This window comes from Mesocricetus auratus, unplaced genomic scaffold, assembly GCF_017639785.1.
Source record: "Mesocricetus auratus isolate SY011 unplaced genomic scaffold, BCM_Maur_2.0 Super-Scaffold_100031, whole genome shotgun sequence".
Lineage (NCBI taxonomy): Eukaryota > Metazoa > Chordata > Mammalia > Rodentia > Cricetidae > Mesocricetus > Mesocricetus auratus.
In genome coordinates, this window is record NW_024429212.1 from 15,051,236 (window position 1) to 15,195,414 (window position 144,179).

General features: G+C 45.2%; 1 protein-coding gene and 2 long non-coding RNA genes across 4 annotated transcripts; 1 reads left to right on the plus strand and 2 right to left on the minus strand.

Moving 5' to 3' along the window:
- Positions 1-7,705: 7,705 nt before the first annotated feature.
- On the minus strand, positions 7,706-10,270 carry LOC121135157. Its single transcript, XR_005872359.1, has 2 exons — positions 9,999-10,270; positions 7,706-9,116 (listed from the first exon to the last, which is right to left on the minus strand). It is a non-coding gene; the product is annotated as an uncharacterized LOC121135157 (long non-coding RNA).
- Positions 10,271-13,773: 3,503 nt separating this feature from the next.
- On the minus strand, positions 13,774-16,949 carry LOC121135120. 2 transcript variants are annotated; one of them, XR_005872299.1, is made up of 2 exons: positions 16,857-16,949; positions 13,774-14,129 (listed from the first exon to the last, which is right to left on the minus strand). It is a non-coding gene; the product is annotated as an uncharacterized LOC121135120 (long non-coding RNA). The 2 variants fall into 2 exon arrangements; XR_005872300.1 differs by having other exon boundaries at positions 16,823-16,880.
- On the plus strand, positions 16,474-56,015 carry Znf326 (zinc finger protein 326). The gene is made up of 12 exons (XM_021231393.2): positions 16,474-17,191; positions 19,375-19,419; positions 28,306-28,341; positions 28,437-28,548; positions 30,379-30,784; positions 33,046-33,244; positions 43,321-43,432; positions 48,575-48,722; positions 49,689-49,788; positions 51,727-51,857; positions 53,028-53,123; positions 54,841-56,015. The coding sequence occupies exons 1-12, from the start codon at positions 16,489-16,491 to the stop codon at positions 55,195-55,197; spliced, it is 2,445 nt and encodes an 814-aa protein (XP_021087052.2). The 5' UTR covers positions 16,474-16,488; the 3' UTR covers positions 55,198-56,015.
- Positions 56,016-144,179: the final 88,164 nt, after the last annotated feature.

Sequence of the window (144,179 nt, forward strand, 5' to 3'; positions counted from 1 at the left end):
AAAAAGATCTGACTCAGGGAATGGTTCCGAAGAGACCTGTTTCCACAGGCTTTCTCCCCTCCGTTTAACCCGCCCAGGTCTTGGCACTTGGGTGTGGCAGCCCTGGGAGTCTCATCACCTTACTCTTGTCTTGGATTTTGTTTTAAACTAAAGCCCCTGGTACTAAATCCCAGCTAAGTTTCTCTAATTCCCTGTTTTAGAAAAGCCCCAAGGCTTGATCTTCAGGATCACAACGAGGAGGGAAAAGATCGAGCATCTATTGAGACACCGCACACGAACACTGGCTTTTCTTTTCTTTTTTTTTTTTTTTCCTTTGGTTTTTGAGACAGGGTTTCTCTGTATTGTTTTGGAGACTGTCCCGGAACTCGCTCTGTAGACCAGGCTGGCCTCGAACTCACAGGGATCCGCCTGCCTCTGCCTCCCGAGTGCTGGGATTAAAGGTGAGCGCCACCACTGCCCAGCCAAACAGTGACTTTTGAGTGGCTATTGTCACAGTGAGTTATTCGTGATTTTCTTCGCAGATTAGGAAACTAAAGGCCAGGGGTTACACATTAACTAGAGTAATCAGGCATTCGACAAGTGCTTATTAAGCATCTACTGAGCTCACCGAGCCTGGTGGCACACGTTGTAATTCCAGTTCTCCGGAGGCAGACAGCAGGAGTATCACAAGTTTGAGGCGGACCTGGTCTACACAGCAAGTTCTAGGCCAGCCAGAGATACGTAGTGAGATCCTGTCTTAAGACGAACAAAAACAAATACCTTCCCACATCTAATAGGAAAAGACATCAAACAGGTCTACATAGGAGAGAGGTTAGGAGAGGGCTACCTTCAGGGGTTTTGTGGGAGCTGAGTACAGGCTCATGTGTCTCAAGTCAAAGTAGGGCATGGGAAGCCTTGCACATGTGTGAGCTAGGCCCCATGAGTCAGACAGCAGTGAGCCAGGCAGAGGTGTGTGTGTGGGGCTTCCTCCAGGCAGAAACAGGATGCCACACCCCCCTTTATTTTTCTTTAGAGAATTAGCCTAGAAATCTCCCTTCTCAGTGGGAGACTTCGGTGTGCTTTTTGCCTACTGTCCATCTGTGGTACACACTGGGTTTAGCTTATCAAAGCCCCCTTTCCTTGTCTTTTTATGCATTTTTTATCTTTATGTGTGCCTCATTTTAATGCAAACATAGGTTGTACATCAAAGTCTTTATTCTTATGGCCTTTCTTTTGCTGCAGAAGCCAGGATGTCAAAATAGCTGTTCCCACTCAAGTGTCATGGGAGGGCACCGAACCTCTCACCCTCGGGTCTGCCAGACCCTTGTTTATTTGTAGGCGAGCACATTCCTCACTGGTTCCTTCATTGCTCTCCCTTCCTGGTGACAAACAGAAACAAAAAACCAGGGGCTCGAACCATTACACTGTAACTTTGGAGGGGAAGCATTACACTGTAACTTTGGAGGGGAAGCATTACACTGTAACTTTGGAGGGGAAGCATTACACTGTAACTTTGGAGGGGAAGCATTACACTGTAACTTTGGAGGGGAAGCATTACACTGTAACTTTGGAGGGGAAGCATTACACTGTAACTTTGGAGGGGAAGCATTACACTGTAACTTTGGAGGGAAGCATTACACTGTAACTTTGGAGGGGAAGCATTACACTGTAACTTTGGAGGGGAAGCATTACACTGTAACTTTGGAGGGGAAGCATTACACTGTAACTTTGGAGCGGAAGCATTGCACTGTAACTTTGGAGGACTGATGTCTATATTGTATCCTCTTCTCTCATCTTTGTGTTTTACGGGTGGGTCCTGCTCATGTTGGTCTAGAGCTGACTACATAGCCCAGGTGGGACTGGAACTTGTGTCCCTGTGCCCCAGTCTCCCCAGTGTTGGCTGGACTCACAGGTCTGCATCGCCACACCGTTTTCCATTGTTTCATGCCAGCCTGGGTTGGAAGCCTCCAGGCTGTACCACAAGATCAGGCTGAATCATATTTGCAGACACTATATATGACTTAGATCACAGAGCCAGCGGCCTTTTGAAGAGCCCTCGTTTAAACACCTGGGGCCCGTCCCGGTGATGCTTCTTGTTAAAACAGGTTAAAGGTATTCAAGATGACTCTTCCCCAAGTCAGTAAAAGTGACACATACAAACTTAAAAGGCTATGGCTGAAGGGGAGATGGAAAGAGACGGGAGCCAAGCTGGGGAGCTGAGAGCCTTTCTTTCTGTCAGGTCCAGGAGAGCGGAAGGAACGGCCTCCTGAAGATCCCTCCTCCCCAGAAAGCTTGAGTCCCACGGAGGTGTTTATGAGACAGATTTGCTCGCAGTGTCATGTCTGTGTTCCCTATCGAGAGAGCCACCCTGTCATTTGCAGGAGGCTTTGTCCTTGGAGCATGCTCTGGGTCTTTTTAAACCAAACCGCATGTCTGCCTGATTGTGGAAAATGTTCGAGTCGCACATTCTGATCTTTGGAGCTGAGCCTCTAAGGGACAGATACGCCGCCCCAGGGTTCCGTAGCCTGCCCTGTGTTACTTACCTGACCAGTCCAACTGCAAAGACCTCGGGAAGCTGTCCTGGTTGGCTTGGCCAGAGCCTCTCTGGCAGACTCACTCCAGGTGGAGTGTGGCAAGCCTGTTTGGATTTGGGAAGCAGAGGTCTCTGGGTGAGAGAGCTTCATTTAGCTGTACGGTTGGGCTGGGATCTTTCGGGGCTGAGGCGGTTGTGAGGAAGGCGTTGTCTCTCTCGTGGTTAGCATTATGCCCCTCTTGCCATCTCTCTGCCCTTTTCCTGTGGCGTGCCTGCCCTTCTATCCTCCTTTTATCGGCAGATCAATGAATTCCTTGGTCTGCATCCAGAGAGAGCTAGTGTAGGTGGCCTTGCCCTTTGAGTAGAGCCCTCCGCATAAGGCGCCTTTACAAGCCATGAGCAGGCCTGCCTCAGACCAGGTGGCCATCTCTGGTCCAGTCCTTAGTCACTGTTAGTCACTTGTGCAGGCAGGCATCAGCCCGTTGGGACTCCTCTGACCCTGGGGGCTGTGGATTTGGCTCTCCCTATTAGAAGCTGCTGTTGAGTGACATCCTCCCTGGGACTTGGATTCAGGCCACCCAGTACCTGATTCGCCCAGATCTCCTTATCTGTAGTAAAGGACCCACAGCGTTAATCCATCTCATGGGCAGCAGCGGAGGGTTCCGAAGACACAGGCAGAGGTGCTTTGTACCCTGTTAAATACTAGGCTGACGGTTTGTTAATCTAAAGGGGTAACCCCTGCAGTCATTTTTATCTATTTGGTTTTGTATAGAAAGCTTGTCTGGTCATCACAGAAAGGGAACAATGACAGGGAGCAATGGCGAGGAGGTTGGGTGGGGGTGGGTGGGGTATGGGACTCTCCTGGTTTCTAATTGAGGGATGTTCACAGTGCCTGTCAGGAGCTCTGTCCTCAGGTCCCTACAATGCTCAGAGTACTTGGGGTAGACTGTGTGTGTGTGTGTGTGTGTGGTGTGAGTGTGTGAGTGTGAGTGTGTGAGTGTGTGTGTGTGTGTGTGTGTGTGTGTGTGTGTGATGTTAGGGACCCAGAACGAAGAGCCCATTTCCATGCAATCTCTCCCTTCCCTACTCATGCCCCCGCTTCACTAGCGACCACTCAGAAAGGTTTTGAAGGACAGACAGAAGGGGCGCTTCTGGGCAAGTAAGATGAGCTCAAACGGAGCCGAAGAGGGGACTGGGTGTGAGCTCCCGGAAGGGCTGGGCTGTTTGGCCCACACCAGTGAACTGCTCCGGAATTTTGGCTTGAGACTTAACATCCCGTGGCTGCCAGGAAAGGTCAGGCCCTTTGTGTGGAGAGCGGTTCTGACCTTGGGCGAAGCTGCACTTGGGCACACCTGAGCCCCCAGACTGCGTGAGGGAGCCAGTGAGGTCAGAGCCTTGATCCAAGGACAGTGTCTTTGTTATTAATTTTTACCAGGTCCCTCCACACCAAGAGGGGAAAGGCCATGGTGTGGGTGGTGCTGTTTTAACGATCCCTCACCCCAAATCCAGAGTCCATCACTTGGGAGGCAGAAGCAGGAGTACTAAGCATTCAAGGCTAGCCTCTGCTACACAGTTGAGCCTGGGCTCCACGGAAGCCCGTCTCTGAAAACCCCAACAGACAGACAAAGCAGCAAACTGGGGTCCTATTTGAACAGGCTCAAGGTGCTTATATTCAGGTTGAACTGGGACCATCCTGAATTCATTCATGAAAGCGAACGTTCAGAAATGCGCTGAAAGCTGCTTGTCTTGGTCCAGCGCAAACTGCCTTCTCAGTCCTGGTGGCTGAGATGGGCCAGTGCGGTGCCGGGCGGGATAGGGAGATTAAATAAGGGACAGGACAAGTGGAAGCAAACTTTTGACATCTTCCTTCAGGAAGGAGACAGGAAGGCCAAGGGAGAGGGAACAGAAGAAGGGGAGGAGCCCCCCTCCCTGTACTAGGGTAATTTCCTCATTGGCTTTGGCAGATACGGTTGCTGGGGGTCCCGGCTTTCTTCTCCAAGGGTTTTTTTAGTTCTCTGCTAATTAGGGCATTGGAGAAACTGCTATGGTAATTATAGTGTCTAGACTTGGGAGCTACAGAAGGCAGCAAGAGAATATTTAATTGCAGAGCTAAGTAGGCATGAGAAGACGACAAGGTTTTGAGTCTTCCTTGAGAACAATGCTATGTGAATTGTGTGCTTCTCTGAATTGCCCTGACACTGTCTGTTATGCAAAGGGGGAGGCAGTCTGAGGTGTTTTGTCTGAGCATACAGGATTGTCAAAATTCCGATTTCTGCCGGAAGAGTGTGACTCCGGGAGGGAACCGATGGTGACTTAGTGACGGAAAGTATGCAAAGGGCCCCAGATCCAAGCCTTAGCAATAGAAAGCAGAACAAGAGCTGGGAATGGAGCTCAGCTGCCAGGGTGCTTGCACAGCTGTGCGGGGAACTCTGCGTAGGATCCCCAGCACTTATAGAAAGGCGATGCCCTCCTGTAACCCAAGTACTCGGGAGGCAGGAGGAGGGTCAGAAACTCAAGTCATCCTCAGCTGGGTAGCAAATTCAAGGCCCAGGATACATAATCTTCAAAACAAACAGGCAACAAAAAAAAAAGCCAAGCTTCATTTCTTCTGTGGGTTTGCAAGGGTCTGCACGTCACAGAGAGAGCTGTATAGTGCTGCTGTGGTCTTGACCAGCTCGCCTTTGAAGTTGTCATTATAAAGACGGTAGGTGCAGATGCTCTGGGCCTTTTTTTTTTTTTCCCCTTTTGAGACAGGGTCTCATATAGACCAGGTGACATCAGACCCCCTGTGGAGCTGAGGGTGGCCTTGAACTTCTGACCCTTGTGTCCACCTGCTGAGATTACAGGCTACCAATCCCAGTGTTCGGCCTCTCTGCTGGCTGAGCCACACACCCAGCTAAAATGCTCTGTAGCTTGTCGAGGTTAAAAAGATGCCAGCTCAGCCTTTCGGGGAGGAAAGCGAATAGTCCAGGAAAGTTCCCGACTTGCCAGACTTGGTCACCATATTTCTTCTTCCTCAGTTAAATCATGTCCTTTTTAAAAAGCAGCTTAGGGAGCTGGAGAGATGGCTCAGCGGTTAAGAGCTCTTCCAGAGGTTCTGAGTTCAATTCCCAGCACCCACATGGTGGCTCACAACCACCTTGAATGAGATCTGGTGCCCTCTGCTGGCATGCAGGCAGAAAGCTGTATACACAATAAATAAAATATTTTTTTAAAAAAAGCAGTTTAGTGGGAGAACCAGACAGAGTGACTTTCGATCCAATGTACCAGGCCTCCAGGCATCCAGTGGAGTAGGGATCCCACCCAGCAGTCTGGGAGAGGACAAAAACGATGATAAAGGATGTTCTTGATGCTGACTGGTATGTGTCAGGCCACGCCCTTCCTGTTCCTTCCGCTTTTTCCAATGTAAGTACCACGGATGTGTTGGGGAAGTCTTATGTCAATAAAGCACTGTTGAGCCAATAGGAATCTAGATATGTGGGACTAGGAGTCCAGGAGGACTCTGGGAAGGAGAAACACAAGAGAGTTTGAGATGTAACGCCATGGGGTAGGAGGCCCGGAAATTTCTCCGGTAAGAGACATACTTAGATTAACAATTATGGGGTAATTACTTAAGTCAGAGCTAGCCAGTAAGAAACAAGCAAGGCCAACAGCTTCATAATTAATATAGCCTCCTGTGTGTTTATTGGGACTGATGCGGCTCTAGAACCAGGCTGGTGGGAAGGCTTCTCTCAAGGAAAAAGCTTCTCATTACACGGATGTTTCTACTGCTTATGAGTGCGAATCTCCTTGTGGTAAAGATGCTGGAGAATGGGTGTGTGAAAAAAATCCTTACCTGGTAGTTAACCTCTCAATTAAGCACTCTATAGGTGAGTATAGAGGATCCCTTGTGAAATTTAATGTGTATAATACGTATGTTATATATTTGTTTATATAATATGTGGTCATGAAAATAGATGTTATACATACTGTTCAATGACTGCCTTGCTAATTAAAATGTAGTAAATATGGAACTACCTCAACCTCTTTGAATGTAATGCCCATATCTAAATATACTTCAAATATAGTGTGAATTCCTCATCACTGATTCTGCTAGACATTCGTCACCCCCAACTCTTTGTTATTATACTCATTTCCCCATCTTACCACTTCTATGATTTTACTTTTTAAATGATAAATTATTTTTTAAAATCAGCATTATTGGGAACATATTCTATATACAGCAAGCTAAATCCATGAGTTACAGGCAGCATGACTTTTGGTAAGTGCATCCATCCGCATACAACTACAATCCAGCTACGAGAAGTTTCTATCACCACAGCAAGTCTCCAAATGGCACCGTAACCCTGGCACTCAGGAGGCAGAGGCAGGATCGGGAGCTGAGGTTAGCTTGGGTCATGTAGTGAGTCTGAGCCTGCTCAGCCGTATAGCTCCTCTTTGCCACCGCAAGGCTGTCTTATGTTCCTTTGCAGCTAATATCCGGGCCTGTCTCTGCCCCAGACAGCTGGTGCTCTGTGTCTGTTTCTATAGGCTGTTGTATACTAGAATTTCAGATATGAGGAATTATATAATAGTATAGAATTTTCAATGTCTTGCTGTATTTATATGATCTATTTTAAAAATCCATCTATGCAGATGCCTTTATAGTTAGTCAATTTCTTCTTATTGCTTATTGGCATTTCATTGTATAGATGTGTCATTCATTCATTTGAGACGCATATAGATTATTTCTAATTTGCTACTACAAATGTTAATATTATCAATTAAGTTAAATATTATATCAAATTATTGTATTATTAAACTATATATTAAGTTATTACATTAAGTAGAACAGATATTGTTAGTACTAAATTAATATAGGTATTAATACAGATACTAACATTACTAAGAATATTTGGAGAGACATGTTTTCATGTCCCTCGCTTAAGAATTTCATAAATGTCTTGGGTTTCTAGTGCTGTAATAAATACCATGATTAAAGATAACATGGGGGCGCTGGAGAGATGGCTCAGAGGTTAAGAGCACTGGCTGCTCTTCCAGAGGTCCTGAGTTCAATTCCCAGCAACCACATGGTGGCTCACAACCATCTGTGATGAGATCTGGAGCCCCCTTCTGGCCCGCAGGGATCCATCACTGAATACATAATAAATCTTTTAAAAAAAAAAAAAGAAAAGAAAAGAAAAAGAAAAAGGATAACATGGGAAGGACAGGGTTTATTTCAGCTTACAACGCCCAGGTCACAGTCATCACTGAGGGAAGTCAGGTCAGGAAGTCAGGGCAGGAACTGGAGCAGAGGTCACGGAGCAACACTGACTGCTGGCTTGTGTCTGCTTTCTTGCTCACCTTTCTTTCTTTCTTTTTTTTTTTTTAAAGATTTATTTATTTATTACATATACAGTGTTCTGCCTACATGTGAACCGCTCAGACTGCATCCAGACAGCCCACATTAAAACTGGTATTTTGTCGAAGCAGGATCTCCACTTCTGAAATCACAAAAGAGGTAATCTTCTTAGGACTTTGATTTGTAGGAGAGTCATTAAAGGTAACTCCTTTTGTCTTTCTCAGATTAGAGGTTAGAGAGGTTCCCGTTGCAGAAGAGACACTGGTTAAAGGATGCATAAGGTTGTCCTTGGTTGAGAAATATTCTCAGGAAACGCAAGTCCTTTGTGTGTTTCCTGGGCTTAGCATTTACACAATGTTTTCCAAGTATAAAAGCTATTTACTGTCATTACTAATTGCCTCCCAAGGGCTTAGGGGCAGCTGAAGGATGGAGCCAGTGTTCAGAGCTGTTAGAGGCACACATGTCCGTGCCAGCCTTGGCTCCCAGGCATCTCAAGAGTTTCCCAACACTAACCCACTGGGTTTGGTCTTGCGTGCTTATCAGTCTCTGTAAGGTTTTCTCAATTACAAGTTACCGAATCACAGGACAGCATTTCTGTCGACTGCCTTGCAAACAACTAAATACTGGTGACAGTTTTAGGTTTATCATCAAGTCAGAATCCTTGGGGAACCAGTGAGTATGGACACTTCTGAAAATGCCCTGGAGGGATCCGGAGTAGCACCTGGAGTCAGCAGAGCAGATTTAAATAGCCAAGAGACCCCTTCCGTTATATTCTCAGAATCAGAGTATTGGATTGAATAAAACTTTTTCTAAATACAGCTATAAGTAAGCATTGCGTCTTCTGTCAAATACATGTCTATTCTGTCTTAGAGAATGTACGGTAAGGGTGTACACGCATATGGAAGTCAGTGCAAGAGCGACCATTTCCCATGTCTTAGTCTATGTTTTAGGCTTTCAAGTATTTTGTTAACAATGTAATTGTCAAATTCCAAGTGTAGTTTCGGATCTTGAACTTCAAATTTGTCTCTTCAGAACAGTTTGCATTGTTGCATTTTAAAAAACATAAGATCCAAAAAAAGAGGCAAATAGGAACATTTATGTTATGTCTATGATTACACTCAAAGAGGAAGGCCTGTGGGTTCGTTTTACTTCCCTCTGATTTGGAGGAACTGACCCTGGCCCTCCAAGCACGACTCATACCATCATACAGTTGGTGTCTGGTGCCCTCTGCTGGCTCTTCTGGGATGGTGCCCTTTTCTGTTCCTTGTAGGAAAAATGTTTTTACATTTAGGTGTTGTTTTGTATGTGTCTGTTTTTCTTTCTTTCTTTCCTTTTTTCTTTCTTCTTTCTCTCTCTCTCTCTCTCTCCTTCCTTCCTTCCTTCCTTCTTTTCTTTTAGGCTTATTTACTTATTATGTATGCAATATTCTGCCTCCATGTATGACTGTGAGCCACCATGTGGTTGCTGGGAATTGAACTCAGGACCTCTGGAAGAGCAGTCAGTGCTCTCAACCTTTGAGGCATCTCTCCAGCCCATCTCATTTTAAAGGTTTATTTATTTTAGAAAATATTCCTAAGTGTGGCTTAATGTGTAATGAGGGACATATGGATACAGGAACTGGTCCTGGGTCCTTTTTTATTTATTCAACAAACATATTAAGCAATGTTTCAGGGTGTCAGATATGCTGCTGTGGAGCTGGAGACAGCAAGCAGCAACCTTCACTCTCAAGGGTCTCAGTAGCAGAGCCACAGCGAGGGGGTAACCCCCTCGACTAGACGTAGATGTTACAGCAAACAAACCGGCTCATTGGAGAGCCTCATCTGCTATTCCTAATGTTTAAGATGTGTGTGTGTGTGTGTGTGTGTGTGTGTGTGCGCGTGCACGTGTGTGTGTCTGGTGCATGTGCCCTTGTGTGTACAGACCTATGTATGTGTACACGCCTGAAGAGGACATTCAGGTCCCTCAGAGCAGGAGTTACTGGCGTTTGTGGTTTCCTTTGGTTTTGGCGCTGCTGCTGGTAGCTGAGCTCTGCTCCTCAAGATTGGACGGTGAGTGCTGACAACGGCAGAACTGTGTCTCCAGCCTTGTCTCTTCTTACAGTCCCTGGAGTTGACAGACATCACAGCCCATTTGCTCCCACTTTACCTGGTAAAAGCTACGATGGACATATTCTGAAGACAAAGGGTAGTCTCAAACAAGAGGGCACCGTGGGAACCTCTCCCATGGTGGTGGTCTGGAAGAAAACGGCCCCCAGAAAGAGTGGTAGTTTCAGGAGAGGTGGCCTTGCTGGAGCAGGTGTCGTCTTGTTGGAGGAAGTGCGTCACTGTGGGGGCGGGCTTTGGGGGCCTCATGCATGCTCAAGATTCTGCCCAGTGTCTCAGTTCACTTCCTGTTGCCTGCAAGACATAGGACTCGCGGGGCGGTGGTGGTGCACGCCTTTAATCCCAGCACTCAGGAGGCAGAGGCAGGCGGATCTCTGTGAGTTCAAGGCCAGGCTGGACCAACAGCCTCCAAAACAATACAGAGACAGAGAAACCCTGTCTCAAAAAACAAAACAAAACAAAACAAAAACAAAAACGTAGGACTCTCAGCTAATTCTCTAGCGCCATGTCTGCCTGTACACTGCCATGCTCCACTTTGATGAAAATGGAGTGAATCTCTGAACTGTAAGCTGCCGCCTCAATGAAATGTTTTTCTTTATAAGAGTTGCCAGGGTCGGGCTGGAGAGATGGCTCAGCGGTTAAGAGCACTGACTGTTCTTCCAGAGGTCCTGAGTTCAATTCCCAGAGACCACATGGTGGCTCACAACCACCTTGAATGAGACCTGGTGCCCTCTGCTGGCATGCAGGCAGAAGAATGTGTACACAATACATAAATAAATAAAATATTTTAAAAATATCAGGCTTTAAAAAACAAAAAGAGTTGCCAGGGTCCAGGGTCAAGCCAGCCTGGTGACACATGTCTTTTTTGTTTGTTTGTTTTTTTGTTTTTGTTTTTCGAGACAGGGTTTTTCTGTATTGTCTTGGAGCCTGCCCTGGAACTCCCTTGGTAGATCAGGCTGGCCTTGAACTCACAGAGATCCGCTGCCTCTGCCTCCCAAGTGCTGGGATTAAAGGCGTGCGCCACCAACGCCCAGCTGTGACACATGTCTTTAATCCCAATACTCAGAAGACAGAGGCAGGACGATCTCTGTGAGTTCAAGGCCAACCTGGTCTACAAAGTGAGTTTCAAGACATCCAGAGCTGTTACACAGAGAAACCCTGTCTTGAACCCCCCCCAAAAAATAGTTGCTGTATTTATGGCATCTCTACACAGCAATAGAAATCCTAACTAAGACACTCCCTCTCTGGGATTTTTCTTACTTAACCTTAATAAATCTATGTTTACTAAAATAAAAAAGAGACAAAAATGGATAATACGGTTTTAGCTGATACCCTAGGAAAAGTTTAAGATATGTAATATGTGTCCAGTGAAGGGATCTTAACTTAAAGCCATGTTTCCAAGGGAGCCAGGCAACAAGTACTACTACCCAGCTGCATGACTATGAACCACACCGATGGCGTGGTAGCCCTAAAGATGCAATAGCGGTACTCATATCTTGGCAGCAGCTAATGTCTGTCTCCTTGGAGTCTTTAGACCAATTGGTCCATTCACCAGGAGGGGAATCATGGCTGGCATGGGAAACCTAGCCAAGCACCTGAGGTAATGGGTCTTAGAGAACGTATCACCACCACCACTTCACTACTCTAAACTGGCCCAATTCCTAACTGCCTTCTACTGTCTCTCCTTACCATCGCAGACAGCTGTAGCCCCCACCCTGTGTCAAGGATACTTATCTTTGCAGCTGGAGACCATTTCAGAAAAGCACAACGGGTCAAATGCAGAGAACAGGTGATCGTGGAGTGTCTGGTCTGACTTCACTGATGCATCTGTACCATAGCTCCTGTACCCAAATAAGGCTCAGGGGTTCATTTTGGAAGGTGAGGGGCTGGAAAGATTGTAAGGGGCAGAGGACAAGGAAAGCTGCTGTGGGATTGTGTCTCCTAGGAATAACGGGAAAGTGTCACCCATGATACCGCAGCAAGATGGCTGTCTAAGCAAGACCTGAAGAAGCAGACTGCCAACAGACATGTAAACCTGGAAGGAGGAAATCTCACAGACGAGGAACTACAGGCAACTGAGGAATGCTGGGAGAGAGAGAAATAGTCTTCCGCAGGGGAAGAGGCCGTGATTTTGGGAGGGAGCCAGGAGGAGTCAATGGGAGTGGTTGGAAAGAGAAAGGAAATGGGAAAATCACACACACATACACACACTTAACACATACACACACACACTCACATACACACACTTAACACATACACACACACTCACCACAATACACACACTCACACACATACACACCACCCACAACACACACACACACACACACACACACACACGGATTTATTTTATTTCATGTATATGAGTGCTCTATGTACAAGTACAACTTTATGCCAGGATAGGGTATCAGATCCCACTATAGATGGTTGTGAGCCACCATGTGGTTGCTGGGAATTGAACTCACGACCTCTGGAAGAATAGTCAGTGTTCTTAACCTCTGAACCATCTCTCTAGGTGCCAATGTAATTATATTTTAATTAAGGAAGTTTATTTAAAAGTTCCTGACACGTAACAGCTACTCAGTAGAATACAGCAGACACTACACGATGATAAACATGAGCTTGGGCTCTAGGCCCAGGCTGGCTGAGTTTGGCTCTGTATGTTTTGTTAGCTGGGCATCTTGTGCAAGCAAGGTTACCTCACTGGTAAACTGGGGGTGGTAGAAGTAGACACATCATAGTTAATACACACAAAGTACTTTGAATACCTGTTACTATTTAGGGTGTAACAAAGATTGATTATTTTGTTATTATTCCTTTCAACTTTTGGAAACTCCTGCATCCTTTTAAAGTCCTGTATTAAAATTGGGGAGAAACTTCAAGTGAGTCTTAGGTATAAAACGCACTTCGGTCAGGCTGGAGAGATGGGTCAGCAGGGTCAGAGTGCTGACTGCTCTCCCAAAGGACTCAGGTTTCATTGCTAATGCCAACATCAGGTGGCTCACAATCATGCTTATCTCTAGTTTTGGGGATTCAGTGTCCTCTGGTCTTCATAGGCAGATTTGGTAAGTGCTCCTCCCCCTCTCAGCATTCATGGTGACAACTAGGCTATCCAAGGGGGAGGGGACCAAAATTATGAACAAGGTGCCAGGCAAGGCTGTGACAAACTCGTAGGTGGTAACAAGAATCCTACCGTGGTGGAACTGTGAATGTGTGACTCTGTGTGTTACATGGACGGGGATTCTGACGGAGACCTTAGGGAGATGTTCGGAACGAGGTGATCTCTACAGTGAACGTGCAGGACAGAGAAGGAAGAGAGGGACGCAGATGGGCATGTGAGAGCCTGCTGTGTTCACAGGAGTGACAGCGGCTGTCCCGGGATGCTGGGGCGGAGACAGAGGGTCAGGAGTGGAGGACAAAGGAGTCTGGGTAACTAGGGGGCTCGGACACCCAGCTCTTCTCGGGTTCAGGGCCGTAGCTTCTCTGATGCTACTCCCCATCAGAACAGGTCCTAGGTGCGATCTCTCATTTCCTCCTGGCCCCTGCTGCCTCCACCTAATTCAGTGCCCGCATCCTTCATACCCTGCGTGTAAAAAGTGCAGCTCCCATAGCTTCCTCAACTTCTAATAGATTTGCCGCCCCCGCAACCCATTAACCCATTATCTGCTGTAAGATATACAGAAGACCAAGTGGCGCATGGCTGTGTACAAAGAAAGGATTGGGCCCTTGGAGTACCAAGCTGAGCCTGACAAAGAGGCAGTCTAGCTGGACTTTGGGAGGCAAGTAACGTAAGCAAAGACGTAAGAAAAATGATGCATGCATGCAGTTGGTGCTTAGAATTTGTTGAATAAATAATGATAAATAATGATGTAGGAATGGCTGATGACTTCTCGTGCAGTGCAGTGTGGTGGATTGAGCCGGAACGGCCTCCATAGGCTCTTATGTTTGAATGTTTGGTCCCCAGTTGGACTGTTTAGGAAGGATAAGGGGTGTGGTCTTGTTGGGGGAGGTGTGACACTCGGGGTGGGCTTTGAGGTTTCAAAAACTCAGGACAGGGCCCAGTGTCTCTGCCTCCTGCTTGTGGATCAAATTTAAGTTTTCAGCGTCTGCTCCAGCAACATGTCTCCCTGCCGCGCTGCTGCGATGCTCCCCACCGCGATGGCCATGGACCCACATCCTGAAATGGGAAGCGAGTCCTCAATTAAATACTTTATAAGTCGTCATGGTCATGCTGTCTCTTCACGGTAACGGAAATGTAACTGAGACGCCAGGTGTGACTCTGAATGGCCAGCTACCCAAGTAAGAAGACTTCCTAGTTGTCAAAGAGGAAGGGGAGGGAGAACAGGTATGTGTATGCTGGCTGTCAGTACAAGTTTCAGACTGGATTTCTTCTTGAGTTAGTAGCTCCTTGCATGACCATTTTCTCTTCCAGTGGATGGGAAGAGAAGGTGAGAAGGGGGTGATGTGTACACACACACACACACACACACACACACACACGGTGGGGGAGGGAGAGAGGGAGGAAGAGAGAGAGAGAGAGAGAGAGAGAGAGAGAGAGAGAGAGAGAGAGAGAATATATAGTGACCTAATGTTTATTCCTTTCCAGCCATGCTAAGGTCTTAGGACCTCAGGTTACAGAATCATTCCTCCTGCAGAAGGTAAGTTGGGAGAAAGATGATGACAAGCATTAGAAACTGAGGGAGGGTTGAGTTCACTTAGGAAACACATGTTCTTGACACCAAAGGTACAAAGAAGACCTTGTAATTGCAAAGAGCTTTGAATGAAGAGAGCGTAAAGCTAAATTAGTCAGTGCAGGGAGACGGTGCGATAAGGCCTTGCTCCTTAGGTGTGGGTTTCTAGCAGCTTCTGCTTCTGGAAGTTTGTTAGAATGGACATTCCTGATTGGCTGTGAACCTGTTTTAGTAAGTTTGAATGGTGTTCAAAGGTATACTTGAGGAGTCCAAGTCCAGCCCATGGGAATGAGACCTGGGATGTATTCTATGGAAGTCAGTTCTGAGTTGTGTTTTGAGGGTGCATCAGGTTTCAGATGGTTTCCAGCTGAGGGACTAATACTAAGTCAGGAACCGTGAAAAAGCACAGGCATGTTTGGGGAAGTGGAGTCAGGAAGCAGATAACCAAGATGGGGAGAGTGGGCTGGAGAGATGGCTCTGGAGTGAAGAGCGCTTGTTACTCTCCTGGGAGTTCAGTTGCTAGTACCCGTGTCCTGCAGCTCACAGCCACCTGTAATGGGATATGGTGCCCTCTTCTGGCCTCCAAGGGCACCTGCACTCATGTGCGCATACCTACAGACATTGCAGATTCATAATTTAAAAAGTCTTTATAAAGGAGAGAGGGAGGACAGGGAGATGGGGGAGGGAGGCAAGGGAAATTAGAGGGAGAGGACAGCAGTTGGTGCTCCATGTTAGGCAGCTTGGACAAGATCTACTCCAAGCCTTCGTGGTGGGAAGGACGCGTTGGGAAGGACGCGTTCAGATCACTCAGCCGGAGGAGGCTGAGAATGGGTGAGGCTGTAGGGCAGAGAAGTTAATTAGGAAGCAAAGGAAAGATTTTTTTATTTAATTTTATTTTATTCTTTTGCAGAGGGGTATTGCGTGCCTTAACTCGGGCAGTGTGGCAGTGGGGGGTGGGAAGGGTGGGACAGAGGAGACATTTTAGGTGGTGATTAGGAGGATTGGAAGTGGGAGGCTGGAGGAGCAGTGGGAACTTTTCTGACTGGGATTAGTGGGTGGCGGCTTACGGTGCCTGCAATGGATGAAAGAATTACAGGAGGATAAACAGGTTTGAGAAGGGAAATTGTGGGTTCAGTTTTCAACATGCTTAACCCAGGTGAACAGAAAACATGTGTAGGAGGAAAAAAGGGGGATCAGGAAAAGGGTGGAGAAGAGGGTGAGTCAATGCGGGTGGAGAAGGAAACGAGGAGGAGGCAATGCCCTGTCCAGACTTGGGGCTACCGTAAAGCTCCCTGTCGCCCTTCATTTCCTGCTTCCGCAGAGCTTGGTTGAGCAAGGGAATAGAACCCTGAGAAAGCAAATATTTTGATTTCCGGCTTCCTAGCTGGTAACCAATTCGTTGTTCCTACTGTTTGCTCTGTGAAAAAGAAATTAATTTGTGTGTGTGTGGTGTCTGTGTTGTATGTGTATATGTGTGTGTCTGCGTGTGTGTTTGTGTGTGGTGTGTGTGTTTATGTGTGTATGTGTGTGTGTCTGTGTGTGCGTGTCTGTGTGTGTGTGGTGTGTGTGTATATGTGTGTCTGCGTGTGTGTTTGTGTGTGCGTGTGATGTGTGTATGTGTCTGTGTAGTGTGTGTATGCGTGTGTGGTGTGTTTATGTGTGGTGTGTGTGTCTGTGTCTGTGTTTGTGTGTTTATGTGTGGTTTGTGTGTGGTGTGTGTGTATTTATGTGTGGTGTGTGTGTATGTGTATGCGTTGTGTGTATGTGTGTGCGTGTGTGTTGTGTGTGTGTACGTGTGATGTATGTGTGTGTGTCTGTGTTGTGTGGGTATGTGTGTGTGTGTTTATGTGTGGTGTCTGTGTATGTGTGTCTGTTTATGTGTGTGGACTACTTTCTCCCTGCCGAATCGAATCTTTCCCATCTGTGAGTTTCCTCAGTTGTCTCACTCACACCCTGTCTCGGGATGGTCTCCTATTTAGCAGCCTGTGCTGCTCCGCCCGCTCCCAGGAAGGAAACTCCCCAAGTCCTTCCACCGTCTCCTTCCTCCCGGGCCGAGCGTCCGAGCAGCCAAAGGTCGCCGGGATTTGCTCAGACCGAGCCGGAGGGAGGCAGCCCCTGCGGGGCCCCGTCGCTCTTGCCGGGCTCACACCCGGCCGGCCCCCCGGATCCCTGAGCTCACCCACGGCCGCCCGTCCTCCGCGGTCCCTTCTCACCCTCCGTCCGCCGGGATCCCCGGGGTCAGCGCCGGGGAGGCCCGACCTCCGACTCGCGTCCCGCCCCCCGCGCCTGGCCCGCTCCCCGGCCCGCGCCGGCCAATCGGAGGCCGGGCTGCGGCGACTGGCAGCGCCCGCCGGCCCGCCCCCAGCCTCGCTGTGGCCTGCGGCTTCCCGGCCGGTAGCGCCGCTCTCGTTCGCTCGCTCGCGCGGGCCGCTCGCCTGGAGTCGTCGGGTCTGGTCGGGTCGCGGGCGCCTGCGGCGGGCCCCACAGCTCCGCGCCGAGCCGAGCCACACCGTCCGCCCCGCGGCGGCCACCATGGACTTCGAGGACGGTGAGCGGGGCGCGTGGGCCGGGCGAGCCGGGCCGGGCGAGCGGGCGAGCGGGCGGCCTGCTTGCCGGGGGTCTGTCTCCCGCCTCAAGATGGCCGTGTGGCTTTGTTCTGCGGGCCGCGCGGCGATGGCGGGGACCGGGCCGGAGCGCTCGCCTCCGGGAGCCACACACGGGGGGAGGGGATCTGGCTGGCCGGCCCGAGTCTCCCCCCACCTCGCTGCCCGCTGTCCCCGGGATGGGCCTCGGGGCGAACCCCGCGGCCTCCGGGATCCGTCCTCGGGCTCGCCCGGGGCCGCCGGCAACTTCCCGGCCTTGCGGCGAGGGGCGGCCGGGCCCCACGGGGCAGCGTGCGAGCGTGCGAGCGGTGCTTGTGGAAAGCGAGCCATGGGGTGGGCTCGAGCCTCCTCCGGAGCCGGAATCTGCAAGTTCTTCTTTGCACGCAGCAGACGGGGCTGTGTAGTAACTCACCCCAGTTTACCTGCTTGGAAACCCCTCGTCTGGGCAGTGCTGTGCACCAGTGCACTTTTTTGGAGGGGGCGGGGAGGCGGGGTGGGGCTGGTGGACGAAGGCTCCCTAAGTTAGGATTCTGACACCGCGAGCCCCGATGCCCTTCGCGTTCAGGTCGATCTTACTGGATAGATGAACGGATTCCCAGGGGTGCTTTCCAGGCCTCCCCTGAACCAATAATTCCTTGAGCCGTTGTGTCCAGGGTCACCAAGCACAGCTATAGTGAGGCTTCTTCAAATCTTCCTCAACTTACATAGGGATTAGTGAGGAGATAAAGGGATACATTGTGACAGTGTTAGCGGGAGACGGGGCGGGGGGGTCGTTTGGAGGATCAAACTGAGTGTGTAGTCTCGAAACTAAGTATCTAGGTATCTAGGAACTAAGTATCACTAAATAAAACCGGTTGGAGCCGAGCGTTGGTGGCGCAGGCGGCTTTTAACCCCAGCACTCGGGAGGCAGAGGCAGGCGGATCTCTGTGAATGTGAGGCCAGCCTGGTCTACAGAGAGAGTTCCAGGACAGGCTCCAAAACAATACAGGTAAACCCTGTCTTGAAAAAAACCACCACCACCACCACCACCACCACCAAAAACTGGTTCCTTTCTTGTAAGGAAAGCCTCTGCCTCGGCCGGAAATGGTCTTTTAACAGTGACTAAAGATGTGATCTTAGCTTATGTTGTATTGAGGGAGCTTTTGATTTTTGATTTGCTACAAGAAGTTAAAGGAGACACAGTCACCCCCCTCCCTTTTTTTTGGTGTGCTTTTCGGTTGCACTGAAATAGTTCAGGTCTTCAGAATAGTGCACACTGCCCTGCCGGTGTTTCAGTGTTGGGCTGGGACTCATTCTGATATAGGTGACTCTAAATGACAACTATTTGTAGTTAGCTAGAGTTGACATTGGAAAGAGGAAATGCATTATGTTTTCATACCGAAGTTTGACAACACTGCCGACATACATGGTGTGTCAGAAGTTCACCTTGTGGTATGTGTGGGCCGAGTGGGAGTCAGTAAGGAAATTAATTTTCAGCAGAGAACTGAAAAGTAATGGTATATTTGCTGTGGTTGCCTTTCCTTCTGATTATAATAAAATAATAAACAGTGCCAGTCCTCAGCAGCCGCCACGGCTGCAAACTGGGCCTTAGAACCCCTCCTGCGTCACATGCCGGGGCTCTGCTGTATCCAGAGGCTCTGTATTAAACTCTGTTCTTCCAGTCTTTATTTATAGAGTTAAATAAAGGCTGTAACATCATGCCTGGGTGGATACAACCCACACACTCATACATATATGCATGTGTGTTTTTTAGACAAGCTCCTGAAGTATTTAGAGAACAGATTAAGTGGTGAAACAAACGCTGACCTTGAAACATTTGTATTCCATATGATCAGTTCTCAAATGTATCCTCGGCTTGTATCATTTGATACATAATCTGCTTTCCCTGTTTTTTGTGTAAATTAGTACTGGGTCTCTCTCCTCTTTTGGCAGTTACGTATATGGAGTATACACTAGTTTTTACATTGCCATTAGGCTGTGAAGGGGTGATGTGTTTTCCTAAATGGATATTTGTACCCCAGTTTTTTTGGTAATTGAGTTAAAGACATTTGAAAATTGTGAGTAGATGAGTATGATTTTGGGTTTTGCTAACATTGCACTAATTCCTTTCTATGGAATGTCTTTGTAGATTACATACACTCTGCTTCCAGGAATAGTTACCAGGGCTTTAATGGTAAGTATCCTTTTTAATTTCCTTTTAATTTTGTCGAGGGGATGTATTTTACCTTTTTTCATATCCATAAAAGCACAACTATGAATGCAAAAAGTCAACCTACTTTGTTTCAGACTCTTTGTTTTGACTCTTGGTTCATAGATCTCAGTGTTAGTGTCATACTGTATTATATAGTGTTTGTTTTTCTGGAGTGTGTGTGTGTGTGTGTGAATTCTTATGTGCACACTTGCTGGGGATCTCATGAGTGCTATGCAAGCACTCTGCCACCGAGTGATATCTCCAGTTCTGTGTATAGCATTCGAACTTGGGATCTGAAAAAGATGTTAGGTTACTTTGACTTTATTTATTTATTTATTTATTTATTATTATTATTTTTTTTGGTTTTTCGAGACAGGGTTTCTCTGTATTGTTTTGGAGGCTGTCGGTCCAGCCTGGCCTCGAACTCATAGAGATCCACCTGCCTCTGCCTCCCGAGTGCTGGGATTAAAGGCGTGCGCCACCACCGCCCGGCTACTTTGACTTTATATTTGTTTTATTTTACTTAGGTTCTTTTATTTAATTTCTGGATACATTCTGAATGACCAGTGGCAGGACACAGAGAAAGTAGATTTTGTCTTGATTCTATGCTGCTCTGTTGGAATGCATGTTGGCTTTGCTCTTGAGGTCATTTTCCCTGACCAAATGAGTGATATAGAGCTGCCCAAAACAGCACATGAAGAGCCCGACTGCTTGTTAACAAAACCCGGTGCTGGCTGTGATTCGCTGTAATCATAAGAGACAGGAGGAATATCATACATATTGTGTTGGTACCTGTTAGAGTTAAGGCCCTGCCATACAGGTTGATAACGGAAAAAAAAGAACAGAATTTGGAGGCTAAAACAAAACAAAACCATTATGTGAAACACATGAGGGAGTAGTGGTAAATATCTTTGACTACAAGAGAAACACAAAATATAGCTATTTTACCAGATATATAGTCACGAAACCAAAGTAAATATACTACTGAAGACGGCCATTAAAAATACTACTTATAAGCTCGGCATTGGTGTGCACGCCTTTAATCCTAGAACTCGGGAGGCAGAGGCAGGCGGATCTTTAATCCTAGAACTCGGGAGGCAGAGTTACAGGCCAGCCTGGTCTACAGAACAAGTTCCAGGACAGCCTCTAGAACAATACAGAGAAACCCCGCCTCGAAAAACCAAACCAAACCAAACCAAACCAAAAAAAGTGCCTGCTTTTCTATGTGTACCTTGTATGTGCAGTGCTATTGGATTCTAGAGGAAGGCATGGGTCCCCTGGAACTTGAGTTACAGATGTTTGGTGTGCTGGGAACCACACCGGGCCCTCTGCAAACACAGCAGATGCTCTCGCTTTTACTGCTGAGCGAGCTCTCCAAACCCAATTTATGCATATAGTTAAATTTATCATCTCTGAAGATTAAGAGATACTTCAGATTCTACTTTGAGAAAAGCTACTGTCATATAGAAAGTAGTAGGTATCTAGTGAATGCTGAAGAATATGTTTTTGAGGACAGTGACAGTGAAATTAACAAAGGATGCTTGATTTTGTGTCAACATTAGGCTAGATTGGAGACTAGAAAATTGGCTCAAGGAAACTTTAATGCATTTGAATGCAAGGGAATGATAATGCTCATTTTAAAAATGTTAAGATGTTTCTGAATATAGGTAATTGACAAAATATGGAAGCTATTAATAATGGGTAGAAAACAGAGTTAAAAATGAATCTAATATTTTAAACTGAAGGAAGTAAGGCTAGTGGGTTTTGGAATGATAGAAGGCTTTACTGGAGAATTAAATAATTGATTTCTAAATGTACGTCAAATTTATTTCATTATTAGTGTAGTACAAAAATCCCTAATATTACAACTCTTATATTCTTTCTAATATAACTCCAGTGGTGATTCTCATTTGAAGATACTGTCATAATTCCCTAGAAATATTTTCTATGTGAATATTGTACAGGCAGTAGCCTAGACCTTTCGGTGCTTAATTTTAGGCAAGGGGTCCTGACAGTGTGGACAGAGTACTTTGAAGAAAAGATTTTGGCTTTTACCCTGACGAATGTCCACTACTTGAAAATACTTTGAGGTCTTAGTTGTCTACATTTTGTAAATGAGGAACTTAATTTCAGGGGTTTTGACTTCATTTAGCAATGCCTTTTTAGTTCTTGCCTTGTATCCAGATGATGTCCTGAGAGCTAGGAGCAGAGAACCTGAGAACAGAATGGACAAATAATCTTGTCTTTGTGGAACTAATTTCCAGTTTAAAGGGATGAAACATGCAGAAAATAGTTTTAAAAATAATATATTCTGTGTTGGAAGATAAAACTTATTGGGGAGAGAAGAGAATGCAGGGAGGAGAAAGATGTGTTGTATTTGTGCTCTGTGGCTAAAGAAAAAGATAACATGTGAGTATGGGATTAAAAGAGGCTAGGGTGCAAACCGTGACGCACCCCAGACTTTAGTAACTAACACAACATTTGTTGGTTCCAAATGAAGCCCATAACATATTGTTAGCCTTGGGTTTTCTCTTTCTACTAAAGTAAAGTAGAAGGCACTGATACAGATTTTTCTCCATGCTGTTTCGGGAAGGAGTTTTGTTCCCAGTGTCTCCCATGTTTCCTTATTTCACATCCTTATGTAAATAGCTGATGGAAATGGGGAACGTCAGGCCGGGCGTTGGTGGCGCACGCCTTTAATCCCAGCAGAGGCAGAGGCAGGCGGATCTCTGTGAGTTCGAGGCCAGCCTGGTCTACAGAGTGAGTTCCAGGACAGCCTCCAAAACAATACAGAGAAACCCTGTCTCGAAAAAGAAAAAAAAAAAAAAGAAATGGGGAATGTCATTGGTAGAGGGAGATGTGTGAGTGAACGAAGGTGGCACGGAGAACAATACTGCTTCGAAGAGAGAGAGTAAGGAAGACTGGTTTGCCCAGAACAGATGGTTTTTGCTGAGCAGTGTGAAGATGAGGCTGGAGAGGTGAGGTGTAGCTGGAGGCATTGAAAAATCAGAGCAATCTGTACATATATAAGAGTCAATGATAATGACGACCTGGGAGAGGAGTGTTAGTGAGCACTGCAGAGGCAAGGGAGAAGCCTTCCTGCAGAGGAGTAGTGAGTACATGGGCGTGCATGTGTTGAAACAGCAAGAGCCTCTTGTCAGTGGCGCGGGACACATGAGGCTGTCCCGTGTCAGTGCGGTTAAGAGGGGACAGGGCAGAGAGTGTGTGGTTTCTCAACCTGGACACCGCTGCCACTTTGGATTAGTTCATGTTATTGCAGGATAACTTGTCTCTGTGTGTCTGTCTGTCTGTCTGCTCTGTGCATTCACTGCAGAATGTTTAGCAGCAGCTTGGTCCCTGTGTGGTAGATGTCAGCAGCACCTCCTGCCTAGTTGTGACAACTAGAGTGTCTGGCAGACATTCCAGTGCTCCTTGGTAGAGTGTAGGAGGGAGGGAGGTGGTGTGTGGGAGACTTGTGTCTGGTTAAGAACTAGTTGGGGCTGGAGAGATGGCTCAGAGGGTAAGGGCACTTGCCGTGCAAGCATGAGCACCTGAGTTTGAATGCCCATCACCAAGTAAAGAGCCAGGCACGGCTGTGCATGCGCCTGTGACTGTGCAGTGTGGGGTGGAGACTGACCACTGTGACTGTGACTGCAGTGTGGGGTGGAGACTGATCTCTGTGACTGTGCAGTGTGGGGTGGAGACTGACCTCTGTGACTGTGCAGTGTGGGGTGGAGACTGACCTCTGTGACTGTGACTGCAGTGTGGGGTGGAGGCTGACCGCTGTGACTGTGCAGTGTGGGGTGGAGACTGACCGCTGTGACTGTGACTGCAGTGTAGGGTGGAGACTGACCGCTATGACTGTGCAGTGTGGGGTGGAGACTGACCGCTGTGACTGTGACTGCAGTGTAGGGTGGAGACTGACCTCTGTGACTGTGCAGTGTGGGGTGGAGACTGACCTCTGTGACTGTGCAGTGTGGGGTGGAGACTGACCGCTGTGACTGTGCAGTGTGGGGTGGAGACTGACCTCTGTGACTGTGACTGTGCAGTGTGGGGTGGAGACTGACCACTGTGACTGTGACTGCAGTGTGGGGTGGAGACTGACCTCTGTGACTGTGACTGTGCAGTGTGGGGTGGAGACTGACCGCTGTGACTGTGACTGCAGTGTGGGGTGGAGACTGACCGCTGTGACTGTGCAGTGTGGGGTGGAGACTGACCGCTGTGACTGTGCAGTGTGGGGTGGAGACTGACCTCTGTGACTGTGACTGTGCAGTGTGGGTGGAGGCTGACCTCTGTGACTGTGCAGTGTAGGGTGGAGACTGACCTCTGTGACTGTGACTGTGCAGTGTGGGGTGGAGACTGACCTCTGTGACTGTGCAGTGTGGGGTGGAGACTGACCGCTGTGACTGTGCAGTGTGGGGTGGAGACTGACCGCTGTGACTGTGACTGTGCAGTGTGGGTGGAGACTGACCTCTGTGACTATGACTGCAGTGTGGGGTGGAGACTGACCTCTGTGACTATGACTGCAGTGTGGGGTGGAGACTGACCTCTGTCACTGTGACTGCAGTGTGGGGTGGAGACTGACCTCTGTGACTGTGACTGCAGTGTGGGGTGGAGACTGACCTCTGTGACTGTGCAGTGTGGGGTGGAGACTGACCGCTGTGACTGTGACTGTGCAGTGTGGGGTGGAGACTGACCTCTGTGACTGTGCAGTGTGGGGTGGAGACTGACCTCTGTGACTGTGACTGCAGTGTGGGGTGGAGACTGACCTCTGTGACTGTGACTGCAGTGTGGGGTGGAGACTGACCTCTGTGACTGTGCAGTGTGGGGTGGAGATTGACCGCTGTGACTGTGACTGCAGTGTGGGGTGGAGACTGACCTCTGACTGTGACTGTGCAGTGTGGGGTGGAGACTGACCACTGTGACTGTGCAGTGTGGGGTGGAGACTGACCTCTGTGACTGTGACTGTGCAGTGTGGGGTGGAGACTGACCGCTGTGACTGTGACTGCAGTGTGGGGTGGAGACTGACCTCTGTGACTGTGCAGTGTGGGGTGGAGACTGACCGCTGTGACTGTGCAGTGTGGGGTGGAGACTGACCGCTGTGACTGTGCAGTGTGGGGTGGAGTCTGACCGCTGTGACTGTGCAGTGTGGGGTGGAGACTGACCTCTGTGACTGTGCAGTGTGGGGTGGAGACTGACCTCTGTGACTGTGACTGCAGTGTGGGGTGGAGACTGATCTCTGTGACTGTGCAGTGTGGGTGGAGACTGACCTCTGTGGCTGTGCAGTGTGGGGTGGAGACTGACCGCTGTGACTGTGCAGTGTGGGGTGGAGACTGACCGCTGTGACTGTGCAGAGTGGGGTGGAGACTGACCGCTGTGACTGTGACTGCAGAGTGGGGTGGAGACTGACCGCTGTGACTGTGACTGTGCAGTGTGGGTGGAGACTGACCACTGTGACTTGCTGGCTGTCACTAACTCCAAGTTTCAGTGAGAGACCTTGTCTTGAGGGAATGAAACAAAGACTGATAGAACAGAACACTTTGTCCTCTGGTGTCCATGTGTGTGCCCTTGCACACACACACACGGGGAGAGAGAGAGAGAGAGAGAGAGAGAGAGAGAGAGAGAGAGAGAGAGAGAGAGAGAGAGAGAGAGAGAGAGAGAGAGATCCACTAGTAATGGGTCATAGGTTATTTTAAGGGCAGGTTTGTTTTTCTGAGTTACGTATTTTCTCAATAGTACAGAGATACTGTCCTTGTTTACACTTTTAAAGTTCATTTTGGTAACCTGGGAGAAAGATTATTCCCAGAACTTATTTCCCTGTAAAAACACTGATGTGAGCTAGTGTGTCTGTCTTTAACTGAATACAGTGTATGAACATCAGATGAGAACCGCTGTGATAGAAAAGCCTGGGTGGTCTGCACAGTGCCAGGTCCACAAATGCTCACAGTACTCGTCACTTTGTGACCGCAGTGCAGTCAAAACCCAGATGCCAAGGTAAAGCTAAGATAGGCACTGCTGATGCAGTCTAGCAGAAACAGCTAGGCCTCTGCTTTCTGTGTCTGGCTAAAGTTGATGCTGAGGTTACTTTCTGCATGAGGCCTTGCAGGGATTTAATGTTGATAAGATTTTTTTCTTGCACTGTGTAGAAAGTAGTGTATCACATACCTCATGATTTCAAGCAAAAGACTGACTATGCATTAATGAATTACACAGACTTTCCAAATAGTACAGGTTTTAGTGTCCAATATAAAAACCATTCTAATGCCACCAACTGCTTAGGAAACTTTTTAAGTGTTGGGAAGCTGTCAGGTTGACAGTGATAGAAAAAGTTTTTAAGAATTTTAATTTTTTTTTAGCTTGAAGTATGAATTTTGTCATTAGCAGCATATGGTTTTTTCTTTGTAGCAGCAGTTTCACTGCATTTGGAAGAAAATGTCTGCTAAATACCCATGCCTGTAAACCATGGGTTTGTAAAATATTTTATTCTTATCGTACATGAGCAAGTGTATTATAGTCACCGCTGTCCTTTCTAATTTTTTAACTGTCTCTGTGCCCCTTCTTCCTGAGTTCCCCTCCTGTGTTCATGTCTTTTCTGTGATCCACTGAGGTTAACTAGGGATTGTGTGGCTGATCACGAGCATCTTACTAGTGGACAGGCAGGTGGACAGGAGAGTGACGCCCTCTCCCTGAGCAGCCATCTCAGTCTGTGATGGACGGCTGACAGGCTCAGTCTTGTGTGGACTGAGCGGCCGCTGTGAGGTGATGCCCGCAGCTGCCCGTTCTGTCCCGAGGCCAGCATTTCACAGCTTCCTCCTGCAGGTGTGCTCCTAGAGTCTCACTGCCCTGTCTTCCACAGTGGCCGCTGAGCCTTGGAGGGGATGATACTGATGTCCTTTGCAGGTTTGGGCATCAACCGTTATTTTTGCTCAGCACTTAGACTACTGCCCACTATAAAAAGAAGCTTATCTGGCCAACGCTGTGAGAGCAGCATTCTCCTATGACTAAACGTAAATATTTAAGAGTTTGCACTGAGTCCATATAATAAAACCACAGGAAGCAATAGGTTCCGGGGCCTGTTACTTTCCCAGCCATGGGCTTTTGACCCAGTTTATAGTACCATGAAAACCATGGTGTTTGTCTTCCAGCCTTCCTACTGCAAAGTCTTCTTTACAAGTAGTTAATTTGATTCATAAACCAAACATGGAACAGTGACTTTTCTTGGAGAGACCTGTGATACTTTGGTATGTGTCACAGCTGCTTTATGTGTATTTTCTGTTTCTCTACAATGAGTGATGAAAAGATGCAATTAAATCAAAGGCCAGGACTTAGTACAGTTATTAATTGCTCTGTCAAGGGCATTCGTAAGCAAAGGTGATATAAGAATTTGTCATTTTTCACTGGGTATGTGATATACAATTACTGCTAGATTAGTCTGACGCTTCTTAACCTTCTTTGTACATTTAAAATGCTAGTTATCTACAGAGTTTGTATACTGTTAGTGAAAATGCTATCAACATGGAAATAATATCCTTGTTATTTATGAAAATAGTTTTGGCTTCATGGGTCTTAAAAACCCTGGCCAGCAAACCATTCTATGATAACTGCTCCCCTAAGATACATTAAAAATTAGAAATTTAAGTTGAGGCCACAACAGCATACTGTTGTAATACTGTATCGATGCTACAGGTTCTGTGAATAGAAGAAAGATGATTTTCAGCTGAGACCACCGGTGAACATTTTCTTGCATAGTTTAGTAACTGAAATAGATATGAAAAATTAAAAGATTCAAAGCAGACACTTGGGTTGGGAGAAAAAATGTTTTTATGGTAGGAGAATACCTACATGATACTGGGAAACTCGTTTCCTCCTTTTGGACTCTGCAAATCAAAAAAGTGAAAAGATTAAATTTGATTAAGGTCTCTTTCAGACTTAAAAGACAAGATTATGAGTAGTGTTTATGTAAAGTTTCATCATCTTTGTTCAAACTAGAAACATTAAATGACTATAAGTGCAACTTGGTGCTTGTCAAAATATACACTAAGGTTTTTACTATGTATACTATTGTATTTATAATAAAAATATGAGATGAGAGGTAATGAGGCATATTAAGGGACTTTGTAGGAAGCATTTAAATAATTTCTCATCTTTATAGCCATTATCAATTTTATGACCTTTTTTCTAGTAAGTTTGTTTACTGCTACACAATTTTTTAGTGTTTGTGTTATGAAAAGTCACACTTACTTCTTGTATTCAAAGGATTTGAGAACTGAAGTATTTGTTGAGACTTTGTTATTCTAAGGCACAGGGCCAAGAGATTGGTCTTAGTTTGTGGCTTTACTTCCTAGAATATCTGTATCAGTAACGAACATTTCTAGTTGAAAATATAGGTGCTCTTGAGTTTTTAGATATTTTGGGAGCAATTAGTACAAAAAATAAGTATAGTATATTTACATCATAGTATACTTAGGGCAAAAAAAATCTCTTGGTATTTATTAAATGCTGACCTTGGAGACTAGTAGTTATACATAAAGTTATATATTATCTTTTTTATGCTGTAATACTAAGTTCTAAATACAGGACATTATAGTAGCTGCCTTACAGTCCACTAAATATGCTTACACCGAAAATATTTTTAATGTAGAATTTTGTAGCTCCTAGTTTAGTTTTCTTTGAAATATGAAGCTTTGCTAGCAAATAATATTTTTCAATATATAATCATTTTGTTATCTTTTATCTTTAGTATTGAGTGAAAACGTTAGTACAAATTATTGCTTTAGATGATTAGTGTGAATATGTTGTTTCTAATGAAAATTCTTGTGAAGGAATGGTGTATTTTACGCATAATCTGTCTCGTATCTACTCTTTCAGGAATGGATCGTGATTATGGCCCTGGATCTTACGGAGGTCTGACATTCCAGGATATTTATCTAAAAATTCTTCTTTTGAGTGCCAGTAAAGGTGAGCATGATTTAATTTTTTTTCTTTTTAAACTCTTATAGGGCTGGATCGTGACTATGGCCATGGATCCTATGGGGGTCAAAGATCCATGGACTCCTACCTAAGCCAGTCCTATGGCATGGACAATCACAGTGGTGGTGGTGGGGGTAGCAGGTAAATTGCTTAATCACTTGGCCAAATAAATTAGAACTATAAGATTCTGGATGTATTAAGTATTTCTTAGGCTTTTTTCATACTTGAATTTTGCTATTTGGTATTGAATCACCTTAAATATTTAAGGTGCTAATTAATGGATATAAAATTTTTCTTAGTCTCATTGGCAGATGTTATTTTTGGAAGACACCACTTATCTTTTATTCAGTGTAGTAGAATAAGACATCCTTTAACAGTGGATGCTTTAAAAAGAAAAAACTTCTTTCAATTTCTTATCAGTCCAAATGTCCTGATCAAATGATATAAAATGTTATTGGAAATATTTATTTGTGAATTATTTTTATTAGTTGTTGAAAAGAAAATTTTTCAGGTTTGGAGAGCATATTGTAATGGTACAAGTGTTCTTTAAATCATGTCCGGGTTGTTTACTGCAGCTGCTGCTTACATCTAAAATACCGTGCTTAAAAATTCGGGTCACGGACACTGCACCTTTAACTACAGTCTAGACTATTTCTATTTTACTGTTGATCATGTTTGATAACCTTAAAGGGGTCTGTTTTTTGAGATATAAAACTTCCTTCTAAGTACAAAGTAAAAGCAGTCAGACATTTGAGGTCATCCTCCTTCATAAAGCGAAGGACCTGATTCTTTAGTGATGGACTTGCCCAGTGCTTGTTCTCTGTCCTCAAGTGTGTGACTGTGCTGTACAGTAGAGTACAGTCACGAAAAGTTATCACTGTCCTTAGGTAATGCTTCCAAGTGTGAAGTTGGGAGGAATAATGTTTATATGGCTATAGGCTTCAGAAATAATAGTATCTTCTATGGAGTGACTAATGTAACATCATTTAAATGTCATAGTGCATCAGTTACTGCCCTCTTACATTGTAAGTGTATCATGCATAAACTGTTTCTGTAGTTGTTATCATTCATCTCTTGTGTAATTGTGAGCTTTTAACAAAGTGTTGTAAGATAATAAGCAACTTCTGTAATCCATGCTTTGGATTTGTGATAAGTAAAATGATTTTTTTTCCTGTTGAGACAGTGTGCTTATCTTTTAGAGTAGATTTTAATGTAACAATTTCCTGATAGGAAATACTTTTTCAAATAATTGAAGGCATTATAAAATGTATTCTTTCCCATCTGCTTTGAATATTCATATGTAGAGGGTATGTCGGTGGTCTTTTGTGTTCTATTTTACATGTCTATTCTTCTAGATTTGTTAGATTTATTAGTTTATCAGAGTGTTTAAGGATTGACCTTGGCTGAAGTTTGACAGAATGTCAAACTTTATAACTGTTGTAATTCTCAGCTTTGATTATTGTAGACATAATGAGGCAGTTTTGTGACATAGAATATTGAGGTACAAAGGATCATTCAGTATCACAAAGACTCCCCCATCTGTGCAGTCTTTGTGTCCCTAAAAAACCAAAATATTGTAAATGTTTTATAATTTTCAATGTTAGGGAAGGATTCAAAAACGTTTAATTAGTTGGTGAAATTTAGCAAATACTTTTCCTAAGACTAGGGCTGGGCTTTAATGATTAGTTAGACAAATCTTACTAAAATAAAGTAGAAAAGCTGCGAAAAAGCAGTTTAAAGCTAAGGTTAACTAAACTCAATTTATATTTAGAAACTGACTCAGATAGCTTTCTGTCTGGTCTCAGGTTGAACTGCCCAGCCCTAATCACGTGTGAGCAGAAGCAGAGCTATGCAAACCAGTCTGGTATAAATGAATTTAGTTGATAAATGTCATCTGATAACTTGTCTTTTGAATTGTCTAACATTAGTAAGCTTACTTTTGTTTTTTCCCTCACTGTGCAACTTTTCCAGGTTTGGACCTTATGAGTCTTACGACTCCAGGTCTTCTCTGGGTGGGCGAGATCTGTACAGATCTGGCTATGGTTTTAATGAACCCGAACAAAGCCGCTTCGGAGGTAGTTATGGTGGTCGATTTGAGAGCTCCTACCGGAATAGCCTTGACTCTTTCGGAGGTAGAAACCAGGGCGGGTCTAGCTGGGAAGAACCTTACTCCCGTTCAAAATTGAGGCCGGGGTTTGTGGAGGACAGAGGAAGAGAGAATTACTCTTCCTACAGCAGCTTTTCTTCACCCCACATGAAGCCTGCACCTGTAGGCTCTCGGGGGAGAGGAACGCCTGCTTACCCTGAAAGTGCGTTTGGAAGCAGAAGCTATGATGCTTTTGGAGGACCATCAACAGGCAGAGGCCGAGGCCGAGGAGTAAGTACGACAGAATCTTTCCAGATTCTTTTCAATAGTCACTCTTTTAAACCCTTTCAAGACCATGGTTTCCAGTGAGAGCAAACACTGTCTGTCCCAGTGTGCTTTAAGTAGAGGGTGAGGCATCAAGTTTCAGGTTGGCTGCAAAAGTTTGCCAGCATCTCCGAAAATGAGTTGCAGTGTGAGATGATTATTCCTGAAGTTGTGTCAGATCTCCCTTTGTGAAAAAGGCGAGGACATTCGGTTTGGTCTAAAAGGGGTTAAAAGGAGTTGCATTTTTCCTTGTAAACACCAGCAGCTTTGCTGGAGAGATAGCTGTTGGATTATTGTAAAAGGTATCTGAACCCTTTTTTGAGCTTTGAGTAGGTTAAAGGTGCAATGTATGATAAAATATTTACCCTTTGTTAGTAAACTCTAGCAAGTAGAATCCCTTCAAAGTTCCATATTTCCTGTTAAATGCTTGAGAGGTCAAGTCAGTGGTAGGTCAGGATAGCTTAGCCATGCTTATGTGATGAAAAAGTTGACATGAATAACAGAATGATTTGTGCTCAGTGTTATTTTGCTAACTTGCTCTCTTACTGTATGTCTATTGGTGATTGTTTTATTTCCCCTAACTCTATTGAGAAAGAATCTCTTACTTGTATATATGTTTATGGTTGCTTCCTAAGAAGTAATATTTTGCAAGTTATTGCCTAACTGGATAAGTATATTAGTCTACAGGTGTTTAATTTTGGGATATACATTGTAACAATTATGCCTTGTGGTCTTGGGTAACTTGATAAATTTTTACCTAGTAAGGGTATATAGGTTATGGGATTATGTATCTTGGTCATATAAACACTAATGCTTATTTATATATTTGTAAAATGAGATGATGTTTTTCAAAGTCAGTGGTGTTTACTCTTGTAGAAGAAAGTGCTCTGATAAAAACTGTAGTAGGGCATGTGGTTTGACTGCTCATTAGCCTTTGGTCATCAGTGTAGTGTCTTACTGGTGTAGAAGTTTGGCATTTTTAATAGTCACTTTTTACTTACATAAAATGCATTGCACCTTTAATGTTTATGATGAAGATTTTTCTGATGTGTCCATAAATGGAGACATTTATGGGAACCTCCTAGGTTGTTTCTAATCATATGCTAATGTTTAAGCATCCGTGTTGGTCCACCATACTTGATGGTGTAGGTTCATTAAAGTAGTTAAAGTAGTAGGCTTTGGATTTTGAAATTGAAAATACATTCTAGTTTGAAAATTTGGAAACATTGAACTTCTTCCATGCTGTGTAATATTTTGGGCAAAGGATTTTTTCTTAATGAGGACTCAGGTATCATTTTTTTTTTCTTGATGTAAAACCGAGTATTCCTGTACTTTGTATTTCCCATTCTAGTCTGAGTGAACTTCTCTTTCTTTCCCTCTGTTAGCCAAGTAGATGAACTGGTAGGATCTTCATTTTAACCCTCCCTTGTACAATTCCCATTGGGTCCTTCTCTTCAGATTACTCCTCAGTCTTTACCCTCTAAAAGTAAGATCAGCAGAATAAATTTCTATGGACATGACCTCTGGTATAGTGGATCTTGTTAATGACGAGAGAAGAGGAAGGGACACAGTCAGTTGCTGGTGTGACTCTTCGTCTGTGCACTTGCTTGGTGGGGCCTGGGGTTACAGTGTGTTTCTTAGGTAAGAATGTGAATGGAACGTCAGATGCAGCTCTTTCTCTGAAGTGTGCCTGGAGGTTGATGCATGGTTATGCTTAACTCTCCTGGGTCATGCTGACGTTCCACCTCATCTTCTCAAGTCCTAAACAATTTCTGGGTCTTTTTTACTTTAAGTTACAAATATGATCATCTTTGTGTAACTTAGTTTTAAGCAAGATTTTAGTAAAAAAAAAAAAAGATTTCTTTTAAGGTCTTTCTTTGATGGGAAAACAAGTAGAGACTCTGAAGAGGAGTTGTCAGAGAGTTGTACAAGTGGTGACCCTCTGGCAGGCACGTGGTGTTTACGATCTTATATCATTCTGAATTGTAAAATTAAAAAAATAGGATGTAGCCACCTTTGTAATATTGGAAATACTAATTCATTGGATTTGAGTTCATGTAATAATTTATAAATTTTTTATATGTGCTTTCTCAGAGAGGACATGTAAAATTCAGTTAAGTTCCACAGAGTTTTCAGGTGAAAACTAGTAACTAGATGACAAAAAAATTTATTAATCCATATTTTATCTTGACTTTATGCTAATGTTTCTCGATTTCACAAATTTACAGCATATGGGTGATTTTGGAAGCATTCATAGACCTGGAATTATTGTTGACTATCAAAACAAATCCACCAGTGTGCCGATTGCTACTACAAGAGGAATAAAACGAAAAATGATGCAAATATTTAATAAGCCCGGGGGAGCCTTTATCAAGAAACCTAAGCTAGCGAAGCCTCTGGAGAAGACGGGCCTCAGCAAATCACCTGGTGAGTGAGGCTGTTGCTGTGACTCAGAGCACCTACAGGGTAGGACACATTGACTTGTGACCATCTTTAGTGTTTGTATAGAAGTGCATGATAATTGTAACTGAGAATTGGATCTGTGGATCCCCATGTGTAGTTATTAATCAGTTGTTACCATTTAATGCATTATATATATATATATATACGCATATATATATATGCACGCATGTGTGTGTGTGTGTGTGTGTGTATGTATGTATGTATGTATGTGCATGTGCACGGAAGGTCAGAGAACAACTTGTGGGAGTTACTTCTGTCATTCTAAAGGTCCCAGCATTGAACTCAGGTTATTAGGCCTGCATGTGTGTGTGTGTGTGTGTGTGTGTGTGTGTGTGTGTGTGTGTGTGTGTGTGTGTGTGTGTGTGTGTGTATGTATGTGCATGCACACAGAAGGTCAGGGAACAACTTGAGGGAGTTACTTCTGTCATTCTAAAGGTCCCAGCATTGAACTCGGGTTATTAGGCCTGCACGTGTGTGTGTGTGTGTGTGTGTGTGTGTGTGTGTGTGTGTGTGTGTATGCACACGGAAGGTCAGGGAACAACTTGAGGGAGTTACTCTGTCATTCTAAAGGTCCCAGCATTGAACTCAGGTTATCAGGCCTGGTGGCAGGTTCCTTTCCTTGCTGATCCAGCTTGCCAGCCCACAGTTGTACTTTTAAAATGAATGTGCACTGGTTCATTTTATTTTTCTCTAATTTTGTTGGTGGAACCATAACACTCTCCCCCTCAATATAGTCCTGGGTAGCCTAGAACTTGCTATGTGGATCAGATTGGCCTTGAACTCACAGAGATCCACTTGTCTTTCTTCCAAGCGATGGGGTTAAAGGTGTGTTCCACTTCACCCAGCAATATGTGTTTTTAAAAGTTTTTGCAGATGATTTTGATTCAGACCCCTTTCTTGGATGTTTTATTTATTATTGGAGGAGTATGTGTCATAATGTATAGAATTTTCTGTATCAGGACAAAAGGAAGAACATTTTTTCTAGTCCTTAGCATTAGGTAAAGCTGTTTGCTCCAGAAAACTAGTTTGGCTTTAGTCTTCTGGAGATTATATCTCTTAGAGAGAATCACATTTCTGTTATTACAGAGTGTTGGGAAGTTCAGGCCTGTCTTAAGATGGGAATAGATAATTTATGACAGTACTGAGAGCAGTGATACACCTAGCTTAAAATGCTATAAAACAGTGGGAAAGGAAGTCTCAGTTGAAGGAAAGGCATGTTGTCCAGAAGGTCTTAGTTCCTAAGTTCAGACTGCAGGTTCTGCCTAGCTCTCAGGAGTTGGGCTGAGTAGGGACTCACACCTCACAATTGCAGTCTAACGCAGGATAGTCCAGACAAGGCGGCACTGTCACAGGGACTGACACACGCGGATCTGTGGGAAAGAGCTGAGAAAGGGGACAGGCGCAGGCGCGACCACGGGCTTAGCAAGGCTGCTGGAACTATTTAGAGGAGGAGAGAGAGAAGAGGCTTTGTGCCCGTGGTGCCTCATACCAAGAACTGCTTCTAACAACAGATCTCTAGGCGCCAAAGGCTCATAGCAACAAATTGTAAAATTCTTAATTGGTCTAAGAAATAAAAACCTGGAGTCAGATACAGAGGGAACGCTGAGAGATCAGAGAGAAGGAGCGGCCACCGCCACCCGGTACCTCCTTAGTGTCTCAGCAGAAGGAGAGCGAGTTCCTGTTTCTCCCTCTTTGTATCCTGTTTCTGCCCAGCTGTCTCACTTCCTGCCGGGCTGTACGACCTCCAGACCTCTATGGTTAGCTAGTGGCAAGCTCCATTCTCTGACCTTCAGACAGGCATTATTTATACAAGCAAGATGTCACCACAACAAATAAAAATTAGTAAAGCAGATTTCAAAAATTGAAAACTCTTGTGCTTCAAAGGTCTCCAGTAGTACAAAGTGAAAAGAAATGTGTGTGTGTGGTGTCACTCAGGAGCCTGAGGCAAGACAGTGAATATGAAGTCAACTTAGGGTAGATAAGCCTCTGCTTCATCTACCCTCATAAAATGTCAAAATGTTTTTGCAGTCTGTGTACCTGAGAAAGGACTTGTATCCAGGCTATATAAAGAACTTTAACTCGCTAACAAAAAGGCATAAATAACTGAAAAATAGGCAAGGAATATATAGAATTTCTTCAAAAAGACATAGTCGATAAATGTATGTAAAGTTCATCAAAAGTCATTTATCAGAACTGGGCATTGGTGGCGCACACCTTTAATCCCAGCACTCTGGAGGCAGAGGCAGGCGGATCTCTGTGAGTTCGAGGCCAGGCTGGACCGACAGCTTCCAAAACAATACAGAGAAACTCTGTCTCATAAAACCAAAAAAAAAAAAAAAAAAGTCACTTATCAGATAAGCGTTCATAAGTGCCACAGTTAGGTGCGCTGTGTCCTCTGGAATGGATAGAGTAAAAAAGATTGATAACAAGCCTTAGCAATTCTGTGGAGAATTTGCTATAGAAAAAACCTAATTGATTTACTGAGAGAGAGTGCATCTGGAAGTTATAGCACAACTTGGTGGAGTTGGCTCTTTCCTTCTACCTTTATGTGGGCTCTAAGGATAAATCAAATTGCCAGAGTTGCAGAACTAATATTTTATCTGCCAGCTATTTCAATACCTTCTTCCGCTCCTCTGTTTTTGAGATGTGGTCATGCTGGCTTAGTATTTGACTATGTAGTCAGAGATGGATTCTAGTTCAAGGCGGTTGTCTTAGTTAGGGTTTATGTTGTTCTGAAGAGATACAGAATAACAGAGTAACAGGAATAATAAAAACCCAGGGACAGATACTGGGGTCCAAGCTTCAAGCGGAAAATCAGAAACACAAAGAAGCCAAACCCTAGAGATTTCTCGCCTATGCTCATGTTCATCTCCAAACGGCACTACCCTCCTCAGACTGCTGCCTCTCTGTCGTGTGGCTAGAGACGGAATCTTCAGGTGAGACCCTTTCGTTCCTTCCTTCATACCTTCCTAGTGCTGGAAGTACAGGCGTGTGATCCCAAGTGCTGGGATCATCTTTGTGTGAGCTGTTTCTCCTTAGGACTGGATCAGTTTCATGTAGCTCAGTGTGGCCTTGAATTTACAGAGAGCCGTCTGCCTGTCTCCTGAGTCCGGGGATTAAAGGTGTGTGCCACCACCACCTAGCTCTATGGCTGTTGGGATTAAATGTGTGTGTCACCATTGCCTGACCTTTGGTTTGTGGCTAGCTTTGCTTTCGGAACCCTCGGGCAAACTTTAACAAATCATAAACAATGCATCACTACAACCACAACCACCATAACTCTTATAAAGAAAACATTTAATTGGTGTGACTGGCTTACAGGTTCAGAGGTTCAGTCCATTGTCATCATGATGGAGAATGGCAGTGTGCATGCCGGCCTGGAGCTGGAGGAGGAGCTGAGCTCTATGTCTTTCAGGCAGCAGGAAGTGGACTGACACACTTTTAGTGGTACCCTTATCCCCCACTCCCCAGTGACATACTTCCGCCAATGAGGCCATACCCACTTTAACAAAGCCACATGTCCTGGTAGTGCCGTTCCCTATGAGATTATGGTCATTTACTTTCGGACTACCACAGAGGTCAAGCTAGCTTTGGCAGCACATACACCCACTCGGCAGTCCTCCTGCGTTAGGTCCTGATCATTGGAATTATGGGCATTTGCCAATGTGCCTGTTAGCTGTGGAGAAATTTCTATACTGTTGTAAAAATAGGAAAAGGGTCTGGCATTCCTCAGATGATTAAACTGAGTTATATGATTCAGCAATTCATTCCTAGATGCATACCCAGAACGAAGCTAGCTGTCCACACAAAAGTATATATAGTTAAGTGCTGAACAGTGTTTTGGCCAGTGACTGCTTGAATATACAATAGTATATGCCATATATATTAAATGTGTTGTAGATTGCATCAGCTAGGTTTGTATGTGTATATTCTATTGTTCACACAACAAGTTACCTATGTCTTTTCTAGAAAGTTCCATTGTTAAGTGAGTGATACCAGTCTATACAGGTGTTTATAAAGGCATCTTGTCAGAGTAGTCCAAAGGGGATAAATCCCAGATATCAATCAAGGGATGAATGGATAAAATGTGGTATGCCCATATTATGTGGTATGCTGTAATATAACATTTAGCTATAAAATAAAATGAAGTGAGTATACACACTGTAACTTGAGTGAACCTTGAAAAGATGATGATAGATGAAAGAAATCAATGACAGAAAGAAGTTCATATTGCGGAATGGTATTCTTTTTTTTTTCCGAGACAGGGTTTCTCTGGCTTTGGAGGCTGTCCTGGAACTAGCTCTTGTAGACCAGGCTGGTGTGGAACTCACAGAGATCCACCTGCCTCTGTCTCCTGAGTGCAGGGATTAAAGGCATGCGCCACCAAAGCCCAGAATTTTTTTAAAAAAACATTTTATCTCCATTTAAATTAAGGATGAGTGTGTACAATTTAATAAGAACATGTTTTTTAAATTGTGCTTTCTTTTTCAGGGTGCCTTTTCCAGACTTATTTATTTTACATTTTATTTATTTATCTCTATATTTTTTATGTATCAGTATTCTGCATGTATACCTGTACACCAGAAGAAGGCATCAGATCCTATTACAGATGGCAGTGAGCCACCATGTGGTTGTTGGGAATTGACCTCTGGAAGAACAGCCAGGGCTCTTAACTGCTGAGCCAACTCTTCAGCCCTATTTATCTCTATTTTATATGTATGGGTGTTTTCACAGTATGCATGTCTCTGTACCATGTACATACCTGGTCCCCATGGAACTGGAGTTAGGGATGGTCGGGAACAGCCACATAGATGCTAGGAATTGAGCCCTGGGCCCTATGGAAGAGCATCCAGCTCTTAACTGCTGAGACATCTCTCCAGCCCAGATTTTAACTGTATTTACTGAATGCTTCTTGTACATGGGCACTGTGTTAAGGAGTATACATGCATTACATGTATAAATTTCAAGCCACACTGATGAGGGGTAGTTGTGTGTGTCATGCTCTCTACAACTGACAAAGACAGATGAGTGATTTGCTTCCCAGATCAAACAACCAGTAAGTGGCAAAGCCAGGGTTTGTCCCAAAGCTGCTTCTGTGCCTAAAATCTCTGTGCCTAATGTCACAATCATAACAGAGTTTGCTTCATGTCATTTCTCATCATCTGTTTATCTGTATTTATTTATTTATATTTAATGATTTTTAATATATTTATCCCATGCTGGCCTTCAACTCTGACATGCTCCTGTCTCCACTTCCCAGGTGCTTGAGGTATAAACACAGGCACTGGACCTGATTATTTATTTTTGTGTTACGTGTTTGGATGGGGGTTGAGGGAGCATATGTTCACGTATGTAGAGACCAAAGGTCAACATAAAGCGTCTTCCTCAGTTGTTTGTTTGTTTTTTTGTTTTGAGATGGGGTTTCTCGGTAAACTTGGAACTTATCATTTTGGTTTGATTGTTTGGCCAGCAAACTTCAAGGATCCTCCTCTGTCTGCCTCTCCAGTGATTGGATGACAGGTGTCTGTCACTCTGCCCAGCTTTCTAAGTGGATGTTAGGGGTCTAAACTCAGGTCTTTGTTTATTTGGTAAGCATTTTTACCCACTGAGCTCTATATCCCCAGCCCAACCTCCTCTGTGTGTGTGTGTGTGTGTGTGTGTGTGTGTGTATGTGCGTGTGTGTATGTATGTGTGTGTGTATGTGTGTATGTGTGTGTGTAAGTGTGTGTATGTGTGTGTGTATATGTGTATGTGTGTGTATGTGTGTGTGTTATGAATATCTGAGTGTGCATATGCAGAGGACAATTGTGGGTTTTTTGCTGTGTCGTTCTTTGTCTTTTTTTTTTTAACTTTATGATTTCTTTTTCTCTTTTGGATTTCACATTATGTACCCTAACCCACTCATTTCCTGTCTCTTCATATCTGCCCTTTAAACCCCCCTCAATAAAAGGGGGGAAATCTTGTCACAGAAGCTGTAATGTGCCACAGTGAGTCACACAGCATACCCTTTAATGCATACATCTTTATTTGCAAATATTCATTGCAGTGAGTCATTGGTCTGGTTCGAGGCTTCTGCTCTCCTATCAGTACTGGATTCTCACTGTAACTTCTCTTGGATGTCTTGTTGTCCTGTGTCACGGAGATCCTGCAGCTTTGGATCAGCAGGACTGACGCTTTTCTGTGCTCATGCAGTTCACAGATGGGGTGGATGCCGGGGTGGGCTAACTCAGGGCTCTGGATCCGGTCTGGATGGTGGCTGAGTCGGTCAGCCTGCAGCTCTCCTGAATCCTCAGCCATGACCAGACAGGCACAGGGTGCCTGGTCTCGAACTTTCTGGTGTACCTGTGCCCTCTGTGGACCCAGCCAAGCCACTGTGTTGTTTAAGCACTTCCCCAGGCCCTGGATCTGTTTCCTGATGATCCCAGGCGTGCTGCCTGCAGGATGGGAGTACCAGGCTGGAGAGGCTCCCCAGTGCTCACTCTGGAGATCAAGCCTGGCAAGGCAGGCCTCTGCAGCCTCCAGCACCATCTTGATTCTCTCATTTATCATATGTCTTTGAGACAAAGTCCTTAACTGAATTGAGTTAAATTGGTAGACTGCAAACCCCCTAATCCTTCACACCCGAAAGTTTTGGGATTTTAGACCCCAGTGTGGCCACACTCTGCTTTTTATGTGAGTGCTAGGGATTCGTACTTAGGCCCTCAGTGCTTGTGCAATAGGTACTCTTAGCCCACTGAGCCACCTCATCAGCTGTCTGTCTGTCTGTCTGTCTGTCTGTCTGTCTGTCTACTTGCCATCTATGTATCTGTGTATATCTATGTATCTTATCTATCCTCTATCTACTTATTATCTATCTCTCTCATCTATGTATGAATGTATCTGTCTGTCTACTTATCTATCATCTATCTATATCATCTATTTATATATCTATCAATCATCTATCGATGTATCTATGTATCATCTGTCTAATGTATGTATGTATATGTATGTATCTGTCTACTTATCTATCATCTATCTATATCTATCATCTATGTATCTATCAATCATCTATCGATGTATCTGTGTATCATCTGTCTAATGTGTCTATCTATCTATCTAGTGTGCATTTATATTTTTGCCTGCATGTATGTCTGTGTGAGGTTGTTGAACCCTCTGAAACTGGAGTTACAGACAGTTGTGATCTGCCATATGGGTGCTGGGAATTGAACTTGGGTCCTCTGGAAGGGCAGTTAGTGCTCCCCAGCCCCCTCCCTTGTAATGTTAAATAACATTTTCTCAGGGCTGGAGAAAGGGCTCAGTGGTTAAGAGTGCTCATTGCTTCCAAAAACTAACTTCAATCCTAGTTTCTGGCCTCCATGGACATTGCATACACATTGTTCATGTGGTGCACTTAACATACATGCAGGCAAAAAACCACTCATACACATAAAATAAAAATAATTAAAAATCTTTCTAATTATAGACATTTTAATTTATCATTAAAAATGGGGCCGGGCGGTGGTGGCGCACGCCTTTAATCCCAGCACTCGGGAGGCAGAGGCAGGCGGATCTCTGTGAGTTCGAGGCCAGGCTGGACCGATAGCCTCCAAAACAATACAGAGAAACCCTGTCTCGTAAAACCAAAAAAAAAAAAATAATAATAAAAATGGGAAATACAGTCTTAGATTCTTTTCTCCAGATACAGTGACTATAAAATTCAAAATTAAATACTATGCATAAATCCTTTCATTATGCTTTATAATTAATATGTGTGTGACTTACTAAGAAATAACAATTTGTGAAAGCCTGTTACTAAGGGAGCATGTGTTAGAGATGCCTTTTATACTGTGCTCCTTGATAGATGGTTGTTTACAAATAAATTTTGCTTCCTGTTAGTGGACTAGACGATTCAGGTGCTCCTCTTTGAGCAGAGTTCCAAAGAGTTGTATTCTCTAGTTAACTATTGCAGATCTTCATCCAGCAAATGCTTATAAAGCAAGCATCTGTCCCTCCTCTTTTAATAAAACTCTGTGTGAGGCTGAGAATAAAGTCAAAATTAAGCCACAATCAGGAATGAAGTGAACATTTAAAAAATGTCTTTAAGCTGGGCGGTGGTGGCGCACGCCTTTAATCCCAGCACTCGGGAGGCAGAGGCAGGCGGATCTCTGTGAGTTCGAGGCCGGGCTGGACTGACAGCCTCCAAAAGAATACAGAGAAACCCTGTCTCGTAAAACCAAAAAAAAAAAAAAAAAAAAAAAAGTCTTTATTAGACTTTTTAGGATGTGAAGTATTGTGACATATGACAAATGTAGATTAAGTATTTTGTATGAAATCAGGCTTGGGGCTCTGTAGCTCAGTTGGTAAAGTGATAGTCGATGATGCAAGAGTCCTGAGTTAGACTCTGAGCACAACGTAAGGTAGATGATGCAGCTGTCACCCTAGCATTCTTAGGACCAGGACATTAAAGGCCATTCTTAGCTACCTAAGTACAAGGCCAGCCTAAGCTATATATATTCCCTATAGATGGTTGAGAGTCACCATGTGGTTGCTGGGAATTGAACTCAGTCCTCTGGAAGAGCAGTCAGTGCTCTTAGCCACTGAGCCATCTCTCCAGCCCCCAGAAATTCAGGTTTGAAATAACACAAAGTTTTATTTTTTTTTTAATAGAGTGAAGGTTAGAGGAAAATCTGAATGAAGGCGTTCAAATGGTTTACGGATATACAGATAAACTCTTACAAAGCACTAAAAATAATTTTAGGTATTTACCTTAGGGTGTCAATTTTGTATAATTTTGGAACATTATACAAGCATGGTAAGTGCTTTATAAATACTTCTTTATAGTCAAGTTCAAAGTTTTAAGAAAGTTTAAGGACAAATAGGTAAGATTCTTCTTTTGAGATGGTGTTTCACGTAGCCCAGGCTGGCCTCAAACTTGCTGTAGTTAGTAGGACCTCAAGCTTCTAATCCCCTGCTTCAGTCTCACGCCTGTTACAACCATGTGCCACACATGGTTTACGTGGTTCTAGAGACTGAACTCGGGGCTTCGTGAATGTTAGACGTCACTCTACCCTAGCCCATCCCTAGCCCAGTGAGGTCTCTCCCCCCCCTCCTCCTCCCCTTGCCTCTTAGGTTTGTATGTCTGTGTGTAGGTATATGTACACGAGTGTGGTGCCTTTAGAAGAAGGTCTGCTGCGATTCCCTGGAGCTGGAGTCACAGGGCAGCTGTCAGCTGCTGGACGTGGCTGTGGAGAATTGGACTTGAGTCTTCTTCAAGAGCAGTGTGTGCTCTTGACTACTGGGCCATCTATAGAGCTGCCAGTTGTACCAGTCTGTGCCCACTAGGATGTTATAGTGGGTGTGGCGCGTGGGGCGAGGCGGGGGAGGGGGAGTAGCAACATGGGAATCATTGTACAGTACAGTGTATTAAGTGGTATAGTACATTACTGTTTCTTCAGTGAATATATATTCATACAGTGGAGTATTAAACTGTAGGAGTAAAGTACTGATACATGGTATAACTAATGAACTTTGAAAACATACTAAATAAAAGCAAGACCAAAAGAATTACTGATTCTATTTAAATCAAATATTCAGAGTACAGAGAGGAAATGAGGAACTGCTAATACCTTAGAGTTGAGTTGAGGTGGGGAGTGACTGACTGTTCAATGGCTACAGTTTCTGTTTAGAGTGGTGAAAGTAATCTGGAACTAGATAATGGTGTTGTTGATACAACATGGGAATGCTGTTCACATTACTGAATTCAGCACTTCATATGGTTTGCATGGGAAATTTGAAAATTTGAGACCACCCCCACAATGTAAGTGTAAAGCTGTTTTCATTTGCATCCAGTCCTGTCTGTTATTGGAATTGGAGTTTTATCCAGGTCAGTGTTTCTTAAAGTGTATGAGTTTTTAGGCTCTATGGATACTATCCATTTTGGTAAAGATAAGTAAAAATGAGCAGATTTAAACAAAAATATGCAGGAAATAATCACACAGAAATGAAGCAGATAAAAAGTCACAATGTATTAAAGTGAAGTTTGTTTTTTTCTAATACCTTAGCAAAAACCGACCCTAAAAATGAGGAAGAAGAGAAGCGGCGAATCGAGGCTCGGCGAGAGAAGCAAAGACGCAGGCGAGAGAAAAACAGCGAGAAATACGGAGATGGATACAGGTTTGTGCTCACAAAGTCAAGATGAGGCTGGGCGAAAGACGGTTTCCAGGCTGCGAGCCACCAACAGAAAAAACTGGCTAAAGAAGCAAAGGGACAGGGCTAGGAGAGTAGCACAGTTGGTTGAGGGTTTGCTTGTGACACACACAACCCTGTCGGAACTACTCAGTACTTAGTAACGCACAAACCAGGCAGGGATGCTGGCACATGCCTACAGGTTACCAGGGATGCTGGCACATGCCTACAGGTTACCAGGGATGCTGGCACATGCCTACAGGCTTAGTAATGCACAAACCAGGAAGGGATGCTGGTACATGTCTACAGGTTACCAGGGATGCTGGCACATGCCTACAGGCTTAGTAATGCACAAACCAGGGATGCTGGCACATAAAGTGTCATGATGTGGGGTGGGGAGTAAGGGAAGTGTGAGGACCAGCATTAGGATCCCCATCACCCGGAGGAAGGTGGTGTGGCTGTGCATTTGTCAGGAGTCAGAGAGAACGGTTGCTGAGGCTTGCTGGCTGTCACCTTAGTTCAGTACTCAGGAGAGATCCTGTTTCTAGGAAATAGGACATTTCTCTCTGACCTGTTCATGAACCCACAGGTACACACATGTATAAGGTCCTAATGAAGCACACTGATAAAGTGCTAACATGACACCCAGACCTGAAAAAACATGGTAATAGGCATTACTAGCCTGTGAACAGACTGCATTTATATGAGTGTGAGTTTCATTTATGTGTATGTGTGGGTGGGTACCCAAGGGAACCAGAAGAGGCCAGTTTAATTTTGAAGGTTTGTTGGATTTTTGTCAGTTTCTCTGCATTTAATTTTTGCCTTTAAGTTCATTCATGTGACTTAGTACATCTACTGACTTGTGTATATTGAACCAACCCTGCATTTGTTTCAGGGATAATGCCACCTTGGTCATGGGTGGATAATCTTTCTAATGTAGGTCTGCATTCTATTTGCAGATACCTTATTGAGTATTTTTGAGTGTATGTTTACCAGGGATATTAGCTTGTAGTTTATTTTATTTTATTTTTTGAAGGAGGTGGGGTGCTGTCTTTATGGTTTTACTCTCAGAGTGACACTTAGTAGGAGTTTTGACTGCTCCTTCTGTTTCTGTTCTTTTGAATTGGGTTAAAGAATTCTTTGTTGAATGTTTTTTGTTGAAGAATGATTTGCTGTAGTATTTGTAGAATTCTGCTGTGATTGATTATTTGCGTGTTTCTTTTTTATTCTTTGTTTTTTTTAACTTTTGTTTTAGCTGGAAAGCTCTTTTTACTATTTCATTTCTCATTTGGTATGAGTCCATTTAGGTTACTGACTTCTTGGCTTAATATTGGTGGTCTGGCAGAATGTAGAAATTCATCCATGTGTTTTAGGTTTCCCAGGTTAGTGGAGTATGTGTTTTAGAAATATTCCCTTGCAATATTCTGAGTTTCTTTGGTGTCTGTTGTAATATTTCCTTGATAGTTCTGATTTTGTTAATTTGTCCTCTTTTCTTTTTCTTTTGGTTGGTTGAGCCATGGGTTTGTCAATCTTGGATATCTTCTTAAATAGACTAGATTTAGTGATTCTTTGTACTTTTTGTTTCTATTTCATTGATTTCATCTTTCATTTTTATTATTTCTTGCTGCTGATTGGCTTTGGATTTGGTTTGTTCTTTTTTCCAAATTTCTTGACTTGCATTATTCTTATTAGATACTTAGACTTATAAATTTCCTTCATAGGACTGCTTTCAGTGTATCCTGGAGGTTTTTACTGTGTTTTCATTTTTATTTAACTCCAGGAAAATTTTTTATTTCTTCCATGATTTCTCCTTTCTCTTGTCTTCAGAAATGGATACTTGCTGTCAGCTTCATATTTTATTGCATGGTGGTCAAACAGGATATAAGGAGTGATTTCAGTACTTTTGAATTTGTAAATATTTGTTTCTCAGGTTATGCTCTATTTTTACCAAAGTTTCAGTGTGCTTCTGGGTAGAATGTATATTCTTTGATGTTTGGGTTGAGTATTCTGTGTATCTGTTAAGTCCTTTTGATGTATGATGTTAATTAAATCTGATGTTTCTCTATTTTCTTGTTTGAGATGACCTGTTTATTGGGAAAAAATGGGGTATTGAAATTCCCGTGTGTGTGTGTGTGTGTGTGTGTGTGTGTGTGTGTGTGTGTGTGTGTGTGTGTGTGTTTGTTTGTTTGTTTGTTTTGAGACAGGGTTTCTCTGGAGCCCTGGCTGTCCTGGCACTCACTCTGTAGACCAGGCTGTGCCCGTTCTTCTCTTCAGCTCAAATTAGTGCTTCCTGTGTTTTCCTTAGGTTTGGTCATGTTTTATGCTGTGTATACTGTGGAAAGTTTTTCTTCCTCCTTCAATCATGATGGAGAGTTTTGCTGGGTATATTAGTCTGGGCTGGCTGACATAGTCTTTTAGGACTTGAAATGTATTGCTTCGGGCTTATTTCATAGTTTCCTTTGAGAAACCAGCTGGTTTCTACAGGTTTTCCTTTATATGTGACTTGTATTTTTTCTCTTGTAGCTTTCAATTCACTTTCCTTGTGATCTATATATTCCAATAGGGAATTTCTTTTCTGGTCTAGTCTGTTTGGTGTTCTGTGTACTTCTTGTATTTGTATGGGTGTGTCTTTCCTAGTATGGGAAAGTTTTTCTTTTATAATCTTTTTGATTATTTGGTCAATGCCATTTGACTTGGGATTCATCTGCCTTTCCTGTGTCTATAATTTAAGGTTTGACTATTTCATGGCATTCCACTTTTTCTGTGGTTTTGTTTTTGTTTTTGTTTATTTGGTTCAGGTCCTCTACTTTATATCCTTATCTTCTGTTTGATTCTTTCCACGTGTAAAGTTTCCCTTTGAGATCTAGTTGTGCTATTGGAGATTTCATTTCCATATTCATTTTACCTTGGGTCTTCTTTATTGTGTCTTTTTCCTTGTCGAATCCCATTCTCAAGTCTGGATTGCCATCATCATCCCTTCAGCCTTGTCTGTGCTTTCTTGGGCAACACTGAGGATTTGTTTTCCTTAAATTCTGTTTCTTTAATTTCAGTGAGATGTTTCTTTGTGTCTCCTTTAAACTTCTAGAATTCCTTGATGAAGTTTATGGTTGTTCTTTTCAATTCTGTGTCCTGGCGTTCATCTAGGCGTGTATTTTTGCAATGAGATGTGGGCACGTGGACTTCTTTTGTCAGTTGTAAGTCTGATACGGAGAGAACAGGTTGGGGCAGGAGAGGATGTGCCGATGGATTGCCTGGACATAAAGGCTGGAAACCGAGTGGCACGAAGGGAGGTGCACTGGGATCAGGGTGGGTTTTGCAAAGGTTGGAGGTGGCATGGAGGAGCCTGTGGAATGACAGGTAGGTAGGGAGTGTTCTGGCAAAAAAAGGCCAGGGAGACTCGCTGGAGCAGACTCTGGAGGACGGGGGGTGGGGGGGGGGCGGGGGGTGTCTGACTGGGTGGTGCAGTTATAGTTTTAGCAGGACCCTTGTTTTTTGTCTTTGTCCCTCCCCTACTTATCTCTTTAAATCCCGATTGGCATAGACAATAGATTTGTTAATGTATTGTGGGAATGAATAAATATATAGGAGTCTAAATATGACTGTGCATTGTAAGGTTAACATTTATATTTAATTATTCTATGAGTACTTTTTTCATTAAAATCTGAAAATACATTTGAATGTGATAACTGTGTTAATAGAACAAACATTGCAATTTGCATTTTTCCGTATAACATTACAATTTTAGTTGAATTATCATTTTATAGACTATGGATCTTTAAAATACCCTACAGTATCTTAGGCTTAAAGAAAAGTACTGATGGTTAAACCAGGACCTAATACATGTTAAAGAAATGCACTACCAGTGAATTGCCTCTGCAGTCATGTGTAGTTTTTTATCAGAGCAGTTTTAGTAGTTTTCCTTTGTTAGGAAGATTTGGGATGGTCTTGTTATTTAAATGCTCTCAATATGATAAAGGTGAGGGGCGTATGTAAGAAGTACTCACATGCAGCTAGAAGAGAAATACAACTTCTAGATCAGAGTGGCAGTAAATTCCAGGAGGCAACACGATGGAGGTGTGTTTGAACTGCTCTAAGAATGGTAGAATTGCAAGAATTGTGTGAAGCAGTCCAGGTAGATCACGTGTTCTAAGGTAAAAGCAAAGAAGTACGTGTTTATTTCAAACGTTGAAAACTGGATTGAAAAGAATTAATGATTTAAAAGTGTAACATATTTAAAACATTTAATAAAGACACAGTGTGTGCTATGTATTGTCAAAAGAGATGAGTGGGCATTGATAAATAGAGAGTAGATTAGGGAGCGTTCTGGAGAGCAGCTGAAGGCATCTTTGAGTGCTAGGGAGTCAGGGAGGCGTTTAAGCAGTGATGTTTTAACACCTGCTGTAGGAAGCAATGCTAAGTAACTGAATGACTCTGTCAGGAGCCTCTGTGGACACTGCAGAAGCCAGAGAACTAGATAACTTGTCCAAGATCACAAATGGAGATATGGTATAAATTGGGCAGTTAACTCCTAAGTTAATTCAGCAAATAAGTCTAATAGCAGTATGAAAAGATCCTTGGAAAATGGAAACTGAGTCAGAACCCATTTAGGAGACTGTTGTCATCATTTAAGGAAAATAGCAGCATACATAGAAAGTAAGAAAGTTATAGAGGAATTAATTCTGGGTGGATTTTCATCTTCTAAATAAGATATATTTGTGCAGTCTGGGCCTGTCAGTCATCCTGGCTGTTGTTGGAGGACCGACCATCCCCAGAGCTCCATGGGATTGGATAATTGTTTTGTGTCTGCCTGACTTTGCTGACGGTTTAGATACTCGAGGATGGGCCAGAGTGTAAAATTTGTTGTGGGGTTTTGGAACTTGATGCTTCTTTATATTAACTTTAGCTTTTGAATGGCGGAGGCTTGAGGTCATCACCTTATTAGTCCTTTTCATACCCAGAGGCTTAAAATGCAAAGGACTTTAATGACTATACTTCCATAGTCATTAAAAAATATCTTTTCTCTTCCTTAATTTCAGAGTTCCAAAAAGAAATTTATTTCAGCTAGTAAAATTAGTTTTAGATGATCTAAATAAATAAGGTAATATTTAAGAAGATGTCTTTTCTTTGTAGAATGGCATTCACATGTTCATTTTGTAAGTTTCGAACCTTTGAAGAGAAAGACATTGAACTGCATCTGGAAAGCCCTTCACACCAGGAAACGTTAGATCACATTCAGAAGCAAACCAAATTTGACAAAGTAGTTATGGAGTTTTTACATGTAAGTAGGTATTTTTGAAATGAGAAGCATTTTATTTGATCTGAATTTATTTCACTTTTTACAATTTCTCTCATCGTTTTATGTTTCTAAAAGTTTAATAACTGCTCATTTAGGAAAGTTGTTAAATTAATTAGATATTAATTCTATATTAGAATTTGTAGTGTGAGGAATCACTTTTCATAGTCATTTCTGAGAAAGTTGTCAGAAAAAAGAGTTCTTTTAGTCATTGTGTGTTGATTTGGATTCATCTGTCAGCCCTGTAGAATCCATTGTGCCTGAAAGTATGATCAGTACATTAATTCTTCATTTCAGATGAGCCTCTGTAATTCTTTTTTTTTTTCCAAGTAATGATTGGAAAATCATGTCCATAGAAGTTAAATGAATTTGTTACCAGGTAGCAGAGTCAGAAGGCTGAGCCAGGGAGATAGGCGATTGTCTGGTGTCTTTGTATTTTCCTTGTGTGATTGTCAGTTTAATAGATTATTTTGAAGAGCACAAGCATTACTGTTAATGAGCCAACTATAATTGAAAACAAAAACGTTCACAGGTACACAAGATAGTCTGTTTGGGTGGAAATGCGGAGAATGCAGAGATACTCTGGGGACTTGGAAGAGTGGCTGAGCTGGACTACTGAATTGATTTGGGCAGGTAGAGGGTTAGCAGGGCAGGGTTCACTCAGACCTTTGTCCCTAGCAGAATTGTGTCCTTACTAAAATTGGTTCCTGTTACTTTCCTGTACCGGGGTCCTCTCTTGTCATTTATGATTCACCCGCTTAATTAGAAGGGTGCTGTCCAGCTTCTAATCTTTATCCAGATGCCCGTAAGCAGTTTCCAGTGTTTCATGATAGTCTCTTCAAGCAAACTGTGGGTTTCTTGTGAAAGGAGATTAATTCAGTTTAGTGTGGTGCTGAGCATGTGGTAGATGCTCCTTGGAAACAGTTTGTATTCTTTCTGTTTATTTTCTAGGAATGTATGGTGAATAAGTTTAAAAAAGCATCTATTCGTAAGCAACAGACACTTAATCACCCAGAAGCTTACAAAATAATTGAAAAAGATGTTATGGAAGGTGAGTATTTATCAAGTTGTTTTATAAATTTACATTTGTACTTTTATATCATAACCTGAGACTTTGAGACTGATGCAGGTCGCAGTTGTACTTGCTGTAGCTCTGATGGCTTGTCAGGGCAGACTCGCTAACTTCTTGTTTTCATGCTTACAAGTTTATTGTTGCCGAGTTACCTCTTTTTCTTCAGTATAGAGTAGCAATTCTCAACTTGTGGGTTCCTGCCCCTTTGGCACACTTCTGTCTCCAAAAATATTTGCATTACAGTTCATAATAGTAGCAAAATTACAGTCGTGAAGTAGCAATAAAATACTTTTATGAGTGGGGGGTCACCACAACATGAGGAACTATAAAGGGTCACAGTGTTAGGAAACACTGGTCTAGAGGAAAAGTCCTTCCTCATGTTGTGGTGACCCCCCCCAACCATAAAATAATTCTATTGCTACTTTCTTACTGTAATTGTGCTACACTTACAAATAGTGATATAGGAAACTCCAAAGGGGTCAAGGCCCACAGGTTGAGAACCATGGCTTTCGATGAGGGATATTTCTTTAAATTGCCCTCTGTCTTTCTTAACTCTGTCTGTCTGTCTGTCTGCCTGCCTGCCTGCCTGTCTCTATCTTTTGTCTATAATCATATGGGCAGGGGAGTTGTTTGTAACTGCGGTGTCCACAGAGGCCAGAAGAGGCCTTGAGATGCCCTGGAGCTGCCGCTGCTCAGAGCCTGATGCAGGCTCAGCCCCGTAGGAATCTCTGAGCGTGCTCTGCAGCTGTGTGTTCTGTGAAAGTCACACGCATGACTGTTGTGTGTTTCAGCCTTCCCTTCTCTTTTGATTCCATCTCTGAAGCCTATAAGCCTGTTCTTTTAAAACTGAAAACAAAAGGACAAAAGCATGGCAACCCCGCTGCCCCCTGCCTTCTCTCTGTCTTTCCACAGGGTTTTCTAGGCAGCAGCTGCAGTGCTGAGCATCATCTCTCCTGACAGCAGCCGCGCTCTTTACGCCTGGTCCACACTGATGCCCCTTCCTTAGTCTCGCTAGTTACACGGAGTCAGCAGCTTCTGCCGTCACCGTGTGGTCCCTTGTTTCTTTCTGAGATTCGGTCTTACTGCGTCGCCTCTGGCCTAGAGTGACGAGTAGAGAGCCTGGCCTCGAATGTGCTGCCTGCCTTTCTTCTGCGCCCGAGTGCTAGGACTACAGGCGCCAGCCACCATGCCCCGCCCACAGTGATTTTTCCTTAGATCATCTTGGTAGCGTTTCCCATCTACTCCCTGCTTGTCAGTCTTTTTTTTTTTTCTCTTTTATCACCTAAAATTCGTTGGCTTGTCACACACAAGGTGTGGCAGCAAGTGACAGGCCTGGTGCAGGGACAGGAGGCTAAGAGCTCACACTGTACATAGGCAGAAAGCAAACTACAAACAGGGCAAGGCTTTGGGTGACATGCTCCCTCAAGCAGCACCGCGGAAGGGTACCAGTTGTTCAAACCCCAGAGCCTCTGTGGGCCTTCTCACTCAAACAGAGCACTTGTAATAAGAGCCAGGCAAGTGCTCCCGCCGCCCGAGAGCCGTGGCTCCAGCCAGGGTCCCCTTAGAATTATCACTTTGAAGACGGATGTTTTGTTCCTTACAGCATCTTTTCTGCTTTTCCTGCGTACCCACGCGCATAATAGTGGACACTCTTATTTTACTGAAAGTAACACCCGTTTAGCTCTCTGCTTTTTGTGGAGATGGACTAAAAGGGCTCTAAGCGTTGGTGAATAACAAGATGGAGGGATGTGATGCGGGCCTGGAGCGCCTTGCAGAGGGCCGGAGTTTGGGTTACAGCATCCACAATAGGTAGCCCAGCCCCTTTGACCGCCCTGGGAGGAGGGAAGCCACGACAAGTGGGAGAGAAGCTGATTTGTCAGGACCACGCTGAGGCGTCTCCCGGCTCTTGCTTTGCAGGCATCACCGCAGACGACCACATGATGAAAGTGGAGACTGTTCACTGTAGCGCTTGCAGCGTGTACATCCCGGCCTTTCACAGCTCCGTGCAGCAGCACCTAAAGTCTCCCGACCACGTCAAAGGGAAGCAGGTAAGCTTTTAATCTCCGCATAGAATTCTTGAATTTCACCAGCTTGTTATTTTCCGCTGGCTGTTGTGTTATACGTTGTCGTGTTAGTCTGCAGTTTGAGTAGCTACGTGTCTGCTGGGAGGCAGCCGTGTCACAGTTGAGGCCATGGGCTCAGGGGCAAGGCTTTCTGGGTTTGAATCCCGGTGTTAAAGAAGTCCTTGTGTAACTGTTCTTATCTGTAAGATGAGACTGACACCATTCTTTTTTGCTTGAGGGTTCAGTTGACTAACATGTGACACTTAATAAAACGGTGGCTGGTAATAATAAGCATTCAGAAAATCATAGTTGTTAAGCAGTTTCTGTTATTTTTTTAAGTTGCTACAAAATGGTTTTGTGAGTATGTGTGTGTTAGAACAAATAGGAAAGGGAATTTTTATTATGACTGGCCTATTTTTCTGGTAGTTGGAGAAAATACATTTGAAAATGAAAAGTTAGCATTTATTACAGCTGGTTTGGGAAAATGCATTTAAAACTAGTATCAGCCCTTACTATATTTGCTGTGACTCTGGAATAGGAGCTCCCTGCACAGCTCACTGCCTCGTGACTTTACTGCAGAGTATCTCTGCTCTTTATGCCCGCCTTTATCTAGCTGACTTTACCTCAAAAAACATGAGTGCTTATGTTGTAGGAAATGTGTTCTTTTGTACAATGTATTTGAAGTCTTAAAAATTAACGATTTAAGTTTAAATTGAAATAGAAGAGATTTGAGTCTTAAATTTGTGTTTTGTGATGAAGTGGTGCTCACACACCCCAGACCCTTAGGCACACTCTCAGCCATGTGTCTTGCTTGTACACACTATATTACCATTTTTCCTCTGTATAATACTTGTTGTGATAACTTAGAAACCTTGAAGCAGACTGATTGTTTTGTTTTGATAGTGTGAAGCGTACAGCAAAAAGGATAGGAACCAAATGTCTAGTATACCTAGGAGTGCTGTATTTTTATTGACTTATGAAAGTTCATGGTCTTAATTCTTGAATGATCTAGATTACAAGCATAACAGCGATAGTTATTCATAGTTTAATTAATATAAAAATCATTTAAATATAGGGACTTGTAAAATACCACTTATGTCTATAAACTTTTCACACCATGGCTCTCTGTTATCAGACTGTGTCCTGTCTTCACAGGCTTATAAGGAACAGATAAAAAGAGAGAGTGTGCTGACGGCAACAAGCATCTTAAATAATCCAATCGTGAAGGCCAGGTACGAGCGCTTCGTTAAGGTAAGACTTCAGACAAAAGCTTCTTAGGAAGTATTGTGTAAGTGAATGGTGATAGAGTCATCATGTGATCCTAAATAAGGACAGAACCACACACACGGGGAAGAGGGTTACTTTCAGTCTTGCTTAAGGTAGCTCATTGTTTTCTTTTTAATCCTGGGATCATAGAATGGGAGCAGCGATTCCTTTCTCACCCCCTAGAAGATCAAGGCGTTAGCTTTATTTGCATGTGTGCATGTGAGATTGAGAACACTTCCTGCGATGGCTTGCATGCATGCATGTGGATGCCAGAGGTCAACCTTGAGTATGTCACCTCAGGAGCCATCCACCTGGTTTTTGAGACAGGGTCTGTGGTTGGTCTGAGGCTTTCCTGTTTATCGAGGTTGCTGTTTCTGCCTTCACAACTCTGGGATTAACAAACTTGTGTAGCCCTGACTGTCCTGGAACTCACTCTGTAGACCAGGCTGGCCTTGAACTCAGATCACCTGCCTCTGCCTCCCAAGTGCTGGGATTATAGGTGTGCACCACCACTGCCCTAATCCTGAAGTGCTTCTTATTAAGCTTCTACCTGGCAGTTTTGATTCAGGAGGTCTGAGAGTGAGTAGAAATTAGGATTTTAAGAAAGAGCTCCAGTACCTGACAGCTTTCACTGTGTGCTTTTTGTCAACTTGATGGGAAGCTGACTCTAGAAACAGACTCTTGATAGGAAGCTGAGTCTAGAGACAGGATCTTGATAGGAAGTTGAGTCTAGACACAGGATCTTGATAGGAAGTTGATTCTAGAGACAGGATCTTGATAGGAAGTTGACTCTAGAGGCAGGATCTTGATAGGAAGTTGAGTCTAGAGACAGGCTCTTGATAGGAAGTTGAGTCTAGAGACAGGATCTTGATAGGAAGTTGAGTCTAGAGACAGGATCTTGATAGGAAGTTGATTCTAGAGACAGGATCTTGATAGGAAGTTGAGTCTAGAGGCAGGATCTTGATAGGAAGTTGAGTCTAGAGACAGGATCTTGATAGGAAGTTGAGTCTAGAGGCAGGATCTTGATAGGAAGTTGAGTCTAGAGACAGGCTCTTGATAGGAAGTTGACTCTAGAGACAGGCTCTTGATAGGAAGTTGAGTCTAGAGACAGGATCTTGGACAGCTGCTATGGCTGTGACTCCCAGGTCCACCATGTTTTTAAAACTTAAGATTATCAGTGATCAGTTATTGCAGTTATTGATGTCCTGGTGCTTGAGAGTTACCTCACTTGGTAAACTACTCTCTGTGCAAATAACAGGACCAGAGTTTGAGGCCCAGAGCCCTGTTAAGAAAGTTGAGCATGGGAATGCGTGCTGTTTTTTCAGTGCTTGGGAGGTGGAGATGGGAGCATCCCTGGGGCTCTCTGGTGGGCTGGCCTAGTCTAATTGGCAAATGTTAGGCTAAGACACCCTGCCTCAAAAGTCATGGTGCACAGAGGGTCCTGATTAGTGACACCAGAAGTTGTCCTCTGACTTCCACAGAAATTAAAGTAAAAATCTTGACATTTTGAGTGTTCTAATTTATGGTATGTAAAATAACTAAAAAATTATATACTCACATTGGAATGAAGTAGATAACTTCAAAATATTTCATAGTTTTGTCACTAAGTAAAAAGAACTTCAAATATGTATTTCCCTGATATAGCAAGTGTCACTGATAGAAACACACGTGTTGACTGTAAATGTCAATTTCTCTTGTTTAGGGCGAGAATCCTTTTGAAATTCAAGATCGTCCCCAGGATCAGCAGATAGAAGGAGATGAAGAGGACGAAGACAAGATCGATGAACCCGTTGAAGAGGAGGAGGAGGAGGATGACGATGACGGAGAGGAGGCAGAGGAGGAGGATGAAGTAGAGGAAGGAGGGGAGACAGAGGAGGTGGAAGGGGAGGAGGAAGGGGAGGGAGCCGGAGTGGAGGAGGGAGAAGGAGACATAGAGGGAGGGGAGGGAATGCCGGAATCAGGGGAGGATGAGGACAGGGAAGAGGAAGCAGAGGAGGAGGAGGAGGGGAAGGAGGAGTCTGCTGGCTGTCCTGCTGAGCAGTGTGAGCAGTCGGGTTAGTGTTGAGCTTGAGTGGAGGAGCCAAGCCTTACCCTCTGTCCTACTGTAGAAAAGGGAAGACGTTTAGTAGCTTATGATAATGAATTGATACCATGTTGCATGCATTCCACATAGAAAATTTGTTTTATATAATTTCTAAATGTTTGCACTTGTTTAATAAAATGAAGTTCAGATGATTTCAGTTTAGTTTTTATAGATACCAAACTTAGATATGATAAATTGTTTGTATGATTTTTAAGCTTAGTTTTTATTACTTATTGGTGTTGAGGACACAGATATGTATTGTTCCTCTATCTGTTGTGATCATTTGAACTTAAATGCTGCTCTCGGAGGGAACCTTTAAGTGTGCATTCAGTTTTTGAATACTTACTCTAAGAAGAGAAGGATGGGGCAAGTATTTTGTCCAGATTGTGGGTTTTTGATTTGTTTTTTTTTTAACATTGAATAGCAGTTAGCTTAAGATGGCTTAACAACTTTTGTGTACAGTTACCTTTGTAGCAATAAAATGTTTTCTTTCTTTTTTAAAAACTTTCTCCTTTGATGGCAAGTTAAACATTTCATCAATTAAATGAGTATTTAAAAATCAGTATCTGCCTTAATGTATGAGTTTAGCTCACAAGTATTTCAAGTGATTGAGAAGACTTGAATTAAAACATTTTTCCTCAATCATATTTTTAAAAAGTGTGACTACTGTATATTTTCTAAGATATTTCAGAGGTCGCTCTGTAACTGATCTTGTTTATACTAGCTTTAGTTTGTTCTTTTCTCTGTGCCTATGTCAAACCTTGGAATCTGAAAATACAATTTAATACAGATAATTTGTGTTCCTTTGTCGTGTCTATTTTGCCTGGAGAGCCAAGAATCAAGCTTTCTGGTTTTTTTTTTTTGTTGTTGTTGTTGTTTGTTTTTTTTTTTTAAATAATGAATTGTTTCTCCTTCACTCTTTCAAATACTTTCCTTTAAAAACAAAATAAACTGAACCTACATACATATTCATCAAGAGGACAGGAGACTGGCTGACTTTTTAAAAAAATATTTATTTAAATTAGAAGCAAGCTTGTTTTACATGTCAATCCCAGTTCCCCCTCCTTTTCCTCCTCCCCTGCCCCCTACCAGCCCCCTATCCCATTCATCCTCTTTCTTCTTCCCAGGGAGGGTGAGGCCTTCCATGGGGGATCTTCAAAGTCTGTCATACCATTTGCAGCAGGGCCTAGGCCCACCTCAGTGTGTCTAGGCTAAGAGAGTACCCTTCTATGTGGAATGGCTTCCAAAGTCCATTCTTGTACTAGGCATAAATACTGATCCACTACTAGAGTCCCCATACATTGCTCAGGCCTCCTAACTGACACCCTCATTCCTGTGCTAGTTTTCCAACTATTAGTCTGGGGCCCATGAGCTCCCCTTTATTCAGGTCAGCTGTTTCTGTGGGTTTCTCCAGCCTGGTCTTGACTCCTTTGCTCATCACTCCAGCAATTGGATTCCAGGAGTTCAGCTCAGTGTTTAACTGTGGGTATCTGCTTCTGCTTCCATTAACTACTGAATGAAGTCTCTAGCATGGCATATAAGGTAGTCATCAGTCTCATTATGGGGGGGGCATTTAATGTAGCTTCTCCACGATTGCTTAGATTATTAGTTGGTGTCATCCTTGTAGATCTCTGGACATTTCCCTAGTGCCAAATTTCTCTTTAACCCTATAATGGTTCCCTCTATTATGGTATCTCTTTTCTTGCTCTCCTCTATTCTTCCCCAACTCGATCTTCCCATTCTCTCATGCCCTCCTTTCTCCTCCTCTTCTCCCCCCTCTCTTTCTCCCAGCTCCCTCTCCCCTCTCCCCTCTCCCTGTGCTCTCAATCTTCTTAGGAGATCCTGTCCCATTTCCCTTCTTCAGGGTACCATGCATATCTCTCTTAGGGTCCTCCCTGCTCCAGACTCTCTGGCAGTGGGATTGTAGGCTGGCACGCTCCTGCTCCATGTCTAAAATCCATATATGAGTGAGTACATACCATGTTTATCTTTTGTGACTGGGTTACATCATTCAAGGTGGTTTCTTCCAGTGCCATCCATTTGCCTGCGGATTTCAAGATTCCATTGTCGTCCAGCCCCCCCCCCCCCCTCACTGAGTAGTACTCCATTGTGTAAATGTACCACATTTTCTTTATCCACTCTTCAGTAGTTGAGGGGCATCTAGGTTGCTTCCAGGTTCTGGCTACTACACAAATAGTGCTGCTGTGAACATAGTTGAACAGATGTCCTTGTTGTATGAATGTGCAGCTTTTGGGTATATACCTAATAGTGGAACTCCTTGCTTTTGTGGCAGACTGATTCCCACTTTCCTGAGGAACTGCCACACCGATTTCCAAAGTGACTGTATGAGTTTGAACTCCCACCAGCAGTGGAGTATTGTTCCTCTTTCTCCACATCCTCTCCAGCATAGACTGTAGTGGGCATTTTTTGATTTTAGCCATTCTGACAGGAGCAAGATGGTATCTCAGAGTTGTTTTGATTTGCATTTCCCTGATGACTAAGGATGTTGTGCACTTAAGTGTCTTTCAGCCATTTTAGATTCTTCTATTGAGAATTCTGTACCCCACTTTTTAGTTGTATTATTTGGTGTTTTGGTGACTAGCTTCTTGAGTTATTTGTATATTTTGGAAATCAGCCCTCTGTCAGATGTGAGGTTGGTGAATGTCTTTTCCCATTCTGTGGGCTACCTTTTTGTCTTGTTGACTGTGTCCTTTGCCTTACAGAAGCTTCTCAGTTTCAGGAAGTCCCATTTATTAATTGTCGATCTGAGTGTCTATGCTACTGGTGTTATGTTCAGGAAGCAGTCTCCTGTACCATTTCATTCAAGGGTACCACCTACTATCTGTTCTAGGAGGTTCAGTGTGGCTGGATTTATGTTGAGGTCTTTAATACATTTGAACTTAAGCTTTGTGCATGGTGATAGACATGGATCTATCTGAAGTCTTCTACATGCCAGCATCCAGTTATGCCAGCACCATTTGTTGAAGATGCTTTCCTTTTTCCATTGTATAATATTAGCTTCTTTGTCAAAAATCAGGTTCGTAGGTATGTGGGTCCATATCAGGGTTTTCAATTCCATTCCATTGGTCTACCTATCTATTTTTTTGCCAATACCAAGCTGTTTTCAGGACTATAGCTCTATAATAGAGTTTGGAGTCAGGGATGGTGATGCCTCCCGAAGTTCCTTTATTGTACAGTGTTGTCTTGGCTATCCTGGGTCTTTTTGTTTTTCCATATAAAGTTGATTATTGTTCTTTCAAGGTCTGTGAAGAATTGTGCTGGTATTTTGATAGGAATTAAATTGAATCTATAGATTGATATATGCAAGATTGCCATTTTTACTATGTTGATCCTACCTATCCAAGAACATGGGAGATCTTTCCATTTTCTGGTATCTTCTTTAATTTCTTTCTTTAAAGACTCAAAGTTCTTGTGATACAGTTCTTTCACTTGTTTGGTTAAAGTTACTCCAGGATATTTTATGTTGTTTTTAGCTATTGTAAAGGGTGATGTTTCTCTGATTTCTTTCTCAGCCCATTTATCGTCTATATATAGTAAGGCTACTGATTTTTTTTTTTAAATTAATCTTGTATCCTGCCACTTTGCTGAAGGTGTTTATCAGCTGTAGGAGTTCCCTGGTAGAATTCTTTGGGTCACTTATGCATACTATCATATCATCTGCAAATAGTGAAAGTTTTACTTCTTCCTTTCCAATTTGTAGTTCCTTGATCTCCTTTTGTTGTCTTATTGCTCTAGCCAGGACTTCAAGTGCAATATTGAAGAGATATGGAGAGAGTGGACAGCCTTGTCTTGTTCCTGATTTCAGAGGAATTACGTTGAGTTTCTCTCCATTTAGTTTGATGTTGGCTGTTGGTTTCTGTTAATTCTCTAGTGTGGCTTTCCTCCAGTTTCTTCATGTGGGCACTTAGTGCTATGAACTTAGTGCTTAGAACAGTTTTCAGAGTGTCCCATAGGTTTGGGTATGTTGTGCCTTCATTTTCATTGAATCCTAGGAAGTCTTTGATTTCTTTCTTTATTTCTTCCTTACCCTGGAGTGATGCAATTAATTGAGCATTGTTCAATTTCCATGAGTTTGTGGGGTTTCTGCAATTTGTGTTGGAGGGCAGAGAGAGGCAAGACTGAGGTGCGGCCGGTCTCGGGGTGGCCCTTTCTGCCAGGGCCGGTCCACTCTAGGCTTGGAGCAGGCCCAGGAAGAGCCAAGGCGGGGGATGCGGGGCAGTTCCTTGCAGTTCTTACTGTCTCTGTCTTCTTTACTACTAAAAGGACAATTTAGCTTCAGTTTCTCAAGTTGTCCTCGTCAGCTACAGTGAGATGGCGTAGAGGTGATCACTGTTGCCTTGGCGGCGGCTGTGCAGGGTATCTGCAGTCTCTCACTTCTTCCCGCATTCTGTTGGGAAGTCTGCATCTGCTGTCTCTGGATCTACAGGCTCACTCTTCACCCGAGCTGCTGCCAGCACAGTTCACGTCACCATCATTTTTGCTGGCACACCACGCTATGGCCGGAACCCCCACGGTTACTTTTCAGTCAGGGAGGTCCTTGTCTTCTGTAAGCTGTCATCTTCTTGGCTTGTTTCATCACGCCAAAGCCTGATCCCTTGCTTTTTAATTTCCTGAAATCACCTCACTGCACCCTGTTTTCTCGTGTAACTACATGTTTATGACTGTCTAATCAGTGTGTTTCTTCCATAGTTACAATTACAGAAAGTTGCTTAGAAGCAGGATGCCAGTTTGATCTGGAACTCTCCTCAACACAGACTCATCTGATGACGAAGCCCTGTGTGGTTTCTTTCCACACTCCATACTGTGCTTACATCTGTCATCATGGAGGCCTCTGTCACTACCAACAACACTATTCCCAACATATTTTACTTTAGTAATTACACTGTGGGTAGTTGGGGTCCTACAAAGCTAGGGACGGTGGTGAATGCAGTTAACCCTGCCTCCTCCAGGAGTTCCTTGGAAGTAACCATATTCATCTCTTTCCATACTTTTCTTGAATTCTCTAGTTTTTGTTTCTAATGACAAAGTAGGATTTTTCCATTTAATTCAACGCAATCCATTTAACTCACCCTGAACAGTTCCTGAAGCATTGAGTGGAGAAAAAGCACAGGTCAGTCTATAGAACTAGGAGATACCGCCTTAGACCACCACTTGTTTTTATTGCCAGGCTGAGAACAGACAAAACCTTTACAATTTTTAAAAAAGGTTTCTTTTTGTGTGTGTATGCGTGTTTTTGTCTGCATGTGTGCCCATGTACCGTGCGTGCCCTGCTGGAGGCCAGAAGAGGCCGTTGAATTCCCTGAAACTGAGAGTCACGAACGGTTGTGAGCTTTCATGCTGTTGCTGGAACTTGAGCCCAAGTCCTCCCCAGCCCATGGACACCTTTTTATTATGGTCTGTTAATCACCAGAAAGCCTCAGCAAGCACCGAGGCTCAAGTTACAGTACAGTGTGCCGAGATTCACCTGGGCTGAAATCTGAACGATCCCTGCTACCGAAGGGGGCAAATGGGAACGATAAGTCCTGTACAAGAGGCTACACAGTTCAATGAAGAATATGAAATACTCGAGTAGACAAAACAACCTATATTCCTGTCTATTTCTCTTTTCCTTTTTGTGTTTTGAGATGGGGTTTCTCGGTGTAACTCTGGCTATCCTGGAATTCACTGGTGAGTTTATGGGGGTCACTTAACTTGAAGGCAGCTGCATCACCAGAAAGCCCTCCTCCCCCTAGCATGGGTGACCCACTCAAGAAATGTACATCCTGGAGCTTCTTCATAGCCTGTTGGCACCTTGGCACAGCAAAAGTCTCCCACGAACTGTTTATTATCAGATGGCCCACGGGAGGGGCTTTGTGAGTCTTGTAAGATTCTGAGCGTCCTAAACCTGCGTCTTCAGATCCCATAAGAAGGGATGCTTCAGCGTGAAGGCAGTGGCTGTACACGAGGTCCTATAGGAGGGAGAGGCGGCAGCGTCCCTTAGATTAACACAGCTGCACCAGGCTCAGAAATTCACGGGCAAACATGGTTTGCAAAGTGGCAAGGATGAGATGGTTTCTATTTCATACTGGAAAACAGTACAGTAAGAGCTCAACCAAGACAGATCAGTTGTATGTTGGGGTTGTTCTTGGGAAGTCACCTGTGAAGGAGCTAGAGGTACTGGGAAAAGGCAGGTGCCTAAACCACACAATACACATACATTTCAAGTAGACTGAGGGGCCCACAACAGTGTTGAAATAAGAGGCAAGTAGACCACTTCTAGTTTTGGAATAGAGAATCTTCTTGACGAGATACACATCCCGGAAGTCCTAGGGGAAAAGTGACGGATTTGGGAAGCTGTGCAACCCGGTCTACAGCTGGTAAACCTAGCATGGGGGGGGGGCTGAGGCTGTGAGTTTGAGTTTAGCCTAAGGGTAGCAGGGGTGGGGCCACTGGAGGGTGAAGGAGTATCACAACAGAATGCTCGTAAATACATGTCAGCGACAAGAGCATAGTCAATCCATAACTCCAGCTAGTCCAGAGATCTGCAATGACCTCTGTTGGCGAAGAAACGCCCTTCCCAAGATGTAGTGGGCAATTTGGATTTATGCAGTAAACTCTAATGTGTAGACTCATCCATCCATCTGCTGAAATTGTGAGGTCTGAAGAGGTGGTAACGAGAGGTAACTGTTAACTTCTAAAAGGTAACCAGGCTGTACTGAAGCAGTAACTGCTAACGTCTAATCTAAAAGGTACCCAGGCTGTGCTGAAGTGGTAATTGTTAGCGTCTAATCTAAAAGGTACCCAGGCTGTACTGAAGCGGTAACTGTTGGCATCTAATCTAAAAGGTACCCAGGCTGTACTGAAGCTGTAACTGTTGGCATCTAATCTAAAAGGTACCCAGGCTGTGCTGAAGCTGTAACTGTTAGCGTCTAATCTAAAAGGTACCCAGGCTGTGCTAAAGCGGTAACTGTTGGCGTTTAATCTAAAAGGTACCCAGGCTGTACTGAAGCGGTAACTGTTGGCATCTAATCTAAAAGGTACCCAGGCTGTACTGAAGCGATAACTGTTGGCATCTAATCTAAAAGGTACCCAGGCTGTACTGAAGCTGTAACTGTTGGCATCTAATCTAAAAGGTACCCAGGCTGTGCTGAAGCTGTAACTGTTAGCGTCTAATCTAAAAGGTACCCAGGCTGTGCTAAAGCGGTAACTGTTGGCGTCTAATCTAAAAGGTACCCAGGCTATATGGAGTCGACACTCTTTTGTTCTCACAGGAAGATGCCACAAAGATTTTCATAAAAGAAGTCTGCCTCGTCATCAGGGCAGGGTGCACCCCATCATCAGAAATGATCATGTGGAGTTGGTGGGGACTGTTTTGGATTAAGAACTGCTGGGGTCTCTGTGGGGCTGGTCTTCACAGCATTCCTGGTAGTGACAAGAAAGCAGAAATGACCTGTGTACTCATCAGTAAGGATAATGGTCCATTATGGGACAGGTATCACAATGCATGCTCTGCAGCCATCATAAAGAAAGAGCCTGCATATGCTGACTTGGGAAAGAAAAAGCAACTTGCATTATATTTTAGAATCCCATTTGGGAAACTCCATACATGTATAAATACGTAAAGTCCAAGCTATTTGTATTACAGCCTGTAAAAGATAGTTTATTTGTAGGAAAAATGTCTACAGATAAATAGTGCTCTCCTGTGACAAGGGAACTTAAATTTGGGTGAGGGGTGATTTTTCTCTCCAAATCTATTATTTCTGGTTTTATTCTGAATGGACATGATAGTGTTACAGCATATCGAAAACAGAAATATAACTAATAAAGGAGAAGCAGAGTCCCCTGACTTAGACATAGCACTTTTAACGGTTCTTGTATATTTCCTCGACCCCTTACACTTTTCCTGATTATTTCTAGACACAGACAGATGTTGATACTGCTCTCCAGGGTAAGAGAAACAGAACTTTAGGCTTAGGGGGGAAGAGGCTAAATCAGTTTGGGAGCATGTTAAGTGGGCTTTGCCCCTGGGATGTTGAAACAGTGTTATCATGTACACTGTTGGGTGTGTGCTCGTAGTACTTTGAGGTGCGCATGAGCAGCAATAGCGACACTTGTCTTTGAAGAGATGACTAGACTTCCTGCGGTGACATCATGTAACAGTCTGTTGGCCTCGGGATTGGACAGAACCTGCATCGTCATGTTACAGTTTTGTCTCAGGAAAGGCATTGAACAAATGCCTTCATTTGTCATCGGTGAGATGAAGGTGACATTGCCTCCCATGTGGGATTGGTCCAATGAGGAGGCAACTCATCCTGTCAAGTGTTGGAGGCTGCTACTGCTTCACTTTTCCACTGCTACCTACAGCCAGAACTTATTATTTTTTTTTAAATCAGAGATAGAATTAAAGCAAGCGTTGACTGGTAAATCTGTGTGTAGAGTTAATATAGACATTTGGGTTTAGCGATTTCTTACTTTGAATTAGTTTCAAAACTGCTTTTATAGTATGCATTAATTATACATGAGGATTGGTTTCAATATGACATTTTATACTTGTATTTTTATCATATTTATCCCCCTACACCTCTAACTCCTTCCCTTTTCCCAGACAGTCCTCCTTCAACCGTCTCTATATTCATATCTCTCTGTGTGGCCCATACAGGTTCATTGGGTTGTTTACAGGGCATGGGAATCTTATTTGTGGCTATACTACTGAAGAAAATCGACAGCCTTGAGTTTTCTTAATCTACTTTGATGGTTACATTGTAGGCACTCATTTCTTTTCAAGGCTTGTGTAGGCTTTCGTTCCAAGCTAACAAAATCAATACCTAATGATTTTATATGATGGGAAGAAATATTATCTCATTTAGCAGAGTTAATCCTAGTTATTAATGACCTTCCTCCTTTGGCGTCAAAGATCTTCAGTAAGAGTATCAATAAGCGCTAATGGTAGTTCTCTAAGCTTGGCTGCCCACAAAGGGTTAACTCGTTCTTCTCAGCTGAGACTTGAATTGCTTGTCAGTGCTGAGGTCACTGTCACTACTAAATGACAGATGTTTCCCTGAGAATCCCAGTATCCCTTCTGGTGGCATAAAGTTCAGCGTTTGCAGCAATGGGGTGGTGTACTTTAATAACTGTTAAATTTATCCTTTGGAGATTTTGCAAAGATGCCCTATTGCTGCTGGAGGGCTCCCTCGACACCTCACTCTGCATTTTCTTTTCACATAATGCCTACGATTTAGAGTCGCCAGGCTCCCTGCTGCGCAGCTTCTGCAGCCTTGGTTCGGTATAACCCAAATACTCATAAATCTCCCTTCTTCAGCAGCAGCTGGGGTATGGCAGTGATGTCCCTGCTCCATAATTCCAGTCAGCCCCGGGGCGAACAGACAGACCAATCCAAAGCCACCACGTCAGATAAAGCAGCACTGCTTGCACAACTCAGCAGCCTCAAGAGGTAGTCGTGTAATACTCCCGATTTGTATTCTGCATAAAACTCCTCTTACAAGTTATAAACTTCCTAGAGGGAGCACACATACCCAGCTGCAGGCCACTGAACATATGAACGCTGTAATTGTAAACTCAGAAGGAGTAAGCTAAGCCCTTTCCATGCTACAAGCTGAAAGCGATAAAAAGAAAAACCTCACCGCTTAGGGTTAAGTATGCTATTTTTTCAGAGTTAAGTATGCTATTTTTTCAGTTTGGAATGCTAATTGAGCAATGCTTTCCTGAGACCCTGGACTTGATATGTAATATGAAGGCATATGACTGATTAATATATCTGAAGTGTGTGTGTGTAAAAATCCATTCGTGGTTATTGCAAGTTGTATTTGTGCTCCATTGACCGACTGTTGAGGCAGGTAATCGGATGGTTACTGTGCTCATACTAATTGCATTGGAGAGACCTTGAGGAAACAATGTGTTTGTGTGGTGCTTTCTGATTAAAAAACAAACTGTGTGTGTGTGTGTGTGTGTGTGTGTGTGTGTGTGTGTGTGTGTGTGATGCAAGTGTCCATGGGGGCTGGAAGAGGGTAAGGGATTGTAAGCTGCCATCTTAGGCCCTGGGAATTGAACTCGGGTCTTCTGCAAGAACATTGTGCATTGCTAACCACTGAGGCACTTTCTGATCCTTCACTCTGGAGCATGGGTTTTTAGTCTCGGCACTACTGACATTTTAGACTGGCAATCCTTTTGTTGTGAGAGCTCGCCCTGTACCTTGTAGGCTCTTCAGCAGTAATCTTGACCTCTACCTAACCAAAGTCCAGGAGTAGGAAATCAGTTACCACAACCAGAAGTATGTCCAGAAGTTGCCAAATGCCCCGCCCCCAGGAGGCAAAATAACTCCTAGTTGAGAACCACTGGTCTAGAATGATGTGTGGAGTTTGAACATTAAGTGTCTGTTAAAGGAGTTAGGAGAGTCAAAGTTAGAGGCCTCCCTCCCTCATTGCTCACAGCAAGCACCTCAGGGCTCCCGATCCCCTCCCTATATCAAGACCCTCCGAGGCTCACACCCCTGCCTAGCATGTCGAGCACTCACAGACGCTCAGTAGATGCTTCTTTGTTCACTGAGTTTTGCTTCCCCCAAAGCAAAAGATGTCTCCGTTTTCTAACACAGGGACGCCACATTTGTCTACCCCTAATCAGCTCGTTGTTACAGTTTTCTTGGGTACACACATATGTTCTCCCATTGAATTTACTCCAAATGCTCACCGTGTGCAAGACGATAGGGCAGGAGCCCAGTGGCCAGGAACAAAGCAGACATAATCATTGGCTTGGGGGGTCTTAAAGACAAGGGCAGTCATAACTTAGGAGCCACCCAGGGGTGTCTGGCAGCACTGCATTCTGTACTAAGACAGGTGCAAGACATGACCCGTGTTCTTTGGGTCCCCCTCCCCTGTAGAGATCCCAGTTTCTTTCAGCCTTGTCAGGCTCAGTGTTGTTGCTGTCATCGTTGGTAATGAGGGAACTGGTCTCTTGCCGACCCCGGCTGCAGAGGAGTCTAAGGCCTCACATTACACGGAGGGAGAAAGCACAGTGTACGATATTTCTCTTGCCCCTCAGTTACAAGTGCATCCCTGTCACTGGGAACCAACCAGTGGTGCACCCCGGAAACAGACTGACAGAATTCTAGTGGCCCATTCAGACAGATGCTAGGTTTGATGGACATGGCGTGTGTGTGTGTGTGTGTGTGTGTGTGTGTGAGTGTGTGTGATATGAGTGTGAGTGTGTGTATAAGTGTGTGTGGTGTGTGTATGTGGTGTGAGTGTGTGTGTATGTGGTGTGAGTGTGTGTGGTGTGAGTGTGTGTGTGGTGTGTGTGGTGTGAGTGTGTGTGTGATGTGAGTGTGTGTGATGTGAGTGTGTGTGGTGTGAGTGTGTGTGGTGTGAGTGTGTGTGTGGTGTGAGTGTGTGTGTGGTGTGAGTGTGTGTGGTGTGTGTGTGCGTGTGAGCATGTGTACTTTCTCTCTGTGTCTGTTGGACAGACTCAGGCCTCCTGCGTGCTGGGAAGCACACTTGTTGGTATCGCGTGTGCCACGCCCTCCGGCCTGTCTTCTGCCTCGCTGTCCCGCCCGCTGCACACGGCGCTCTTCTGCCCAGCCCTGGCGTGATGGACAGGTTCCCATCACCGGGCAGGAGTAAGCTGAAGCTTCCCCAGGGCATCCCTGCCTTCTGTCTGCCGTCACTGGCCGCCTACAACTGTTTGACACTGTTTATCTCTTGTCCCCTTCACCAGAGTGTCAGCTCAGGAGAGCAGCGCCGGCTCCTCAGCGTGCAAAGGGATGAGGGACCAAGGTTTGTAGCGGGTGGGACTCCCCCTACAGGCTGCTCAGGGCCAGTACGTTTCCGGATGATTCTTACCGTAGCTCAGATCCCGAGTAGACTTCTCGGCCTGGGCGCAGCATTAGATTGGGATACATCGAGGAGCTGGCTCCTGGCGGGTTTATCTGCCCAGTGGCTGAGTCACACCGCATTTCTTTTGGCCTTTCCCTCCTCTTCTCCACCTGTGGTTGCGGTTTCCGGGTAGCACACCCGCTGGCGAGGCAGGAAGGAGGGACAACGGGGAAGGTGACCCCCAGGGCCTGTCTCTCTGCCGTTGAGAAATCAGGGGTTCTCCCGGGAATTTCCTAGCCAATCTCTGCTTATCTGCTTATGCCTCTCCGTACAGCACTTGGTCGCATGGCCGCCGCCCTCGATGCCCGAAGGGAGGCGGGAGGGGTCAGGGAGGGGCCTGGGGCTGACTGCTCAGTCGGCTTGTCAACACAGGCTGTGACTTCTAAAGACGTACGCGCATCCCCGGGGTAGAAGCAGGCCAGAACAGTCGGTGTGTTACGTGACAGTGACACAACTTCAGTTTGCGAGACGCTGACACAGCCGGCGGAGCGTCTGCATATAACTCAAGGACGGACGGACAGAATCCCGTGTGCTGCACACCATCTCTAGACTGATGAAACACTGGGGCCAAGAAGGAAAACATCCACCCGTTCAGTGCAGGCGCAACCTTCTCCCAAGGGCTTTCGTCCACGGTGGGCTGGATCCAGGATGCGGGGACTCACAGATGCGAACCGTACAAGCTGGAGCATGACTCAAGATCAGACCGACGTTCAAGGGCAGGGATTGGGCGTTCTTCCCCGTGCTGTGCCCGGACTGAGCGTTATCTGTGGACACAGCAGAAAGGAACGCGATATATTTGCTCGTTGGAGTGATTGCAGAGAAAACATGCCAAGCGAATTAGGGAAGGCCACCTGGGAAGGTATTTGCTCCCTGGGCCTGAAGACGTCACTGGTTCTTTGGACACCAAGAACCAGTGACGGACACTTGCCCTGCTGGCTGGCAGAGGCCGGTGATCTCAGTTAATTGAGAGTCTGGGGGGGGGGGAGGGACCACAAGTGTGAGTTGTGTCAATTTGACGCTAACCAGAGTCACCTTGGAAGAAACCCCAGCTGAGGATTTACTCCATCTGAGGAGCCCGTGGGGGTCTGTGGGGCATTCTCTTGATTAATGATTGATGTGGGGAGGCCCACTGTGGGTGGTGCCACCCTGGGCAGGTGGGCCAGGTTATATAATGTTTGTGGTCTATACTTCAATTCCCGCCTCCAGGTCCCGCCTGCCCCCGGCTTCCCCAATGATTGACAGCGACCGGGACTTTTAAGTCAAGTATACTGCTTCCTCCCTACGGTGATCTTTGGTTAGGGTGTCTATTATAGTGTGGCAACAGAGGCAAGTGGGGACAGTGCCCTTCAGGGTGTGTGTGTGTGTGTGTGTTTGAGGGTGTTCGGTTGGCAGATGCAGTAATTTCTTTCTGCCCTTTGCAGTATTTTATAGTGACCAGCAGAGGGCAGCAGAGCCCTACTTTTCAAAGGCGATTCCAAGGGCTTCAGGCCCTCTCTTGTTGAAAGCAATACTTCCTTCTTTTAAAGTTGGAGTTCGAACCCGAGGGTTAACTCCATCCTGAAGTCGGTGTCTACATGAAGAAAAGAAACACGTGTAGACCCGTGGGTGTGGTTCCATGGATAAGACATTTGCCTCAGATGTTTGAGGCCCTGCCTCTATCCCCAGCACTGAAAACTAAAGTCTGTGACCCGCCCCTTGAGGGAGATGCAGTCTGAGAACAAGACACCCGTCCCTGTGGCTTCGATTCCTGAGAGTCGTAAGTCACACGGAACTGGAGGAAGGGTCGGAAATGAAACCACAGTTCGCAGTAACTTAGATTTCTGGGGTTTGTACCCAACCCTCCAATTCTTCCCGGTCTTTCCTGGGGGGCGGGAGGTGGCAGCTCTCTTCCCAGGCTGACATTTGTAATTGGCGGTGAAGCCATGGATGGCATCCCTGGCCTGACCTTCAGAGGCCCCAGAAGCAGAAAACTGGTCAAAATAGACTCTGAGAATGCTTGTTTCTTTACCTTGTGTTCTGTTTCTGAAAGGGTCAGAAATCAGAGAGAGAGAGACAGAGACAGAGACACAGAGAGAGAGACAGAGAGAGAGACAGAGACAGAGAGACAGAGAGAGACAGAGACAGAGAGAGACAGAGACATACAGAGAGAGACAGAGAGAGACAGAGACAGAGAGACAGACACAGAGAGAGACAGAGACAGAGAGAGAGCCAGAGAGCCAGAGACACAGAGAGAGACAGAGACAGAGAGAAGGAGAGAGAGAGAGAGAGAGAGAGAGAGAGAGAGAGAGAGAGAGAGAGAGAGACAGGCTGGGGCCACTGAGGGCGCTGGTCATCTCACTAAGGAGACCTGACTTTCCCATGCCACAACCCTCCCCAGACACAACTTAAGCTGAAACCCATTAGAAGTTAAATTTCTCCTAACTTTTTGATTCCTGAATTAAGACAATTTCTATGCCCTCGAACGACCTGAACCCCGGGTGTGTTACGTAAACTATTCCTGTGTTTGCCCGTGGAGGCTGTCCCATTGGGTAGGAATTCTTATTATCCTGCTTGGGTGTAAAACAGCTAATGCTGAAAGATGAAATCTTTTCCGGGTTCTGCAGTTAGCATCCCCTGAACACACGGGCTCTCATTCTCGTCTCCAGCAGGGCTCCTTTCCCAGAGAGCAGACCTCGTCAGCTTCCTGTGTGCAGCTCAGGCCTGTAGTTCACCGTCCAGTCTGTGAAACTCCGGGACTTGTGTTAATAAAATTAACCTTACATTAACTCCTCAGGGATGAGTCAGTGACTAGTTGACAAGAATTAGCCATAGAGAGTAGGGAGGACCTAGGGATTTGGATAGAGAGACACACAGGAAGAGGTTTTGAAGGACTTAGAGGTGCATGGTCTTTCTTGGTCTGGGGCGTGTGGAGAGACACATTTGCTGGGTCTCTGGTAGAAAGGAGAAGGTCAGCTGGTAGATCTTGGGCTGCCTCTTTGATCTATCAGTTTTTCACCCCAAATCTGGCTCCCAAGTATTTATTACTTGGGACAACTTAGATTAAAAATAATACAAAATACCCCAAATCCTCCTCTATTTGTTTATAAATTGTATGCAGTTTCAGCCAAAAACAAATCCCAACCAGATTGTCTCAAGAATTCAAAAAACATGAAAAACAAATAGTCCAGTGGTGATGCACACACACCTTTAATCCTAACACTCGGGGAGGCAGAGGCAGGTGGATCTCTGTGAGTTCGAGGCCAGCCTGGTCTACAAGAGCTAGTTCCAGAACGGCCTCCAAAGCCACAGAGAAACCCTGTCTTGAAAAAAGCAAATAGTCACGATAAGGAAGAACATACCCAGAGATGCCTTATAACAAACCCTGTGATGTGCTTTCTAGAATACCTGGAGAAGAAGAAAGACCGAACAAAGAGATGGACAGACCTGTGAGTGCGTGCTGGCATCATGTTGGGTGGGGAGGACGATTGTTTACACAGTGTCTGGGGCATTAATGACAGTGGCTACCCAGTGGAGTTGGGTTTGCAGTTTGCATCATACTCTGAACTGAAAGTAAGATGTGTTAAAGACCAAAGGTGACCTGTGAAAAACCAAGTGAGAGGTAATCTATTGTAAACATTGGTCAGTAAGCCACAGAGTAGCATTTATTGCACCTGTGGATTTTATTAATGAAAATATCAGGTATTTTCATCCCACAGTAAGTTGTGAATGTGGCATTCACAACACTGAAATTATGATAGTTATTAGATGTCCTGGGCACCTTCTCGCTTGACTTGAACAAAATAGTACATCACTATATCGCACACAAGAAAAAAACCCAATAATTTCACAATCAGGTAAACTGGCTTTCTCTGTAATCCCAAGTCTTTTATGTGCTTAAGGATATTTTGAACAGCGCAGACTTGGTCAGACTGCAAGAGAGTTCAATGGCTCAGCGAGGTTCAGCAATTCTGAGGAGGGAATGACTTGTGGACCACATTCTCCCGAAAGCGTAGTGGTAGGGTCTGCCAAGGTTTGACCAAAGTTCCAGGAGGGATCTTAGAGAGAGCTCCTGCCATAAGGGTTAAGTCAAGAAGAAGATGCTGGGTTATAGAGAACCGGCCAGTGAATCCGACCGTGGACGTAGAAAAAAGCCATCAGAGGTCATAGTTGAACATCCATCGTCTCGGCTACTGCATAGACCGTGTGGGGAATGAAGACTGAGCTCACTGACTAGAGACCAGCTCTTGCAGCATGGAGGAGTTGACCATTTCCTGGGTGGTAAATGACAAAGAACCGTCGGTCACAGAGAACAAAGCCCCGCTGATGCTGGACACACACCCTGAGTGAACAGGAGGTCGGAAGGGCCCGCTAAGCCTCCGGCTGATGAGATCGTTGACCAGAAATTGGGAAAGGCCTGCAGTTCACACCTAGGGGACGTTGTGTCCAGAGCTATTTACCTGTTGTGGGTCCAAGACATCCAAAACAATAGAACGGAGAGGGAACAGCTCGGAGCAGCTGTGAGTAGAAAAATTCAGGCAGGCAGTTACAGACTGACCTGGGGATTTTTCTTTTTCTTTTTTTCTTTTTTTTTTTTTTTTTTTGGTTTTACAAGACAGGGTTTCTCTGTATTGTTTTGGAGGCTGTTGGTCCAGCCTGGCCTCGAACTCATAGAGATCCGCCTGCCTCTGCCTCCCGAGTGCTGGGATTAAAGGCGTGTGCCACCACCGCCGGGCTGGGATTTTTCTTTTTAAAGCAACATGTTTCATTTTCTGTGGTCATAAGAATAATTGACCTGGGCTGGTGAGATGGCTCTGTGGTTAACAGTGTGTACTGCTCTTATGGAGGACCTGAGTTTAGTTCCCAGCATCCACACTATGCAGTTCGCACCTGCCTAAAACTTCAGCTCCCCGGGATCCTTGTCCAATCTCTCTGGTGTCTCGGGCACTGGACTCATAATCAAATTCCCCATTCATTCCCACCGTGTGCACTTAATTAAAACTAACTCTAAAACCTGTTTTCAGTGGTGACATTGTTCTTTAAAAGCTCTTACTTGAGAGAACTCCCAAGAACTTTTGATGCCGAGGCCCTTTTTCAACTCAAGTTGTTTGTCTTCTCTTAGTTCTCAACTGCATAGGGTTCTAGAAAGCGTAAGAAAGGTTAGAGACAGGAGGGATCGGGTGGGGGAGGGTGGGGAGAGACAACTGGAATCTGGGCATCTCTAGGCTGAGCTAGGAACCCAGTGCAGCGGGAACTCCCAGGAGTCTTTGAGGGTGACCCTAGCTAAGACTTCTAGTAATGGGGGACACGGAGCCTGAACTGGTCAACCCCTGTAGCCAGGCCAGACTTAGAGGGGAGGAATTGGGACCCCCAGCCCGGCCACAAACCCTTCAACATCCAATTTGTCCTGCCTGCGAGATGCGCTGGGGTGAAGATGGGGCCGGAACTGTGGGAGTGGCCGGCCAGCGGCTGGCCCAGCTAGAGACGGCTGGCCCTCCCCACCACCTGCTCACTCTGGGTGTGTGCTCACCATGGCATGCATGCCTCCTGCAACCTTCATAGGAGAGCAGGTGCCGAAGGGGCTGATTTAACACGGGGGGAGGAGTGGATGGAGGGCTGAGGAAGAGGAGCAGACGTGGGGAAGAGGGGGAGGGGAGCAGAGGAAGGAGAGGGAAATTTTATTGGGACGTAAAAACAAAATACACCCTCCCCCGGGGGCTGGAGAGATGGCTCCGAGGTTAAGAGCACTGACTGTTCTTCCAAAGGTCCTGAGTTCAATTCCCAGCAACCACATGGTGGCGCACAACCATCTGTAATGGGATCTGGCTCCCTCTTCTGCCCTTCAGACATGCATGCAGGCAGAATACTGTATGCATACTAAATAAATAAATAAATCTTAAAAAACAAAAACAAAAAACCAAAATATCCTCCCCCCAAAAGAAAAGAATGGCTATAGAAGCTAGCTACATTATTTTTCTGTAAGGGAGTGGAATTATTGACATACAGCAAAATCTCCTGTGTCTATCATTTACTTAAGAAATATTTCTTTCGTGTAGAGATTTGTCTTTTAATTAAGAGTAAGAAAATACACAAATTCAGGAATGTTTAACTTTGGAAATCATTCAACAATGACAACAGTGAACTAAGGCAATTGGCTTACTACTAGATTGCTGACAAATTTTTAAAATAATTGTGGGCTGCCCTTGCTGGTGTATGCCTGAAATCCCAGCACTTGGGAGGTGGCAGAAGGAGGGTCAGGAGTTCAGGGTTAGCCTTGGCAAACCTGATGAATTTGAGGACAGCCTGGGCTACCTGGGACTAATTATGGGTTCACTTAGCTAGAGAGCTTTCCTAACTTTAATTTTTTTTCTTGGTTTTTTGAGAAAGGGTTTCTATGTGTAGCTTTGGAGCCTATCTTGGCACTCACTCTGTAGACCAGGCTGGCCTCAAACTCACAGAGATCCGCCTGCCTCTGCCTCCCTAGTGCTAGGATTAAAGGCAAGCACCACCAACGCCTGGCAACTTTAATTTTTTTAAACCTTCACAAAAGAAGGATGTTTAAGAGCTTGCTTAGAGAAAGTTCAATTAGTTATTTAATAATAGTTTTTGTTTTAATCTTAACCCCCCCAAAAAAACCTATGCCACAAATTCCCATTCTAACTTATTCATTCTTAGAGAAAACAACACATTAAAACATTTTTGCTTAATATATGGATGCTGTTGCTAGTGTTTTTACTATTTGAACAGTGCCTTAAATGATGTAGTAATTGATGAGCAGGGAATAAAGAGGGTTGCAGAATATACTGAACCGGAAGCAGCTGTCTACTTAACACAAGGCTTTTTGTAAAAAGAGCAAAGGTGTGTGTGGGTCCACTTGGGTGTGGCAGGCTTTCTTGGACCACCAGCCCCCAAATGATGGCATCGAGACTTATGATTAATTGTGAATGCTCGGCCTTAGCTTAGGCTTGTTTGTTTATAGCTAGCTTTCTTTCTTTCTTTCTTTCTTTCTTTCTTCTTTCTTTAACTTAAACTAACCCATCTCTATTAATACATGTGCTGCCCTTAGGCTTGTTTACCTCATCTACACACTGCCCATCCTGCTTTCCTGCCTCCCCTGTGTCTGTCTGTCTGTCTGTCTGTCTGTCTGTCTGTCTGACCCCTGGTTGGCTGGCTCCCCTTTCCTCTGTTCCCACCAGCCCTGCCTATCCCTTCTCTGCCTAGCTGTTGGCTCTTCAGATTTTTATTTGACCAGTCAGGTGCCTTAGGCTGGCAAGGTGGAACAGCCAAGAATCTTCACAAAGGCAGAATAACAAAGGCAACACATCTTTACATAGTTAAACAATTTACATAGCTAAACAATTATTCTGCAACATAAGGAAATGCAACACATCTTTACATAGTTAAACAATTTACATAGCTAAACAATTATTCTGCAACATAAGGAAACCCAACACATCTTTACACGGTTAAACAATTTACATAGCTAAACAATTATTCTGCAACATAAGGAAACCCAACACATCTTTACATAGTTAAACAATTTACATAGCTAAACAATTATTCTGCAACATAAGGAAACTCAACACATCTTTACATAGTTAAACAATTCACAGTTACACAATTATTCTGCAACATAAGGAAACACAACACATCTTTACACAGTTAAACAAATATTCTATTCCACACAACCTGGAGGCTAAAGACAGGAAGCTGATGTTTTCTACAGCTGTCCTGAACCTTTGCTTCATAGTGACCTCTTCAAAGTGGTCAGTAGGAACAGGGGGAATCTCTTTGGTGACCACACTGTCCTTAGACAGTTCAGTTGTCTTACTGTTGATGTTTCCACTAACAGAAAATTTCCCTTCAATGCCATGAGTTTGTTGTATTTTTAGAAAGAGCAAAAGTTCTTCATAGAGAAATCTGGGGAAATATGAGCCAAGCCACTCCTGGTTAGACAAGCACAGCAGACTGCCAAGAGGTCTCCCTCCTCTTTCTGGACTGGCTGTCATGGCGACTTGGGATGCTTATGCGTGACAGCTGAGAACAGTAGGTGGATTCACCTGGCAGAGTCTGGGTGACAGAGATGCCGTCTTCAGTGGGATTTCAAGTGCATGAGGGGGTCTAGAGTAGAGGAGGCCCCAGCACAGCAAAAACAGGTACAGAGGGAGCAGACAACGCTTGAAAACCTGATCTGTTTTGAGGTCTAGAATGTTCTGGTCTTCAACTAAGGTACAGACATGATAATTCCTTTTTAGGAAAAAAAAAAAAAGGAATGAATGGTTCAACGAGTAAACTGGCATTCTCTTCTTTAAAGTCAAAGTTTTTTTTTTTGGTAGATGTAACAGGATGGAAAGGAGGGACGGGGTAGATGAGTCTGTTATGATTGCTACGACTCTGAGTCATTAGTGAAGCCAATGAAGAGTTCAGTAAGGTATACTTTAAAAACCTTTGAAAATGCTGTAAACACCTTTAAAGGGGCCACATGCCACCCTGTTTGCATAATCAGAATCTGTTCTATGCCCAACATCTACAAAAACATTTATCTGTAATTAGCTCTTTTTCTATTTGGAACCCAAACCCTTTTGGTTAAATTAGAAAATTCTGAGTCACTTTAAAGCACTTTGCGTCTTCTGTTTGTTTTCTGTTCTCTCCTCCTCCCCTTCCCCTTCCCCTCCCCTTCTTCCCTCCTCTTCCTCCCCTCCCTTCAGCAGGTCTTGCCATCCCCCTGTCCAAGTTTGCTGAGTGTTGTGTTTTGCTTGTGTGCGCTGTCACTAGTCAAGTCTTATTTCACGGCAATGTAAGTACCTCGCTTTAGGCCTCTAAGAACTCTCTAGAAACAATAACGGTTTCCTAATGGATCTCTTAAAATTCGGTCTCAACCTTCGCCGACGTTTACTTGTCCATTCATTTTGCCTTGTGTTTAATTGTCGAGTGGCTTCCACAACTGACCCTCTGCCGAGTACCACAATAAAGGACAAAGGAGAGGAGATCTGTCCTTTCATACGCGTGGGAGGAATGGGCATAGGCTGTGCTGGCTGGCTGAAGTCAGCTTGACACACAAACCAGAGTTAGCTGAATGGAGGGAGCCTCGGTTGAGAAAATGTCTCCATAAGCCTGGGCTGCAGGCAAGCCTGTAGGACATTTTCTTAATTAGTGATTGATGGGGGAGGGCCCAGCCCATGGTGGGTGGAGCCAACCCTGGGCTGGTGGTCCTGGGTTCTTTAAGAAAGCAGGCCGGACAAGCCACAGGGAGCAAGCCAGTAAGCAGCTCCCCTCCACGGCCTCTGCGTCAGCTCCTGTCTCTGGGCTCCTGCCCTGTTTGAGTTCCTGTCCTCACTACTTTTGGCGACGAACTGTTATGTGGAACTATGGGTGAAATAAACCCTTTTTCTCCTGAAGTTGCTTTTGGTCAGGGCGTTTCATCACAGCAATAGTAACCCTGACGGAGACAAACTGTAGTAGGGTATTCCTGTGAGAGACCTGAGCATGACTTTGGGAGGACTGTGCAAGAACTTTAGGACTCTGGTCTAGAAACGCCATCGAGTGTTGGGAGTTCAGCGAGCTGTTCTGTAGGAGCTTGGGAGATTAAGAGTGTTGAGGGCCCTGCAGACCATGTAGGTCTGGCTTGGAAAGTTCCAGAGGGAAGACTGAGAGCCCCTTAAGGACTCTTTCTTATTTTGAGCTGAGAATCCGTGGTTCTGATTAGCCAGGGCTGAAGAATCAGCTGTCATGAACAAGAGACCGGAACCACCGACGTGAAACCTTTGCTTTTCTGGAACGATTGACGCTGGTCGGCTGCATCTGACAAATGAGCGGCGACTAGGAGAGACCAGCATCACTGAGGTGACATCTTTTCCAAGTGTTTCCTCAGAGTCAGCATACAGGAGCTCTGTTCCCTGGTGCTGGCCGCTGACCTCGGTGATGTGTGAGAGCCGTCCAGGTGAGGCTGGTTTTGAAGGCATGAAGGGGTCATGGAGAGCGGCTGAGGCTTGGCGCTGTGAGGAGAGCCCTGGAGAGGCTGCTGGCAAAAGCAGTCCAGGCTCAGCAGAGACCCAGCATTTGAGATGCCAGTACCAAGAGATGACCACCGCCGAGTCGGCAGCCATGGAGTCAGCCTGAGCCTGTGCTGCAGAGGGTGGAGCCTGAGCTGTGACCCGAGCCCTTTGGAGGAGCCCACATGGTTGTGAGTGAGTCCCAGATATTGGGTCTTAGTTACTTATACTGTTGGGGCTCTATTATGCTTTGTTCAGACTGTGAAAGTGCCCTTGAAGCCCATCTTCTTCCCTCTTGAAGTAAGAACATATTTAACTTAATTCAGGGTTTTACAGGAGCCCCCACAGCCGAAAGGCTTTGAACTTTAAAAAGAGAATTTGGATTTTTAAAGGAACTGCGTATTTTGAAGAGATTGAGCACTTAATGTGTTTGAATTTGTAAAGACTGAGACTTTTGAAGTTATTTATGTTTTATACTGTGATATTAATATTAACATACCATCTTGGGGATGAGCGAGAAAGAATTTGAAGATTAAAGTGGTGTGTTTATATGTAAAGTTGGCAAGGGTCACTTGTGCTAGTAGCTACTTTTATGTTAACTTGAGGCACCATATGATCGGGCTGTATACAAGCCTGTAGGGGGGAGGGTCCAGTCATCCCTGGGCTGGCAGTTCTGAGTTCTATAAGAAGGTAGTCTGAGTAAACCAGTAGGCAGCTCCCTCCATGGCCTCTGCATCAGCTCCTGCCTCCAGGGTCCTGCCCTGTTTGAGTTCCTGTCCTGACTTCCTGTGGACAGTGAAGTGGACATGTAAGCCAAATAGACCCTTTCCTTCCCGTCTTTGGTCTCGGTGTTTCATCACCACAACAGTAACCCCACTGAGACACAGACCTATATGTGAATAGGAATTGTTTACTACTGCCAAGGCAAGACACTGAGACAAACAGGAGGGAGATGATTACAGTGATGCCAAAGCAACCTTTCTTTTTTCCTCTTTTTTAATTCTGAAAGCCTCCCACACAACGCACGCTGGCCTTGAGTTTGCCGTTCTTCTGCCTCAGCCTATTGAGGGAAAGGGTTACACTACCCCTAGTTAAGAATTAGTCTTTGTAAAAACCAAATCTGATCATGCTTAAAATCTTCCGTTCGCCTTCAGCGGCCTGAAGAGTCAAGTCTGCCTCCTAAAACAGCTCCTAAGAAGCCGTTTTAACATCTCAGACGCCACCAAAGTCAGAGATTGCCCAACAAGTGTTAACTGAATGGATACTCCTTCATTGAATACAATTTTTAAAAAGTGGCTTAAAGACAATGCTGAGGTTTCTCTTATTAATAAAAAACTTTTTAGTTTTGAAGTGAATTTCCAAACATTTCGTTGAAAGGAAAAACTGCTTCGATCAATTTTTTGGAGCCCAGATGGCAGGCGTTAGAACTGTATTTTTTAATCACCGAGAACCTGCTAGAATTTTGATGGAAATATCAGAAATGTCTTATTTCCAGAAGGAGAAAATGTTGCCTTTTTGTGTGGTAGAAGTCTGTACTAAGGGTAGGGAATAGTAGATTGACATTTGGTCATTATTTCTTATCAGGGATGTTTCACCCGGAATGTTATCTGACAGCTATATTCTGGGGCTGACAGCATTGAACCGGCTTAATTCCCGCCGAACAGCTCTAAATAGGCAGAGCTGCAATCAGTTTAACAACCCCTGGAGGCAATGAAGTCTCTCCTTTGAAGGAATACTCAAGGGGAAGAAATCTAAGATTTATAAAGGGCAGCAAGCATTCAAGAAACGGGCAAAGTTTACGTGTGAGCCTATAATTGATGTTTCCTTTGTTGGAGAAGAGAGCTTGAGGACGGTTTAAGAATGAATCTTTAACAAGTTCTAATTTGCACTAACACGTGTGTTCAAGATGTGAAGGAGACCCGTGGTTCTGCGGGTTCCATTTTCTAACAGCCGGCTAAGAACACGTGGAGGGCTCATCAAAGCCTGGGAAAGAAACTTTTAAGATTAAACTGGAAGGCTTTCCCTGGGGCCTCCTCTGATGTCGACGCCAGAGGGTCACCTCACTACAGTGTTGGCCGGGCTTCATGGCTGTGGCGTGCACTTGCTTAATATGTGTGGTGTATGAAGAAAAATCCTAGTCCACTGTAGTGTCACCCTCATTCTAAATGAGCTCGGCAGGTCAACTTCTGTTGGTAGCGAGCTGACCACTGCGTAAAGAGGGATTATGTTGAGAGCGCCCTAACATGAGATCTCCACTCACTGTTACCAGCTGTTTCTCTTCTGGGGTTATCGCAGCGGGTCTGTGGTTTCCTCATCTGTAAGATAGGGATGATGGCTCTAACTGGGGCAGTCTGTGGTTGAGAAGCTGAGGAAGAGTGCTCAGCAAGTGTGGGTGACAGAGGAAGAGTGGACTCAAGGTCTTACTATGTGCTGAACAACCGGAGTTCCTCTCTGCCTGAAAGTCACAGTTATCAAATAATGTGGGTTCAGTATGACGTAGAGTGCTGGGGAGGGGGAATAGGAGGAATGGGTCAGGATGCAGAATCAACTTGTTGCTTCTCAGTCTTAGACTCATTTCCTAGGGAGGTAACTCTGTCCTTGTAGACGGACTCTAGGAGTTTGATCCTGAGACTTTGTAATTCCCAAGTATATTATGGTGTTCTTGTTCCTTAAAGTAGTGAGGGTCAGGCATTCCGGTGACACCAATCTCTCTGTCTCTCTCTCTCTATCCCTCTCTCTCTCTCTGTCTCTCTCTGTCTGTCTGTCTGTCTCTGTCTCTCTGTCTGTCTCTGTCTCTCTGTCTCTCTCCCCCCTCCTCCTTCTCTATCATCTATCTTCCTATCCATCTGTCTATCATCTATCTATCTGCCTTTCTTTCTACCTTCTATCTCCCTATTATCTATCTACCTATCATTTATCTATCTATCATTATGTATCTCTATCTTTTCTCTACTTATCATCTATCTATCATCTATTTACTATCTAGCATCCATATCTATCATCTACATTCCTATCTATCCTTATTTATATCTATCATTCATCTATCTCATCTATTTATACCTCTCCATCTGCTTATCATCTATTTGTTTCTGTCTGTCACCCATTCATTTTGCCTTGCTGTAGATTGAACCAAGAGACCCTGGGTTTCTGGCCAGATAATTCTGCGTATACGTACATGCACAGCTTCATTTTTATGCATGTAGGTGTGTGCAGCTGATCGCCGATCCTTGTGGTTTGACTCTGATTTGCTGTTATTTCCTGTAGTCTCGCTTCACTTTTGTTCATCTCCTAAAGATTGTCCGTGCTTTGGGTGTGTTGTCTCACTTACACCACGGTAGCTGCAGTCTCTGCAGCAGGGGAGGGTAGGCAGGAGGAATGGGCCGTGCTTTTTCCAGATAAACTGTGGACCTCCTTGAAGCGTCTCATTCAGTTGCTGAATTCTCCTCACGGTTTTTAGTCTCAGATGAAATATTATTTCTTTCAACATACTTTCCTTGGCCACTCTAGACCTCAGGAGCCCCTCCGGTGGTCCTTGGGAGGGGTTCTGGGTCACCACTGTCACTATGTAGGCATTGTCACCGCTCTTGCTCCTGACCTATTACTTTGAGCCTGTGGTAGGGACTGTACCTTACTCTCCCCTGAGGGTGGGTGTGGTCATATGGTTGTGCCTGGAGATTTATGAGTAGAACTGGAGCTTCAGCACTCAACCCCCAGCTGCTCCCAGGCCTGGCAGTGCCAGAAGGCTGTGTCCATGCAGCGTCGTGCAACGGTGACGAGAGCATTAGCAAGGTTAGCCACGCGAGGCCCCGGTGAGAAACAGACCTCTGCCTTGCAGCCACCGAGAGCTGGAGCTCGCGTGTCGCTAGTGTCCATCTGCATTTTGTCTGTCTGTTTGCTTTTATTTGAGGAGGGTCTCCTTTTGTGGTTCTGACTGGCCTGGAACTCACCATGCAGCCCAGGCTGACTCGAACTCATGGAGATCCTGTGTCTGTCTTCAGTACCCGGTACTACGGTGTGCCCTGACAAAGACAACTCTTGCTGAACCCCGTCTTGTTTGCCGTTTGGTCCCCAGAGTCTTGTTACAGGACGGCCTGACACAGGGACTACACACTTAACGGATCATTCATGAGGGATCTGTCTCAAGATTTAGCTCTGCAGTGGTCAGACTCAAGGTGTGGTACAAGTGTGTGTGTGTGTGTGTGTGTGTAGCAAAAGGAGTATTACCTGGCAGGAGAAGAAACTATTGTGCTCCCATGTCTAAACACAATTAATGGATCATTCATGAGGGATCTGTCTCAAGATTTAGCTCTGCAGTGGTCAGACTCAAGGCATGGTACAAGTGTGTGTGTGTGTGTGTGTGTGTGTGTGTGTGTGTGTGTGTGTGTGTGTGTAGCAAAAGGAGTATTACCTGGCAGGAGAAGAAACTATTGTGCTCCCATGTCTAAACACAATTAATGGATCATTCATGAGGGATCTGTCTCAAGATTTAGCTCTGCAGTGGTCAGACTCAAGGCATGGTACAAGTATGTGTGTGTGTGTGGGGGGGAGCAAAAGGAGTATTACCTGGCAGGAGAAGAAACTATTGTGCTCCCATGTCTAAACTTTAGAAATCATTTTATTTAGAAAAAAAAAAGCCTGAAAAAACAGGAATTAAAAAAAAAAGCTTTTCCCGTCGGAAGACAATTGTGTATAGATACCGGGTAAGGCACACACTGCGGACAAGCACCAGTGGTGGCATCCAGGAGACCGGGGAGAGCTTGTGAGCCACGGGAAGAAAGGCTACGAGGCCGTCGTTCACGTAGTGTTGTGCTCAGTGTCGTGTGAGCTTCCGTGTAAAGAATGGGTTGTGACACCTCTCCCCGACTGCTCACATCCGAGGGAGATGAACGGAGACCAGGCCATTTAGAATGCAGTTGAATAGGGCAGTGGAAGAAGTTCTCTTGGGAAAGAGCCCATTTGGGCGTGGCCACAGGTACGTGAGATCTCTCCCTACTGAAGGGTTGCAGCATTTGGAAGGTTGAGAGCTACTGTCTTAGAGGAAATAGAAACCATCATATTGGTGCTTATTTAATGTCCTGAAATCAGTCTAAAGGACACTGAGAGCTACTGTCACACACTTCTTCATCTATCCAATTTAATGAAGCATTGGGCTTCTGTCTATCCCAAGTTAATAACGGTGGGTGGGCTTGGAAGATGGAGAAATAACAGATGTGGATAATAAAACAGAACCTATGCAAAGACATTTAAGACTTTTTTTTTGTTGTTGTTGTTGTTTTGAGACAGGGTTTCTCTGTATTGTTTTGGAGGCTGTCCTGGAACTCGCTCTGTAGACCAGGCTGGTCTTGAACTCACAGAGATCCGCCTGCCTCTGCATCCTGAGTACTGTGATTAAAGGTGTGCGCCACCACCACCCGGCTAGGATATTTAAGACTTTTAAACTCTTGTTTTTGAGAGACGATATCATGCAACCCATGATGCCTTTAAACTCTTAAACTCCACGCGTTGCTGAGGCTGACCTTAAACTTCTCATCTTGTCCCCACTTCCAAGTGTTGGGTTTTATATATACAGGCAGGCATGAACCGCCTCTCTTGGCTTCATAACAGTCTTGAGGCATAGAAATATTAGAAATGTCAGCCAGCAGGACGACTCAATGGGCAAAAGCTCTCGCTGTGCAACCCCGGATGACCTGAGTCCAATCCCCGGAACCCGCACAGCGGAAGGGGAGAACTAACTCCCGAGTGCTGTTCTCTGGCCTCCATGGTCACGTGCACCATGCCTTCCTACCCCCCCCCCACCACACACGTACGCATTCAACCCAATCAGGAAAGCTTTGAAAAGTGGAAGAGTAGGTATTATAGCCCAAATAGACAGAGAAGCGACTGCCAAAGGGGCTGGGCGGGGCAGTCAGAGTCGGGCAGTTGAGAAAAACAGAATCAGGGAAGGGCAAGAGAGAGGGACGACGGGACGTTCCAGCCTCCGAAGCACAGGGACATCAGGCAAGGCGAAAAGCAGCAGACAGGGCCGCCCCTCAGTCATCTAGATGAGAGCATTTCAGTGCAGACACCCAGGAGCCGGCTGAGGAGGCGCACAGGAAGGAAGGGAGGGTCCCACTCTATACTTCTACTTTACTAGGCTCAGCTGTGGAGAGGAGGGAGGGCCAGTGACAGGCCTGCTGGAGAGTTGTGGGGCTGTCGGAAGACATGATTATGTTTTGTATGATGGAGGTGCACACACATTTCAATGCCTATGGGGGAGAGTAAGCAGGACTGAAGAAGCAAGGCGGTGAGGGCTGGGTATTTGAGAGATTAAGGTCTAGGTGAAAGCAGGAAGGGACGAAATCCGAAGGCTTTTGTAGCTTCCCCTTTCTACCTGCAACAGAGTCGCCTTTTTTACTCTGTATGATGTTTTCAAGTATTTATCTACATGATAATGACTTCCAAACCTTAAGGCTGCATGCAAAATCAATCTCCCGAGCTCCAGCAGCCTCTCTATCCACCCGGAAAGTTAGCCTTGCGGCATGAAGAGTGGGGTTTATTATTGTTTATTCATACGTTATTTCCAGGCCTCTTATATCGGAAAAAGGAACCGCTATCCAACCCAAGCTTAACAGGCTTCTTTGGCTCCCTTCACCTTGTTGGCTGCTTTCACCGCGAATTCCAGGGATTGGCTTATGCTGTCTCTCCTCCAGGAAGCCCTCTGTGGTCTCTACACGTGGGACTAGGGGGTTTTCCTTGGTGCATTGTGGGAATTTCATCTTTGCATTTGCCACTTATTTTGTAATCACCTTTTAATGAGCCTCTAAACCTACACTGGCAAGCACAGACCTTGTCTACTCCGTGGTCCCGGCCCGCTACCCTGGTGGAAGCAGGTGCGGGATAAATATGCTACCGGAATGGGTGATTGTAGTTGATAATACGTGTGTACCATGACGGTGGTTAGTCTTCACCATCCACCCGACTGCGTTAAGAATCACCGATTAGCTGAGAAGGCAATGACACCGCGCCACGGGCTGGGAGCCCGGATGGAAGGTAACCCAGGCTGTGGGGTTGTGTTGCCTTTGCTTCTTGGTCCCTCTGCTGCCGCAAAGCATGTTTGGTGCGGTTCTGCGGGGGCCCAGCTGGGCAGGATGTGAACCTGAGAGCAAGTTCCACGTCAGAAGTTGGAAGCTCAGATTTGGAAGAGTACCGGAGAGAACAGCTTGGGGGAGGAGGAAGGGGTTCTGGCAGAAGGGGGATAGGACCCCTGAATAAAAGCATAAAGAACTGTCTGATAGGTAAGCTATGGAGGGCTTAGTCTGTGCCAGGGGTGAAGCCGGGTTGCTCTGGCAACAACCCAGTCAGCGAGCCAAGGTTCAGACGCATGCGTAACTTGCCGAAGACCTCGCAGATGGAGCCCAAAGGACAACACAGTAGGACTGCACGGCCCACGCTGAGAAGGTGTGAGCCTGGTGCGTGGGGCCGTCCCGAGCAAGACACTGTCGTTTCTGCAGGCTGCGCAATATGTTTGCTTTGCTGGTTCCCACCCAGGTCATCTTAAAAAGCTGACACTTGTCTAGCTGCATCTCGCATCCCATTTGGAGCCTTTACAAGACACAGAATCCTGTCCTCCCCCACTCCCTGAGGTGCTTGGTTAGTAGGGATGGTCCAGGAAGTGCATGTTTTTAATCATCCCAGGAAATTCTGGAGCATCACACACCGCCTTAACAAGCCCCTCCTCCATGCCCGGGGCAGCATCCGGGCCTTCTGCAGCCACGCATTACGGAAGAGGTTCATATGTTATGTAAGAGGGGTTCATGATGTCTCTAGGGAGAGTCTACACTGGCTGCTCAGTCCTGGCGGAGGAAGGGCCGGAAGTGTGCCAAATGCCCCCTTGGCTTCCCAAACGCCACGTATACCGCAGTGTGGATTCGTGGATTCGTGGGCCCGACACACAGAATGCAGGGTGGTGGAAAGTCGCCCTGAGAAAGGCATTCCTGCTGAACTGCGTTCTCCATGGAAAGCCGCTGGCCTGCTAGGTTAGCGTAGAAGCCCGAGTATTAGATTTGAGACAAGAAGCAGCAGGCTAAGTCATCCTGAGGGAGCAGTCTACGTCATTAGAGTGTAATGAAATGAGTTGTCACCAGCAGCTGCTAACACTGTTGCTGGTGACTTGGAAAACGCCTCTTCTGAGTAGGCACCGCCCCAGCCATGTTTACTTTTGCGCAGGGATGGAGGCTGATTACGTGGTGAAGGGATTTTCTTTTCCTTTTTGGGGATTTCCTTTGTGATTTCCTGTACTTTTTTCCCCTGCTGGTATTTTTTTGTTTGATTTTCGAGACAGGGTTTCTCTGTATTGTTTTGGAGGCTGTCCTGGAAATCACTTTGTAGACGAGGCTGACCCCAAACTCACAGAGATCCACCTGCCTCTACTTCCTGAGTGCTGGGATTAAGGTGTGTGCCACCAATGCCCGGCCCCTCTGGTATTTTTTAGAGAAACTATTTTTGAGATTATAATTTAATTAGAACATTTCTATCTTCTCTCTCCTTCCTTCTTACCCTCCCATATGTCCCTTTCCCCTCTCCTCCAAATTCATGACCTCTTTTTTAATTGTTATTGCTTGAATATGTGCATATATATATGTTTATAAGTATAACTTTCTCAGTTTGTATAATGCTATACACTTATGTATGTTTTCAGGGTTGACTGTTTGGCACAAGACAGCCAATTTGGTGAGCTCTAGCCTGGGGGAAGACCACCTCTCCTGTTCCCAACTTTCTCCAGTTGCCTGTAGTTCTTTGTGTAGGGTTGAGGCCTCACAGGCTTTCCCCCAATCCTTGTTCAGTTAGCATTTGGGATTCCTGTACTTTTTTTGTTTTGTTGGAATCTCAGTTGCATCCTTTTTTTTTTTTTTTTTCCGAGACACTCCGTATTGTTTTGGAGGCTGTTCTGGAACTTGCTCTGTAGACCAGGCTGGCCTCAAACTCACAGAGATCTGCCTGTCTCTGCCTCCCGAGTGCTGGGATTAAAGGTGTGTGCCAGCAATGCCCGGCTCAGTTGCATCTTTTTTTATGGTAGATATGTTAAGACTTGTGTATATTTCACAGTGGTTTGTGCAGGAGAATATGGTAAGCCTACCACAGCATGGAGTGAGCTGCTCCACATCTGGGCAGCCTCATGCTTTCAAGAGCCTGTGCTCGCCATAAGTGAAGTATGAACCATACTAATTGCCTGGCACCACCCAGTCCCCCGACCTGACCCCGTTACACACACCAGTGCTTTCTGGTGTCTGTTATGTCTCTCCATCTCCAAGGTCACCACTCTGGCCCAGGCTGCTGTTAGGTTAGTCCTTGCCAGGATTTCAGCTGTGTCTACCTAACGGTCTTGTTTGCTCTCATCTTCCTATAGTTTTCCACTTGATGCTCTTGTGCAATGGTTGGTGCTATGACGTACACCTGATTGCTCTGACTGCCATTTCTCTGGCATTTAGAATGGTCTTTGGCACGCAGCCAGGGATGCTCAGTCGCGGTTTGTTTAAATACGTGAGTAACTGTATGCAACTGTAGTACTCTATCCTGCCCAAACTGCCTTCAGGATACACGCAAAATTTCTGAAGAGGGATTCCATGGCCTCTTTCTTTATTCCATGTGACATTTCTTTCATCGATGAGGTCTCATAACCTGCTAAAATCTCTCTGCCAAGAAATCTTCTCCTCCCACGTCCTGTCTATTCTATTCTCTCAGTGCCCCGCCGTGTGTGTGTGTGTGTGTGTGCATGTGTGTGTGCATGTGGGTGTATGTGTGCATGTGTGTGTGCATGTGGGCATATGTGTGTGCATGGTGTGTGTGCATGCGTGTGTGAATGTGTGTTTGTGTGCGTGTGGGCATGTGTGTATGTGTGTGTGTGTTTGTGTGCATGTGCTCGTGTGTGCATGTGGGCGTGTGTGTTGGGGTTTGTGTGTAAGTGTGTGTGTGTGTGTGTGTGAATGTGTGTGTGTGCATGTATGTTTGTGTGTATGCTCATGTGTGCATGTGGCAGGTCCCTGTGGTGAGTCTGGCTGTGAAGTCCTGTGGAAAACTAGCAAAGCACACCCATCTCAAGGCCTCTTCCCACACATTTCTTCTTTATTTTACATTTTGAAGTATTTTCAGAGATTAAAAACGTTTTCCCCTTGCCAAAACGAAAGAGAAAACCTAGGGATCATTCAAGATCAAAGAAGGCTGGAAAGACAGGACAGGTGACTGTCAGACTAACCCAAAGAAATCCTATACTGGATTTTTAATATTATTCTTGGAAAATCTCAGACATGCATGAAATGTATTTCAATTCTATTCACCCCGTGCCTACCCCCTACTTCTCCTAGCTTCACTACCCATGCCTCCCTCCCAGCTTTCTGCCCTCTTCTCTTAACTAAAACCACTGAGTCTAGTTAATGCTATCTACACACTTAGGGTGTAGAACTATTCGCTGGGGAATGGTCACCCTACCTCTAACAAAACTGACTCTCTCCCCTCTAGAAGACATCAACTCAAACCCACGTGTCTCTATGTAATTTCTCTATCTAACTCATAGGAACCCAACTTTTCTTGTTTATCCCACAGGGAAAAGGGAATATAACTTTTCCTCTATGTTTGGTTGGTATCTTAAAAAAATGCCCGGGATTCATACTTTCATATTTATGATGACTGATTTCCCCATTGATTCTGAATCTCTTTTTAAGATTGTGTGTGTGTGTGTGTGTGTGTGTGTGTGTGTGTGTGTGTGTGTGTGTAAAGGACAACTTTCAGGAATCCATGTTCTCCTTCCCGCATGGGAGTCCCTGGGAATACACCAGGTTGCAAGGCTGTGGCAGGCACCTTTATGTGCTGAGTCATCTCACTGACCCCTCTCCCATCTCTTTAACAGTAGAAAATTCTAGCACATGTACTACATAGAAAGCCAACCATGCAACCAGGCATTGGTGGTGCACACCTTTAATCACAGCACTTGGGAGGCAGAGGCAGGCAGATGTCTGTGAGTTCGAGACCAGCCTGGTCTACCGAGGGAGTTCCAGGACAGCCTCCAAAACAGTACAGAGAAAACCTGTCTCAAAAAACAAACAAAAAAACAAAAACAAAACAAAAAGAAAGCCAAGCATGCAACAATGCAAGTGGCCAGGACAAGACCAGAAGTGTTGTCTTCCTGCTCTGGCATGCCCTTTGAAGAAGAGTATGACAGTAAGGTTATAGACACGTCAGGCATGTGGACTTGCTTCCCCCCTCCATTGGTAAGATGAGAGGAGAGACGTTCATGTGGACAGATGTAATCAACACAGTTCTGGGGGTAACGAGTACAGATGTCTCATTTCAATTCAAATGATTCCTCTACTGCAGCCTAAAGCTATTGTATGATATTAGTTGGTATTTTCACAAAAAAAGATTCTTTAATAAAATTTGTTGAATGTTTAATATTTGAATGGCTATAATGAATCTTCAAAAAGAAAACAGTGCAGTTTCCTCAAAGTTGTTTGTCTGCGGAGTTCCCTTCATAGGAAGCATCTAGATTAAGTTATTGCATGAAACGAGTGTTGAGGGAAGGTACTCCAACTGCTTCCTCACATGGCAATAAATTCTGTTGCGTGGTTATACATGTTGCAGTACATCAGATTTGAACCCAAGTGCCTGGATGATGCTTTGGGATGGAGACCTGGTGAAGTTTCTCTGCCCCTTTTAATCCGATTCTAAGGTTTCTCTTTTACATGCCTTTATATTTCTATATCATTGAAATCTTGGAAACGCTTAAAATTTTGCAGATAGGGGTTGGCAAGATGGTTGGTGGGTAACAGTGCATACTGCTCTTGGAGAGGACCTGAATTTGGGTCCCAACACCCACATTAGGTGGCTCACATCTCCACCTCTGGGAGGGTCTGATGTCTCTGGCCTCTGTAGGCACTTGTACTAACATATGAATACCCATCCACCCAGTCACCCCACACAAATAAAAATAAGTCTCTAAAATTAAGCAAATGTATAATAATTTCTCTGAGTACTGAGTTGTGTGTGTGTGTGTGTGTGTATGTGTGTGTGTGTGCGTGCGTGCGTGCGTGCTTAAATATGGAAGCCAGGGGGCAACACTGGGTACCATTCTCCAGGCATTGTCCACCTTGTGTTCTGAGACAGGACCTCTCCCAGACCTGGAATTCATCAAGCAGGCTAGGCTTGTCAGCGTGCTCCACCTGTGTCTACCTCTTCAGTACTCAGATTTTGTGATGTGTACACCATGCTGGGCTTAGTTTTTGCTTCTTGTTTTTTTATGTGGGTTCTGGAGTTTGAGTCCAGGTTTCCATGCCTGCAAGGCAAGCATTCAGCTGACTCTTCTCAGGCTTGAGTACTTGTCGTTGGTAGATAAAGCCTTGAAAAATCTGCAGACTCCTTAGTAGTTCTGCCAAATATCTGACCCTGGTCTATGAAGAGAATTGGGAAACATGAGTTTGTGAGGGATAGCTCCCCCTTAGGGTGGCACACAGGGAGATGCCCCGGGGTCTTGCAATTTTCACCTAATTTTACTTTTCTAGACAGCCATAGGAAACTCAGATGTTTTGCAGGTGGGTTGCATACAAACATTTTTCATATTTATGCCTCTAGATTTGTGCAGTTCACAATGAAGTCTTCTATATGTGTGTCTTCCATTGATTGATAGGTATTTACTAATACCATTAATTGCATTCCTGCAGAGTTGTAAGAATCATGGACAAAACATCTTGGGTCCCAGAGTGGGCTTTTAGATATGTAAATCAATCCCATGGATCATTTTAAATTACTAATCATAAGCAAACAGATAAGCAAAAATGACTATAAATTGGGTTAATTACTGTAGCTTTAGTTTTAGCTCATAATTTTGACTTTCAAAGGCTACACAAACCAATTTTGTACTCTTAGATTATAATGAGCCATCTTTATTCTTTAATCAGCTCGCCCCGTATCTGGCTGTCTAATGTAACATTCTTTTGAAGTCTAGAAAGATCTAACATAATTGAAGAAATGTCGAACTACTTGACTCTTTTTTTTAATATAAAGGAATTAAACATTAATCAGGTTTGTGCATCTCAATTAAGCCAATTAAAATTATCACAGAACCAAGTGCATACCGAGAGAGGTAGTTTTAATGCTGGAATACATTACCAACTTTTACACAGAATTCCCATATCCATTATGCTTGCTACTCAAAAAGTAAATACAGACCCAGAGTCCACATTAGAGCGCCTGCCAGTCAACACTAACTAAGCTCTGGCAGAGAAAGTGTTCACCGCTCATGGCGGTTGCTGGGTTGCTAGATGGCTGTCCCTAGCACCGGAGCACACCTCGAATCTTCTTCAGCCAGTGAAGGGTTTTGTAATTACTGTCCAGACTGGTACCTCCATCCAAACAGGCCATTAACCACTCAGTTTGCTTCCCTAACAACTGGGGGAATGCAGTTTTGGTCTTGCAGCCTGTAGTAGACATACGAAGTCCATATAATTACTAATAATTTGTAACAAGTGTTAATTGATAAACAGCTCCCTCCGGTAGCTTAATTAAAGCTGTAGGATAGCTAGGCGATTTACAACTGGGATTGATCCCAATTAGTCAACAAAATCCGTGTAGTCTGTTCAAAGGAGAGGAAGGAAATTTAGCCTAGCAAGGCTTTGGGGATTTTGTCTCGTCTTCTGTTTCTTTTTCCTCCTAGAAGAGAAACACAGTCAGAAGAGCTGTACTCTGTAGTCGGAGCCATCCTCCTGGCTTTTGCAGTGCGCTTGGCGGCTCTTCCGCAGTTATTTAGCCGTTTGTTTATTCTGTCAGGTTACTGGAAAATATTCAAGCATTTTCTTTTATTACACCCAGTGGTTCATGCTGCTGAACACCAACCCAGAGGGACCCCGAAAGCACAAGAAAATAACTGTTTTGTTTTAAATAATAATAATAAAAACAAAACAAAACAATGTCTGGTTTTCGTTTTTGCAAACTGTCTGCAAACTGGCATTTTGGGGCTATAATTTGAAGGAAGCCCAGAAAGTGGGACAAGGGGGAACTCCCTAGAGACCTGGTGGCCTGGGGACTCTGGGAAACCAGCCTGGAGGCGGCGTTAGGACTGAACTTATTTTACCGAGCGGTCCCGGCAGCACAGATCTAATCTGAGCATTGCCGAAAATGCCCCAGTGGAATAGAAGACGGGAAAAGTGTCATCTGTGCTCCGGGAGATCACAGACTGGCTGCAAACAGCTGCTGTAACATTAATTAATCTGTTTGCAAATAAATTGTGGATCTGTGCGCGCCGAAGCTGCTGTTATAAACAAGCCGGATGCTGCGTTTTGCTAGGTTGCCTGTGTTTTGAGTGCCTCTCCGTGTTGTAAAAGCACTGGGTCCAGGTGCAGTGACCTGTGGCTGTTCTGAGCTGGAGAACCGAGGACATTTCTAGACACCAGTCCACGGCTGGTGCAGGAACTTGGGAAGGAAGGCATCCGGGCTTCATTTCTGTCAGGTTTATTGATCAAAGAGAATGATAACACTCTTCAGAGCAAGTTGAGGAGGTGGATTTAGTAATTTCTGTAACTTTTAAACATTTCCTAAGTGTCGTAGTTGTTTAATTTCTTCTAGCTAGGTGTGGGAAACTTTAGATGCCTGGACACTTAGAGAGTCAATGTTTATTTCCAGCGTTTACTCAGAGGGAAGGAGGAGGGGAGAGGGGAGGAGGAGGAGGGAGAGGAGGGGGAAGAGAAGAAGGAGGATGAGGGGGAGGACGAGGAGGAGGGGAAGGATGAGGGGGAAGATGAGGATGAGGGGGAGGAGGAGGAAATCCTTGGAACAGAGAGAGCATCTGAAGGAGCTTGTCTTGGTGACATTCCACATTCCCAGACTGTCTGCTTCCTGATTCTCTGCCCATCTTTCTTGACCATTCAAATCCCACGGGCACTCTTGTGCCTTCTCTCCAGGTTTTCAGCGTGTCTTTGTTGACTACCTCATCATGTTGGTCAGGTTTTCATCAAGTTGACTCAAGCTGGTCATCTAGAAAGATGAGAGAACACCTCCATTGGATTGGCCTGTAGGGTGTCTGTGGAGAGAATACCTCCATCAGATTGGCCTGTAGGGTGTCTGTGGACTATTTTTTGACTGGTGACTGATAAGGGAGGGCCCAGCCCACTGTGGGCGGTGCTGCCCCTGGGGAGGTGGCTTGTGGAGATAAAAGAATGAAACCTCAGCGTGCAAGGCAGTAAGCGCTACTCCGCCATGGTCTCTGCCTCAGTTCCTGCCTCCAGGCTCCTGCCTGAGTTCCTACCCTGGCTTCCCTCAGTGATGACTGACTGGGATGTGTCACCCAAGCAAACCCTTTCCTCTGCAAGCTGCTCTTGGTGGGCATATTTTGTCACAGCAGTAGGAGGCAAGCTAGGGCAGGCATATAAACCCTGTGAAGTTCAGGGATACACAGCACGATGGGAATAAAACTTGCTCTCATGAGCCTGGTGTATCTCCAGCACAGCGATCCTTTTAGCTTTCTTTGCATTCATGCGAACGCATGCATGTTCATGTTTGTACACGTATGTGTACGTGCATGTGGAGGTTGCCCATTAACCTTAGTTTTCTTAAGCAGCACTGTCCATTTTTCCCCCTTTTTAAGACTTGTCTTTTAGGGGATGTAGCTCGTCGGATAGACTAGCGGGCTAGCCGGCAAACTCCAGGGGCATTTCTACCCCTGACTCCAAATCACTGCAAGTACAGGCACGCGCTACCACGCCCGGCTTTTTGTTGTTGTTTTGTAAACATCAATTCTGAGCCTCAAACTCAGGCCCTCAATGCCCGTGCAGAAAGTGCAAGTCAGGGGGAGCTGTCTCCTTAGCCCAGATAAACGGTCTCTTAAAGGATCAGATGGCAAATATCTTACCCTTTGGAGTCCAGACAAGCTCTGGACAGCCTCTCTGCTGTATCGTGAGAGGTATTACAGACTACAGGAATAAATGGACATACCACACTCTGATAAAAAACCTTATTAGGAAAAATAATGAGTGTCAGCCTGGACTTGGCAAGTGGGCTACTGTTGGCTAGGAAAGAATCAAGTCGAAAGCCAAACTGCAGACCTGGTGTGATTGTCATCAGCTGGCCAGATTAACTACGGCACGTGGGAGGGACATTTTATCCAGACGCCATGTCTAGGAAGTCTTCGGAGGAATGCTAGGGTACACATCTGGAAGGAAGAGGCTGTTTCAATAAAGGAGCAAGGTTGCCTGAGTGTCCCGGGCAGAGGTGATCACGATCAAAGCCCAGGGTGGGGTGAGGCACTTTGTTTGCGGTGACGTCATCCGTTTCCAGGGTTTCCTCCTCTTCCCACCACACTGCACAATCTCATTCCTTGATCCCACCTAACCCCGAGCTCGGCCTGCTTTGAGTGGGTGAAATGTGAGAGGTAATGGCATGGTTTTCCCTAGGTAGAGAGGACTTTTAAAACTCCTTTTTATTTGCCTGATATGTGTATGTGTGTGTGCGTACGTACTGCTATGCATGAGTACAGGCATTTATGTATAGCCCAGCATGTGTGGAGGACAACCTTGGACACCGGTCCTAATTTTATTCCTCATTTGTGTCAGGGTGTCTCGTGGCTGGGTATGCCCAGGTTAGTGGGCTCACAGCCTTCTTGAGAATCTCCTGACTCTTTTTCTCCTCACCTCCTCCTCCTCCTCCTCCTCCTCCTCCTCCTCTTCTTCTTCTTCTTCTTCTTCCTCCTCCTCCTTTTTCTTCTTTCTTTCTCTTCTTCTCCTCTTCCTCCTCCTCCTCTTCTTCTTCTTCTTCTTCCTCCTCCTCCTTCTCCTCCTCCTCCTTCTTCTTCTTTAGACTATCCACCCAATTTGTACTGCCCAGGTATGGGATCATCCACTGGCGCATGGATGGCTTACCAGGGCCATGCCCTTAATGAAAACTACACCTCTCCCCAGGGGCCATCAGATGTCCCCAGCTCTTTGGTTAGGGGTAGATCTTGGGAGTCCCCTCCGACTCAGTGCTGGACTGTTGATGGCTTTGCTCTCATGCAGGAACCACAGCTATAGTGATAGGATCCACAGCCACAATGACTTCAGGAATCCTACAGTCCAGTCATGTCCAGGAGATACTGCTTTGCTCTAGCGGGCTCGAATCTCTGCCTAGTGCAATCTTTCTGCCCCCCTCTCCCACGATGGTCCTTGAACCCTGTGTGTGTGGTGAGATGTTTGTTCCGTGTGTGTCTTAGCACTTCACTAATACTTCTTTTTTTTTTTTTTTTTGGTTTTTAGGAGACAGGGTTTCTCTGTATTGTTTCGGACTAATACTTCTTTTCACTCTGCTGGGTTGTGAGTTTCTGTAATATCCCTTGCCCACTGCCCAAAGAAACCTCTTTGATGGGGTTGGAGGGCTTTACTAATCTATAGGTAGAGAGATACAAATTTAGAGGGCAATTGGCACTGTGTCCACATACTGGTTAGCTTTTTTTTTTTTTTTTTACAATCTATTTAAATTAGAAACAAGCTTGCTTCACATGTCAGTCCTAGCTCCCTCTCCCTCCCCTCTTCCCCCTGGTTAGCTTTGCCAACTTGATACAAACTAGAGTCACACAGGGGAAGGAACCAGAATTGCCTGCATTGGACTAGCTGTTGGCAAGCCTGTGGGAGCATTTTTTTAATTGCTCAGTTCTATGAATTGCTAATGACAGAGCTGCCCAGGCCACTGTGAATGAAGACATCCATAGGCAGGTGGGTCTGGGCTGTACAAACAAGGAGACTGAGAAAGCCAGGGGAAGCAAGGCAGTAAGCAGCATTCCTCCATGCTCTCTGCTTCGTTTAGTGGTGATTCTTCCCTTAGTAATCGACAGTGACCTGGAAGTATAAGCCACACAAATCCTCCCCTCCTCCAAGTTGGTTTTGGTTATATGTTTTAGCTCAAGAATGAAAAGTAAACTAGGACATTCCATTTGCATAGTTGTAGTAGATTCACCCCTGGGGCCTTTGACCTTCCCAGCCAAGAATTCTTGGCTAGATTTGGAGTAAATGTATGTGTTTCCTCTTGTGCAGTGGGCCCTAGATCCAATCAGAGAGTGCTTGGTTATCCCTGTAGCATCTGTGGACACTGGTTGCCACGCTAGTCACTATTGCAGGTCACAAGGCTCATGGCTGGGCAAAATGGCTTGTGGCTTTCCCCCCTCAGCCGCCGAAATGGCGTCTCCTCCTACTGCAAAAGCCGGCCAGGTGACAGAGAGCTTTCTGTTCGGTGCCAACTTACACGATGTGTGACCATTGTGTGTTGTGTCTTCAGTACTGGGGTCTTAACATTAAGTACAGAGTAGAGGTATTGTTTTAAAATTGTTATTGTTATTATCATTGTGTGTGTGTGTGCACATGTCACCACGCAAGTGTGAATTTGTGGGAGTCAGTTCGCTATTTCTACCAGGTAGGTCCTAGGGATTGAACTTGGGTCAACAGGCTTGGTAGCACGTAGCTTGACTCACCAAGTCTTGCCAGCCCTAGAGCAGATGTTTAAAAAGAAATCATTATTTTTCACTTGATGTCATTTTTTTTAATCTCTGAAATGTGAGAAAATCACCTGGGTGAAGGAGGAAAAAATCTTTAGAGACAATGAAAGAATTTAGCAAAATCAGGCGTGTGATTTTAAAAAGGACATAGCTAATACAGAAACAGTAAGAACGGGAGGAAGGTTCCAATGACCAGCTTCCATACATAGTCCCAGAAGGCACCATGCAAGCTCCCAAGGGGCAAGGCAACCAACCAATCAGCTGCGACCCCTGTGAGCCACATCAGCAACCAGTATGGTACAGGAACACTGCCTGCGTAGCAGCGGCACACACACCTTGGTGGTAACCAACAACTTTCTAATTAGACTTGAGATCTTTTTGACAAGAGGGATACCGTGCTTGGTGCTGGAAACCTAGCCAACTACCCCAGGGCTAGTTGACATTGTGGGCACTGGAGGAGAATCTACAGCCACTAAACTGTTCAACTAGCACAAACCCTAACAGCAATCTCTACACATTTGTCCTCGTGCCCTCTGAGAAGCGTAGTCTTCACCCCTCATCAAGGAAACTTCTCTTTGTAACAGACGGAGGCCACAACAGAAAACCACAACCAATCAAAATGCAGAGTTGTGGAGCCCAGGCCCGGCGGACACATCTACGAAAGCACTCCCTCACCTACGTCTCAGGGAACGTTGCAGAAGAGGGAGTGGGTGGGTAGAACTGTAAGAGTCAGAGGATCCGGGAGTTGGCTGTGAGACTGTGTCTTCTAGTAATGCCGGAAGCCACACCCACAAGTCTCCCAGCACGACTGTGGAAACATGAGCCGAACAAGGGTGCCACTAAAGGATGCCGCCAAAGTGGATGGAGAAACCCCACGAGGCAACTGAGGAATGCTGGGAGAGGAGAAGGTGGTCTTTTCCCAGGGAGGAACACACCAAGTGGCTGTCCAGTGCCACATACATACAAGTAAAACATACTTACAAGTAAAATTATATATATACAATGGAAAAAAGAGGCCATGAGTTTTAAGTTGAGGGTTATATGGGAGGGTTTGGAGGGAGGAAAGGGAAGGGAGAGATGTTGTAATTATATGACAGTCTCAAAAGTTTCTAAAAAGGGAAGGAAGGAGATCAAAGGTAGTGGGAAGATGTGTGTCTGTGTGTGTGTGTGTGTGTGTGTGTGAGAGTGTGTGTGTGTGTCTGTGAAAATGTTGTAATGAAACCCATACAAAAAGTTAATAAGTACAATGTGACAAAGCACATGGATTCCCAAAGCTATAAGTGACTGCTTAGAAGTAAATTAGAAGGGGAAAGGCAGGACAAATGTGATGGCATTTTACATCTCTCTGAGGGAGAGCATGGTGGTAGTTCGTTACAACCGAGAGCTACTCTCCTATACTTTTGAGGCACGAAGCCATAGTCTAGGCAAACAAACTTTTTCTGAAGGACAGGAGATGGAGAGCAATAAATGAAAACATGCCTTTCGTTTTTTTTAGGGAGAATAAATATTGCAAAAAGTGACAGTTGTCTCTGATCTGGATATGCGAGTAATTTCCATGAACACACAGGCTTTGCTTTGCTCCTGATGAAGCCACATTCTCAGTCACTTGGAAAAACGGACATGGAAAGTTCTAGTGATGAAGAAAGAGGTCAGATTCTATATGGTAACACGAATCATTTAAAACACAACGGAAAATTCAGAAATATAATTAAATTCACATGGGAATCGACTATTGATAAAAATTCCAATCAATACTAGAAAAATTGAGTATTAGTTGGAGGCAACTGAGTAGCCATTTAGAGACAATATTAAACATTTATTTTATTAAGACTTTATGCATATATGTGCACGTGCGTGCATGCGTGTGTGTGTGTGTGTGTGCATGCGCGTGTGTGCGTGTGTGTGTGTGTGTGTGTGTGTGTGTGTGTGTGTGTGTGTGTGTAGTATGTAGGTGCCTGCAGAGGCTACAGGCATGACATCCTGTAGGAACTGGAGCTACAAATGGTTGTGAGCCACCTGCTCCCACCTGGGTCACTTGTGGGAGCATTATCTTAACGAGCGAGCCACCTCTCTGTTCCCATCAGTTTTTAATTTTAAAAATTATCATGTGTGCTCATGATTGTGTATGAGTGTGAGCATGCCATGGCACATGCGTGGGGGTCAGAGAACAACTTTCTGAAATGGATTTTTCTCCGTCCTACCTTTCTGTAGGTTCCATGGGGGATGGAACTTGGGTAGACAGACTTGTGTTTAAGATACCTTATGATCTGAATCCTCTTACGGGCCCCATAAACAATAATTTTTAATTAAATCTATGTTTTGTACCCCATATGACACTGAAGAGTAGGGAGGTTGAAGACTTAAAATAAAACATCATAGAATATTCTAGAAAATGCAATCTTGATTATGTAAGATAAAACAAGAAATCATAAAATGTTGTTATTAAATTTATAACATTGATAGTTAATACTTGCACACAGTGAGGTGGGGAAAAAAAGCCATAAATAGTCAGGATACAGAAACAGGAGCCATTTTCTCAGAAAGGGTACTTTCAAAAACACCAAGGAAAAGCGTAAAGGTGCATCAGGAAGACAGACCTGAAGACACAAACACAGTTGAGACCCTTCACTGGTAATTCAGAAAGTGCCCAAGGCCACAGTGAGACGTCATTGTAAGTTGTTAACTCACCCAAGATTGAAAAAGCTCAACCCTTCCTCGTGTAGGTTTTGCCTGATACACAGGCATCACTGGGTGTAATTCCATATCTCAAATGCTGAAAGGTATCTGTTGTTTGAGTAATTCCAGTTACAACAAAATGAATGGTACCCCAGGATATGTTTGCATGTGTTGACGGTGTTCACGTTGTTTACATATCCTGGGTGCAATATTGTATACGATGGGAAAACGTTAGAAAAAGCACTTAAGTGCTCACAGTTGGGAATAGGTTAAACGAATTATGGTATGTTCAAATTATCATCTATTAAAACATTTGAGATAAATACAGAGGCATAGCTATGCTAGTACATGTGAGACACAGATTGCAAAAGAAACACGTGACAGGAAGTTATGCTGAGTAGGACCCCATCTGCTTGGCAATAGAAAGATGGTCAAACGCTATGTGTGTGTACATTTGTGAACACAAGGTTTACACACACAGTCGGAAGCAACGACAGTGGTCACTCCTGAGAATAACATTGAGTGGCTGGGAGAAAGGAAGCCAACCCCCTCCAATAAATGTCATGTCTACTGCATAAACGCATCATTGCTTTACATAAGCCACATTACTTCTATGGCTTGAAAGCCAACAGAAAAGTGTCAAAGGTTCATAAAGGTCAGGTCCTCAACAGAGGCTGTTGGCCATCGCCCTTCTCTCTGTCTTCAGTGCGCGGTGCCTGGCTTCCGACTCCCAGCAGTGCATTCTGTGTAAGAACCTCCTCAGGCTCCCAAAACCCTCTGCTCAGCCAGATGATACGTCAGAAGGGCCTAGGCATTCTTGTCCCCAGGAACCAACTTCTACTAATGACAATAAGAGTTGTAGCACACACAACTTGCCTTCCGTGATGGTCAAACGTCATTGTCAACGTGACTGGGTTTAGGAGAGACTCTTGTGTCTGCACAGGTGCTGTTGAGGATGGAAGCCCCACTGTGTGTATGGGCACCATCCCGTGGGATGAGGCCTTGGACTGGATACAAAGAGGCAAAGCATCAATTTGATGCCTATGTTCCCCTTTCTTTGTTTTCCAATCTCCCAAGATTGGAAGTTCTTGCAGCCAAGCCTTCCCCAACACGAGGAGTTATGTACCCCAACAGTGAGTCAGATAAACCTACCTTCTTCCTTAAATTGCTTCTTGTCAAGTATTTGTGTGTGTTGTTTGTGTTGTGTGTGTGTATGGTGTGTGTGTGTGTGTTGTGTGTGTGTGTGTGTGTGTGTGTGTGTGTGTGGGATCCAGGTACAGAATCCAGGGACCTCTTCCACAGCCCGCAGCTCAGGTGTTTGTCCCAGGCCCCCAGGGCCTCACTGCCATTCTGTTTTGCCCACACTTGTGTTCCTCTAGGATTTGTAGAGCTGTCATCTTGTAATTGGACTGAAGGGTTGAGTTCAGTTATGGAACCTGAGTTTTTTCCCCCAGTTCCTGTGTTTTGAACAGTTGAGGATTTTACAGCTGAATTGGTGAAAGGTTTTGATGCTATTGGTGTCATGAAACGTTTTATAGGCAAGGATAATTGAGTTTTTATTTTTACTGGAGAAGAATGCCATCATCTTGGCTTTGGGGACAAAGCATGGAAGAACTCAATTAAGGCCCAGGAGTCAGAGAGGCTCTGTAATTATGAAAACTACGCAGGAACAAACGAAGAAAAGCAAGACCAGGGACGCACACATGGATTTTCACTCTTCTATTAGATTCTACTCAGAACAGTGAAACAGTCAAGGGCATTATAAATCCATTCATTTATTTCAAAATTTGCAAAACAAATCCCTTCTTACACATAGTATTTGTACAACATGAAATTATTATTCAATAAGTTGACATTTTAAACCTATTACCGCCTAAACCCATCTATTACTGAGCTATTCAGAGCACTAAGTTAACATTTACCAGAACGTTCATCCTCACATCACGGGGAGATCAAGCTGAAATCCTTTATTTCATATTCAGATCTTGGCAGGTCAGGATTGAAATCGGCTACCTCCCTGATACTTTAGTGAAAAGCCACTGTGAAATCCACAAAAGCAGCATTATCAAGTTGCTGCAGCTATTCAGCTAGATGTTGACTTTGATATGTCAAATCTCTGATCTTTAATAGAAAATTGATGGCCGTGCCCTGAGGGTCAGTCATATGCATGACCAGGATCGGCCAAGGTTTGCATCAAATTATATCCAGTCTTGTGGCCTCATTCCCTGGCAGCTAAAGTCAAACAAAACAAATGGGTCCCTTGCTAGTTGGGTTTCTTCATTGTTTTTGTGTTGGCATACGGATTTAATTCTGTAATGGGGGACTGCTGGGCACAATCTGCCTTATTGATTTTCTGAAGAGAGAGGTTTTTTTTTTTCTTGGTGTACCCAGAAGCGCAAGAAAAGCCAAGCCAAGCCCAATCTCGCTTTTTCTCTGTCTTGGATGGTTGTGTTACAGCAGGGTCGACTCTTCCACTAGAAATCTTATGAAGTTGTCAAGCTGTATCAGCAGTTCATTTGCTCTTAGAGGCTCAGCTGTGTGCGTGTGTGTGTGTGTGTGTGTGTGTGTGTGTGTGCATGCTTGCATGTGTGCATGCATATATTTGTGCATGTGTGTGTGCATGCTTGCACGTGTGCGTGTGTCTATGTGTACATTTGTCGTGTGTGTGTGTGTGCGCGTGCGTGTGTTGGGCAACTAGAGGAAAGGAACTGGGAGTTTCCCAGTCCTAGGACAGGTTATGGGGTCACTGAGCTCTCAGGATTTGGGTTGTGCTAAATGGACTCTTGGTGATGGGTGATGGCTATCAGGCTCCAGAACCTGAAGGGGGAATGGCAGATCTGTGGTTTTCAAAGAGTCTTCAAGGTCAGCAGCTGGTGCTAGCAGGGGTCCTAGCCCATGCAAAAAGGACCATACTTTACTTCACCCAGAGAAACAGAGTGGGTCTTGCCTCAGAGAAACGAGTACTCTATCCAGCGCAGTTCAGTGATGACTGGGAAAAAATAAATAAAAAGAGAGACACATGGAGATTCTGGTAAATCTCAGTTTAGGTGACTTCCATTTGTCACTTAAAGCCATCTTTCTCAGGGGTTTGCTCTGAGAACGGCATGAGGGTGTGCCTGGTTTAGGGTGCATGGGACTAAACACTCGCTAGTGTTTGGTGGTGGCTCCTGGGACCTGGCTGACTGGGGTGGGCCCTCAACACATGTGAGCGGTGGCCTTCTGAGATGTGTTGATTAGGGAGCCTCTTTGATTTTCTGGTCTTTATGCTGTTTGGAACTATGGGGGAAATGGTTCAGGTCTGTGGGGAAATGGATGCTGGACTCCGGGGCTGCCTGGTGGATGTGTTGATTTCTGGTCTAGAACAGGAAGTGCCTACTCTGGCCTGCCCACTTGAGTGGCTGAGCCCAATTCAAGTTCCTCTGAGGCAATCTGGGAGGACGAGGTCTTACCTCTAAGGAAGGAATTATGGCGAGTGGAGGGAGGGCCAACAGCTCACGGTGGGGCCAGGACAAGGGGGAGGTCACAGTGTGCATTATTCTTGCCACCAGGATGTTTCCCCTGACTTTTTCTTGAGGGGGGGGAAGGCTCCCATGTTTTCCAGGCTAGCATCAAGCTCACTGTGTAGTTGAGGGTCGCCGCAAGGAACCTCTTACCTTCCTGCCTCCAATTTTGAAGTATCGTGCTTTGTGGCAGGCAACCCCCCCCCCCCCGCCCTATGTCAGACTCACTTGTAGACTGTGTTGACAACCGTCCATACGTTTCTAAAATCCCACCTGCCGTGCTGAAAAAGTCTCGGAGAGAAATACCCATAGCAGCACGAATGTTACCAAGAGTTCATTTTGTTTTCCCCTATACCAAAGGCTGTGTTAGTTACTACACGGATTTTTAACCTTCCTCGTCTGGGGAAGGGAGAAGTAACTCTTAGTAGGTGACGTAAGTTCCCTCCCAGAATCCTCTGGGAAGTCACCAAGCTGTCTTTAGGTCCAGGAGCATCAGTTCTGCAACCCCCCCCCCATGTGTCATCATGGTGCTGCGGGGGAGGGGACTGGAATCCTCACCTCTCTGACTTCTTTCTTTGCTTTCTTGTATGCTTGGGTTGGTGTCACGTGTCTCCTTTTTTTTTTTTTTGACGTGGGGGTGGTCTTTAATTTGGTCTGGAGCGCACCAACTGGTTAGAGTGAATGGTGTACAAGCCCAGGAACGCTTGTTGCCTCCTTCCCAGTGCTAGGTGTTTGCCATGAGGCCTAGATTTTTTTTTTTAATGTGGGTGCCTGGGCTTGAACTCAGGTCTTTGAGCTTAGGCAAAAGTTTTGACCTGCTGAGCCACCTCAGTAGCGCCCCCTACCCTCTTTAGATGGAATCACAGAAAAATGGCGTGGACATCCGCCCTGGGGCCATTCGCTCATTGCACAGTCTTTGGCTTTATGCTGCCAGCCCCGAGCTTGCGGCTGGTGAAGCAACGATGAAGCCTGGGTTTTTGCCTAATGAGTACAAGGTGCAGAGTTGTAACAAGGCCCCACGTGCTTGCTGTGCACAGGGTGGAAAGCCGTCGCTTCTCCGAAGTAGAGGTACTGAAGGACTTGGTTTGGCCTCTTTAGGCGGGGGCCCACTTCCTTTCCCTTTCATTGATGATGATGCATTCATTCTTCAAGACAAATATCCAGGGTCTATCTACCTTTAGGGGAAGGAATGTGTAGAGAGGATGTGCTTGAAGGATGGTCTTCCAGGTGTGTGTCTGTGAGCACTCACAGACAGCATTCATCTGGGCGCAGGTAAACACTCATTAAGGAGTTTCCAAACCAAGTCAGTCACAAGGAGAATTCTTTTAAGTCCAGGGTCAGCCAAAGCGTCCTCAGGTTTTACACCTGCCTCCGCCGCTGCCCCTGCCTTCCCCGCCACGCCCGAGTGGGTTTTAATGAAAGGGGAAGACTAAATGTTTTCTCTGCATCTGAAGGCATCGAACTCTCTTCCGGAGGATGAGTTCTCTGCCTCACAGCCAGAGCTGGCCTCTGCCTCACCCTGGCCCTTTCATCTTCCCTTTGTTGGGAGGCTACACGGGAGCCGGAGATTTCCCCACCCGCTCCCCGGCTGACGGAGGCTCTGAAAGATGGATTGCCTTCTGGTGGAGCCCTTTCCCCTTCGTCTGTACCCGAGCTCCATGTTCAATGAACATCAAAAAGCCTTATCATACCCCGATGGTTTAAATCTTTAAACAGAGCGTAACAGCCGGAGTGCATCCCGGGCCGCTCACATCCCTCGGTCTTGTCACTGCGCTCCCGCAACAATTACCAGGAGAGCCAGGCTCACTCCCGGAGTGGGCGAGCCAGCCAGCCAGCGAGCGAGAGCGAGCCAGCCGCGCCTGCCTCCCTGGACTGCACGCCGCCGCTCTGATCAGGACTTGAGCGAAATTCTGTTTGAAATGAGAATAGACTAATTTTCATCCGACTCCTCTCCGCGGAATCCCATGTGGTCCAACACGCCAAGGGTCATCATTAGAAAACCACCTTCAAAAGAGCCGGGCCTTCTTCTGGCAAAGCTCTCTCCCTTTGTTAAATTTATAAACATTTATGTAAAAAATGTATACATTAATTGTTCAGGCCCTTCCTGGCCTGGAAGAGCCAGGCTCAGGAATGTTCTTAGGGGAAATAGACTCATAAAAAAAAATTACCCCAAGTCAGAAGGAAAATGGCCTCGTTTTTGAGTGGAAATTCAGAGGAATTCTGTGATCAAAGGCGGTTTCTTACTCCCAGCTGTTCAAAGGGACTTATATTAAAAAAAAAAAAGAAACAGAAAAAGAAGATGTGACCAAGAATAGAAAAGAACTCATTAGCAGCTTAATGAGATGGTGACAGGTGACATTATTAGTTACTTAAACACTGTATTCCCCCACCCCCTCACCCCCATAGTGTTACTCATTTTGTTTCTCAGGATTCATTTGAGACTTTCTAATAAAACACTCTACGATGCATCCAAGCTCGTCACACCGGAAACACCCTTCCGTTTGGCGTCACCGGGCATCTGTGTAATTAAGACGTCACCGTCCCCCTCTTGCCCCTCACTCCACGGAGATGTCTGTGAATGCAACCAGGGAGACAAATAATTGACTTTTGCTTCCCCTTCTTTTCCCATTTCCTCAGGAGGGAGAGCCTATAAGCAGGAAGAAGCTAGCCAGGAAAGTGGGGGCAGGGGTGGGTGGGTAGGAGAGGGGTTCAAGGAAGTTTAGCATAAGCCTCAGGACCCCAAACGGAGGGCAAGTTTGGGGTGTCCTTAAAGACTCAAAGAGAGGGTTCCTCGGGGACTTATGACTGTGCGTGTCTTTCTGATTTTGATTTTGCTACTGTAGCGTTTATAAACACCAGAAACAAAAGACAGCCCCCCCCCCCACTCTAATTCTCCTAAGTAGCTTAAACCCCCTTTGCTTTCTTCAGGCAAGGCCTGATTTTCTAGTACATTTCCAGCACTTGCCTTCCTGATTCTGGCCCTTCTGACACCGGTAGCCAGGTTTCTTTCTTTCTTTTCTTTTCTTTTTTTTTTTTTTATTCTTTAAGTGCTGGAGGAGTCATGAAAAATTCAGACACTGGGTTTCCCTGAGACCAATCTGGTGGCTTTTTCTTTGCGCTAACTACTGCTTACTATGCATCATTCAGAAGGTACATACCAAGTCGGCAGCCCTGAACTGCTACTTGTGTTAAACATGAATATTTGTAGCTTAGCAAGGGACTAAATTTAAAAAAAATTAATATTTGACAAGCCCAAAGAAAGGTATAACAGGTCCAGAAGTATCCATTTGAAATATATGTATATATATATATATATATATATATATATATATATATATGTAAAAAGCCAGAACTTTTTGTCTAACTGGGCTGCTTCTGAGCCTCAAAAGGGTCGTTTTTTGAAAAACCACCGACTATCCAGCAGCTTCTTCCAGGAACACTGGTGGTGATGGTGATTGCACTCTGGCAAATGCGCAGGGAGCTCATTGTTTTTCACGCAGATGGCAGGAGGAATATTCATTCAGCTCAGGTGCCACTAATCTTATCTGACCAGGAAACCAAGAGGCTGACTCCAGTTGCACACCGACGACACCCGCAATGGCAAAATTGCCTTTCTCCACATTTCTTAATTAGAATTAGAGTCAGCTTAGAACTAATAGAATTCTCTTATTAGGAACTAAAAAGAACGGCTGGCTCTCCAGTTCAAGTGGCGTATCTGCACAACTCGTAGCCTTAAGAGATTAAGGTTCCTGCTACTCTCGGCTGGCTGCCTTTAACTCTCTTGTATTAATGAGTTGTTCTAAAATTAGGCTGCTGTGACAAACTAATATTAATACAGTATTTTATGGCCCAGAGCATTGTTAATACATAGGCATGAAACCCAGAGTCAAAGGAAGGTGGGTGGGGGGGGTGAGGGAGTGAGATTACTCTGTGTGATTGTCAAGATATAAGATAATCCATGTATGTAGATATTAAGACTTAAATATAATACACTGCTTATGGATTTATATTATGTGAAACATTTTCTATTATTTTAAATCCCCATGGCATTACTTTCCTATTTTCAGGGGTTTATAACTTGGCCACACAAATTCACTCTGGGCTGAAACTTGGAATGCAGGGTCTTAACCTGGAGACATTTTATTTATTCATTTATTTTTTTTTATTTAGTTAACTAAATTAAAAGCGAGTTTGGCCATTTTTTAACTCCGTCATGTGTCAAAGGAGGAATTGAAGGTTTGGAATACAATTTGGTACCCAGAGCACAACAAGCCTGTTTCAAAACAGGGGAAACACCCAGTGAAGAAAACCGTAAATGAGACAGGGCTGGAAGGGATTCCTAGAAAAAGAAAATCAAAATTACAAGTGGAGCTAATAAACATGATGATGGGTTTCTTTCTGTAAACACCCCTTAAAGCATGCACTGTAGGTGGCAGATGATATATAGATACTGACTTGGGTTGCTACCCATAGATAGACATTGCAGAAGTGTGTGTGTGTGTGTGTGTGTGTGTGTGTGATTGCAACTCAGTGTTTATCCTCTGTAAACCAAGGAATAGAAGCATTCAGTGTGGGATTGACCCTGTTTTCTGGCAGGATACAATGTTTCTTTTTAATGAATCCACAACTTGAGAAGAAGAAAAGTGAGTGTCACAGTTGTTATCATTGGCGGCCCCAGGCTGCCAGCCACGCTGGAGCGTGTGAGCACTTGTGGCAAAGACACATTGTGCAACTAGTTTTTAAAACCCTGACGAATGGGGAAGCAGTAAGCCAGAGGTCTGCAAGGCCAGGCTTTGGGTCCAGCTAACAGGAGTTTTTAAACAGTCTTTCATATCTTTAAGAGGAAAACCCAAATGGGAAATGGTCCTATTCCCAAGAAATCGTATTTTCTTGTCTCCAGGAATACATTCACTGGCTCCTCGCTGGGAGAGTCCCCTCTCTCCCGTCTTCTCCTTCTGTCTTCCGCTGTATGTAAATGGCAGCTCTTCTGTCTCCTGAAGTTCACCGTGTCAGGCCAATGCAGACTCACCCACAGAGGTAACGTTGGTGTTCTCTACCACGCTCGCCGCAAGATGCCTGGAATTGTAGTAAAGATTTTTTTGTTTGTTTGTTTTCGTAAAAGGAATGGAAACAGACTTACATGTCACAACAGACACCCAAACCCAAACCCTGTTGCCCTGAGCCTAGGAGAGAGATGGCTGAAGACCTTTCCAGAGCTGAGTAGCTAACAGGTCCATGCACAGTGACCAGGAGGGAGACAGTGGACCCAGGAGGCTGTCCTCAGAGTTTGTGGGTGCACAGTAGACATGCTGGTGGACGATAACACATCCACAGAAACAGAAAATAGCTGTGGCAGCAGGAACAAAAGGCAGATTCATACGCATATTTCAAGTCTAGGAATCCCTGTCTAAAAAAGGTAAGGCCAGGCCCAATGCTAAAAGCCAGAACGACCTACTTTTGGTTTAAGTTGTTTTCACAAAATTCTCAATCACACAGGACTCTCCTTGACAAAGGGGTTAAAATAAGGCAACAACCAGACTCAAATGGGCTGTTTGCTTGCGGGGGTGGGCAGTCCCTTTGATGTTGCCTATCATGACGTCTCACCTATGAGGCTTCTACTTGCAAACGTCGGATTCAAAGCATTTGGAATGTGCTGCCTGCACTGTCTGGATTTGCCTGTTGGTTCTACATGACTGAGCTTTGAGCCAAGAAGACAGATTTTTGCTTTGAAAATACCTTCTGTATTTTGGTGATATCCAGTCGGCATCACACAAGTTGAAGATGGGGGTCAAGAAAGAAACCTTGGACTTTTTTAGTGTTGTTGGAATTGGGACTCGCGTAGCAGAGGTCTGATAGAGTCCTAAATTGGGTTTGGCTTTAAGGAAACTTGGTATGGCTTTGGTACCGTGTCCTCAGGAGGGGTGAAATTGTTTGAGGAGATAAGATGAGGAAGTCTCCTGTCTGAGAGCTTTTTGACACGCAATTCCCCTTTTCATGTTAGGGTGGGGTACAGGGGGTTTCCTTTACATTATGAGTCCCCTGTTGGAACTTACCATTTAGCCAAAATCAGTTAAATTTTAGGTTTTTTTAAAAAAGAATTCACAAAGTTCAAAATTTGAAAACAGAGGACAGATAAGAGGGTTGCCCTTCCTGTCTTATGCCCTGTGCTCCACCTGCTTCCCTTCAGAACTGCAGGGGACGGGTAGAATTTTCTTGGATACATTGCACGAGGAAAGAACGAGAGAAGAACCTACTTTCAATGAAAGGAGGAAACGAGTCTCCTGTTGTCCGTTTGCTTTCACGAGGTCTTCTCTCACTGTTCTGTGCTTTAGTTAAACTTTTTATTCTTTGTGTGTGTGTTTAGGACACAGTGCACGTGTGGTCGGTCATTGCTTCGTGGGGGCTAGTTCTCACTTCCCTGTCTCTAGTGCCGCTGCATACTCCAGGCTGGCTGGCCTGGCAGTGAGTCTCTGGGCCCTTCCTGTCGTCTCTGTCTCCCATGTTGCCCGGAGAGTGCCGTAGTTCAGGTCCACCCTACTTTTTTTTTTAAACGTTGTTTTCTGGGATTGAACTGAGGACCTTAGGCTGACTTCACTAATGCCACTGAGCTGTGTGTCCCCAGCCTCCAGTATTCTTTATTTATAATAACCGATCTTAAAGATTTCCACATCAAATTATGAGTCCCCCCCACTTTTTTTTGCAGTGGCACCATTACTTATGTTTTTTCAAAAAATGTGCTGTAATTAATTTCATCATCAGCTAGTGGTAATTTAAGATGTCTCTCACATTTTGCTATTAAAAATCCTGCAGCATCAAGGATAGCAGGGAGACACTGGGTCTAGGGGTGCAGGTCAATAATTCCACTGCTCTGTAGGCTGAAGGTCGGTGCCTTCCTAAGACAGATGACAGGTTAAAGGCCAGCCTGGGTAACAGTGAAACCTTCAGCAAACAAGTAGCAGGAACAGCCCGTTACCTATGACACATCATACATGTGCCCAAAAAGTCTGAAGGATAAACTGGGAATGCAATTACTGTCCAATGGAAGCGGACATTTGTACAAATTTGACGGATACTGTCCCATTAGCATCCACAGGGACACATCAGTTCATGCTCTCTCCAGGACTGGAGGCTACTGCTTGATTCCCCAACCCCCAAACTGTAAGAACTTCAGTCAACCTGATAGGTTATAAAGGGAAATTTTTCGGAGTACTTCCAACTACATTTCTACCATACCCGTGGGAGTGTTTGAAAATATGCTTAACCACTATTTGGTTTTCATTTTCTGCAAGCAGTTTGTTTATGTCTTCAATTACCTGTACTGAGTAAGTCAAACTATATCTTCTGGGTTGGCCTTCCAGTCTTCATGAATCTGGTACGCGGGACAGGATTCTGGTATAATTTCTTAAGCGTTTGGACAGGAGTGCTATGAAAATGTCTTTGTTGACACCGACGTGAAAAATAGGGTGATATTTAGTTCACCCCCTCTGTTTAAAACATTATGAACGTCTTGATTTTTGACAGGGAGACCAGGAAAGGAACTTGGTGGAGCTAAAGTTTCAGTGGTCTGAGCTGAAACAGAAACTTGACCCTCTCAGAGTGGGATGCTCTCACACTGCAGGCTTCTGGGCGACTTTCCTGTCCCCCATTAAGTGTCCCATGCTGGTAGAGGCTATAGAGCAAGGACTTCCTTTCTGGCTATGCTCAAGCACCAGCCCTGTGGCAACTGACTTATCACATGCTTCTCTTTCCGTTGCAATTCTTGTTTTTTTTTTTTCGTTGAAAACGACTTGAGAAGAAGCCTAAAGGGTGCGATTTTAAGAAGGAACCCCCAAAGAATTAGTGGGTCCCCCAGTACCCAGAAGCAGTAACTCTTTGCTGTATTCACTTGTAGCTTCTTATGATAATTTCAGAATTAGCTGAAATCCCCTTTTGTTAAGAGAAGCCTTCCCGCCAGCCTGGTTCCAGAGCCGCATCAGTCCCAAATAAACACACAGGAGGCTATATTAATTATGAAGCTGTTGGCTTTGCTTGTTTCTCACTGGCTAGCTCTGACTTAAGTATTTATCCCATAATTGTTAATCTAAGTATGTCTCTTACCGGAGAATAGTTCCGGGCTTTCCAAAATTACCTAAACTTATTTCTTCTTAAAGGAGTATGTCTTTGATGTATTTCTGACATTTCTATTTGTAGCTAAGAGATAACTATACTTTTCTCCAAAAACTTCAATGTCCATTTCATCTTTAATGATTGAGAGCTAGAAAGGATCAGACGGGCTCTTTCTCAAGCAAAGACTTTTCCCCCTGCACCACGCTACTGACTAGAGGGTGAGAAGTCCACAGTCCCCTCTAGTCCACAGTGGGTACATGCCCTGAAAGTGGAAAGTGGTTTTATATGTTATGCCATTGGTGGACTCACGGAGTACCTGGGCTGAAGGACCTTAGTCTGGAGATAAAGGACTCACCTAGTATAGTAGTAGCTATACCAGAGAACAGGACAAATGAAAAGACATGGTGACTTGCAGCTGTGTTTAAAATGAAGATGGGAACAAATGTTTCTGTTAAGCAAATGTACTGAAACACTTTCTGTGTGTAGCCAGTGCTTAGTGTGGTGTGACTATGTACCCACCGAAAACACTGCAGCAGAGTGCTCAGACCCGGCAATGTGATGGTTTTGGCAGCATCAATTCTTCAGAAAGAAGGTGGTCTGTCAGAACAGCCCTGTCTTGGATGACTTTTAATGCCTTTGACCTTCCGTGACCCTCAGTCCTTACCGTATCTTGGGAACCCAAACCTTCTGCCTACCCAGAGTTGGATCAGGAAAATCTATTCCCATCTTACACGTTTAAGATGTTTCGTAGTTATCTGATTGTGAGCCTGTCTTCCTCTCTTGGAAGTTCCTCGTGAGGGATACACACATGCTGATGGGGGGGGTCTGTACTTCATCATTACAGAGCTGCAGAGTGCAAGTTAGAGTAAGCGGTCCTGAGAGTTCGTCAAAAGGCAGGGAATGAGTAAACAGATAGACGGACTGTGGATGGGAGGGTGGGTGGATGGGAGGGTGGGTGGGTGAACGGGAGTGTAGATGAATGGGAGGGTGGGTGGATGGGAGGGTAGGTGGGTGGATGGATGGGAGAGTAGGGGTTGATGGGAGGGTGAGTGGATATATGGGTGGATGATGAATGGATGGGTGGGTGGGTGGATGGATGGATGAATGGGAGGTGGGTGGGTGGATGAAAATTCTGGTGAGGAAGATTGTACCTGAAGGAGACACTTTCCCTGCTAGGCTTTATAAAGCTGAGCATGTGTTTTAAAATGTGCTAAGTACCTGTTATTGATAAAGTAGTAAAATTTACTAAAATTCTATGACGCAGTTTGGAAGTAGAGATCGTCCTTTTTACCCTCACTAAGCTGACAATGGCTGGTTGTGGTTTTCTGTTGGAGAAGATGGTAACACTCTTGTATTAGGAAAATTATCAGTTTTCATTTTTACAGTGAAGCAAAATTTGAGAAGTAAAGCATTACATGCGACGTCTCTATGTTTTCATGATTTAAAAAAATGAGATTGAGCTGAAAAAGGAAAAGAAGGGGAGTGGGGAGGAGGAGGAGAAGGAAGAGGAGGAAGAGGAGGGGGAGGAGGAGGAGGGGAACCATCTGTGAAGGACATTTCCCTCACCCCATTCCTAAGGCTTTCCTCCTGGTTCTGGGTCATTCAGAGGACTTAACAATGACAAATACACTGCAGACATGACCGAACATTCTCTCAGACCCTAGTGGATTTGATTTTATGAAACAACTTAGACTTACTATAAGAACATGTACCACTACCCTTGTTTTCAAGAACACTGAGAGCACATGTGTCATTACCCACGAACATGTGTCATTACTCACACAGGGGAGGCTTCTGTATTTACAAACTAAAATAATAATTAGAAACCCTTACAAAATGTTTGGAAATATTTCAAAGCTTTGGAGAAAAGTTCTTCTTCTTGTTTGAGATGGCATTAAAGTAATGCCTAATAAAAATCGAAAACAAGGAGACATTTAACTTTTGGGAGTGTGTGTAGTGTGTGTGCATGCGTGTATGTGATGTATGCGTGAGGTGTGTATGTGTAAGCGTGTGTCTGATGCACACACCCGTGCCCTTCTCTGTTATCCTCTGCTTTGTTCCTTCGAGGCAGGGTCTCTCACTGAGTTCTTGTTTTCTTGACTAGCCCCAGAAAGCCTCCTGTTTCTTCCTGGCTTTCCCTGGGATCTGAACTCAGGTGCCCATGTCTGCTCAGCAAGCATTATTGTCTGTTCACGCTCCCTCTCCAGTCCCAGGAACCATTCCTTATTGTTTCGGGTTATTGGACATTCTCTGTCTACATCTCTAGTCAAGACAAATAAGCATTCCAAACTTTACCACCAGTTTGTGACATTGGATCATCAAATGCAAGAGTTGGAATTATATTACATAAGCAGGGAGACTTTCACCTGTTCCTGTGTTAGGGAGGGCATAGGTCCTTAACAGCCCGATAGAGAAGGAATGTATCCTTTAACCTAGAGCTGGGTCTCCAGTTGAAGGGTCTGCTTGGCTCCATTCTTTTGAGCATCTTCAAGCTGCTGAAGATTTCAGTCCCAGGATCGCCTCTCGGGGAGTTTACTCACTAGAGGGCAGCATTTGACTAACTGTCCAAATGCAGGGTTGCTGGCGAGTGTGTGTGTGTGGGGGGATATCCGTGCATATGCGTTAATAACTCGGTTAGCAGTCTTACATGGATTTCTAATTCGATTCGTTGGGCTGGGACCCAGTTTGGTTTTGATAAGCCTTTAGGAAGGAATTTTAGGGATTTATTCCACTAATAAATATGAATTGTTTTTAGACAGGTATTATGTCAGGTTTTCGAGTCATGGTTACCCTAGCACTTCTATTGCCTTTTAAATGCACATACATTATCGCGCTAAATTATTTATTACTGTAGCTGAATAAAACAAGAGCAGAGTTACTGCTTTAGCAGACCTCTTTGTGTTTTCAATCTCTGCGATGGCGTCTGTTTCCCGGTTAGTGTTGTCTGTATTATTTTTGTTGTTGTTGTTTTTTTTAATGTTCCCTGTGGCCTGTAGATGTGCTGTAGAGGCTTCAGGAGCAGTAGGTAGAGCACTGCCTTGTGGGAAACCCTTTTTTTTTTGAACTGCGCCTTGAGATATAATATTCTCCATTTTCCAGAAAGCATGCCCAGAGGCTGGCCCCAGTGGAGTGGAATGTGTGGTGGGGGCATGTGGCATGTTTGTGGTTTTCTGTGGTATAACAAACACCTAGGCCAATCAGCTTATAAGGAGAAACAGTTTATTCTGCTCACACGTGTAACCATGGTCAGGTGGACACGTGATTGTCAGGGCTTCAGGTGGGGTGGGGCAGCAGGTGCTTCCTTTTTACCTATGGGTTATTGCTCAAGTGACCCCAGCAGAAATTTACAGCTACAGGCCTGCACACATAGTACATTCCCATATATGTACAGCTACAGGCCTGCACACACAGTACATGTTCCCATATATGTACAGCTACAGGCCTGCACACATAGTACATGTTCCCACATATGTACAGCTACAAGCCTGCACACATAGTACACATTCCCATATATGTACAGCTACAGACCTGCACACATAGTACATGTTCCCATATATGTAATGTAAGTTACAGACCTGCACACATAGTATGTGTTCCTATATATGTACAGCTACAGGCCTGAACACATAGTACATGTTCCCATATATGTACAGCTACAGGCCTGCACACACAGTACATGTTCCCACATATGTACAGCAACAAGCCTGCATACATAGCACACATTCCCATATATGTATAGCTACAGACCTGAACACATAGTACATATTCCCATATACGTAATGTATGTTATAGACCTGGACACATGTGGAAGGCAGCACGGGATGTGCCAGGCCTCCTGGAGATCTGGAACGAGGCCATGGGGAAGGAAGTGAGAGGCAGCGAGTGTGATGCTTGATCTTGACGATCATGAGTTCCCAGCTCAGGAATCTGGATCCTCCTCTTAGAGGAGGCGTCATCTTCCAGGGTAGGTGACAAAGTCCCAGAAGCTGTCATTCGGAGAGAGTCTCCTTCAGAAGTGCCCAGGGAAGACAAAATGCTCCGGGGTGTGCAGTGAGGAAGGAGCTTTGGTTTTCATTCTCAGTTGGTGTTACAGACGACAGACTGTGGAGAGGATAGACTGTAGTATATAGTGGTCTCTGGGCATAGAGGCAGGCTTGACTCAGGGAGGAAGTGCATGCTGTGCGTGTGAGCTGGCCTGGACACCTGGGCAGGGTGACTGGAGTTTGGGGAGCCTGTCTGCCAGTTTCTCCTACACATGGTCTGAGAGGGCATTGCAAACACATCACAAAAGTCACTAACAGTGATGGGTATTTATGTGGTGCTTTATGTTTACCAGGCACGGCATATTTGCACATGGATATATGGGTAAACTGAGGAACAGAGATGCCATACTCAGCTCAGAGAAAGCCAGGCTTGGGATTTAGACATCCATTTCCTGGGCCCCTGTGCTTGTCAGCTGTCCTTGAATAACAGTAACCACTGTTTTGGGCAACCACTGGGCACCTAGTACATCACCATCTTCTGTTCTCACAGTACATCTGTACACTGTGAGATGGGTGCTGGCCTGGTTTTTGAAGTTGGGAAAACAAAAACTGAGAACTCCCATTCCACGATGAGGAAGAAACCCGTCTAAGGACTTGCAGTTGGTAGGTCACAAATCTGGGATCCAGACCCAGGGTGAACCATCTCTACGTATCTTCATACAACTCCCTGTCCTCGTCACCCACAAAGGAGTGCTGACAAAGAAGGGATGCTTCCCCAGGTAGCCACGGTGACCAGCACGAGATTGACAGCATCCAAAGGGACCATGTATTTGGGAGGGGGGGATAGGGGAGAGAGAGCATGTGCATGTGTGTGTGTGTTTGTGTGTACATACAGAGAGAGGGCAAAAGACAAAGTTTGAGAAATGATCCTGCCCTGGAGACAAGACTCCAGTATTAATCTCCACCAATAATGTAGGCATTTCAGGCATTTTAAGAGGGGGGTGTTTTCAGGTGAGAGGTGATTTCTCCTCCAAGTCACCCCAATTCTATTTCTGTTGACTTTCCTATGCTTATTTCAAGCCTCTGTTCCCTGGCTTCTGTTTTTCTTCCTGCTTGCTTTAAGAGTAAGGTTTCCAGATTAAGCAAACAAAACATAGGATATATGCCAAATTATGTTCAGCAAGGCAACAAATAATTTTTCAGTATAAGAATTCTCTGCTCATCTTCACATGTGCAATTAATATATAAGAGGGCTATGGAAAGGCATGATTCCCAGTCATGTTGTCTTTGTAAGTCTCGTAATCTCTACATATTCTTTTGCATGGGTGGGACTCTCTACTGCCTGATGCTTGGTCACACAGGAAAAATCCTCAAGGTCAGACCTAGCCTCCTCTAAATTCTTAAGCCCACCTCTGATGACCAACGGGAAAAAGGGAATTCACAATGGAAACTGGTCTTTTAAAGATCTATTTATTTGCTACGTTTACACTGCATGTATGCCTACATGCCATAAGAGGGCACCAGGTCTCATTACAGATAGTTGTGAGCCACCATGTGGCTGCTGGGAATTGAACTCAGGACCTGTGGAAGAGCAGCCAGTGCTCTTAACCTCTGAGCCATCTCTCCAGCCCTTGGAAATGGGTCTTAACGCGGTACGTCTGTCAGGTGTTAGCAGGTGCGCCGCCTCGTCGTGCCTCGTGTGGTCCGTGTTCGTCTTCCGGGGGCCTTCTTGAAAGTAAGTGTGTTTCCTGGGCCTTCTCTCTGAGGTTGGTGTCCTCGGCCCCCTCCCTTCGTGCATGCCACCTTCGATATGGGCATGCAGCCAGCCGAGCAGATGGCTGGGAGTCTTGGCATGCCAGGAAACCATTAGGTTCATCAGTGCGAGCAACGGGGGCAAGCTTCTGTCTGCAAATGTGGAAGCAGCATCCCTCAGAGGGCAAGAAGCAAAAGCCCCTGTGGTCCGTGGGGCTGACCTTTCAGGCCCAGATACGGTCTCCGCTGAGCTGCACGTGTAGAGCTCTGTGGGAAGGAACCGCCTCAGGAGATGCTGAGGTGGACAGGAAGGGGCCCGCTCTGAAATAAAAGTTTCTTTTCTGCTTGGCTGGAGGCGCCAAGGTCCAAGACTCCTGTGTGTCCAGCAATAGCAAGTGGGTCCAGAAGGAACCGGCTTTCCATTTCTGGTGAGAGGTCCCCTGAAGAGCAGCAGCAAGTCTGCCAAAGGATGGGGCCTGTGCTCTGGTTTCTTACTCTGAGGATCACAGTGTTCCCCCTTCGCCTGAAATCCTTGGGGTGTGCTGGCCCAGCAGACGCTGACAGCAAAACAAAAGCATTTTCCCTTCCACTAGTGGAGAGGGTTGGAGAAGGGCATTAGAATTCTAAGACGGTGTCCACTCTATTTTCTTGCAGACTTATAAATTCTTTTTTTTTCTACTTAAAAGCATGCGATGGCTTGGTAGAATGTCCCCTTAGCATGCACGAGGCCCCCAGGTTCAGTGTCCAGCACTGGGCATGATCCCAACCCTCAGGAAGTGGAGGCAAGGTCAACTCTGACTACATGGCAATTTCCAGGGCAGCCTGTACAACATGGGATTCTCGTCTCAAATACAAATAAAGATAACAATGATTGCTAGAGAACCCCCCTAAGTATAGAAGTGTGTAGTTGTTGTCTCTTCCACCTTGTGTGTCTGGAAGGTTCCTCCTGTCAATAATTTGTTATGTGTCTGTGCAGAATTCTTTAAATAGCAGGTGCCCACTTTGAAATTATAGTTTTTCTTTGATCAAGCAAATTACATTGCAATATGTATATATAGATATATGTATAAGTCAATACAAATATTTATATTTAATGATAACTAACCTGCCAGTCTTGAATATTTTATTTATTTCTCGACTCCACGAAATTGCTGATCTAGTTTTAATGGTCACATGATCGGTTTCCTGCCATTCATTGTAAAATGGCTTCTTAGTTACAAACATTAACATTGTGGTTGATGTATGGTTCAGATTTTCCTGTATAAATGGTCCCCGTGACTCCTCTTCTGATGCTGGTCTCTCAAGCCATTGCTGTTCCATGGTTTCCTCTGAGTGGCTCATTTCTCTCTCCTGACTTCTAGCCCATTTATCAAAGCCTGCGTTATGTGCAAGCTCTTGGATACTTCCTCTGTACTTCAAACCCATTTCTCCCCATCTGAGCCCTACTCAGCTCAAATGTACAGTCATTTGTCGTATCTCCTGTGTCAGAAATCTCTTTTTCTCTTCAGAGCACATAGCTCATTAAATGCTACGAGGCTTTGTGACATAGAGATATTCGTATCGCCATCATGTGATCTAACTTCAGTCCCTGAGATTAGACCAGTTAAATCCAGCCCAATTACAAGTCCAATCAAAACATTTCGCCCCGGACAAGATGTTCCCAGGCTTACTCGGTGGTGGAATTCAGAGTTCTTGAGGTCATTCTCCAGGGAACCCTTCCTTCCCCATGTCCTGTTCACCGAAGAACTTGATGAAGCATACCTCCTGAAGTGTGTCAGTGTGCAGCGTGTAGAACACCAGGTACCATGTAAGTAGTTATGTCTACCTTAACAGACAGTTAAGTGGAAGCTGACCAAGGAAGGGTGCCTGGAGAGAAGGGCTGCTTCTGTTTAAAGACAACCCACGAGAGTATCTGCAGATAGGTCAGGATGCCAACTTGGAAAAAGACCTTTTAATCTCTTCTAATGACAAAGCTAATGCGTGATCAAGAGTGCCAAGCTTCACTCTGCACAGAAACAAAACCTAAAGCTTCAATTGCTGTCTCATCTTGGCTCTAGTAATCCTGTATCCCGGTGTGTTAGAGCGTCTGAGAGGAACTGTGATGGAGGCACAAGCCGACTTGCTACTTGAGATCATTATTTCTGAGTCACGTAAGACTTGGCCAGTGCGGTTGGAGTGAGAGTAGCAGGTTTGGATCACTCCACAACCGTTGGCCAGTGCGGTTGGAGTGAGAGTAGCAGGTTTGGATCACTCCACAATCGTTGGCCAGTGCGGTTGGAGTGAGAGTAGCAGGTTTGGATCACTCCACAATCGTTGGCCAGTGCGGTTGGAGTGAGAGTAGCAGGTTTGGATCACTCCACAACCGTTGGCCAGTGCGGTTGGAGTGAGAGTAGCAGGTTTGGATCACTCCACAACCCCTCTTTCAGTTGTACCCAGTCATCAAAGGCAACGGTCCATCAAGTTTTACCCTTTCTATACATTGGCAGAGACTGGTGGCTGTGGTCTCTTCTTCATTTATTCTCATTAAGGAGTCCACATTTTAACTTCCCACCTGGACAGGGGTACTGGAAAAGAAGACTATTTCTAACAGCCGTCAAAGAATTGGGACCTACGCTGGTGAGACACTCCTCTGGAGAACAGATATTTTGAAAAAAATACCAAGGATCCAAACTACCGGATGAATAAGAACTCCACTCTTCAGAGGTTGCCACATCTTGGAGTTGAGTTGATTTTGGTTATAAAGACCACAGACTATGCAGAAGTGATCCTGGGCTGCCTAGTGGAGACCAAACCACCTATCACCAGCAAGAACTCTACCAGCCTCCTGCTGTATCTGGTACAAATTTAGATGTTCAAGACGTACCAGTATCTATGAGAGTGGGTACCAGGTCCATTCTGGAAGTCACCTGAAGCATGGGTTCAGGAAGAAGGTCCTTTTGGGGAAACTGAGTCACCACTCAGCATCCAAGTCTGCTGGCTGCTCTTGCAGAGAACCTGGTTTGATTCCCAGGGTCTACATGGTGTGTCCCGAGTCTGTAATTCCAGTCACAACTCCAGTTCCAGGAGATCCAGCAACCTCTTCTGGACTCCAGTGCACACATGAAGCAAAGCACTCATACATCTAAGGCAGAAATTAATTAAAGTTTCTCCATATTTTAAGGTGAAATTAATTATTGCAGTTGGTATCTATTGCCCTCTATTAAGATATAAATATGGTTTTTCTTTTCCCCTCCCTCCCTCCCTCCCTCCCTCCCTCCCTCCCTCCCTCCCTCCCTCCCTCAGGGTCTTACTCTTGCAACCCAAGCCAGCGTAGAACTCATGGCAACACCCCTGCCTCAGTTTCCAGATTGCTGTGATTATAGACATGAAAGCCCATACCCGATTTAAAAGAATAACTTTAAAGAAGCCTATTTAATTTTGCGTTTTTCATTCCAAAACCCTTTATAGCCACTATCATGTCAATCGAAATCACAGAACTAAGGCAGAAAGGCCCAGGCTACAAACACTGGGGGGCTGGGCATAGCACCATGGCCAGGGTGGCTGGAGCTCGGCTGTCCTCCTCCTCCTCCTCCTCCTCCTCCTCCTCCTCCTCCTCCTCCTCCTCCTCCTCCTCCTCCTCCTCCTCCTCCTCCTCCTCCTCCTCCTCCTCCTCCTCCTCCTCCTCATCGGCAGACTCGGAGGCCAGCCGTGCCCTCTCATGCTCCTTGATGCTTACCACCAGGCCTGGCGGGATCAGAGTTGTCCGGAGGACTTTCATGCAGCTCTTCCAAGGAACCCTCCTGCCCCCGCCTCCCCGTGGACCATCTCCAAGTCCTACCAGTCTTCCTGCGCTCTATCTTCTGCGCTCTCCCTTCTGCGCTCTCCCACTTGTGGGGTGCAGGCTCACTGCTCACAGGCGCCGAGAGATGGGTGCAGGCTCACCACTCAGAGGCCCCGAGAGATGGGTGCGGGCTCACCGCTCAGAGATGGGTGTGGGCTCACCACTCAGAGGCCCCGAGAGATGGGTGCGGGCTCACCGCTCAGAGATGGGTGCGGGCTCACCGCTCAGAGGCCCCGAGAGATGGGTGCGGGCTCACCACTCAGAGGCCCCGAGAGATGGGTGCGGGCTCACCGCTCAGAGATGGGTGTGGGCTCACCGCTCAGAGATGGGTGTGGGCTCACTGCTCAGAGATGGGTGTGGGCTCACTGCTCAGAGATGGGTGTGGGCTCACCGCTCAGAGATGGGTGTGGGCTCACTGCTCAGAGATGGGTGTGGGCTCACCGCTCAGAGATGGGTGTGGGCTCACCGCTCAGAGATGGGTGTGGGCTCACTGCTCAGAGATGGGTGTGGGCTCACCGCTCACAGGCACCGAGAGATGAGTGCTGGCTCACCCTCCACCATCTCTCTGGCAGCCTGCTCCCCAGGATGCTCCACCACCTTCCCCGACATCAACCCCATCCTTCTCGGCTCCAGCCTTGTTCACCTTCTGGAGAACCTCAACCTCTGGCCCCGAGACTTGAGCTGGGTGTAGATCTCTGCCACCTTCACCATCACAACCCCCATGGGCCTTGTCCCGACGAATCTTCTTCAGAGTGGCTACCACGTCTGTGTTCCTCTGAAGGACCTATGTGTAAAATGTAGTTTTCCCCCTCCAGCCGCCTGGGGCCTGCCATAGTTGCAGTCCCTAAATAACACACAGGACACTATATTAACTATGAAGCTGTTGGCCATTTGCTTGGTTTCTTACTGGCTTGCTTTGACTTATGTATTTAACCCATAATTGTTAATCTAAGTTTTTCTCTTACCGGAGAAAGGGTCTGGACCTCTTACTCCTCTGGCGGGCTACATCGTGTCTGTTTGTGCCTCTCTTTCCCAGAATCCTCCTAGACTCCTAGTCCCACCTATCTCGCTTCCCTATTGGCCAACAGTGCTTTATCCAGTAACCAGTAAGAAAGATAGATTTACAGAATGACATCTCCCATCATCTGCAAGGTCACCTGCAGAGTCCCCATCTCCTCCAGCGCATTCAGACCCCTCCTCACGTCTGGGCTGTCACTTCTGGTGCAAATTTGACCTGCAGTCTCGACTCTAGGGAAGGTTCTCGCTGCTCCTTCTCCCCTTTTCCTGTCCAGGGGGAGGCGCTCCGACCGCGTCGGCTCTACCTTCACAGGCCTGGCTCATGGCGGCTTCTCGTTTGGCCGCCCTCTCTTCTCCTTCTGCCCAGACTTCCTTGCAGACTTTGAGCCTGGAAGTTGGAGATTTTGGTCAACTTCTTCCCCTCTTTCCCAAGCTCTTCCTCCAGTTCTGAGTCAGAGGAAGACTGTGTGCCCCAGGCCGGGGACCCAGGCTGTGAGAAGCAGCAAAGGTGGTGGTGGGGAGGTGAAGCCGGAGGCCAGAGTCGGACGACTGAGGGACGGGGGCCGGCTATTTAATTTTTAGAAAATTTAGTATTTGCTTTATAGTCCAATAGACCTTTGCCAACACTAGGCAGTCCATTTGTAATGCAACACCACAAGGCTTTAACAGTCCTATAAAGAGCCTAGTTGCACAACATGCTGTGTCTCAGCACTGTTTGAAGGCAGAGGGCAACGATAAGTAGGGTTTTTTGTTTGTTTGTTTTTTTCAAGGCAGGTTTCTCTGTGTAGCTTTGGAGGCTGTCCTGGAACTCTCTTTGAAGACCAGGCTGGCCTTGAACTCACAGAGATCTGCCTGCCTCTGCCTCCAGAGTCCTGGGACTAAAGGTGTGCGCCAGAATGCACCTTGATTCTTTGAAATAAGTCCTAATCATAACAAATGTTTTAGGGTGTTGTTCCCGAGGTTAACGCTCTTTAAGTTTATAGATAGATATATTCATATATCGCTCTTTAAGTTTATAGATATATTCATATATTTTTGTTTGTTTGCTATTTGTTATTTATTTGGCGATAGGAACTCACACTGTAGCCCAGGTTGTCCTGAAACTGTGTATCCCAGGCTGGATTTCTTTGGCACCCCCTGGCCTCAGTCTGCTGTATTGAGGTTAAACATGTGCTGTACCACTCCTGGAAAGCTTATACATGTTTTCTGTGAAGAAAACAGGGCGTGAAATCTTTCCTATAGAGTATTCAGCTGCTGGCTTCAAACTGCGGACCAAGTAACGCTATTGTTAGGTCTATCAGGAGACACATGGGAAACCCGTTAACCTCTCTTCTTGAGTGGCCTTAGTCAGCTCTTGACTACGGGCAAGGCAGAAATGCCACCGAGTTCCTGTACCACTCCTGAGCTGTCTGCTCAATCCTTGTGGAAAACCTACCCTTTGGGTCAGTCAGTGCTGAGCCTGTGTGTGGAGGCCGAGCCTCCAGCTCATCCCTAGTGCTCCCTTGGTTAGTGTCCTGTCCTTGGAGGTTGGCCTTCCCAAGCTGCAGCATCCTGCCTCTCCTGCGCCCACAGTCTCAGGGGAGAGAGTGTTTTCTGTCACCAGCGGGTTGCCACTTAAAAGATTTCCCTGGATTTAAGAGTCGTCTCCAAAGGTGTGTTAAACACACGGCGTTTGGCGCATGGTAGAGGGAGGGCGCCGTGGAGGGAGGTGATGGGTTGAAGTTTCCTGTGAGACATTCACTTTTATTTAAGGAGCATACTTACCCAAAGAAAGAAAGAGAAGAAGCCACTGTGGTTAAGTAAGAGCCGCTGTGCAGGCTGCTTGCCTAGAGGAGTCAGAGGGTCTCGGAAACAACACTGGGCACTCAGGGAGGGCGTCAGATAGGCAAGGTGTGGGCCACTTTTCTCTAGAACCCTTGGATTGAGTTCTAGATGTGACATGTCATTTCAGGAATGTTCTGCTGTACCATTACACATTATCACAAGCAATAGTGTCTAACACCGGGCTGAAGCAGCAGAGCTTGGGGGTAACATCCGGCTTTCAGCTGTCCATAAAGATGTAAAGGGGCCTGTGTTTGTTCAGATAATCCTGAAGTGGGGTAAGACAATGAATGGAGAGGCCTTGAAGGGTTAGCAGTGTCTGCGGAAGTGGCGTGGACCCTACCAGCAAATTCGAGGGAAGCAGGGGCAGGAAACATAGGCCTTGAAATGGAGAGGACAATGGAATCAGTTTCTGTTGGCTCAGAAGTTATAGTTCCCAATTCCAAGCCATGAAAAGATAGGTAATTATAATTAAAAGACTACATTTAATACATTTATTTACTGTGTGCATGTGCATGTGTGCGTGTGCATGTGCGTGTGTGTGTGTGCATGTGCGTGTGTGCGTGTGCATGTGCGTGTGTGCATGTGCGTGTGTGCGTGTGCCTGTGCATATGTGCACACCGTGGCATGAGTGTGGAGGTTGGAGAGCTACTTGCTGGAATCAGTTCTCTCCTTCTGCAACATGGGTTCTGGCGTTCGGAACTCAGCCATCAGACTCGGTGGTAAGTGCCTTGTCTACTGAGCCATCTTCCCGTCTCAGAGAGAACTTCTTAAAGAAGAAAAAATAAATTCATGGATATAAGGTCCATGGCAGTGAATGGTCCTGTGCCAGTTACCTGTGAGCTCTCGGGACTGACACAGAGTTGCTCGAGGAGGAGACCCGCTGTTGGGGGGAAGTCCTGTGCATTTGTCAATAAAGCACTGCTGACCAATAGGAATCTAGATAGGTGGGACTAGGAATCCAGGAGAACTCTGGGAAGGAGAAACACAAGAGAGTCGAGATGTAACGCCATGGGGTAGGAAGCCCGGAACTATTCTCCGGTAAGAGACATACTTAGATTAACAATTATGGGGTAATTACTTAAGTCAGAGCTAGCCAGTAAGAAACAAGCAAGGCCAACAGCTTCATAATTAATATAGCCTCCTGTGTGTTTATTTGGGACTGATGCGGCTCTGGAACCAGGCTGGCGGGAAGGCTTCTCTCAAGGAAAAATATTTCCCTTTACAGCCCTCTCAGCCTATGCCTGTGGAACTCGTGTTTCTCTTGTTTTTGTGGGGTTTGGAGTTTGGAACCTAGGGGCTGAACCACATTCCAGCTCTTTGTTCTCTCTCTCTCTCTCTCTCTCTCTCTCTCTCTCTCTCTCTCTCTCTGTCTTTCTCTCTGTCTTTGAAAGTCAAGAGTGACTTGTAAATGCCTATTCACACTTCACAATGCGTCTAGGTTTTACATTTATGAAAACTCTGGGATCCCCCAGCTTCTTGTCTCCCCCTTTTACTACTAACTTCTCACACGCTCTCTGTGATGGTGAGCAGACCGCTTTCCACCCTCTCCCAAGCTTGACTGTGGGGTCTCATCTCTCTTTGGCATGGAAAAGGGACTTGATGTTTCTAATATTATGTGTGTGTATGTGCGTGTCTGTGTGCACTTGTGAGAGTGTATATGAGTGTGTGTACGTGTGTGAGTGTGTGCATGTATGTGAGTGTGTGTGCATGTGTGTGTGTACGTGTGTGTTTGTGTACACATGTGTATGGGTAGAACTTTGTCCCTCTCTACTCAATATTCTTGAAAAATGTTCTTTTGAAACCTAAATGGACTCAAGTCACTCTCTTTGTCCAAACACTGTGCATTCTGTATTGAGAGTAGAGCAAAACTCTTGAGCAAGACTCCCCACAGGACCAGGACCAGCTCATGCCCATCCACAGTTCTGCCATGGTGGTCCCATGAAGGTCTGCCAGAACTCTCAAGATCCCATTTTGTTTTCTTGCCTCTGTTTTCCTTCATTGTCTGGTCTTTTCCAACTTTTAATCATACCTAAGTATAAATATCCCCTCAGTGAAGCCCCCCCATTCTTCTGCCTTCTGCAACCACATATCTTTTTAATACTTGAACAATTTTCATCTCCTTCCTCCTAAGTTCATTGAGCCTTTGGAATCCCTGGCACAGCCCCTGGCACCAAGGTGACAAATAGCCCATTAGTTACTGTTTTTCATTGTCCATCCACATTTGGAGGCATTTGAAAGATATGGGACCAAGAGTTCCAAAAGCTGAGAAGAAGGGGTTAAGAATACGGGGTTGGAACAGATTGAGTATCTTTCTATCTTGTTTTCCCCTCAAGAGTGAAGGAGAAACAGATGGGAAGTCTGCATTGAAAGGATGTCTCTATAAATTATTCTGTGTAAAAGACACCTAAGAGCCCACTAAGTCATGAGAACTCAGGCCATTCAGTCTTTGGGTTCATTGGTTTTCTGGTTATGTTGTCACAGCCGGGCACAACATAATGCTAATTGGCTGAGGCTTATTGATGGCATCTCATTCCCGAAGATGAAAAGGGTCTAGGAATATCAGGGCAGCTGAAGCTTCAACAGGAGGGAGAAAGTATTGTGTGTTTGTCAGAAGTATCATCAAGTCCTTAGGCTCCCGATAAGAAAATGCAGACCACGGTTTATCTTCTTGGATGCCCCGACATATTGACTCTACCTCCCTCCATCAATATTCAAGCAACATTTTTTTGGTAAGGCATTACCTAGGACCTCCTGTGTGTCAGGGGCTGAGGAAATCACCTGTCTCTCTTCCCAGGATCCAGTACATGTGGGCGACATGTGAAATCATCACATGGAAGATACAGGTTGGTGGTTTAAGGGAGGCACAGAGAAAAATGGTGCCTACTTCTCATCCAGTGGCCTGGGGAGACTCTGCACAAGCCCACGAGTTGTCTTGGAGGATGAGTAGTTTTCACCTATCCCCTGCAGATGTCATTCTCCTGGAAGGCACCTGTGATGGTCATGCAGGATGAAATCTGTGGCCGAGTGGATTTATCTGACATAAACTTTGTGACCCTTCCCTTTCGTCCAGGAGCTTCCTGAATGGAATATGTCAGCAGACCTAACAGGAGCACGACCCTGCAATTCTGAAAGCAGTTGAGCTGCTTTGCACCCTCTTTTTTGGGGGGGTCCTCTTCTCCTAATCATGTTTACAAATCTCTCCGATACCCCTGATTTCACTAGTCAGAGCTTTGATAGAAGGAAATATTGGGCAGCCAAGTGGATACTGAGTACCCTGAGTACCCTCTGTGTATCTAGTCCTGAGGTTGTTACTTTTCTCATTGCTGTTACAAAATAACCGATAACAACAGTTTAAGGAAGGGAGGGTTTATTTGGCTTATAGTGTGAGGGTGTAGTCTGTCATGGTAGGTAAGGCGGTGCAGCAGGGCGAGGCAGCTGGTGATGCGGTGTTTGTAGTCAGAGGGGGCAGAGGGGAAGCTGGTGCTCAGCTCTCTTTCTCCTTTTCATTTAGTCGCCTGGGGAATTCTGCTGCCTACGTTCAAGGTTAGCCTTCCCTCTTCAGTCCAGTCTTTCTGGAAACAGCCTCACAGATAGACCCACAGGTGTGTTTTCTCAGTGATTCTGAACCTAGCCAAGTTGACAATGAGGATTAACCATCAGGATAAAGAGAGAGGGGAAGAGTCTGCTCGAGGCCCATTCTGGTGCTATTCGAGAATGTTCGACGAGTGACTTTTATTCTGTAGACACGCTGTTATTTAGTTCACGAGCTCTGAAAACTTGGGGGACTGCCCCAAAGGGAACTTGTGACTGGTCCTGGGGACCTTTGTTGTACTGTTCACTTGTGATCCCAGCAAACTATAACCCTTTGAACAGTGACAACTAGACTCGGGAAGGTGGGTATTTCATTGAATCTAAGCCGACCTGGGAATCTTTGCTTTTCTCGCAGTCATCCCTAATCAGGAACAAATCAGCACTTTGGGTCAATTATGAGAAAGGTCAAAGGTTCATTTGTCTTTTTTCCGTTTGCTCATTTGTTTCATATATTTGTTTAATATACATTTGTTTCTGACTGGGTAATGTCACTTCACACAGAGCCGTCAATAATCTGTCACATCCAAATAGGTTGTGATTCATGGCCGAGTGACCTAATCAATTTGTTGGCGAGCTGTTCATTCCTGACGTTTTGAGTGAACAGGCTCTTTATGGATGGACGCTGAGTGTGCGTTTAATGACCGCAGTGATGAACTGTACACCTAGCACGTTCTGCAAATCTGGTTTAATCTGTCAAAGGAATGGGAGCCAGAGTAGCAGAGCAGCCAGGCCAGACAGGACAAGGACACTGGCTGTGGTTTTGCAGGTTGGGTGGCGCAATAGAACTCTAGGGGGAGCCATTCACACATATTATGGATGCAAGTGGTACCCACCGGGGTTAGGAAAAATGAAAACCTTCTCTTTCTCAGTCTGAGAGTTCTTGGGCCTTCTTTTGAGTTACGTCTTCCCTGGGTTTTATTTTTCTCCATCTTTCTTCATCTACCCCTGGGGCCGGTTGGGGGTTTACACGTTCTCACTTGGCTGTTGGCGTTGGGTAGAGCTGCTTTTGTCAGATAGCTGAGGCTGTGTGGCAGGACCAACCTCTGCATCTCAGACGCGTAAGAACAAAAGGTCCTTTTTCTTCCTCCAGGTCATCTCCAGAGTCAGGGCGAGAGTGGCATCCATCACTCCGTGGAGGGGGCAAGGTGAACCACAGGATTTCTCTCGAGGCATCAGCTCGCATTTCATGGCTAAAGTGGCTGTGCCCCTTTGAAGGGAGGGTCCAGGAGTGTAAATCTGTGCCCACAGAGATGAGGGCTAGGCCATTCAGCGTTGAAGAGAGGCCAGCACAAACACAATGAAGAAGAATCAAGAGGTGTGGATGGAGTTGTTTGTGTGTTTGTTTGGGGACAGGATGTCACCGTGTAGCCCCAGGATGACCTCAAGCTTGGCATCCTCCTGCCCTTGTTACTCAAAGGCTGGGATTACAGGTACCAGTCACCCCTCCCCCACCCGTGGTTGTGAACCTGGGTTAAGGAGAAAATGAGAGAGGTTCAAGTCTGACTTTTGCTTCTTGTCGGCTGTTTGATAACTTGGGGGAGGGGGTACATTGCCCCCTCTGTGCCCCAGTTTTCACAATAGTATTTTCTTGGTGGTGATGATACAGGGCCAGTTATAAAGTAGGGGGACCCAACAAATTTTCTTCTGTCCCGTGCTCCCTGCCCTGCTGGCCCACTTGGTGCCAATCCTTGGCATCAATGTATGAATTAAAGGGAGAGCCTGTCCTCTGTCTCCAGCCAACAAACAAGAAATCCCTGCCACACTTGCCAGAGCTCATGGAAATACCCACGAGGAGGCAAACTGCGCCCAGGAAACTGGGCTTTGAGCTCACTGGGTTAAAGACAGCAGCAGAAACTTCACCTTTAGTCTAAGGAAGGAACCTCCTCGAGGAGCACCACGTAGCTCCCCCAGTGAAGCCTGGAGCCGCGGGGCCTCTGTAAATGCCCAGAGGAACCTCCGCTTGCTTGCCGAGCTCGGGATGACCCGGCAGATGCGAGCGACTTCAGGATACCTTTCATGCTTGGCAGGCAACCCCATTTTTATTTATGATATCAAAGCTCAGTGCTGTGTTCTCTCCTGCCGAAGACATGAAAGAGATTCAGAAGTCATCCAAATCATCTTGTAATTAATGTTACCACGCACGCCCAGGACATTAAAATGTTAACAGTGTTAGGATCGTGTGCTTTGGAATACCGAGTGAGGGCTTTATTAGAGAGAAGCGTTCAGCAGATGTCATCCACCCTAATTGAGGACATCGGGGTGCCGGCTGCTTGTTCTTATCAGTGGTGCAGAGTGGGTTTTTTTTAATTTATTCATTTTCTTTACTGCTAGAATCTGCTCTCATTATTAGACTATCTGGTCACTCATTTGCATTTCAAGTGCTGAGACTTGGTGGGGGGGGTGGCAGCCATGTGCCTTAGAAGAACACTTCAAGGGTTACTCTATCAAACAGTCGCACGGCAGCACAGTGAATCTGACATCTGGGTTATCTTATTCCCAGATGCTCTGTGGTGTCATTAGCAGGATTAATCTTAGCTTTAATTTCATAATGATTCTTATTCTAATATATGTGAATGAACACAAAGTCTCTTGACTCATTATCACCAATTTACCCAAGATATGTAATCAGGCTCTCATATTCACCAACATTTATTTTTGCTAATACATCTAAAATTGTAGATTAAGCAAATACGGTTAGTTCCAGCTGAGTGAATGCCTACTGAGGTAGCACTATACTATTTATGCTTTAATTAAGTCCATTAATGGTGTTGTTTTTTAAATATGCACTGACCAAAAATGTGTTCATGGGGAATAGTGAAGTGGTCGTTGGAGCAGCGTCCAGCTGTAAAATTAGTCGCAGCAGCATTGTGTGAGGAGCCATTACCCACTTCGTTTTGGCAAATTATTGGAATTCCCTCTGCTAATTATGTTTTTAACCTTTATAAACAAGACGGAGGTACAGAGACTCAATTCCAAAACAGCTCTGCTTCCCTCTGGAAACAGAGTGGCAAGTCCTTAATGGCGAGTGTAATCGTAATAAGCCTGTTGTTCTCATTGCTGCTGGAGGTTAACATGTCACATCAAATATTGTCACTTGTGGTTTTACGATCGGTCCTAAGCAACAGCCCATTTCCCCTCTCACTTGACACTAAGTTTAGTAATATGCTGTTGGGGGAGGCAGGGAAACAGACAGCAGACTCCAAATCGCCCCCATTTCCTTCCACCCTGGATTCTTCATTCACCAGATGCCACCCAGCAGCGCGTAGAGCTCTATTATTGATGGGTAAAATGTTCAAACATTTAAAGAAATGAAAGTCAGCTTTGCATTTTTAATTAATTAATTAAAAGTACTGTAAATGCCAGCTTGTTAATTGCTTTGCACCTGCAAGCCAACACAGGTTTTGTGCGCTCTTTCTTTGAATAATAAATTTTTTTTCCTCGCGTGTCTTTATAATGCCTGGGAAGTCTCTCCAGCAAACATATTAGTAAAGAGTAAATATTGAATCTTAGACAAAACTCATGGCTTCATCTTTCACTGTACCCAGAATAGGATTTAAAGGAGGATTTAGGTTTCTAAGACTTCTAATTAAGTAGTGATAATCAGGCTTTCTGCAGAGGGTCACTTCCTGGGAGTAATTTGAGTTATTAAAATGCATGTTTTTGTTTGTTCTGCTTTGCGAGCTAAAACTGATCCCTTTTAATATAGCAGCAAATATGCAAATTGGTGTTTCATTATATTGTGTAATTTATGGCAATCTTCTCTAACTTACCAAAAGGTCAGGAGCCTGACCTTGTCATTCACGTGTTTTTTTTTTTCCTGGTAAAGCTAAACTAATTACGTGGATTTTTTTTTTCTTTTGGATTTTATGAAACTCTGAAAGTGTGCAGCACTGCTAAGAATGTGACAAGTTTAAATTTCATTTAGCTTTACTTCCACTGAGATGCCCTCAGGGCTGGGTGGATCCCAGCCGCAGAGTAGGTGGTTTCTGTTGGGATTTCAGGAATTGGTTAGCACTAAGAACTGCTCAGACATATAAAAAATGGAATACGGTGCACTAACGCATGCACGCCCGTGCACACACATGCACACGCACACACACATGCACACAGACACACGCACACACATGTGCACACACATGCACGCACACACACACATGCATGCACACACACACGCACACACACACACCATTTTATATCAGGAAAATGTGGCAATGGCCGGTGCATGCTATAAGTGGCCTCCAGCCAGGAAATGTTAAAACGAATCTCCCCAGACTGAGGAGCAAGTCCTCTCCTCATAAGACACACCAAGTCCTCACGTTTTATTCTTTGTGGGTGCTCGACACTCATTCCTCTCTTTCCTCACGGCTTTGTGCTCTCGTCGGGGTGGCTTCCAACCCATGTAGCTACCAGTGGCTACTTGCTGGTGAGCGAGTGGCTTTCATAGATTTATTGCCGAGCGTTAAATTCTGGTCTCTCTCCTTCTAAACTGACTCTGAAACTGACCACTAGGAGTCTGTGTCTTTACTCCTTTGGTCTGCTTTCTATACTTGGGAAGAACCTACGTCCGTTGGCCACTTTTCCAGTCCGACCGCTAATTTGTTTAATTATTCATAAAACACATGGCTGGCAGAGGCTGAAGAGACAGTTCAGTTGGCAAAGAGTTTGCCTATGAACATGAGGACCTCAATTCAACACCCAGCACTCACATAAAAAGCTGGGCGTGGCAGTGTCCCTGTAGTCCCATTGCTGGGCATGGCAGTGTCCCTGTAGTCCCATCACTGGGTGTGGCAGTGTCCCTGTAGTCCCATTGCTGGGTGTGGCAGTGTCCCTGTAGTCCCATCACTGGGTGTGGCAGTGTCCCTGTAGTCTCATCACTAGGTGTGGCAGTAGTCCTGTAGTCCCATCGCTGGGCGTGGCAGTGTCCCTGTAGTCCCATCACTAAGGAGGCTGGGACAGATTCCTAGAGCTTGCTGGTCAGCCAGCCTAACCGAATCAGCTCCAGTTTTTGTGAGCAATCTTGTCTCAAATAATAAGGTAGAGAGCCATTGAGGAGGACACTTGACGTTGTACACATGTGTCTGCACTCCTGCACACACACCTGCACAAGTGCAAAATTACAGTTGGCAATTTTTTTTTAATAAATGAAGAAGTTGCTACTCTTCAGGAGCTGTGTGGAAACAAAGGTATAAAAGTAACATCAAAGGATGACATTAAAGACACCGTAAGCACAATTATGGCCAAAATACTGTGACAACAAAGTAGTGGCAAGGATAATTTCTGGTTGGAGAAGAGAGAACAAAGGGGATAATATTTAAGATGGGACTTTGAGGAATGAGAAGTTTCTCTTAGACAGAAGAGCACGGAATGTTGACGGGCGGGGGGGGGGGGACTTGGATTAAGTTTGCAGATGACCACGTGCTGGTGTTTCAGGACGCCGTGAGTAGCCTGGTGTGACCAGTGCAAATGTTATGTCATAGGCGGTAGCGGGAATAAGGCTAGAAAAACACAGCAAGTTTGGCATGTCTCAGTGCTAAGCAGGTGGGATTTCATTTGGAGGGCAGTAAACAGTGTGCCAATGTGAATTCTGACAGGAGATGGTGTGTTAGTTTGAACGAAAAGGTCCCCCATGGGCTCATGCGTGGGATGCTTGGCCCTCACGCAGTGGAATAGTTTGGGAAGGATGGGAGGTGGCCTTCTTGGAGGAGGTATGCCACTGGGAGTAGGTTTTAAGGTTGTAAAAGGCTGTCTGTCACCCATGCTCCCTGCCATGAAAGTCTTGGGCTCACCCTCTGAAACCGTAAGTCTTCCCCTCAATTAAATGGCTCCTTTTATAAGTTGTCCCCATCATGGCGCCTCCTCATAACAATAGAACAGTGACCAGGACAGATGGTGACCTGGCTAAGTCTGTGTCTGGAGTGGTTTGAGTGAGCAAAATTTAAAGGCAAGAGGATGTGATAGGAGGGTTCTCCCAGTCCACAGAAAAATACTAAGGCTCTAAATTGAGGTAATGGAAATGAGGGTCGGCTGCATTTCAAGGAAAAATACGACTTGACCACAAGCTGGAGGAGGTGATGTGGAGAACAGGGATTTAATATCAAGGTTTATAAATGGAAAACTAGGTGGAGAGAGAGGATGCCATTAATTAGGATAGGGAATGTAGGGAAAGGAACCTGGTCAGTGGGCATGAAGATTTCGTCATGGCGGGCTCATTACTCCCGGTGTGTTTGAGTACTGTCAGCATCAGCTAACTCCAGGAAGCTTGGAGGAAATGCACGGGTATTCCATAAATGTACCTGGTTTTTTTATGTGCTAGTTTGAAATGGGCATGGTGGTACAGAGGCAGATGGAGGGAAAGTCACATTCCAGAAGAGGCAGAGACTGGTGTCACGCAGCTGCAAGCCTGAGCATGGCAGCCACCGGAAGCTGGGAGGAGGCGAGGAAGGACTTCAGAGGAAAACTGGAGAAGAAGCGACTTGACTGTCTTTAAGGCAACTTGATCTTTCTGTGGAAAAGGAGCTTAAACAAATAAACAAAACCAGAGCTTGACAAGCAGAGAAGAGCGAGCATGAAAATGAAAAACAAGTTGTCAGAGTTTGAATGAAAGAAATGGCAGGTAGACGTAAATTCAATCCTGATGAGTCGCCTCAATAAACCAGATTGGGGAGAAAACATAACCGGGGACAGTGAGGGATGCAGTAGTTAGAAAATCATCCAAAATCAAATTCAAAACTGATAGAACAGTAAAAAAAGGAATACATTTTGCTGTTGCTGTAGTTCTTTTACTTAGGGTTTTGACCCACTTGAGGTGATTTTTTAAAAATATTATGTATTATGTGACTGGAGAGTCGGCGCAAAGGATAAGAGCAATGATTGCTCTTTCAGGGGACCTGGGTTTGAGTCCCAGCACCCACATGAAGACTCACAACCATCTATAATTGCAGTTTCAGGGGATCAGATGTTCTCAGGTACCAAGCATGTACATGGCGCATAGATATATGTGTAGGCAAAACACACACACACACACACACACACACACACATAAACTAAAACAATGAAATAAAACATTTAGTTGAAAATTTCAACATCTCTCTCTGTGTGTGTGTGTGTGTGTGTGTGTAATATGGCAGTTGTTAAAAAACAAGAGTCTTGAGATAGTTGTAAACATATTATGGTAATGTTATTGACAATAGCTAAAACAGGAGAAAGGCAAGTTTTCTACAAACACTGATTCGGCCTTAGAAGGAAGGGAATTCTGGGACATGCTGCATCAGCGAAGCTTGAGGACATGAAGGGATAGATATTCTGTTATAGAGACAGAAGGTGGGATGGTGGTGGTTCCAGGTGCTGGGGTTGGGGATGCGGGATTATTATTTAGTGCGTGTAAAACTTCATTTCCTACCGTGAAAAGAATTGTGGAAATGTGTGTTGATGATGGCCGCACAGCGTGATGTGTTTAGTACCGTTGAACTGTGAAACACGATATGTTTCATGTTTGTGTACAGTTTACCAGGACAAAACTCGAGAAGAAATGGACAGAGGAAAGATGGCAGGGACGCCTAGCACGCATTCGATGGATGTTTATAGAGAAGGGCCGGGAAGATGGCCCAGCGGGACAGGGCTTGCTGTGCAAGCATGAGCTTAATTTCCCAGCACCCATGTAAAAGCTGGGCTTGGCAGCCTGTGCCCGTGACCCTGGCAGTGGGCAGAACACAGAGCAGGCACATCCCAAGAGTCCACCGACCAGCAACCCTAGCCAACACAGTGAGCTTCCGTGTGAGTGACACCCATCTCAAACAATAAGGTGCAGAGTGGAGAGCAATGGAGGAGTCACATGTCCTCCTGTAGCCTCTGCATGTATGGCCAACATGGACCCTCACATATATGCAACACACATGGGGATAGGGTGTGGGGGGGCTAGAATAGGACCAGTGTAGCCATAACAGACTCTCAGACAGTAGAGGAAACCTTTCTGAGACAGACATGGTGAGGGACATCCTAAGGAGTCAGTGGTGGTCAGTCAGTGGGCACACAGGTAGACACAAGATTGACAGAAAGGGAGAGTTCCTACCCACGGGGATAAGGTGAGACATGTGGACAAGCTCCGCTGACTAATTTGTGAGCTTCTGCTCGCCGAAGACGCCTTGATGGTTGAGTGTAGATTTCCCGCGATTCCATTCACGGCCTGTGGAAGATGAGAAGGAGCGAAGGCAGCAGAACGGGAAGAAACTGGGGCGGCCCTCAGCCCGAGGAGAGACAGGATTAAGAGAAACCTTGCTCTGTTTTTTTTTTTTTTTCAACAAAGAAATTTCTTTCTGTGGAAGAACTGATGGTGAGTTTTGAAACTATTTTCACATGTTTTCTTCTCCCCGGGGGCTAGTAAAAAAAAAATGATACTTTCCCAAGACTGACAAATCTTAGTGATTTATTTGTCCTGTCTTGCTGACACGCTCCTATGTCAATATTTACTAGGCGGGGGAAGATGCTAACTCATAAACAGAATAATGCCTTTGCTGTTTCTAATCAGCGTCGAATACAGAAGCGCGCCCAGAGTCAACATTCTGATTGTGATTAATGTTGACTTCGCTAATCTGCAGGAAACAGACAATTTATGTTACAGATCATAGGGTTTAATAGGAAAACAAATCCACCCTTCCAAGTTTTGGTTCTACGTTCAGGATTTCTTCTTAATTCCTCATTACTCTAGATTGTTTTGAATACTTTGCAGAGTTATCTTATACTCAGTGCCTTAAAATGCATTTCTTTCACAAAGGGGAACAATACCTGGTTGCCTTTCTGCATATCTCTTATGGAAATGTTTCCCATCTATCCTAGAGGCCATACCTCCATGGAATTCCATTCATCAGTGAGACAGAGGCAGAGTTTTGACTGGTGCTAGAGCTGGCTAGGGTGAGCCTCAGCTCCAGGCCTAGCTCAGTCCAGCCCCGATCATCTCTCCTTTGGCTAAGGCGTTCTCTTGCAGTGTCGGGTCCCCTCAGGGTTTCTCTCGACATCCAGGGTTTTCTTGGCATGAAATTACTAGTTATGTAAGTTTGTGAGTGATGGGGAAGTCCTGTGTATATGTCAATAAAGCACTGTTGGCCAATAGGGAAGCAAGATAGGTGGGACTAGGAGTCGAGGAGGACTCTGGGAAGGAGAAACACAGGGAGTCACCATGTAGCGGCCATGGGGGTAAGAAGTCCGGACCTTTCTCCAGTAAGAGAAGTGCTTAAGATGAACAATTATGGAGTAAATACTTAAGTCAGAGCTAGCCAGTAAGAAACAAGCAAGGCCAACAGCTTCATAATTAATACAGCGTCTTGTGTGTTACTTGGGGACTACAACGCGGCAGAGCCCAGGTGACTAGCAGGGGGAAAAACCAAAGTGGCTCTCAAGGAAAAGGCTTCACTCAGCATGTGAGGAAAAGGAGATGGCTAATTCAGACCTTTCCCGAGCCGCGTGGAGATAAGAAGTCTAGAACCATGCAGAAGAACACATCCGTGGCCTCTATCTCCTAAGCCGCTGTCACTCTTAGACTTCAGCCTGACAATCCATCTTGGGCTGATGACCTTCAAGTGATACTCTGTGGAGGTGAACGTGGCGGCTCTCTGAATAACTGCCTCAGAAGCCAGTGTTCTTGAGACTAACTGGCTAAGAGGTCTTTGAAAAACACCGTAATAGTTTGACCTTACATTCATCATTTAGTGTTCCTTCCCACAGGAGTCTGTTTCCTTGCCTCATTGACGACCACTTATTCTTGAGTTTTGTTTGCTTTGAAGATCTTTGTGGCAAAGGACAGTTTATATGTGTGGAGGTACATGTTAAATAATGCCAGTTGTGGGCCGGGTGTTGGTGGTGCACGCCTTTAATCCCAGCACTCGGGAGGCAGAGGCAGGCGGATCTCTGTGAGTTCGAGACCAGCCTGGACTACCAAGCAAGTTCCAGGACAACCTCCAAAGCCACAGAGAAACCCTGTCTTGAAAAACCAAAAAAAAAATAATGCCAGTTGTGTCCCAGACTCCCACTAAAACAATCCCATGGAATGTGATTTCATGTTATTATTTATTGGTTTCTTTGGCTCTTTTGTCACCAAGCCACGGTTGGTCTTGGCTTTGAGCACGTGACCTCCTCATAGGGGATGGAGAATATGACCTGGGCTCAGGGAGCCTTCAGGGTTCCTTTAGATGGAAGGTTCAGCCCCTATGTTTTCTAGGATCTCTAACAACATGGGATGGTCTCAGAACCCTCCTCACCAGAAGTTTCCTGGAAATAAACAGAAACAGTGATTGTAAACCTCAGCCAGGAGGACCTCAGTGTATCGCAGGCCTCTTAGTAGAACAAGTCAAACAGGGTAATTAGCTTCACCTCTATCAATGAATAAAACACCATCCACTGTGCTAGAAATTTGGATTTGACCTTATTTTCATTCTTCCTTGTCCTCCTGTTTAAACCTCTAATCCCCCTAGAATCAAATAGGATTCTTTTCTGTGACCTTCAAAGACTTCATAGCCCAGCCCCTAGTGACCTCCTCCTCAGTGGTCTCTGTCTTCATCGTCACTTCCCTTTAGATGCCATGACATGCTAAACCCGTCACCCGTCTGGCTGCTTTCTTCCCTCTTCTGGGCAGGTCTTGTCTCTGGCGTCACATGGATGGTGTGTGTCCACTTTGCAGGACTCAGTTTGCTTAAAGAAGCTGCCCTGGCTGGGTGGTTCCGTCCACTCTCCTGGTCTCCCCTCAGACAACTGTTTTAAAAACACTTACAGTTATCTCAGTTTGTGCGTTTCTCTTTCCTTTGTCCTCACTGAAGCAAGAATGAGATCTGTCTTGTCCTCTTGAATGTTGCATCCCAAGGTCTCTTCGCTCTGTCTAAAATATGATGCACCTGTGTAGGGCAACTCGGCACACACAGCTCAACATAGCTCAGTATACTCAGCACACACAGCTCTGCACACTCAGCACACGCAGCACACTCAGCTCAGCACACACAGTACACACAATACACACAGTTCAGCACACACAGCACACACAGCACACACAGTACACATAGTACACACAATACACACAGCTCAGCACACACAGTACACACAGCACACAGAGTACACACAGCACACACATCATACACAGCTCAGCACACACAGCACATACATCACACATAGCTCAGCACACACAGCACACTCAGCACACACAGTATATACAGCATACACAGCTCAGCACAGCTCAGCAGGCACTTGGATGAGCACATGATCAACTGAACTCCTTAATCTCAGACCATAAATGAGCGAAGCACCCTGGAATTTTGCACATACACAGGCTATGCCCTACTTTCATTTCAGATTTTTTAAAAAAAGAATGGGACCATTCTTAAATTAAAACCACAGCTATTGGGTTGGCGGGATGGAGCTTTTCATACAAGCACAAGAGTCTAAGTCTGCCCCTGGAGCCTGTGGTGCAGGAGAAGAACTGGCCCCTGAAATTGTACTCTGATGGTCATGTGCATCATGTCACACACTGCATACACATATAATCACACACACAAGTGTGTGCACATGTAATCACACACACACACCTGAATACACATATAATCACAAACACATACATGTGTGTGCACATGTAATCACACACACACCTGAAAACACATATAATCACACACACAAGTGTGTGTGCACATGTAGTCACACACACGCACCCAAATACACATATAATCAGAAACACACACATGTGTATGCACATGTAATCACACACACACACCTGAATACACATATAATCTCGCACACAAACACCTTCATACACATATAATCATGTACACACACAGCTGCATGCACATACAATCATGCACACACATATGTGCACATGTAATCACACACATACCTGAATACACATATAATCTCATACACAAATACCTACATACACATATAACCACGTACACACACAGTTGCAAACATATATAATCATGTACACACATGTGCACACACACACACACATACACCAAAGTTAAACTACAGCTCTCATTTCAAAGGGAATAAACGTCTTATTCCCATTTATTGTTTATTTTGGAGAAAAATATGAGTGACCATGGTGTGACTCACATAGTAAATGTTGCTTTAGTAACAGTTTGATAGGGTTTTTATAATAACAGAGCAAAGAAAGTTATAAAACAAAATATTAAAGAAACCAAAACGAAACACAGTGGCAGAAACATTGGGCAAGTCTGTTACAGGTCTCAGGTGCTGCCTGGTGATACCCTGAGCTTTGGGGTTGATGGATGTTAGGTGTCCACTTGAACGCTGAAAAGAGTTTTTACCAGAGTTATAAGGATGTCAGGTCACACACAGAGGTGAACAGTAAGTGACTATTTGCAGAACAAGGATGGGAAGGTAACCTTATACAATGTGGTTCTCAGCCTGTAACATTCTGAAACAGTCAGCCTGAAGAATGCTTAGCACTGGTGTGGTCTTTTCTTGCAACTTCAGTTTGTATTTGGGGAGACTTTCAGGATCATTTACCACACCAGCTGCATTCTAGGATGTCATGTGGTATGTTGCGCCACAGCTCTGGAAGGTCCCCCATTCTGTTTGTAGGATCTGAGAACAGTAGAAGCTCAGGTCAGCTCAGCCATAGTCTTCAGCAAGGGCCCAGCACTTCACCATACAAGGGGTGTTTCTGTCGGTGGTTGGAATTCAGTAAAGAAACATAAAGTAGACATCAGTGAAGATTGTACTGCTTAAAAATTGTAGGTGCCTGTTTAAAAAATGGTCTAGCCGGGTGGTGGTGGTGCCTGCCTTTAATCCCAGCACTTGGGAGGCAGAGGCAGGCGCATCTCTGTGAGTTTGAGGCTGGGCTGGACTGACAGCCTCCAAAACAATACAGAGAAACCCTGTTTGATAAAAACCAAAAATAAATAAATAAATAAATAAAAATGGTCTAGCTGTGTCTGTGACTATAAAACAATGATCGGCAGCCACTCCAAACGTCTCCTCCATTGGGACAGATTATTATGGGAGAAGGAAATATAAGTCAGGTTATTAAAAATTCGTAAGAGGTTTTGCAAGTTGGCTCAGGATGTAAAGGGTACTTGCTGCCTGTCTTAGGGTTTCTATTGCTGTGAAGAGATACCATGACCACAGCAACCCTTATGAAGGAAAATATTTAACTGGAGTGGCTTACATTTCCAGAGGTTTAGTCCATTGTCATCAAAAGTGGAACATGACAGTGCGCAGGCAGAAGGCTGCTGGAGAAGGAGCTGAGAGTTCCTACCCTTGCAGGCAACAGGAAGTGGTCTGAGACACCGGGTGTGGCTTGAGCATATATGAGACCTCAAAGCCCACCTCCATCGTGACACACTTCCTCCAACAAAAAGCCACGCCCTAATAGTGCCACTCCCTTTGGGGATCATTTTCTTTCAATCCACCACAGAGCCAGTCTTGACTATGTGATGTTCGTTCTCCAGGGCTCACAAGGGAGAAGGAGAGAATCGGTTTCCTCAAGGTGCCCTGCTACTTCACACACACAAACACACACGTGCCCCCATTTAATTGCTGACAAAAACAAACAAATAAATATAAAATTTAAAAGGTTCTTTTGGAAGACTTCAGGAATATTCGGAGGGTCTCCTCACCGCCACCCCTGCCCCCTCTATGGCCTCCATCCCTCCATTCTTTGTTACTCCTGGTAGGAAAGGCTGAGAGAGACCAGAGTTTAAGGCTAGGCTTGCACTGGGGTACCAAGGGACGGTGGGATTGATTGGTGGGCATCTGTCCGAGGCTGACTGTGCTAAGTGAAAGGTAGCCTCGTTCAATGAGTGAAGGAATGTCCCAGCCGAGTTCCACATCCCAGTGGGGCTGGCATTAGCTCCCACTAGGGTATTTTCCCTGCCTGGCAGTAGGCTGTGTCTGCACTGTCTGCCTCACTAGCTGTTTCTGGTGGGAGGAGGAAGCGGGTAGGTTGAATTCACATGGGGAGAGTCTCATAAGCAAGAGACGTAACCTCAGTTCAAGCTTGCTCCAAACTGAGGCGTGAGAACTGGAAGCTTGGCCATCTTCTGCGGGTCCTCGAGGCTCCCTCCCCCACCAGACAGGCGGCCCCCGATGCGTTTCTTATCCTACTTTCCCCACCTCTGTAAATCCGGTTTGAGCTCCCCAACCTCTCTTTTAACGTGTGGTGTGACAATATGAAGATCCTAGGCGCAATGCAGATAATAAGCCTATGGCTTGATTGCGGTTGCTAGTGTGCGATTTGGCGGTGGCCCCTCAGCTGGCACAATTAGCATCCCATTGCGGTGCCGTGCGCTCTCCTTTGAAGATGTCAGCAGCGCTGTGCGGCACTTAGCAGTTCCGTGGGGTGGGGAGTTTGACGTCAGCGTTTTAAAGTTTTGAGGCCATGGGCACCTTAGAGATGGACGATTGCATTCCTGCAGACCATAGATGATTCCTGCCTCACTTCATGCTTTTGGTCCTTGACCTGTTCTTGTTGGGGTCAAGAGTAAGACCTTGGAGACTGCCTGAGATTTTTTTTTTCTCAGCACAGGTCTATTAGCAGTTGCGTCATTACTGTGGCGGCCACCATCTTCCTTGTCACTGTCTGAGTCAGCTCAGGGAGGAAGAGCAAGTAAATGAGGGAGGTTATGGGATGGGCTTGTCCCAGCTTCCCACCATGATGTCTCTCTAAAAGGCAAGTGATGGGGGACGTCCTTCTGCATATGCGTTTCTCTTATTGGTTGATGAATAAAACACTGCCCAATGAGGCGGGACAAGGAGACAAGGAGAATTCTGGGAAAGGGAGGCAGAGGAAGACCTGGAAACTGTTGCCATGTAAGGACCAGGAAGAAAGGATGCGCCAGGTGTGAGATAAGATCACATGGATATACATAGACTAATAGGAATGGGTTAATAATTAGGACAGAGCCAGCCAGTAAGAAGCCTTAGCCACTGGGCAACAGTTAAATAATTAATATAGAGTCCCTGTGCTTATTTGGGGCTGAAGTGGCAGCGAGACCTGGCAGGACAAGAGAATCTCTAGCAAGCATCCCCAGGACTTTTTATGTCTGGACTTTGGTTAGTGACGAACTTCTGAGCCTCCCGAGTCTGGGGTCACAGGCATACGCCATCACACCCAGGGTAACTTTGGTCTATTGGGGGATATATAGCATGGCCTGATATTAAGTCTCTCGGGTGCAGGAGAAAGTGTGGGCCTAAGAAAGCTGAGTGAAAGACTGTTAACATCCTGATGGCACAGTGCCTTGGTCGTCATGGCCAAGGGCTTTATGAATGTTAACTGATTAGACCACAGACCCATGGGTTAGACTCATTATCACCCCTGTACAGACAGAAACCCAAAGCGTCTAGAAGTAAGCAAACCTCGGGCTGGGAACTTTGAGAAGTGGAACATGAATGAGGAGAGCCTGGCTGGAATGACTATGCTTTTAATGAGGAATTGCATGCATGTGGATTTCCTGTGTGTGTGTGTCCTGAGCGTTGGCATTCCCCAGCATCGTCGTAGCGGGCTCTATTTGCAAAAATATCTGCTGACCTATGGGGAAGGTATGCTAAGTTAACCTCATAAGTTAACATGAGCATTTAATCTGATAGTAGCCAGGGATATTGGGTCATGCCTGTCAGCCTAGTACTTGGGAGGCAGAGGCAGAAGAGTGGGGGATTCATGCTCATTCTCAATGAACTAGCGGCTTTGAGGCCAGACAGGGATACATGAAACTTAGTCTTGTAAAAAAAAAAAAGTCAAGCCAAAACAAATGAACAAAAAAAAAAAATTTAACCTCCTGCAGTGGCACCATTCTGTCTTGTAATTCTCACAACACTATAAGCCAGCAAATATGTACCATTTAGGGCTCTTGTTTTTAAAGTGTGCTTTTAAGTGACGTGCCATGACTGTCCATATTCATGGAAGTACTGTGTGAAGTTTCACAATACCGTACATTGTGTAATCATCAGAGGACCCTGTGTATCATTATTAAGTACCTTTTAGCATTCCTGTGCAATGAGGATCCTAACAAAATTTCCTTCCAACTACTGGGAAATATCCAGTGCAGTATTGATAACCATAGTCAACTATGTGCAAAGGGACACCATAATGTCCTCCTCTATAACTACCCCTGACCAATATCCCCTGATATCCATCCTTCTACCCTTCCCAGCCTTGGTCATCTCCATTTGGCACTGTGATTTTATGAATCAGTTTAGCTAAGTCCACACTGACTTTCGGGCCGTGTGGTGCTTGGCTTTCTGTGCTTAGCTTATTTCACTTAACATGGTGCTCATTAGTTCCTCCTGTTCTACCACAATGACAGAATTTCATTCTTTTTGTTAAATAGTGTTCTTTCCATTCTGTGTGTGTGTGTATGTATATACATATATGTATATTTGTGTCTCTCATTTTCTTTATATATGCATGTGTGTACATATGCATGCCTCTCGTTTTCTTTATATGCATGTATATATACGTATATGTCTCATTTTCTTTATACATACATATATGCATGCATGTATATATGTATATGCATGTATCTCACTTCCTTTATTCATTCATCTATTAGTAGATATATGTTAGGGTTCTTGATTGCCAGTTATAGAAACCATTTGAATTCGTTTAAGCAATCAGAGTTACAATACCCTCCCCGCCCAAACAAATAATAGTTAAGATGAAAAAATCAGCCTGGAGTTGCTATGCAGACATGAAGAGCTGAGTCTTATCGCCAGCGCTCACACAAAATGCTGGCACGGCACACTTCTCCAGCCTTTGGAACAAGGAAGGCAGCGTGGGGGGGGGTGGGCTCCACCTTCTCGATGGCTTTTAATCCACCCGGTAAAGCAACTGTCATGCATTCTGCTCCGTCCTCCAAGTGGAGTCTGCTGAAGCAGGACAGCTGCACAGAGGCAATGACAGGCTGGCGGAGTCTGGGGAGAGCTCTACAGGGTAGGGCCCGACACGCTAAACTGCATCACGTGGTGTTCATACGTCAGAGATGGCGTCAGATTCCAAGGCTGCGGGCAGGCAGGTCTCTGCAATGCCGTGGCACGTGGTCCTTGCACGCTGGAGAAGAGGGCGCAGCTGCACCCCCTCTGGGGCTGGGAGATGAGAACACTGACTCATTCCTCCGCCGCATCCCCATTGGCTAGACGAGAGAAGGCGAGTGGCCCTTCCTCACTGAAGCGTGCTTGAAAGGACGCAGATGGCAGTGACAACACAGGGTGGCTGGGTAGATTTCTGCAATTTTCTCCTCTTCTCTTCCTTCCTCCTTTTCTTTTAACCTCAAACTACCAAACTGATGTTTGTTTGTTTTTGTTTTTAATCTGACAAAAGCACGTAAGGGTTTACTTTGCCATTCTCAACCCACGCTAAAATATTCTTAATCACCAGCTCCTTCCTGGGTGTCCCTCGGTCATTCCTCTTTGCTGTCCCTTACACAGACCTCATTGATGCCTCCGTCGCGCACCTTGGAATCACTCATGCCTGGCTCACAGGGCCACAGCCCCTCTGTGTGTAACCTTGGGGACATCTGCCACCGGTCTCTTTTGCCCGAACGGTCTTTGGTCCCATTTGTTTCTGGCTGTCTCATTTCTCCACGTTTGTTTAATGACAGACGTAGCGTAGTCTAGTGCTTGCGTGTCAATGCCTGCATGGACTCAGGATGATGAATATAGGTGTGTAGAATGTAAGGAAGGCATGGTCCAAATGTTGAAATGAAATGAGCTACTGTCCAGCCCCCAGAGCCTGGAAGTGGGAGCTGACGCAGAAGACTGTCGGCCTGGTGTCTGGCTTGCTTATTCTGTAAGGTGCAACGGTCAGTGCTTTCACTTTGGCCAAGAATTTTTGCCAAACAGGCTTAGGATGGGGTGTACATGGAATTTTCTGTCCTGCTTACCGGCTTCCAAATAACCACACAGAGACTTACGGATTATGAAAGCTCGGCCAATAGTTTAGGCTTGCTGCTAACTAGCTCTTACAACTTAAAGGAACCCGTTTTCATCAATCTAGTTTTTGTCTTGTGGCTTTATTACCTCTACTCTGTGCTGCCCATGCTGCTGCCTCTCTGTCTAGCTGGTGAGCCCCTGCGTCTCTGCCCTTCTTCCCAGTGTTCTCTCTGGCCTGAAAATCCTGTACAGCTATTGGCAGTTCAGCTTCTCATTAAACCAATCACAGTGGCACAGTGTTCAGGAATATTCCACAGCAATGGGGAGCTTTTATGCTCAGCGTTGGGAGTGGCCACATTTATATGGCCACTCATGTGCCCTCTTCTTCTATCCCTTGTCCTGGGGAATTGAACCCAGGGCTTAACATGTGCTAGTCAAGCACTACATCCACCCGAGCTTTATCCTTGGCCTCTCTCCCTTTATCCTCCCCCCT

Excerpts from the sequence above, each read along its gene's own strand:
- Znf326 (XM_021231393.2), top strand. The coding sequence starts at position 16,489 with ATGTGTGGTGTCTGTGTATGTGTGTCTGTTTATGTGTGTGGACTACTT. Across the intron at positions 33,245-43,320 it reads GGGCCTCAGCAAATCACCTG|CAAAAACCGACCCTAAAAAT; the intron begins GTGAGTGAGGCT and ends CTAATACCTTAG. Across the intron at positions 51,858-53,027 it reads ACCACGTCAAAGGGAAGCAG|GCTTATAAGGAACAGATAAA; the intron begins GTAAGCTTTTAA and ends CTGTCTTCACAG.